Source organism: Crinia signifera, chromosome 2, assembly GCF_055691185.1.
Source record: "Crinia signifera chromosome 2, ASM5569118v1, whole genome shotgun sequence".
Classification (NCBI taxonomy): domain Eukaryota; kingdom Metazoa; phylum Chordata; class Amphibia; order Anura; family Myobatrachidae; genus Crinia; species Crinia signifera.
This window is the reverse complement of record NC_139218.1, coordinates 207,823,540-207,946,971: the sequence shown is the minus strand read 5'-3', so window position 1 is coordinate 207,946,971 and position 123,432 is coordinate 207,823,540. Positions and strand designations below refer to the sequence as shown.

General features: G+C 43.8%; 2 protein-coding genes across 6 annotated transcripts; one reads left to right on the top strand and one right to left on the bottom strand.

Moving 5' to 3' along the window:
* Positions 1-13,113: 13,113 nt before the first annotated feature.
* NIPAL3 (NIPA like domain containing 3) lies at positions 13,114-35,442 on the bottom strand. Of its 2 annotated transcripts, none has more exons than XM_083173611.1 (12): positions 35,153-35,442; positions 31,676-31,914; positions 29,216-29,284; positions 27,518-27,689; positions 25,987-26,046; positions 24,344-24,465; positions 22,516-22,612; positions 21,118-21,253; positions 18,156-18,244; positions 17,360-17,423; positions 16,208-16,302; positions 13,114-13,506 (listed from the first exon to the last, which is right to left on the bottom strand). In XM_083173611.1, exons 2-12 carry the CDS (start codon positions 31,763-31,765, stop codon positions 13,319-13,321), a joined length of 1,182 nt encoding a protein of 393 aa, XP_083029737.1. In that variant the 5' UTR covers positions 31,766-31,914; positions 35,153-35,442; the 3' UTR covers positions 13,114-13,318. The 2 variants fall into 2 exon arrangements, with proteins under 2 accessions (XP_083029737.1, XP_083029736.1); XM_083173610.1 differs by having other exon boundaries at positions 24,344-24,489; positions 35,153-35,439.
* STPG1 (sperm tail PG-rich repeat containing 1) lies at positions 35,360-103,923 on the top strand. Of its 4 annotated transcripts, XM_083173613.1 has the most exons (10): positions 35,362-35,873; positions 35,964-36,143; positions 40,538-40,612; positions 52,743-52,864; positions 76,890-76,988; positions 81,947-82,126; positions 82,316-82,427; positions 89,547-89,715; positions 92,048-92,238; positions 103,173-103,923. In XM_083173613.1, exons 2-10 carry the CDS (start codon positions 36,080-36,082, stop codon positions 103,244-103,246), a joined length of 1,086 nt encoding a protein of 361 aa, XP_083029739.1. In that variant the 5' UTR covers positions 35,362-35,873; positions 35,964-36,079; the 3' UTR covers positions 103,247-103,923. The 4 variants fall into 4 exon arrangements, with proteins under 4 accessions (XP_083029742.1, XP_083029739.1, XP_083029740.1 ...); XM_083173616.1 differs by lacking the exon at positions 76,890-76,988 and having other exon boundaries at positions 35,360-35,873; XM_083173614.1 differs by lacking the exon at positions 35,964-36,143 and having other exon boundaries at positions 35,364-35,873.
* Positions 103,924-123,432: the final 19,509 nt, after the last annotated feature.

The following is a 123,432-nucleotide window of genomic DNA, read 5'->3' as shown; positions in this document are numbered from 1 at the left end:
TAATGGAATAGGTCATGTTGGAGGGTATGCAGCCCGCATCGGGACGTGTATGGCCACCTTATGTCTGACCCTGTGTATCTATGTGATTGAAAAGGGGATTTTGGTCCTACCTGTAAAATCCTTTTTTCTGAATCCATGGTGGACACTGGGACAGTGGGGTGTGGGTGGAGCTTCAGCTACAGGCACCAAGTAGAATAGAGTTCTTCGAGTGCAGCCCAGGCTCCTCCTCCTCCACGCCCCTACAGGCTTCAGTTTGTTCAACAGCTTACCCGCAAGGTACAGGAAAAGGAAGAGAAACAGGAAAGAAACCAGCAACCCGAAGGAAGAGTACGTTTCAGGAAGGTGTAAGCCGACCCCCATTACTGTAGATCAGTGTGCGAGGGCGGGCGCCCAGTGTCCACCATGGATTCAGAAAAAAGGATTTTACAGGTAGGACCAAAATCCCCTTTTTTCATTCATGCCAATGGTGGTCACTGGGACAGTGGGACGTCCCAAAGCTGTCCCTTTTACGGGAGGGAACGCACCTGAGCTGCACTGATGACGCGTTGTTCAAAAGCAGAATCTGCCCCGGCGAACGTGTCAAAATGGTAAAATTTTAGAAAGGTGTGTGGAGAGGACCAAGTGGCCGCGCGACACAACTGTTCTGCTGAGGCTCCCTGATGAGCCGCCCAAGAGGCCGCTACCGAACGCGTGGAGTGGGCTCTAATAGAGGATGGAACTGGCTTATTGAAAGATACATAAGCTTGTTTTATGGTTAGCCGCAACCATCGAGCCAGTGTCTGCTTCGTTGCAGGCCAGCCTCTCTTGTTTGCATCATAGAGCACGAACAGGGCCTCTGTCTTGCGGATTGATTGAGTCCTAGTAACGTAAACCTTTAAAGCTCTTGTAACATCCAAAGAGCGTAACTCTGGGGAGTCCTCCAACTGGGAAAACGCAGGAACAACGATATCCTGGTTTATGTAAAAAACTGGAAATAAGCTTGGGTAGGAACTCCTTCTTAGTTCTTAAGACTGCCCTGTCCGGGTGGAACACCAGATACGGAGAGGCACTGGACAAGGCTGACAGGTCCGAAACTCTTCTGGCTGAGGAAATAGCCAGTAGGAACACTGTTTTCCATGTTAACCACCTGAGCTCTGAGGATTCTAGAGGCTCAAAAGGTGGTCTTTGCAGTGCTGAGAGCACCACTGTGAGGTCCCAAGGTTGGATTGGGGGTACAAAGGGAGGCTGTATGTGAAGGACGCCTTGCAAAAAGGTCTGTATAGCCATCCTCTTTGCTAACTTCCGCTGAAACAAAATAGAGAGTGCGGAAACTTGGACCTTTAAGGAGGACAACCTTAGGCCCAAATCCAGGCCCGCCTGCAAGAAGGCCAGGATCCTGGAAAGTCGAAACTCCCTAGGCGGAAGGTTCTTCTTCGCACACCAGGTGAAAAAGGCATTCCAGATTCGATAGTAGATCCGGGAAGAAGCCGGTTTCCTTGCTGCTATCATGGTTTTTATGACCGGTAATGAAAATCCCTTCTCCCTTAAAACTTCCGCTTCAAGAGCCACGCCGTCAAAGCTAGTCTGCCTAGATTCGGATGAAGGCATGGTCCTTGTACTAGCAAGTCCGGACGAGCTGGCAGCCTCCAAGGTGGCTGCAGAGACATCTCCCGAAGGTCTGAGTACCAGGCTCTGCGGGGCCAGTCTGGGGCCAGGAGGATTGCTGTGGTCCCTTCTTGTTTGAGGCGCCTGAGGACTCTTGGTAGCAGGGCCACTGAGGGGAAAATGTAGACCAGGGAGAAAGGCCATGGAGCCGACAGGGCATCCACCAGATATGCCTGTGGGTCCCTGGAGCGAGCCCCGTAGCAGGGTAACTTTTTGTTGACGCTTGAGGCCATGAGGTCTATTTGCGGGAGTCCCCATCTGTAGACTAGTTCCTGGAACACATCCTCGTGGAGCTCCCATTCGCCTGACTGTACCTCCTGGCGGCTCAGAAAGTCGGCCTCCCAGTTCTGAACCCCTGGAATGTGTACCGCCGACAAAGCTAACAGGTGATGCTCTGCCCACTGCAGAATCGATGTTACCTCCCTCATGGCTGCTAGGCTCCTGGTCCCCCCCTGGTGGTTGACGTATGCCACCGCAGTGGCATTGTCTGATTGTATTTTCACCGGTTTGGAGTGAATCAGAGGGCCTGCCGACTTGAGGGCTAGCAGGATGGCTCTTAGCTCCAGTATGTTTATTGGGAGTAGCGCCTCCTCCCTTGACCAACGGCCTTGGAAGGAATGTTCTGCCAGAACAGCTCCCCACCCTCGGAGGCTGGCGTCCGTTGTTAACACCACCCATTGAGGGATGACAAACTGGCGCCCTTTTTGAAGGTTTAGAGGATTGAGCCACCATGTGAGCGACAGACGTGTCTGCCTGGACAGAACAAAGGTCTGTGATTTCAGGCTTGGCTGGGAACGGTTCCAGTGACGCAGCATTTCCCTCTGCAGGGGCCTGGAATGGAACTGCGCAAATTCCGCCATGTCGTAACAAGAGACCATCTTGCCTAGGACTTTCATGCACAGGTGCACCGAGACCCTGTGTTGCTTCAGGAAGAGCTTCAGGAGGTCTCTGAGGAGAATCCACTTGTCCTCCGGCAGGTAAACCCTGAGGGTTTTTGTGTCTATCAAGGCTCCTAGATGCACCATCCGCTGTGATGGGGTTGTTGAGGATTTCTTCCAATTTATGAGCCAGCCGTGGGTCTGCAGGAGGGCTACCGTTAGCTCCAGATGCCTCTGGAGTGTCTGTGCGGATTGAGCCAGTATCAAGAGGTCGTCCAGATATGGTAGTAGACGAACGCCCTGGGCCCTTAGGGCCGCCGCCATGGTGGCCATAATCTTTGTAAAGATTCGTGGCGCGGTCGACAGCCCGAAGGGGAGGGCTATGAACTGGTAGTGGTTGCTTTTGACTGCAAACCTGAGGTAGCACTGGCTGTCCGATCGAATTGGCACATGGAGGTAGGCATCCTGGATGTCCAGGGATGCCATGAAGTCCCCCGGTTCCAGAGCTTGCAGGATAGACCTGAGGGACTCCATCCTGAACTTGGGAACACAGAGATGCTTGTTCAGACCCTTCAAATTGAGGATGGGTCGGTATGACCCGTCCGGCTTTGTCACCAGGAACAGGCTTGAGTAGAAACCTGCTCCTCGCTGAGAAAGTGGGACAGGTACTATGACCCCTGCTGCCAGCAGGGTGTGAATGGAGCTGGTCAGAGCAGCCGCTCTGTCCCCCTCCTGGGGCATGCTTGTTGTGAAAAACCGAGATGGCGGACGCCCCTGAAAGGGGAGGGAATAACCCTGGGCCACTATGGTGTTTACCCACCTGTCGGTGGTAGTGGCCTGCCAAACCCCGGCAAATGACAACAGGCGACCGCCCACCTGATGCGGTTGGTGGGCCGCCTGATCCTCATGCTGAGGGCTTGTCGGCCTGTTTTGGGGCTTGACGGCGACCCGCCCAGGACTGTTTGGTCTTGGGAGCGGATGGACGCCTTGTGGGGGCCTGCGCCCTTGATGAAGGCTGACCCCTGGGCCTCCCCTGTGGACGGAAGGTCCGAAAGGACTGAGATCTAGGCCTAGCCGGTGCCGAAGGCAGAAAGGCTGTTTTGGACGTTGCAATGGTGGCTACAATCTTGTCCAGCTCAGAACCGAACAGTACCTCTCCTGAGAATGGAAGGGCCTCTAATGCCTTTTTGGAATCAGAATCTGCGTTCCAAGTACGCAGCCACAGTGCACGCCGGGCAGCAATTGAAGAAGCTGAAATTTTTGAGAAGAGGGCCGCGGCATCTATCGCTGCCTCTTCCAGGTATGTGGCCCCTTCCCTAATGAGGTCCACTGTTGATAACAATTCAGAGCGACGTGTACCTGAGGAAATCTGCTCTTGCAGAGAATCTGCCCAAGTTGCAATTGCCTTTGCTACCCAGGCTGAGGCCATAGCTGGTCTTGCTGACACGCCAGCATTGGAGAACACTGATTTTAGGCAGTGTTCAATCTTCCTATCAGTAGGATCTTTAAGAGAGGCCACTGTAGGAATGGGAAGGGTAGTAGCCTTAACTAGGCGGGCTACGTGAGCATCAACCTGTGGAGGCTCCTCCCATTTCTTACGGTCCGCTGGAGCGAACGGGAAGAAGGAAATCAGGCGTTTGGACACCAAAAACTTTTTGTTAGGGTGTTGCCACGCTTCAGATAAGACCTCATTTAAGTCTGAATTTGAGGGAAAAAGAGCCAACTTTTTCTTTTTAAAAAGAAGTGTGTCAGGTGTTGTGACCTGGGCGTCCTCAGTGGCAAACGCAGGATTTTCAGAAGGGGGTTTCCAGAGGGGCGGAGCAAAGCACGGAGATTGACACTTAGGTGACCCAGTATATGTCGGGTCAGTTAAAGTATTATAGATATAGACCAAATATATATAAATAATAATAATAATAAAAAAAAAATATATATATATATATATATACATACATACATGCATACATATACATACAGGGGCATCAACAGCAGTGTAGACCCCTGGGCATAGCAATGTATTGGGGCCCCCTACCGATCCTCCAGCGGTAGGGGTGGGGGAAGCGTTGATTACATCAACCGCTCAGCATGTAGGGCCTTGATCAGTAATTTCCACTAATTACCCCTTTACTGTACAGATGGTGGGAGATGGGGTGGGAGAAGGGGGCATTGGGCTGAATGAAGGGGCCCTGATACATAACTTCCAGGGTGGTAGAGGATGTTTAATATGCAGAGGAGGGATGTACTGTATAGTATAGTGGAGTGGGCTTATTATTCACAACTTTCTGGTGGGAGGACAGCTTGCTTGACTGCAAATATCTCCAGTTCCCGGAAATAGATTTCTTAGATTGTAATGGAATTAAAAACTAGAGAATCCCACCTACCAAATAGTATTGGGCACTAGGGGATGACAGTTCAGGAGGCAGAGCAATCTGCCAATGAGCATATAAAACTACATACCAGGTGTGTGGAGCTGGAGCAGTAACCAGCTGCTGGAAGGCTGATATCTCTGGTTCTGGGAACAGTAGAGACAAGCTACTAATGTCCATCAAAGAAGCAGAGTCCCAGCTTTTGGAATATATCCTCAGAAAAACTCTAAGTCAGACAGAACCTGAAAGATCTGACTGGGAAGAGCAATTAACAGGCTTGGATGGGGACCACTGCTTTGAAGTCAGATATCTCCGGTTCCCAAGGGCCGATTTTTAAAATTCTTATACCCATGGAAAGAGGGGACCCTCAGCTTTCAGCCTAGGGTCCTTAGACTTCTGGGGGGGTTTCTGGGTACTCGGAAACCCCCCCTGCGTGCGCTACTGGTCCTGTATATTATATATATAAAAAAAAAAAATTAATGAAGATTTCAGACAGGGCACGGAGCCCTGTCACATGGTACCTGTGCCTTGAGGCACCAAGAAACAACTGAAGCCTGTAGGGGCGTGGAGGAGGAGGAGCCTGGGCTGCACTCGAAGAACTCTATTCTACTTGGTGCCTGTAGCTGAAGCTCCACCCACACCCCACTGTCCCAGTGACCACCATTGGCATGAATGAAAAATGACTGTAATACCATGAGATATGCTCAGTAAAATTTATTTTATGAAAATATATATAAAACAAGACTATACAGTACATACACCATAATTGCCTACTTTTGAAATTGAGTTTCAGGGAGATTATAGTTGGTAATACAATTTTGCTAAGCGCCTCATTGAGGGGGCGTGTCATGCTCCACTCAAGAGAGATTGTGAAAAGAAATTGTGAAAGTGGCACCTAGAAGCCTGGGTGTGTAATGCTACATCTGAGAGGAACCTTTTAAAATGACTTATATACAAATGTAGAGGAGCCCCAAAGCAGTTAGTAAGAGATACTATGCTTGGCAAAGTGCTGGGAATTGGTGCTGATGATTCAATGTAAATGTATCTGTCTCTTATTCCTTTTTTCCCAAAAAATTTAACAGTGTAATGTGGACTAGGTGAAATGAGGGAGATTGCTAGACTAATGAGAGAGGGAGATTGCTGTTATTTCAGGGAGTCTCCTGCAGAATGCAGGAGGGTAGGCAACTATGACATACACATATGCACAAATCTATGTGGAGGTTTAGAAAAACAAACATATAAATTAGGTTTAGCACCCATCCGGGATTACTCCGGACAGTTCGGTAATTAAGCCCGGTGTCTGGAGTCTGGACGGGTGGCATTCCCGGACTATTAAATGTCAGGGAATGGAGTCCGGCAGACCGCTGATTGGTAGCCAGTGTCCACCAGCCTTGTCCACGTTATGGTGCGGAACGTGGCACTGACAGTCATAGGCCGATTTAGGGAGGGGGGGCACCCAGGCATGTGCTGCGGTGCTGCTACCTCTTTAAGAAAGAGTTGGTGGTCACTGGGACCCGCCGCGGCTGCAGCAGCCGCGTCCTCCTCTGCTTCTTCCCCGGAGCTAGTGAGAAGCTTCGTCTCCTCCCAGCAGCAGGGAAACCGAACTCCAAGGAATCTCCTCGGTGCAGGGCGGGGGGGCATTATGTAATGTGCATTGGTTCCTTCATGCAGACACAAAAGAGGTTGGTGTATATGAGGTGTACTGTATATAAGGGGGGGGGGCAATAGGTATACAGCATGGGTCTTCAACCTGTGGCCTACCAGAAGCTACATGTTCCAATATGCATTGCCACATTGTTTTCTATAAGAGCATGCCAAAACTGTCAGGGCATGCTGGGAGATGCAGTTCCCCAACATCTGGTGGGCCACAGGTTGAAGACCTGTGGTATAAAGCATATAAGGGGTGGATGGGGTGATAAGCATAGGTGTGCGCAGGTGGGGAGCCGGGAGTTCCCAGGCACCCCCTAATGCTCAACACACCCACATGGTACGATGGCGCAAGCGAGAACGACAACCAAAAACTCCAGAGGTTAGTGAAGACTGCGGAAAGGATCATAGGGACCGACCTCCCCCCGATAGGGGATCTGTTCTCATCCAGGGTAAGGAAACACGCTGAGAAGATTGCGAAGGACAAGCTGCATTCCGGTCACAACCTGTTTGACATCCTACCATCCGGAAGACGATTCAGGTCCATCCCCGTCAAAACGTCTAGATCCACAAGAAGCTTCTTTCCGTTAGCCGTCCATCACCTAAACAATCTAATCAAAGCAAAAGCAATCCCAATATCAACAGCCAAACAACGTGTCACAACTTGGCGACCTGATATGTAATAGGCATTAGTAAAATGTGTGATGGGCATTACGTTGTATGGTATATTGTGTAATGGGCATTATGTTGGGTGTCATTATGTGTAATGGGCATTATGGTGTGTGGCATTATGTGTAATGGGCATTAATGGGCATTATAGTGTGTGGCATTACAGTGTAAATGTTTGCAGCGCGTCTACGGCACGCACTGTCCCTTTTTGTGCTGTGCGTGTGGGGAAAATGAATCATTCTGAAGCCCATATATATATAAATAAGTCACCTCATTAATTTGCATTGATGCCCAGCTGGTGTGATGGACATGTCCAGTAGGCAGTGATGGGGGCTTTAGGTATATAATTTATAAACAATGTGATGTGGATTAATAGACATTTATGTATAGGGACGAGGTGATAGGCATGAAGTATCTAAGGGATGTGTAAAGGTATGAACACTGTCTTTCTCAATAGATATTGCACAAAAATATTTAATAAGTATATGGAACATTATTAAATATGTACGTGCGTAATATTGAATATGGGAAGGAGTTGGGGACAGTGACTTTTGCAGAAGCGTGTGTGTGCAGAAGGTGCACGCAAATTTACCTTTCTCCAATAACCACAACCCTTCACCTTTAATGGTGCCCCCCCTGTCATTTTCTTCTGGATCCGCCCCTGCTGACAGCCAGTAGTAGGGATGCTACGGGGGCGATCCAGCTCAGCTGGGTCTTGGGCTCGGGTTGCTGATAGGCTGCTCGGCACTCGATCAGTTCTTGACTAGTCTAGTCGGTACTTATATGTTAGTTGGGCGCCCACTATAGTTAGTACGCTCATACGCCCACTATCCATGTAGGCATGGAGTTGATTTTATATAGTGTGGCGAGCGCAGCGAGCCCCCGAGCCTGAAGCATAGCGAGCGCAGCGAGGGGACACGGAAAACTAAGCAAATAGCTTAGTGGGCGCCCAACTAACATATAAGTACCATCTAGTCTCCTCTGACTGGTCTGTATGAGCCGAGCGCTGAAGACAGTGATATGGACGCAGAATGCGCTGTGTGTGCGGGCAGCCGCCTGGAGCCAACCCGCTGTGCCTATGCTCCAGTCAGCTCTGTGTGTGCCACCCCCTGTGGTCGCCGCTGTGTGGCAGAGTCACTCAGACTGGCAGTGGCTGTAGCTGTCTGAGAAGACCGCCCCAATTTGCCCCCTGTCCCCTGCTACCTCCTCCTACTCGGCCTAGAGCATGCAACCTTTGGAACAGAGCATGAAACCCCTGTCATAGAGTATGAAACCCTGGCATCAAGCATTAGACCCGTAGCAACGAGCATGGCATTATGGCATTATATGTAATTGGCATTACAGTGTATGGCATAACTTGTAATCTGCATTGCGGTGTTTGGTATAATGTGTAATGGGCATTATGGTGTTTGGTATAATGTGTAATGGGCATTACGGCGTATAGCATGTCTAATGGGCATTACGGTGTGGTGTGGCATAACATGTAATGGGCATTTGGGATGGGTGTAACTCTTTAAAAGTTATATAAATGTATCACTTACATTTCACATAAATTTCCTGTTAGTTATATTGATAAGTTATCTGGAAAACTGAGATGTATATTTTCAAGATTTACTCACACACACCTTATCAATGATGTCTTCAGCATGAGGATGTAGTGAAAAGTACAGCACAGGTCCGGGGAATCTCATGTCAGCATTTGGAAGATGACAATTCCAAGGGAATACCAGTCTGTTGCATTTGTAACCAAGCGATTCTTCCATCTGGCAAAGGAAAGATATAATTTACTATGGCAGCGGTTCTCAAACTGTGGGTACTGACCCCAAAGTGGGGTAACTGTTAGCCAGTGAAGCTGGGCTCTTGTGAGTGATTCCCAGACACAGATGATTTTGATATTAGTCCTCCAGTTGGAGTTTAAGCATACAGATGGAGCCTGCTCACAGGCAGTTGAGCAGTTGAAACGGCTGTCGGGTAATACAGCTGTTACTGTCTACATCAGTGGTTCCCAACCTTTTTTCTCTCCCGTACCCCTTGATTAGGATTTTCATTGATGAGTACCCCCTCCTCTCAATTTAAAATATAGACAGTACTTATGATTGAAGTGGAAGTGAGTAGCAGACAGGAATCGTGCCCTTCTGTGTCTGGTTGTGTATTGTCTCCAGGGTTCCCACTTACATCTGTAGGATTAATGCCGCTGCTTCTTCCACCCGTCAGTGCAGGGCAGGTGATCGCTGATGTTTGTGGGTAGCTCCCATTGGATTGCTGGTCAGGCAAAAGCACAATGAGACACTGATGACGCTGAAGACAGAACCATAAGTGACACAACATGGTTCTTCTCCATAGCAACGGGTCTTCTTTTTCTGTCATCAAAATACTTTTTCATCTGCCGCCATTACCAATATTATTTTCAAGTACCCCCAACTGGTCTGCAGAGTACCCCCAGGGGTACTAGTACCCCAGGTTGGGAACCACTGGTCTACATGATGTTGACTTATTAAATCACCTATTCATCAACTCCGTGTGCCGGCTCCATTCCTCACATGGTGGGGGGGTAAGTGCTTTTTATTTATGTGCCTTGCACCGGGACTGTGTTTTACCAAGTGGAGAGCCCACCTGTGACCCCTGCATATATATATATATATATATATATATATATTTGCAGCACATGAATCCAAATAGCAAGCCCCTTCACATAATAAAATTTCAGATTTTTTGACAAAAAAAACCCAAAAACTTTATTTTAAAAGATCACATTCCAGTTCACCTTAAAAAGATGTTGAATGCAAAACGGTGAATCATCACGAAAATCATGCTGAAGGCAGTTCTCCATCCTAGCATTGAATTAAGATCCTATCCACGATCCGATCAGATAGGATCGTGGATAGGATCTTAAGGCACATCCGATTTGCATTCAATCTTGACTATATAGTGCAGATCTGCTCTATATAAACAAGGCAGCCAAGACTTTCTGGCTTCCAATACGTGAACGCGCATCGGATCGCAAGGGTTAAAACCCTTGTGATCTGCATCCGATTCCGATCCGATGTTGACTATATCGTCAACATCGGAAAGGAAATCGGACCGTGTGTACACACTATTAGAGATCAGCGGCTTCCTCAGAGAATGTCACACATGATGCCCTAGTGACCCGCTTTAAAAGGGCTGGATAATTGGCATTTCACGGGATTATACACGGCACTTCCGCATGCCAAGTCTCGCACTCGTTTGCATGCCAGGCCTCCTTTGAACCTTATGTTCGCGTTTCGCGTACGCATTTCTCCGCCTCATAGAGATCAGCGGCTTCCTCAGAGAGTGTCACACATGATGCCTTAGTGACCTGCTTTAAAAGGGCTGGATAATTGGCATTTCACGGGATTATACACGGCACTTCCGCATGCCAAGCCTCGCACTCGTTTGCATACCAGGTCTCCTTTGAACCTATGTTACTCATTGGCCGATCCCCTCTCATGACCGGGGATTCGGCCGCACAGAATACATCCTCACTAATTGTGGCAGTTATTGGGATCGCGAGAACGGGACTTTGAAAACCTAATTTCACATATGGTTAGCACCACTTGCTATTCCGGATCATGAGACTGTTCCTCTTAGTGGTGGGACGTTATACATTTTTATTCATATAAAGCACTATTCGCTGCTGGGAGGAGGTCCGAGTCAGTGGTTGGACATGCAGGCAGGTCCAACCTACGATGTGCATGGGACAGCACATCGGATGAGATGTCAAACACATGCGATTTCGACCAATTTCACCTGACTTCTTGACCTGATCCGTCGGAATTGGGTGAAATCAGCCCACATCGCATAAGTGTATGGTGACCTTAAGGGTGACTTTGAAATGCTAGTTAACATTTGTATGGTATACTAAAGACTATTTTATGTACTGTAAACATGTGGGTATTATTTATGGTCCATTTTTTATATAGTAGTAAGTGGGCTGAATTAAGAAATATGTTTAACTTTAGTTGTTGTAATAGCTAAATTTCTATCCTATTATGCCCATATTCAATCAAAATATTCAACATTACTATGATTATCTAAACAATATAACAATTTCTTTGCTACTCTAATAAAAATTAAATATATTTATATTTCCAGATTTGACACATTGAAAAAATAAGGAAATCTGTCAGTCTCTTAGTGGTATATTCAATGAGGGTCGAAATTGCCGTCTTGCCGAAAAGACGGCAGTTTTTGACATGAATAGATCGGAAGGGGTTTCAATCTATTCAATACGATCTGTTTTTTTTTTGGGCAGGTCAAACTGTTTTGGATTAGCTACTAATCCACATGCTTTTGACAGAAACACCAATCTCAATCAGACATAAAAAGATGCCGGATTGAGGCAGGGAGGACGGCGCCACGTGAGCAACAGCAGTTTACATGGCGCCGTCCTCCTGTCCGCTGCCACCCGCACCCTCCCATAGCCACTTGCCGACTCCCGTACCCACCGCCGTGCCAGTTGAGAGCAACTTACCCGGCCCCATCCCGGCTGCTGCACTCACCTGGTCCCCACTCCAGCCAGGTGAGCATCAATCAGCGGCCAAATCAGTCGTTGGATTTGGCTACTGCATTGAATAATAGATGCCAGATCCATCCCAGCAAAAGAATTTCAGAATGGAAACGGCATCAATTGAATATACTGTATACCTTAAAGAGAAACTTTTAGAATAGTTTCGTATACCAAATGGTAATGACGCCCCTTCAGCCAAGACACAGGCCAGGTTACTGTATAAGTGGCAATGGCGTATATATAATGCGTGCAATGTGTGTAGAACACACGGGCCCCTGAGTTTCACGGGGGCCCACATTGCACCAATTCCTTAAACTTACCCACTAGAGTCTATTGATGAAGGCAGCAGCAGTGGCGGAATCATCTGAAAAATGCCCGCCACGCCATTTGTTCAAGATGTTTGCGGATGCACAATAGAGTCTGAGTGCCCTAGTGCTCAGACTCTAGTGGTGGGCAGCAAGACACTGCTCCTGGCAGAGAAAAGGGGGCCTCGCTGGGGGAGGCTGCACACGGGCCTCCTCCTCCTCTCTTAAAGCACCACTGATTAGTGGGTTGTATAAGGTGTTAAGGAATGCGATACGGGCACATTAAAGCCACTTATGAGCCATGTGTACAGTGTCAGTGTTCTGAATACCAATTAGAGAAATATAATGCTATCAATAACTCTGTGTATAAGAACAGCAGATTTAAATAAATACATACATTTAAATACAAGTACAAACAGAACAGACTAAAAGGGGGGATTCAATTCTAACAGAAGGGTGCAAATTGGATTCTGCCCAAAGATTTCAAGTGCTATACTAAAGAAGGCACTTTTAACTTTGTTTTACGCAACAGAGGAAAGATCTAGCATACTGTATTACAGATTTCACAGGGGGGGGATTAGGTATTTTTGCTAAAGGTCAAGGTGGTCGACATATTAAAGCAACTAAGAAACAAAAACTGCAGATCTCCACTTATTCTTCCATATTTGCCTCCTGTTGGCCAGGACGGAATAAATTCAAGCATGTGTGGCAACAGGATTGGTATTTTTTCACCACTCTTGTCTACGGTATACATCATCTTGGTTCAGCGCTTCTAAATTTTTGACCTTATCAGTAAGGCCATCACATTAAGCAGGAACATATACCCTTTCTTTAATTTCCTGTAGCCTATATTATTTCAGAGTTTACACAAATAAAGCTATTTCTTTTGTTTGATTATATATCATCATATTTTCCTGAACTGGTACATTCACCTACATGGACTTCTGTACTTTCTCTGTTACAATTACTGTCATTTTTAGTTATGAAAGACTTATTTTTGTAATCGGGAAAGAGCAGGCTATTGTTAACAGATATCAGTTAAAATCCCCACCCAGTAAAAGCAGCATAAAAATAAGTTAGTAGGTCTACTAAATCCAAATTGATTTAATCAATAAGTACATTTTAAATAATCGATCACAACAGAGCAAAACAGAACACAAATTGCTATGTTAAAAAAAAAAAAAGCAAAATACAAAACAAACAACAGATGGAAAAAATGAAGACTAAAAGCAACATCTCTACTGTACATTTTTTGAACATTTTAATTCTTAGTAATAAAGGCTATTCATTTTTATCATGTTCCAGTATCTTATAAGGCGGTGCAGATGAAGCTTCTTCTGACACGACTGGCAGGGTGGCCATTGTGTAGATTTCTGATAAACTGTCATTGCTTTGTAGAGCTCCATAGGAAAATGAGCTTCCAAAGTCAGGTTGAATTGCACTTCCATTATCATGCATGTTACTCACACCTATAGAAAAGAACAGTACATCTGATTAGAACTTAGACAACTCTACACTGTGTACTGGCTGCATGCAACACAACATAAGTTACATATAGAGGGGGGGAACGAGGGCTCATTTCAAACTGGACAAAAGCTGTACTTAAGCATTAAGAGCACACTTTGTGTATCCAAACATTAATGCACTCATGGTAATTATTTTTAAGCTGTGCGTCTGTTCCGCCCAGGTCATTTCAAAACTGATAAACCAGAAGTACAATTACCACCGACAGGTCATGGTTTCATATTTTTTTTTTAATAATGAACAAGCTTTTATTTCTTTTTTTTTTACAGAGAACTGGAAATGATTAGTGCTTTCTATAGTGTTACATGCTTCCATTTTTTTCTAATGTCTGTTATGAAGCTCAGTAGAATTAAATCAAGAGATATGTTTTTGTGAGTGATTTATAAAAAAAAAAAATTTCTATAATGAAAAAATGTTTGTTTTAGTTATGGTATAAATCATAGACAGACTCATCATAGAAAGTCATATGGTCGACAGCCCCAAGGTCGACAAGGTCTTAAGGTCGACAAAGTCTTAAGGTCGATATTCAAAAAGGTCAACATGGTCAAAAGGAAGACATTCAAAAGGTTGACATGGAAAAAGGTTGACATGAGTTTTTAATGGTTTTTTTGGGGTGTCTATGTCGACATAGGTCGACATGGACACTAAGTGTACCGCGTCCCCTCGCATGGCTCGCTCCGTACGTCATGCTTCGAGCTCGGTGCCTTGCTGCACACTATTTTATTCTCCCTCCACGCCTAAGTGGTGGTAGGACATGAAATACTGCCTGTCAGTACGTCGGCTGAAAATTTTGTAAAAAAATGCATGTTGATACTTTAAACCCTGTCAACCTATTGTGTCGACCTTTAACTCTGTTGACTTTTGAACATTAATGGTCAACCATATGACTGTCTATGAGGAGTCTCTCTATGACCAGTCTGGATACAGTTTGTTTTTTTGCCTCGATTTTGATGTTTTGTCTGACATGCATGTGAATTTTTTTAAACTGGTAGAAAGGAATAAAAGACTGCATTGAAAAGGAACTTCCTGTATTTATACCCAGTAAATGTATATAAAACAGATTACATTTGGAATCTTCCACTGCCTCTGAGAACTACCCATACTTGCCTACCCGACCCTTTCCATGCGGGAGAAAATGCTCTGTTCCTGAACTTCCCTGGTAATGTATAATTGCCAGCACCTGTGGTGAAAAACACCTTTACCTAGCTCCCCACAGGAGATGGCAATCATACATTACCAGGAAAGTTCAGGAACAGAGCATTTTCTCCTGAATGGAGAGGGTCAGGTAGGCAAGTATGGAACTACCACCCTGCACTGAGGGGTAAATGTAATCATGTGTGAGAAGCTGCAGGTTCTGGAGTTTGTGGAACAATGGCCATATTTGTAAAGCGGCAATTATTTACTACGCTAAACCAGGTTGGTTTTGCCTTGTAAATGGTTGCTGCTTTAAAAATAAGAACATTCCATCACCCTATTCCATTAACCCCTGACCGTGAGTCATTATCACCTATTTTCAATGCCAAACCTCATTAATATTCTTGTAGTTAAATGCAATCCCAGAACAGTACAGACTGTTGTAGTAGTATATGGGGGACCAACTACATGCAGATGAGTCCTCATACACAGGAGATGCATGGTGTGAGCCAGGTCATTAAGTGTGGCCTCTATTTTGCTTAAATGTGGATTTTAGTTGCAAAAGCGCAACGGAATCTGCTGCGCTAAATAAGAAACTGTAAATAAATAAATAAAATAAAATGTAACAAAACCACTTCATGAGACTGCACGGATTATTGCGATGTGCAACACGTGTATATCGGTTTGCAACAGAGTGGTAATGTGAAACACAAATGGAACTTGGCATGGTAAAAGGTACTACATAGCACTTTGCTTGACTGAGACTAATACCTCTTTCACACTTACATTTTATCCCGGGTTTTTGCACATGAACGCGCATCAACCCGGGATTTAGCTTAGTGTGAAAGGGTCTTGAAAGAATATCCCGGGATGAGCATTCCGGGATTTGTACCCAGGTCCTGACCTGGGTAGATTCCGGAATCGAGCCGGGATGCGATCAGTGTGAATGGTCCTGTACCCGGGATCGGGTACACAGGACTTTAAAAAAGCTGCTGATTGGAGCTTTCTTGGGCTCATAAATGCTGATGTCATCTTTCAGAGCACTGGAGTCCACTTCTAATGACATGCATATGTATCTGCAGGGATTTCCCAAGCTCAGTGTGAATGGGGCTGTCCCGGGGTCAATCCCAGGTCTTAGTGCAGTGTGAAAGGGTACATTCCCAGGAAGCGTCCGGGAACACATTCCCGGGTATGACCCGGCTGTGTAAGTGTGAAAGGGGTATAAGCTGCACTATATGGAAGGTAGAACAAAGAGTTGCCCAGGACATGGCACAATAAGGGATGTTTAGTGTGACTGCAGCCATAGTTTATTAGCACACTAAATGCTTGTTGAGTAATTTATTCCAAAACCATGGCACAATAATACAAATACAGTATTGGCGTGATGTTCAGGTACCATATGCTTCTGACCATGTAGTATATATGAATCAAATTACACTGGTACTCTCCACCTTTTTATGAAGGATAATATAGGACTGGTGCTATTGTTATGGCAAGTAACTGATGCTTTACCTGGCATGGAATTAATGGCAACATAGGGTTCAAATGCTTTTGTCTTCTTTCTATTCCTCGTAATAAGGAATACACCCAAGAAGGCAATTAGGCACCTTGGAAGAGAAAAAAAAATCAATAGGATTACACTCAAGCAACTCAATCCATTTTCATTAGTCATTTTTGCAAGGTATGTAAAAAAAATAAAAACAATATTTTTGCTGGAAGTCTAGAATGAAAAAAAAAATGATATGTAAATTTAAGGAAATTGTGTTTCTATGACATCATTAGGGTCAGTTGTGAGGTGACGTGAGGGACATATTCACTTGGTGAATTGGTCTTGCCCAATGTTCCCTCTAATTTTATGAAGGCTGTGTGCGGCAAAAGATTTTGGCTGTGCAGCTTTGGAAGAAAATTTAAATTTGTATTCGTCACTTATATATAACTGGAAAATGACGTTCAGCATTTGTGTTAACTTTACTTAAAAATGATATTAAACATTCACAACACAGCAGACAATGTAGTTAAGGGATGAAACACACATTAATTGAGTCCACAACTGCAAAAAGGGGACTACTGCTGCTTTGTGCGCTCTGTTGTAATGTCTGTGCGCATGCTCGTCGAGTTGTGTGCGCGCACACACGCGCACAGCTTAGAGGGAACACTGGTCTTGCCCACAAATAATTTGACCACCAATCCAAGGCACGTCTGCAAGTGCCCACAGTTTGGAAGCCATTGCTCTACACATTCAGTAAAGCAAAAAAAAAAAAAAATAATAATTGTACTGTCCCCTTTTGAAGGATATAAAAACAGAACAATTATGTCAGGTGTGACTAACTACAATTATTCAATTATATGACTTTGAACTCTATTAAAACCGTATTGTTGTCACATATCAAATATATGTACCATTTAGGTAATTAGTATTCCTACTGTGCATAGTCTTTATATATGCTTATTGTTTATCCTTACTTCTTTTACACATCAGCCTAATAAAAGTTATATTATAACCTATCTAGTCTTTAAGAACGCCTCTTTATCAAGTTACATTTTATTTTTCCACCATCTTTGGATTACATATCAGTTTTTGCTTCAAGACATTCACAGCAATAACCCAAATACAAATTATAGGCAGCACCGTTTAAAAGGTAATTATTACATTTGGATACTTACCCCAAAGCAAACATACATAGATGCAGGACATCTTCGTTGCGAAAGTCAATGTAAAATACTGCACCTAAGATGATGAAATAACATTACGCACCAAAGAGTGTAAAGAGTGTAATATGAAGACATGTATACAATAGGGCAGTTTCAGTTCACTGTGAGCTTGCACTGGTACAATTATCTGTATAGTGACTTCAGCACATAAATGAATCTGCCCAAAGCAATTTCTTATTTTGGTATATTCTGCGTTTGATCACAGGCTTGGAGTCTTCAGAAGGTCTGCAAGGCATATCTGGGGCCCTGTGTTCCACAGTAATATTACATTAAGTACTGTATGACAGTGGCCTGATTCATGTATTAACGGACTTCCATACTCCATTTCTTTACCCAACATAGGGCCTTTTTCAGACAGTTGCACTTATGCAAAACTATCGGCATTAGGCTAGAGGAGGGGGGAGTAACCCGTTCGCTGGATCCGGGGCTGTTCCAACAAAATTTAGTGGGCACATCGCTAAAGTGTGAGCGCTTCGCTATATAATGGAAGTGCTTGCATATTACCGGCTGCCCACGGCTGTGAAGCCAGACACAGGCTGGCCAGGTTACGTATCGCAGCTGCTGTGTGTGACATCATGCAGCAGCTGCAGCTCGAACACTGTTGGTTGAGAGGTTGAGATACGCCTGCACTGTCCGGAATGCTCCTACAAGACGCTTGGTCTAGGGACGTCCTGACAGTCGTGACCCTGGGACTGAATACCCCACTAACTGTAGCATATTACAATATACTCATCCACTGTAAGCTTACCTGCAGAAATAGAAAGTGTGGTAGAAAGTATATAATTAACACTTGCAAGTAGCGCAGAGTCATAAAGCTGAGCTGCCTGGCTCAGAAATCTGCAAGATAAAATTTGCAAACAGACTTAAAACAGCCACTCATAAATGTAGATTATATATATTATATTTAATTTTTCATTCATTCAATTTTGACTTATGGCCACCCAGATACCCGACTTACCCAAGATGGCACAAGCAGTTTGCTGAGGGTTTGGTTTCCTTGGCCTCACAAGCTGCCCTGTGCCTGGCAGTCCGAGTAAGGTCAGACTTCCTGTCGCAGAGGAGCATCATGGTTCCTCCACAACTGCAAGCAGTTTTAAGCAATCGCAAATACAGGCAGGAGGTGGTATTGCTATGGATCAAATATAATTAGCTGCGGCTTATCTTATGTGATCCATGCTGAATCAGGCCCAGAGTACGCAATGAGGACTGAAAAAGCATGCAGCACCACCTAGTGGGGTTTTGCAGTATAATCTGGAACTACTGTTACCTGAACTGGAGCAAGGACAAGTCATCTAACAGAAGAGATCATGAAGCAAGCATAGCAGGGACTGAAGTACCACTTCAAAAACAAACTAATGTATGTAACAATTACATTCTGTTCAAAATTAGACAGCATTATGATTGAAGGCAGACTGACCAATGACAATTTGACACATACGAATAATTAATGAAATTGAATAAGGTATAAATGTGCCAGAGAAAGGGGGGTGGCTAGGCAGTGGAGGAAGTAGAGGTACACGTGTGGAGAGGGGCTGGAGGTGTCCGGTAAAAAAAAAAAAAGGAGGGAAGAAGGAGAATAGAAATAGAACATTTATATATATCATGGAGGTCAGTGGCACTCCAAACCAGAAAAATAATTACTCCATACCACAAATTTAAGAGCAAAATGTAAAGGTTTTAATGAGCATTTTTGTCAAACCATACCATATGGCTTAGCAAAAACTCTCATTAAAGCATTGCATGGAATGATTATATTTCTAGTCCAAAATGCCACTGACACCCTAGGTATATGTAAGCAGTGCACAGTGAAGCGTGGCTCACAGAGGGCACCAGGCATGTACTTTAATTGTTACTATTGATTGCCGACTCTTGGACAATATATTACATAGGTTCTGATTAAAACAAAGTGTACAGTAATACAGGCTTGAATGTAACTACTAACAGAACCTGTATATATCACAGATGTCCAGGATTAAAGGGAAGTTTATGGTTAGTGCCGTTACTATGATGGGTGACCAAAGGCTCTGTAGGCATAGCATACCATTGCCCGCACTTCTGGCTTGCAGGGTGCATGCAACGGCATCACATATAAAGAAAACGGGTCAGCACATGGCACCAGGAGCACTTGTTACTGTGCTGAGTATGGTGACCTTATATATTAATCATTAAATTGCAATTTATGATAAATGTTAAATTGATAATAAAGTTGTAGTCCTTCTATGCTTAATATGCACAAATAGACCTTTTCGTTTTGTTATAGGGGTTCCACTATGATGTACTGGGCTAGAGATTGCTTTGTTTTGGCTGTCACTTGCATTCAGATTTTGACAATTCTTCCCAAGCTAATTCCCAAACTTTATTAGATTATGAATTTCTGTAGAACTTTATTGCCAAGTGCCAATGGTTTACCCCAGGAAACAGTTATCCCAGAATAAGGGGGGTATTCAATGTCTGTCGAGCTCCTTATTTTTGTCGAGCTTTGTTGTTTTCTCGACGAGAGGTTGGTTATTTATGAGGTCGCCTATTCATTGTCTAGTTTTCTCGACTTGTCGAGCAGAGCTCACCTGATTTTGGTTTTCGGTTTGCTCGACTGTCGAGTTGAACATAACTCGACTTGTCGAGTTATTTTGGGTAAAATCTGTCGAGATAATTCCTGCAGCCTATTCAATGTCAAAGAATTCACCTGACCTCGACTGTTTGAAATCACTCTTCCCTCAAATTTAACTCGACAATTATTTCTGTCGTGACAAGGGAGTTTCTCTTGTTGCATGTTCATAAATTGTGTTAAATGTATATGCAGGATTGTACTAATGTTTGTAGTGCTTATCTTGACTTCTGTCTTTGTGATATTTTGCTAAATATTCCTCTTTTGATTAACTTTACATTTGCTGCATGTTTATATGGTATGCTTTAACCCATTATTCCATTGTCAGCATTGGTTTTCAGCTTGTATTATTACGCATTTGTTTAAATTATTCCATTTGGCATATAAGAAGTATTATCTTTTTTTCTGCTCACCTTTCATGATCACTGTGCTGCATTTTGCCCATTGAAAGTCTTCTGTATACATGTCTATTTATGTCTACTTCTGGTTTGACCAAACACCTATGTTTAGGTCCCTTGTATCCATGCTGGGGCAGAATTACTCAGGATACAATGTTTGTTTGTTGCCATTCTTTTGTTTACTACTACAATGCAATGCAATGCATTGCAATTTACCTCAGAGCTCTCATTCCTGTACTGAGACTTCAGGGAGATACCAGCTTTGTGCAGTCTGCTGATTTGGAAATGGTTTTTATAAGAGAATTTTCATTTTTAACAAGATATCTACTTTAATATAATTGACTATAAAAATGAAGCCTATCTCTGACAATTGCCACTTTCCTCTCTAGGGGAGAACTCGACTTGTCGAGCAGGGGAGAACTCGACTTGTCGAGCAAGGGAGAACTCGACTTGTCGAGCTAAATTTTCAGTTAGCAAAATGAGAAAAACACATGCAAATGCTCGACAATTCGGACTGTTACTGGTGGGATTGAAATTACAGTTTGAATAGGCGAGAACTCGACTTGTCGAGCTAAATATTCATGTCGAGCAAAACGAGAAAAACAAATGCTCGACAATTCGGACTGTCACTGGTGGGATTGAATACCCCCCAAAGACGAATTAAAATGAAATCGTAAAAAACTATTTAATAAACATGAGATACTTACGATGCTTGTGCAATGGCAGTAGCCACCAAACATACAAACATGATGTAGAAAATGGGGTATCCCAGCTGCATGGTGCCTTGTATGGAGACAAGGATCATACCAGCTAATGCTTTTACAGTGACAACCGTTATTGAGCCTAGAATAAAAAAAATAAATAAAATATTTCAATGATGCACACTGTGGGAAAAAAAAAATTATACAAAAATTTGGTACATTCCTTGTACTCCTTTCCCACTGCCACAGAATTTTATTTCCAGTTCTACCCGGGTCGCACCTCAGTGGAAAAAAGGAACCTTGGAAAGTAACCCAGGTCAGTGACCCAGGAAGCACCAGCAAAAACCCAAGTTTTTGTGGTAGTCGAGATGTAATCTAAAATAATATGTACACAACAACACAATATGCTGGGTTATTATTTAAAGAACATTTTAATTGATTAGATCGGGTGATTAGACTAATAATTGCAGAGTTGAATGCTGGAAACTGTGTGTTCTGAAATCGTATGATTGTTAGTAAAACTGGAAGGACTATCCCATTGTTTGTAAAAATGTTCCAGGTGTATACACTGCTGTAAGCCAGCCATAGACCAGACCAACTATTATGCAACTAAAATGGTACTCTATAGACCAAACCGACTTTTTCATCAGACCATCCAACCAATTTACTCAGTAAAACACACATGCATATGTCAATGGCCACAATCTACTAAGGGCTATGGGTCAATCCACATTAGGTCGACATGTGAAATAGGTTGACACAAGCCAAGCATTAGGTTGACGTGCATTTTTCCTGATTTGTATCTTGAACGTCGACATGGACATTGTCAAAGTGTACCACATGCGCTCACCATGCTTTGGAAGTGCCCCGTTGCGCTCGGCACACTATTTTGGTAGGGCACAAAATACCGCTTGTTGACACGTCAGCTCAAAACAAAAAAACAGTAAAAACTCATGTGAACATTTGGGGGGTATTCAATCTCCAGCCACTATTCCCGAAGGGGGAAATAGCGACGGGGTTATAGTCAATGGCAGTCGGGCCTGTTCTGCCGAGAATGGCTGTGGATTGTTCAGCTCACGGCTGCAGCTCGATGATCCACAGCCGTATCTCATGGCTACGCCCCCTTTTCGGAGTTCGGCAGGCGGGACATTGAATCCTGCCTACGGAATCACAGTCAAGCCAACCGAGAACAGGACAGGGTCACAGCTGTCGGGCCAGCCCAGGATCGAATATACCCCATTGACCTTCCCATTGTCGACACAACACTGTCAACCTGAACCATGTCGACTTATTTCACGTGTCGACATGCATTGACCGTATCCCTTAATTAGTGCCTTTTGTAGAATATGTATGCCATTAATAAAGTTGATGGAGCAGTAGAGCAAAAACAGTAGCAACAGTTACCTAATAAAGCAACCAGCAGTAATATGACGATCATGTAATTTACATTCTTCTGTTTGTAGTAATAGAGCAGGAAACAAAAGGCAAGGATTTCTATAAGCTAAAAAGAAATAAATTACTATTAATTCATAGCAAGGTGAACATCATCAAAAAAGAAAAATATATATATATATATAGCAGCTAAACTGCAAATAAAATATATACAACTTTAGTATTATTTCAGCATGCATTTGACTATATGAACAGTGGTTGAGATAGAAAGGGTATTATAAATATCGCTCTCTATGTAAAGAACATAGAAGAAGTGCAAATTTATTTTGTTTTGGAGTCTTGCTCATGATCCGAAAGCCATATGGTCCCAACACATACAGTTCTTAAACAGTTAAAATACAGCGTAAAGCAACATATCAAAACGTACCAAGTGCTTTAGGGTTCTTTGTTTTTTTGTAAGTAAACACAGGGATGAATACATAAAAAATGTATTATCCCTATATAAAGTACATTACTAATCCGGAGTTCAAGATAGTCAGTCTCATGTGAAAATATAGAATAGAAATTCTGAAACAGAATGCTAGGCATTCAGTTATGTGATCAGACTGATCCACATTATGGGCCCTAATTAACCCTTTGAGAGCAAAGTTAATTTGCCAAAATAGGTGGATGCGGGACCATTTGTCTACAACAAGAAGATAGACAGCCATTAGGTCGACACCATTAGTTCGACAACTCAATAGGTCGACATGCCATTAGGTCGACAGTCAAAAGGTCGACATGGTTTTTTTTTACTGTTTTTTTGACCCAAATGTCGAGACAGTCGACATGGACACAGTTTGAAGTGAACCGCAGCCCCTCGCATCGCTCGAAATGCTTCGGGCACACTATTATAATCTAACTCCACTCCGTAGTGGATGGTAGAGCATGAAATACCGCCTGTCGGCACATGTCGGCTCAAAAAACAGTGAAAAAAAATCATGTCGACCTTTTGACTGTCGACCTAGACACTGTCAACCTAATGGCATGTCGACCTAATGGCTGTCTTATCTTCTTGTTGTAGACAAATAGTCTGGATACCAAATAGGTGTGAAAATTGGCAAGCAAACATTTTTAGTCATCATAATGGCCGGTAATGTTTACCTTATAGAGGAAATATAATCTTATTTTAATTTATATAACAATTGTACACTACGCTGGCATTTTTAGCACATAAAATTGCACATCTCTCACAGAGATGTTAGCACTCAAAGGGTTAAGAGGTGGTCGCTGCTGCATGCGCTTAAGTCTGGTGCCAGAGTTGCGACTGCGATTATATGCAAATGCGCCTCAATATGCAAGCCATAAAGGACACCCACTATCAGCATCTGTATGCTGTAACACTGCTGATAGTTCTAGACAGTCGACCATCAGCCCACTACTTTGTGCACTGTTGAAACGTTCGTCTGTCCTATGGCAGGTGCAGTTTCGCAGTTTGAACACAGTCTCTGTGGAAGCAGCTCCGCATCTCGGAATGTAGCGGTTTTCCCTAGTATACTGTGCCACTCCAATAACAAGCGCAAGACTTCAGCCACCGCCTATTCACCGCACATCGCTTTGCCTCTCAATTCTGATACCATCGGTCCCGTATGCAATAGCAGCTTTGTGCATACTCTCTAGCTAACATATATGCTGTAGGATTATCTGAATTTTATACACATAACAAATAGTACAACTACATAAACATGCGGCCTGCATGCGCCTCCTGACTCCGGCTCTACAGACTAGACTTTGGTTTCGTTATCCAGTTATGTTCCCTAATGGTTATGGAGAGGACAGGTAATATAGCTATGGAACATACCATGTACAGCAAAAAAGGCCAGCTCACTAAATGTTGGACTATATTCTCTCCGGTCATCTTTTCGTGGCTGTTAGGTCCAAATGTAATCAGCAAATATGTGCCAATGATAGCCAACCCGCAGCCTAAAAAGGACAAGATATAACGTCCTTCGGGAGGATGGAGAGAGAACACACACACATATATAATCAGAGATGGCCAGGTTAGTTGAAAATGTGTTAGTAAAATATTCATGTAATGAGGAAGTCGTGGTAAAAGTGAATGAAAAAGATTTTTGTTCACAATAGAGAACATAAATAAGTTTTGATTAGTTGAAAGAGAAAAAAAACCTGATTATTCATAATCAAATATTATTGCTAAAGCCCATGCCATGCATTATCTCCCAAGATGTTTAAATAAAGTACATACACAGAGCAGGGCATAAAATAGTTACTTCTTCCTATTAGTTTGACACTCACTGCCATTTGTCAACTCGCTGGGAACAGAATGCTAATGTGATTATACGCATGTCCTAAAGCAGGGCTGGGCAATTGCGGCCCTCCAGATGTTGATGAACTACACATCCCAGCATGCCTTTCATCAGTTTCAGCATGTCCACATAGCAAAACTATTGCAAAGCATCCTGGGATGTGTAGTTCATCAACATCTGGAGGGCCGCAATTGCCCAGCCCTGTCCTAAAGTGTATGCATCTATAAGATCAAACTGCTCCAGTTTGGATATGGGAGAGCAGACCCAGACATCATACAGAGTCAGGCCTTGTGTATATGTCTCAAGCGAGTCAAAAACACACTAGTTTAGTTAAGGGGTTTTATGTATAGATGAAACAAATGGTAAATTGGTCTGTGTGCACAACTGCAATAAGAAAATGAGACCAAACATATATAACTGTATGCACTTTAGGTAGTTTTTTTGTACACATCTCTTAGAGCATCAGTTCTCAAACTGTGGCTCCTGACCTTCTCAGAATGGAGTCGTGACTCCATGTTGCTGACCATCAGGCTGATGACTTTTCTAATCTCAGCCAGTGATTCATTCAAGGAGTCTGAAAAATCTGTTGAGTTGTTTATTTCAGACTCCTCCCATCAGTTTGTGCCTCCACAATGCTGCCATGTATGTGCGGTCTGCTGACTACTGTATGGCGACCATTCTGGGGCAACTTTCCTGTAATTATTCTTATTGTCTGATGGGTTCCCAGAGCAAAATAGTTTGAGGACCCCTGTCTTAGAGCACTATATTGGAAACTATAACATACTATTCTCAAAGGCTAACGAATCAAGCTCTTACCATCATTTATAGGTTATAATTGTGCTCATGAATAAATTAGATTTTCCAAAAATGTGACTGGGAATACACGGGGTCTGATTCAGTATATCTGTGCAGACTGTGGTGGTAAATACTGCCTGCTTTTGCATAGACACCACATATACTGGGCAGCTTTAGTTTAATACTGCAATTTAGATTAGATTAGATTTTGGACATTCCCCTCTCACATCTAAATCTCTGCACATCACATGTGTACAATTACTGCCACCTCAGAATCATCCATATTATGCTTTTTATTCTTAATTAGTTTTAATGCATGCAAATTAAAAATACAGGTCAGATGAACAAAGTATAGTATTACTGCTATAAATGTTGTACTCACTCAGGAATTCCTTTGGTTTCCATTTTTCTTTAATAAATATAATGCCTATGATTGAGCTAGCTGAGAAGGAAGAAAAACAGGTCACATTCAATTGGGATAAGGAGCATCTACGTTGACCTTGTCCAAGTTTGAAGGATGCTTGAACAAACAGAACACATGGCAGAACTAGCAACACAGATGAGCCAAAGTGAAATGGTTCCAGGAACAATATGCACAGACAGATCCAATTGATGTCTTGGAGGCTTAGAGATTTTAGTCCATCCAGAATTATTGTTGCACAAGGATAAGTTAAGCCAGTTGGCCCTGACTATTGCTATAGGCAATTTGAGCAGGAAAATGTTAAATAACACAGTATTAAAGCAGAGCTCTTTAATTGCACAGGCAAAAATAACCCCTAACATAATAAAACTTCAAAGACGTCAATACCAGCACTTGAACACGCCATTGTTTAAATCACTATAAAGGAACATGTGTGGATCTCAGTCTGGTTTAAGGGAGGTCAAACAAAATAACTCCAGAAATACGATAAGTAAACGGTTAATATTTGCACACACAGCAGTAAAGACCAATCTGTATGGTAGAACTAAAGGCCGCCATACACTATGCGATTTGGCCCCTATTTTACCCGATCCAGATGGATCGGGCAGTGAAATCGGACCAAATTGCAGGTTTTGACACCCGGTCCGACCCGATGCGCGGTCCCGCATCGGGTCAGAGTCGGGACGTCAGACCGGCTGCACATAAGATAAATCTTATGTGCAGCCGTGGGGACTCTGAGGACGCCGGCGAGGGAGGGGGGCGGCAGGGGGAGCCGGAGCAGGGAGCTGTCATGCTCCGTCCGGGAAGGGGGGGGGGGAGACACACGCCGCTAGTAGTGCGGACGCTGCGGGGGACACAGGCGGCAGTGACATAGAGCCGGGCGGGGGGAGCCGGGAGCTGTCAGCACTGAAAAAAAGCCCATACAATGAATGGGCAGCCTGTGATTGGCTGAGCGCTCTCTCAGCCTGTCAGCAATTGGCTGAGAGAGCGCTCAGCCAATCACAGGCTGCCCATTCATTGTATGGGCTTTTTTTTTTTTTTCAGTACTGACAGCTCCCGGCTCCCTCCACCCGGCTCTATGTTACTGCTGCCTGTGTCCCCCGCAGCGTCCGCACTACTAGCAGCGTGCGTCTGTCCCCCCAGCCGCCTTGCAGCATCCCCCGCCCGCCACCTCGATGTCCCCGGCCCCCCTGCTCGCTCCACATTGCAGCTCCCCGGGAGTTGCAAATTAAACATCGCATGCGATGTATCATTTGCAAAACTTGGCACATCAAGTGCCAAATCGTGTGTCCCCCTCCCGGGGAGCTGCAGGGGGAAATCAGGTCCGACTTGTCCTTAGGACAAGTCGGACTAATGTATGGGGGCCTTAAGTGTTTTTGCTCTATTCAACAGGTGGTGGCACTTCTGTAAGCCTAATCAAAGGTGTTAGTAGAGACAACACAATAAGAGGTGAGCCAGACAACATGACAGCCTTTTAGACTATTGCACTCACCAACAAGAGAGACGGCACTAAGAGGAACAATAAGAGACAGGGGAGCAAAAGCATAAGATGAAAACACAGCTATCTCTCCCAGTATCATCAGAAAGAGACCAAACCACCACGTCTTCGTCTTGAAGTATGAACGAGGGTCTTTGGAGCCAGCCAACCGTACATGGCTGTATTTCTAATAATGAAAAATGTGGTTAGTTATAACTTGTACTCCGTCTTATTACAAGCAACAAACCATGCCTGTTAGAAGGGAATAAAGGATAAGGTGGTCTTAATATTACAATATTGGTTTGCACAGGAGGCAAGCCTCTATATTCTAAACTGAAAGGGTGGACCTTGTTTTATGGCAATAATAGCCTAAAGTCATGGTTCCAATTCTTCTGAATTATGGCCTTTAAAAAACTAAATATGCTAAAAAACAAAATGTGATTATAACAATTGCCTAGAGCTAGGTACACACACTGCGCAATGGGAACCCACGCTTGTATGTCGGCCTTACGGGCTAATATATCAGATCCTGGTTACACATCAGATTGAGCTAATAAAAGGACTGAAACAAATATGTCATGTCTTTCATTAGTATACACCAGGTTGCATGAGATATCGCCCAACTGGCCTTGCAGCATGGCCCACATATTGGGCATACACATTGAAGGTTATGCCCCATATGTCCTTCTGATTTGGCCGGAAACTACGTATCGTGCCGATATTGCCTTATGAATTTGCTAGCTGTTAGATAGGCCATTTATTAATTGTTCACTACTTGGTATAAACAAAAAGATATACCATTTGTGTTGATATAACTACAATGTGGTGTTGTAATATTGTAGTATTTGATGCCTTCGATAAACATAAAATGGACCATGTTTAGATAAAAGAAAAACAATAAATAGCTGCTACAGCCACTTCTCCACGGTTTGAAAGATCTCATCATATAGATTAAAAACTGAATCTTATAGGCAGTGAATTTCAGCCTTCACCTGTTTGTACAGCCCTGTAAAGGAAACATGATCTACTTCTACAGTATTGTGTTGTTCAGAAACTTGGTAAAGTGTGCTAGAGCCTAATAGCATGATTATATTAATAGCCAAGAGGCCATCTCTACCTTGCTGAGTAAACAAAGTAGTTGTATGCTTTGCAGTTCTCTGTAATTTAAATGCCTCCAGGGGTTACGTGAGTTACAGAGTATGAATTATTTGTTGAATAAAAGATTCCCTTTGCTTCAGTTACTACTGTACATTTACACAACTTGCCTTTGTCACATGACCGTAACCTAGGTTAGTCAATGTCAATCGGCCCATTCCTAGATTCACGCTCATGCCGTTTCTGACCGGTTCTCTCAAGGTGCCCAAACACTAGTAAGATTTATCTTCAGATCTGGCTGGTTGGAACAAAAACATGGTTATGGAGGAGTGACAGTTTGTCAGTTTTACAGCATTTCCAAGCAAATGGTCAACTGTCATTTGCTGTCATCCATAACCATGTTTTTGTTCCAACCAGCCAGAATTGAAGATAAATCTGCGTGTGTATGGCCACCTTAATCAGATAATGCCTTGTAAAACCAATATATATACTAAACTAATTGCCTCTATTACCCCAGCTAGTAGCAGAAGAGTGGGGTTCCTGAGCCAGATACTGGCGATGCAGCTCAGTGTGTCTGATGTATGGTCATGATCATCAGTAAAAAAAAAAAATCCTTACCTGTAGGTTTAGTGCAATACTGATAAGTAGATGTCCAAATATGGCCAGTAGAGATCCAATAAGATTCTCCTGAAAAAATAAAACGGACCTCTGTTTGTTATGACTGCATTATGGCTTGCAGTTTCTTCCGATTGTATGTTTGACGCTACCAGAGCAGCATAATCTCTAGGTTCTATGCTTTACAAAATGGTCTGTTCTTTAAACACAAAATGTTTACTATTAAATAATTATTTTTCTGAGGTTACACAAGAGAATTGTGTACAGCTCTATAAAAGTAAAATCCTGGTATGTCGTTGAAAAGGGTGAGCCACGTTAATAAGGTTGACAATCAGAAGGGAGGCAGAGTGATGTTGAACAGTCATGTTACTAATGCAATCACCAGCATATTAACCATGTCAGCTGTACAACTCTAAACAGGATGCTTGTACCATCATACAATGCTGAAGACTGCATTAGTAACACGATGGTATGCCCCATTCAACATCATGCCACCGCCCGCCTGATTGTTGACCTTGTGAAGGTCAACAATACGATAACGTGCCTGTTTAACAGTGAGTTTAAGTGGCTAAGGTGGGAATTCAATAACCGGTGACCATCTCCTGAGGGGGAGATGGCCGCCGGGCCCTATTCAATGCTGTCTTCCCTGACAGCATTTAACAGGGGAGCTTGGCAGAACGAGCCTGACTTCACAAGCAGACGGGCTCGTTCTGCCGACAACGGCTCAACAGCCATGACCCCCAGACTGAATACCCCCCCTATGACAGCTTGCACACTGTAACAGAACAATTATTTTTTAATACAATTAGGATTTTTTTTTAACTTCTGTAATTCATTCAAAAATAATTTACAATAACTTAAATACACAATACAAGACAGGAGAAGATTTGCTGGACTTTATATGTATAAATATTCTAATGCAGCGGTTCTCAAACTGTGGGTCCTGACCTTCTCAGCATGGGGTCGCGACTCCATGTTGCTGACCATCAGGCTGATGACTTTTCTAATCTCAGTCAGTAATTCAAGGAGTCTGAAAGAACTGTTAAATTTTCTGTTATTTTAGACTCCTCCCATCATTTTGTGCCTCCATAATGCTGCCATGTAGGTACTGTCTGCTGACTACACGTCATGTGATGACCTTCTACATTCACTTGCTGGGGTCCCGTAATTATTTTTATTGTCTAATAGGGTCCAAGAGCAAAATAGTTTGAGGACCCCTGTTCTAATGCATACCTCCCAACATGACCCATTCCAGGAGGGACAAGATGCTCTGTTCCTGGACTTCCCTGCCAGTGGCAGTTGCAGAGGTGAGGCTGCAGCAAAGTCTAAAATTCAGATAGTGGAGCCCCAGCAACTGCCACCCCAAACACCACAGTCCAGGACACCGGCAGGTGTGGCTCCCCCTAATTTTAGACAGTGGTGCAGTCCCACGTCTGCAACTGCCACTGACAAGGAAGTCCAGGAACAGAGTATCCTGTCCCTCCTGGAATGGGTCATGCTGGGAGGTATGCTAATGTTATGGTCACAAAGAATGCCGTCCATTAGCAAAGCACTCCAATAATATTCATGGCAAAGTAGCAATGTATTTAAACTTTATTTCACTGCAGTGTGTATTGGAGAGAAACCTTTCCTGTAGCTTTAGGTGCCTCTTTTAAAAAGGCAATGGATCTCCCATGAGACCCCCTGAAATAGTGCAGTGATGAACAACATGATCTATCACACAGAACTTGTACAAGGTTTCCAGTCTTTCAATGAAAAGGTCACAATTGTACTCATACCGCAGAAACTCTTATCAGCGAGTACTTTGTACTGTGTGTCACCGAGCTAGATTTGCATAGATGTTACAACACAGCATGTGAGTGACACACATCCGGCCACCACATGACAATACCTGAACCCTGATGGAGAAGATTACCTATTTCTTATATTGATTAGAAATCTAAATTTCTCACTGCAATCACCTCACAAATCCATGCAAATGATAAAGACAATGGGGGTTCTTCTGGTTGATTCGCTCAGATACTTGCGAGTGAACCAGATCCTGCCTTGCGCATGGTGGTACGCCGGCTCACCATTCGCAAGGCTTGTACATTCGCACTGGCTGTGAATGGATGCTTTACATAAACATCCATTTGCATGCCACTGGGATACTCCCACAACTGGGCGTTCCAGCAACACTCAGTTCACCGTGGCCACTTGCACCCTGTGCAGATAATAAACATCACGCTCCCATGCAAGCGCACAAACCGGAATAACCCGCTCTGTCTCTTTCTATTTGTAAAGTGCTACAATTTATTGTAAACAATGATATGATAAAGATTCAAAATGAAAAGAAAAAATATTCATGACATCACAGAATTTATATAATAAAGAAAATCCTTCAAAAGATGTTGCATTGTGGGATTATAAAAGACATCAATGGATATAGATAAATATGCAAAACGTGCTCTCTGGAAACTTTACCTTGTATGAAAAGTAATGATCGACAGGTGTTTCTACAGTGGTGTATACCAATTTATCGATCACAACTGCAGGGACGACAGTTTTCTCCATGGTCTCTCAATATGTGTCCCTTTTACTGTATCTTCAATTCCAATCGCAAAACATATATTCCGGCCCTCATACAGAAACACTCCTGACTTTTCATCATAAATTCTTCTTCATATGTAGCAATATACAATGACCCATATAGGCATCTTGTCCTAACAGATGAACACATCAATAACAAAAATTTACATTATAGTTATTATTACAAATAAGTACATATGAAGTTATCTATTATATGAATTGAAGGAAAGACAGTTTACTGGTAAAATGTAGGCAAAAATAATTATTAAATGCAGGGCAACTGCTCAAGAAAGAAGTTACCATCACCATTCTATAGACTGTCAAAGCATTATTTGATGTTCAGAAATGGAACACAGAAAGGCCAGACACCAATGCAAATTTCAAAATGGCTCCACCAGATTTTGCCTAGGTCTCTGCTTTCTTCGTGTCCATGAGGCACAAGCATAAACTCAACCCCATCTGGATAGGTTTCTGGTATATATGACTGGTCAGATTCAAGTTGTCCCCACAACTGGATTTACCTAATCTGAACAAAATTATTTCACTCATCTCAATGTATAGTGGAAACTTTGGCATCCCGGTGGACAGATAACAGGTGTTGAGATTTTAGCACCAGTTAAAATACCAATGCTGGAATTCCAAGTTTGCCGGTTAGGGTTAGGCTACATGGTGGGGAGATGGGGGGGGGGGGGAGTTTAGTAGAGCACCCCTGTTGGAACTTTAGGCAGTCAGGATTCTCACTGTCGGTATCCCGTACCCACTCCTGTAGATGCCTCCATTATAAAAGCCAAAATCCAAGTACTTTATCGTAAAAGGCAAAAGCTTTGTATCCACTCCTACTTTAAAATGCGCGTTCTACAACACGGCCCTCGCACTATGCTTACCACTAGTGCTCATGGGCCCTTATTCTGATTGGTGCGGCCAGAGCCGATTATGCGGCCAGGACCGTGCGTGCGAAACCCCGCCTTCCATACGGATCGTCAACTCCGTCCGTATGCGGTAAGAAGCTGGCCGAACGGACCGCACGTGTATTTTTCACGGAATACGCCTCCTCCATCTAAGGGAACCTCCCCCATCATTCGATGGTCGCAGACCATCGAATGCAGGACCGAGTGCTCCACCAGCTCCCGCAACCTCAAACCACACGGGCATTTTTCCGTGCAAAAGCAGGGATCTGGGCGGGCAGCTGACATCCGGCGATGTCATATATCCGCCCCCTACACGTGCATCACGGCCGCATTACCATACGTACGCCCAGCGTTTTCATGGGAACTCCCATGAAACGCGGGGTGTATGCATATGGTAATGAGCCCAAATAGCCCTTCACGACCCTCTCCACCCCCTGTTCGGAGTGTTCACATATCATGCGGGATTTGGCCGTACGCCCCGCTCGCACATGCGCAGAGACGCCTCTGCACATGCGCAGACACAAAACATCGGCGGCCCGAACGCACGCGGATATATCCGCACCGATCAGAATAAGGGCCATTGTCTTTTGTCTCATTCCCTTTAGTGACTCAGGCAATGTAAGTGCATCCATAAGATGGATACAGGATCGCTGAGAGATGTTGTGCCTTGGCCTGCAACTAACCTCTACATGTTTTCTCTAGCAAGTTGTTGTCCTACCCTTTCCCCTGTACTTGTCACGATTTGCATATGGTTTAGGGAAATGTTGGTATTTATGCTTTCTAGTGTTCGATAATGTGCAATGTATTTATGTTGTTATCTATATTGGTTACTGTGTTACATATTGTGTGGAAGAGGCATACATTTTGTGGTGCCTAAGAAATAGAAGATAGTAACTGTAGAAATAAAAGTATTAAAAATGGATACATCGGGGCAAAACCCAAGCTTTCAAGCACCTTACCACTTTATTTGCTAATACCCAGTCATATTCAATTTCAATGGTATTTACAATTGCAAGTGTTGTGGAGTATTAGGTGATACAACCTTGTATCTTGTATTGCTTTCACATCGCAAATGGCGTTTCACACCTGGGATTTGGACATAGGTTTGTCCCGGCATTTGCAAGGTTAAGCTCCCACAGTGACCCGCCAATGAGTCAAGTCGCTGACATCATTGGGAGGGCAAGGCAGAGCATCACAGGGGGTATTTTGTGCTGTGTGAAAGGGGTATTATATCACAACCTTTGTTACCAGAAGTGTTTAGGATTTTTAAATGTTTTGGAGTATTTTCACACCAAAATAAGATTTCTTGGGCGATGGGACACAAGCCTAAACACAAAATGCATTTGAGTTTCATTACACACATATAAAGTTATATTAATATTTGGGTACTTGTTTCCTAGAACGGCCACAATCGTGAGTGATCGTGGCTCTTAATTAAGGGACACGATCCTCACGATGTGGCCGATTTTTTACAATTTTTTCCCTTTGATTGACAGAAATCGGGTCAATCGGTCGGTCGCGACCAATTAAAATCGGCCGCGATGCGACCGACCGATTGACCCGATTTTTCCATAGACTTCAATGTTAAAAAATCTTTTAACATTGAAATCGGGAGGATCTTGTCGGTCTTGTGCCATTATAATGGCACAAGATGAGATGGACTTGATTAAGTCCATCTCACATAGGGAAAAATGATAAAAAAGGTGAAATGGGCCAATATGACCCATTTCACATTTTTTATGTGCCCGCCATGACCCCACGATAGACGTGAACCCGAAGCGTGGCGAGCGCAGCGAGCCCGCGAGGGGCGGCGGTGCGCGTCCTCCGACCTTTTCATTCCCCTACTATCCACTAGGGCGTGGAGTGAGAATAGAATAGTGTGGCGAGCGCAGCGAGCCACCGAGCCCGAAGCGTGGCGAGCGCAGCGAGCCCCGCGAGGGGACGCGTATACCTGTGAAGTTATACGCGTGCGCTCGCCACGCTTCGGGCTCGGTGGCTCGCTGCGCTCGCCACACTATTCTATTCTCACTCCACGCCCTAGTGGATAGTAGGGGAATGAAAAGGTCGGAGGACGCGCACCGCCGGCGCTCGCCACGCTTCGGGTTGACGTCTATCGTGGGGTCTAGCCCACTTAGTAACATTTGGGGGGGCAATTGAAAATAATCAGGTGAAAAAAAACACTGCCGTTTTAGAGCTAGTTTATGTTCTTAATTATATTACTTTGTTGTTCTTGGGACTGCACCCTAAGATACTGCACCTTTCCATGCAATCAGTCATCTTCCTTCACATGTGAACAATTTGTAAACACCATACTGTACAGGGTTTCTACGTATATTACTATACTAACATCACTAAGTAGAAGTGTACACTATTCTTACAATCAGTAGAAAATAACATACAATAACGAGTTTCAGCGGCACCAAATGTTATACAGTCATCCATCACACTACAGCAGTGGTCTCACCTGTAAGCTTCTAGCAGACACTCACTAGCTACTGCTACTGCTATTCCACCAGCGGGCCCGTCAAGCTACTTCCTGATTGGTTGCTGTAGCCGTCCATCGCAATGGTCAACAGAAACCTAGTAGTCAGTGTGAGCGAAAGGTAGGTTCCATTGGTGCAAAGCGAGAGGGAGGCGGACACTAACTGGGGCGGAGATCCAGGAAGTGGGGCAGCGGAGTATCTGGCCGAACCGGTCACGCCTTGACGTCATCGATGATCTCATTACACTATTTACACTTACGATATAAAACCCGGCGTAACAATAAGCGCATTATTATGTTACGCCGGGTTCTATCGTAATTAGATCTGGACAATATTACTACTGTGTTATGTAGCCGGTATCACCGTCTTTCAGAAGCTCATTGGTTGTAGAATGAGTAATATTACTTTGTATATAACCCTCCAGTAAGTGCGTGGCTGTAGGATTGGTCATAAATACTGCGTTATTTAGACGGTCATAAATATTGCGTTATTTAGACGTCAATACTAAATCCCCGCCCTTGTGGCTGTGCCGCGCCGGCGCTGTACCTGCTGCGCTGCCTTCTCTGGGTGTAGTAAGATGGCGGTATCCTGTGCCTACTTCCGCGGCTGCGCTGGTTATGGAGTTGCCAAGTAACTAGTATACACACACTCCTGCTGCTATTGTGCCATGTGTTTTTATAGATCAGTTACGCAGAGAGCAAGGTAACTATCCTTACCAATATATCTAGCAATGCAATTATGTGTGCCTATCTTTAGGCTACAGATCTGTCATTCTGTTGAATTATTCCACAGGCGCTGTGTTGTTCTGGTTTAAACCACACTGCATTTATGATGGTCCAGTTTATAATGAAAATAAAAAAGCCGTCTTCTAAGTATGCAAATGAGAGCAGTGGGGTGATTCAGTGAACATGTCAGCATTTAGAAGAAACACAGCAGGGGGATATCTGAGCACTTACTCTGCCAAGGGATTAGGTAAAAACCACAATGCTCAGAACCCTGGAATGCTGGACTGGATTCCCGCATTTATCTTTGCCACTGTGAAATTTTACAACTTCAGATCTTAAGGAATGGCTGTAATTTCCCCCTACCCATCTCCCCAGTGACTGCTCTGAAATTGGTATTCAATTGTATTGCTATGTGCGGATTCAGTATTGAATCCCGGCGGTCGGGATCCCGGCGTTCAGAATCCCGACGCCGGAATCCCGACAGCCGAAATGCCGACAAGGGGGGGACGTGGATCGCCCCCCCTTGCGGGCTCGCTGCGCTCGCCACGCAGCAGGCCCGGTGCCTCACTACGCTCGGCACACTAATTTATTCTCTCTCCAGGGGTGTCGTGGACACCCACGGGGGGGGGGAGAAAGTGTTGGCATTTCGGCGGTCGGGATTCCAGTGTTGGGATTCTGAACGCCGGGATTGTAACTGCATCCCCTATGTGCACCATATAATTCTTTAATATGCAGGACAGGATGTACTAATGGCAAATCGCTGCTTAAACCCTAAAAGCTTAAATTTTCAGACATTGGCCTCATTTCCCATATGTACTATGGGGCATAAATGTATTTGCTGGAGATACCTTTCAGAAGCGTCTAAACTTCTTTCCGCAATTCTCTCTGAGGGCAGGATGTACTAAAGGGAAAATGCGGTAAAACTGGGGTTTTACCGCATTTTCCTATGTACCATTACCCCCCCCCGTCCTCCATCGATCTCCTCCTCCCCCAGCAGGTGTCACAGCCGGCAGGACATCCGGCTGCAGGGGGGAGGAGGAGACACTGGGGGACACTGCCAGCCGCCAGGATGTGACGGAGACCCCCGCAGACCACATCACAGGTATCGCGGGGGTCTCCGTCACCGCAACCCGATGCTGCCGCATATGTTAGTACATATGCGGCGGCTGTCAGGCGAAGGGCGGCGATGTATATTAATACATCCCGCCCTGAGAGAGATCCAATCGAATCCTCCTGAACATCAACCGCAGTAGCCATGTCACTTTGCGAATGCGCAGAGGGACTCCCGGGGCCGAAACCTGGAAGTCCCAACACTTCGGTTGCCGTGTGACTGTTAAATGCCAGACCGTCAGGATTCCGACTAACAGTGATTTTCAACCTTTTTAGCTTGCGGCACACTAAATACAATGGTACTTGTTTCCTAGTAGGGCGCCCAGATTTCTTACGTACGCAAACGTAGTGAAATCGCATCTCATCGCATCGCATGGTACGTTTTACCCGTGCGATGCAATGCGATATTTCATTGTACATGCACCCATGCCATGAGATGTGATGGGTGCTTACAATGAGATGTGATGGGTGCTTACAATGAGATGTGATGCTATGTGATGTGTGCATAGTATGTAAGCACCTCCACCTACACTATTGTTTAGCATCAACTCCAGTATCTACCCGAAGCGTGGTGAGCGGTGGCGGAACGTGTCCTCCGCCGTTTCATACCCCCACTATCAACGTCAGCGTGGAGTTGATTTTAGATAGTGTGGCGAGCCACCGAGCCCGAAGCGTGGCGAGCGAACGCGGATTACTTTAAATGTATTCCATGTCTCCTTGCGGGACTCGCTGCTCTCGCCACACTATCTAAAATCAACTCCACGCCGGCGTGGATAGTGGGGGTATGAAAAGGTCGGAGGACGCTTTCCGCCACCCCTCACGGGGCTTGCTGCGCTCACCACGCTTCGGGGTGGCGTGGATACTGGGGTTGATGCTAAAAAATGGCGTAGCATCATATTTATTTGTTTATTTATTTACAGTTCCTTATATAGTGCAGCAGATTCTGTTGCGCTTTACAATGGTAGACAGTGATAAAACAAACTGGGTAACAACAGACAGACTTGGAGGTAGGAGGGCCCTGCTGGAAGCTTACAATCTAAAGTTGTAAGCACCCATCACATCTCATTGTAAGCACCCATCACATCTCATGGCATGGGTGCTTGTACAATGAAATATCGCATCTCATCGCATTTGGTGCCATGCGATCCTATGCGATATTTCATTGTATAAACACTCCTATGCAGTTAACATGGACATCGCTTCGCACAGCACTAAGCAATTTAGTCAGATCGCTTAGAAATGGGGCTGAATTCGCCCTGTATGTATTCTCCTTAAGCACAGATTGCTCTGTATTTATGCCCCTGCGTGATGGCGATGCGCAGTCCCGCATGTTGCTATCGCCTGCTATAAGTCAATGTTTCGGGGGCTGAACCCCCGTCGTCAGGACAAATAGCAGACAAAGTGTAAGACCCCCGCGATACCTGTGATGTGGTCTGCGGGGGTCTCCGTCACATCCCGGCGGCTGGCAGTGTCCCCCTGCGTCTCCTCCTCCCCCTGCAGCCGGATGTCCTGCCGGCTGTGACACCTGCTGGAGGAGGAGGAGATCAAAGGAGGACGAGAGGGGGGGAAGGGGGGGGGGCACGCGGACGGCGGCGGCGATAGAAGCCCCTAGGCTTCTATAGGGTATCGCCATCCATGCGGAAACGGGGCGGACGGGTAATGGTACATAGGAAAATGCAGTAATTTTACCACATTTTCCCTTTAGTACATCCCGCCCTTTGTCTGCTATTTTGCCCCCGAAACATTGACCACTTATGGAATAAATTTGGTCTTGTGTTCACCCGCTGATTGGAGTCCCTGGTGCCTGTTCTTTGCCTGGAGATATATATATATATACCAATAATCCCCTCGCGCTTTACAGACTAAAGAACCTTTTAAGGTTGGCTGCCTTACCACAATGTCCCCAGAGGGCTAGGAGACAAATACAACAATAATAACACCCACTTATGGTATGGCGCCTATTAAAAACGGAAAACAGTCCATAAATATGTAGATCCAATGTTGAGTGAAGCCAACAACGTATATTCATCCAGAACTTGTTTATTAATCTTCAAGTTGTCACTGGAAACATGTGTTCTACAACCCAACGCTTTTCGTCAAGCAAGACTTCATCAGGGGAAACAATGTATAAGTCTTTAATGGGTAAATTGTGTGTGCCAGATGCTTCTGGACAAAAGGTTGGTGTCTCCTATTGATTATTAGGAGATGATCCAATATCGTGTGTAGTCAGGTTTAACTAGGACTGCATATCCCAGCAAGCCGCGCAGCGTGTGTCACTGGCAGCGGATGAGGCAGCGAGGACACCGTGGTACCGGGTCCGGAAGCCGCTGAAACCTTACCCACCCGCCTCCCCCTCCACGCTGGTTGAAGCTGCCGTGTGGAAGGTGCTGCCGTGCAGCAGCAGGTAACACACAGCGTCTGCACCCCTCACCCTCCCACCACTCACCCCCACAAGCCTGCAGCCCCATTAGCAGAGCATACAACCCCAACCTAGGCCCCGTACAACGGAGGCTGCTAGGAGGGCATTGTTACATATGAGGGGGCATACATGGCCATGTACTCTTTTGTCTGCAGCTACATTCCCCCTGGCTATAAATATATATACCGCCCCCTGGCACTGAGCATTAAATCCCTCCCCATTGGCAATGGCCATTGCGATGTGGGCACCATAGAACATCCACTTTCAATGGCGCCACAACCGCCCCTCCACCACCCTTACCACACAACAGTGGCCTCCCCCCTATACACATGCACAAACCCTCCAACAACGCTGCCACCCCCGCAGACAACTTCAACACCCCTGCACCCACCCCTTCCCCACACACATGTGCCACCCCCGCACCTACAACTCCACCACCCATAGCTCACCTGAACCCAACCCTCCCACAGCACCAGCAAACACCCTCTCCCACGTGTGGCAACCCTGCACCTGCCACTCCCCCAATCATGGTACTAATGCACCCACCCAACCCACCCACCTCAATCCCCAGTACTCCTGAACTCAGCCACGACAACACTGCACCCATCCCTCCCCCACCCACACCACCCCTGCTCCCACACCCACCACAGAATATCATCTATGTAATAGTAACCATATCTCACACAATAAAGGCGTTCACAGATTAAAAGGGCGAAGCCCCTTACGATGTTGTGAAGAGTGTGTATGTGTGTATGTGTATATATGTATATATATATATATATATATATATATATATATATATATATATATATATATATATATATATATATATATATATACTGTTATTCTCCGTAGCTAGATGGGGGGGTGGGGGCACACACACATATAATACTTACACACACTTCTGCAGAATACCAGATCCTATTAGCTGGAGGAACAAGACAATGCTTTGGAAGGTGAATAATTACTAATTAAGTTATTCTAAAATTACAATTGCTTAATAAGTTCTTAGATTTAGTGTTAATAGTAGATGCAATATAATTTTTTATTATGCATTTTAGAATACATTTATTAATAAAAAAAAGCAACCTTTTTTTCTATTTTTGGCAAAGGGATGATGGAGTCCTTTGTAAGAAATTACAGTAAGAGGAACTTAAAAAAGAATCATCTGCTACAACCGCAGAAAGGTAACTATTTTTACTTCTACTTTCATGTGTGGAATTTAAAGGAACTGAACATATGGCAATCTGCCTTACCTAAAATACAGGGGAGGATTGGGGTGGACAACCAGTCTGGGGCAGAAATGCGAGAAACAGGGGGACTAGGGGTAGACGTAGGAAATAATGGTAAAATAGGGGGAAATGTAAGAGAGAGGAGGAATAGGGGGGGAGATAATAGGTTTAGCATAGGAATAGGGGGAGACGTGAGAGAGAGGAGGACAAGTGGAAGAGGCAAATACAGTAGAGCAAATTAAACATGCTTGGGATAGGCATATTGATATCCTTACAAATAATTAAGGAACAAATATGGTTTGAAGTAACATGTTTTAAAAAGGGCCAAGGACTAAATGGGCCAAGTGGTTCTTATCTACCATCAAATTCTATGTTTCTATGAGGAATAGGGTCAGAAATTAAAAAAAGAGATGTGAGAAAGAGAGGAGGAATAGGGGGTGATGTGAGAGAGGAGAAATAGGGTAAGATGTGAGAAAGAGAAGGAATGGAGGAGATGTGATAGAGACTGGAAGCATAGGGAAAGAAGTGAGAGAGAGAGAGGCGTGAAGTAAGGTGAGACAGGAGACAGTGAGGGGAGGAATATGGAGAGATCTGGGAGAGAGAAGATAAATAGGGAGAGGGAGAAGTGAGTGAGAGGAGGAACAGGGGGAGATGTGAGTTAGACAGAAGAGGAATGGGGGAGATGTGTGAGAGACAGAGGAGTAATAGGGGGAGACATGAGCGAGGAGTAATGGGGGAGATCTGAAAGAGGAGAAATAGGGAAGATGAGAGAGAGGAGAAAAAAAGAGAGACGTGGGAGAGAGGAAGAAAATGAAGATACTTGAGAGAGAAGAAATGGTGGAAACATGAGAGAGACAGGAGGAATAGGTTGAACAGAGAGAGAGAGAGAGAGAGAGAGAGAAGAGGAATAGGTGGAGACGTGAGAGAGAGGAGGAATAGGGGGAGACATGTGGTAGAGAGAGGAGGAAAAGGGTAAGACGTAAGAGAGATGAGGAATAGGGGAAGACTTGAAAAAGAGAGCAGGAATAGAGGAGACATGAGAGAGGAGGAATATGGGGAGACGTGAGAGACTGGAATAGGGGTAGATGGAAGAAAGAGACTGGAATAGGGTGATCTGTGAGGTAGAGGAGGGATAGAGGGAGATGGAAGAGAGGAGGAATGTGGGAGACATGAGGAAGAATAGGGGGAGACTTGAAAAAGAGAGAGGAGGAATAAGGAAGTTGTGAGAAAGACGGGAGGAATAGGGGGAGATGTAGTAGTAGTAGTACGTTTATTTTTAAAGGCGCCACAAAGTGTCCGCAGCGTCGTACAGAGCAAACAAAAAAACAAATTACAAGGTAACATACAGGGTGTGTTGATAAAATACTGCATAAATAGGGTATAGCTGGTAGAACTAAAATCAGCATCAGTTCTGAAGTAGGTGTTGAAATTGTCGAGGAGACTGAAGATGAAGTAGAGGAAGGGAAGAACAGGACTGGAGCACTTTTGAGATAAAGAGGTAGGGTGAGTAGAGATGTGAGAAATAGAGAGGAGGAATAGGGGGAAATGTGAGAAAGAGAGGAGGAATGGGGATATATGAGAGAGGGAGAAGAGGAACAGGGGGAGACTTGAGAGAGGAGGAATGGGGGGACATGAGAGAGAGGAGAAATGGGGGAGACTCTAGAAAGAGAGGAGAAATGGGGTAGACATGAGAAAGAGGAGGAATGGGGGTAAACATGAGAAAGGAGGAATAGGGGGAGAATTTAAAAAGAGAGGAGGAATAGGGGGAAACATGAGAAATAGGGGAAGATGTGAGAAAAAGAGGAGGAATGGGGGGAGATATGAGAGAGGGAGAGGAGGAACAGGGGGAGATATGAGTGAGGGGAGGAACGGAGAAGATGTGAGAAGGAATAGGGGGAGACGTGAGAGCGAGGAGGAACGGGGGAGACGTGAGAAAAAGAGAAGGAACAGGAGGAGATGTTAGACAGAGTAGAATAGGGTGAGACGTGAGAGGAGAAAGAGGAATAGGGAAGATGCGAGAGAGGGAGAAACGGGGAGATTTGAGAGATAGAGGAGGAATAGGGGGGGACGTTTGAGAGAGAATCGAATAGGGGGAGACATGAGAGGGTAGAAATAGGGGGAGGCATGAGAAGGTAGAAATAGGGGGGACATGAGAAAGAGAGAGGAGGAATAAGAGGAAGAGACGTGCAAGAGAGAGGAGAAATAGGGGAAGACATGAGAGAGAAGAGGAATAGGGGTAGACAAAAGAGAGGTAGGTAATAGGGGGAGGTGTGAGAGAAAGAGATTGGAGACTACTAGTGAGAGAGAGGAGGAATGGGGGGCATGAGAGAGAGGAGAAATGGGGAGACTAGAAAGAGCGGAGGAATGGGGAGACATGAGAAAGAGAGGAGGAATGGGGGTAAACATGAGAAAGGAGGAATAGGGGGAGACTTCAAAAAGAGAGAGGAGGAATAGGGGGAGACATGAAAAAAAGAGAGGAGGAATAGGGGGAGATGTGAGAAAAAGAGGAGGAATGGGGGGGGGGGAGATCTGAGAGAGGGGAAGAAAGGAGAGAGACTGGAATAGGTGGAGAAGTGAGAGAGAGAGGAGGAATGGGGAGACGTGTGAAAAAGAGGAGGAACAGGGGGAGATGTCAGACAGTGGAATAGAGTAGAAAGAGGAATAGGGAAGATGTGAGAGAGGGAGTATCAGGGAGAGATAGGGAATAGGGGGAGGTGTGAGAGAAGAGATGTGGAATAGTAGGGCACTTGAGTGAGAGAAGAGGAATAGGGAGACTTGTGAGAAAGAGGAGGAATGGGATAAGAAACGAGAGACACAGGAGGAATAGGGGGAGACATGAGAAAGAGAGAGGAGGAATAGGGGGAGTCCGGAGAAAGAGAGAGCAGGTATAGGGGGAGATAAAATAAAGGAGGAGTAGGGGAGACATGAGAGAAAAAGAGGAGGAATAGGGGGAGATGTGGCAGAGCCCATTTTCATTGTTACTCAGGATGGATCTGGCCGGCACCATGGCCACAGGAAGCCAGCCTGGCAGAGGGGGGATTGGAACGGCCTATCGGCAAATTGTCCCGGTATCCTGGTGGCCCAATTCGCCCCATGAGTGCAGGTTGTGCAGATTTACTTCAAACATGATGCTTTAATGCCGAGTTTCCCAAACTCCACCATTACAGTCCAGTTTTAAGGATATCCATGTTGATTCTAGATGGTTAAATCAAATTGACTGACAAGCATGGATAGCCTTAAAACCTGGATTTTAATGGCAGAGTTTGGGAATCTGCCTAAAGGTGCCCATACACGTTACAATTATTGTATACAATATCGCATCTCATCCGATCTTGGTTTTGCGATGACATCAGATGAGATGAGATCTAGTACCAAAAGTACGTGCTGCACATACTTTTTGTACTAGATCTCATCTCATCTGATGTCATCGCAAAACCGAGATCGGATGAGATGCGATATTGTATACAATATTGTATACAATAATTGTAATGTGTATGGGCACCTTTACCGTGTTGTTTGAAGTTGTAAATCCAACATTGCTTAAAATACTGTAACGTCAGCATACCAAGTACGAACACAGGGCTCGATTTGTAGCCCTGCCGATTATCGGTTGACCGAGCATAATACGCTGTGCACATTCGCAAGCTGTTCCTGCAAAGCCATCTGTGATTGACACCCTGTGGCCATTTGGGGGTGGTGACCCTGCGTTTTTTAGGAGTGCCCCATAAAATGCAGGTGTTCCCGGCTTTTGGGAGGAAGGGCAGCTGATGACGTCATCATACCATTTATTTATACCATTTATTTTTATTTGATTCATGCAAATAAATTAATTTTGTTGATAAAATAAAAAATATTTGAACACACAAAATTGTTTTATCCACTGTATGCAGTCTGTTTACTTGTGACCTGTTTAATGTGACACAGGTTTTAAGCCTACTTCAAAATAACCTAGAGACTGATTCAGATTTGTACGCAACGTTGAAGTTCACACAGCTGAGTATTTATCGGTAGACTTTACTTGAGCCAAGGTACTCGATACCAACTATAGTCAGCAGCAAAATTATTATGCTATGAATTGTTTGCTTGTGGCACCAAAGCGGATTCTTGCCTAAGGCCCCATGAGGTCTAATTTGATAAAGTGGAGAGTGATAAATCACACATCCTGTAACATGGAATTTGATTGACTGGTACTTTATCTCTCTCCACTTTATCACTTTTCAAGGCTTAGTACATTCCCCACCACCACCCCTGTGTCTAACATATATTTATGTGTATAATATTTGTCATTATCACATGTGAGCAGTAAGGTTTTATTTAGATGTTGTTTCAAAGTTAGTCCCTCGCTTAACCTTAGGCCCTACAGCTTAACTGTAACTGCCAGCTGAAGTCATTGCGATTAAATTTTGATGTTACAATTGCCCTGCCTCCTTGTATAAAGAATTTCCAGCTGCTGCCACCACTTTATGTTGGCAGGTCGTTGCACATTAACCCTTTCTGAGTACTTGCTCTTCACTTTGGGCTTGTGGCACCTACTTGCTGTCGAAACCCACTTCTGGCCCGTGGCACCTACCTTCTGCGTAAAACCCACTACCTGCCACCTGAATTTCACCTTGGGCCTGTGGCACATACCTGCTTCCCCCTGAATTCCACCATGGGCCTTTCACACCTAGCTGGTGTGCGAATACTACCTTGGGCCTGTGGCACCTATCTGCTACCAGAATATCACCTTGGGCCTGGGGTATTTACCTGCCACAAGAATCCCAAATTGGGCCTGTGGCTCCTATCTACCGCCCACATTCCACCTTGGGTCTGTAGCAGCTACCTTCCACCCGAATCCCACCTTGGGCCTGTGGCACCTACTTGCTGGGCGAATTTAAACTTGGGCCTGTGGCACCTACCTTCTACCCGAATCCCACCTTGGGCCTATGACACCTACCTGCTGCCTAATTCCCACTTTGGGCCTGTGGCAACTGATGCCCGAATCCATCTTTGGGCCTATGACACCTACTTGCTGCATGAATTCCAACTTGGGCCAGTGGCACCTACCTGCTGCCCAATTCCCATTTTGGGCCTGTGGCAATTGATGCCTGAATCCAACCTTGGATCTGTGACACCTACCTGGGATCTGTGACACCTACCTGCTACTCGAATTCCACCTTAGGTCTGTGGCACCTACCTGCCACCCAAATTCCACCTTGGGCCTGTGTCACCTACATGACACCTGAATTTTACCTTGAGCCTTTCATACCTACTGCTGCCCGAATACCACATTGGGGCTGTGGCACCTACCTGCTGCCCCAAATACCACCTTGGGCCTGGGCTACCTACCTGCCACCCGAATTCCTCCCTAGGCCTATAGTCCATACGGTACCATATATTTAATGCCATGTGCGTCTGTATCTGTTTCTATTAGGGATGTGCACCGGCCACTTTTAGTGTTTTGTGAAATGTGTTTTCTAGCTATATCTCTGGCAGTGTTTTGGATCTGGATCTGTTCCAAAACACCACCCTTCAGTGTTTCATGTTTTCGATCTTTATTTGTTTTTTAAAAACACATAAAAATCGCTAAAATCGCAGAATTTGTTGTTGTTTTTTGCTCTTACACTAATATTAATCACCTTAATATTAATTTCCAGTCTATCCTGAAAACCTCACAATGGCCCTTATTCTGATCGGTGCGGCCGGATCTGAATATGCGGCCAGGACCGTGCGTGCGAAACCCCGCCTTCCATACGGATCGCCAACTCCGTCCGTACGCGGCAAGAAGCTGTCCGAACGGACCGCACGTGTATTTTTCTTGGAATACGCCTCCTCCATCTCCGGCGATGTCATATGTCCGCCCCCTACACGTGCGTCACAGCCGCATTACCATACGTACGCCCAGCGTTTGCATGGGAACGCCCATGAAACGCAGGGCGTACGCATATGGTAATGAGCCCAAATAGCCCTTCACGCCCCTCTCCACCCCCTGGTCGGAGTGTTTACATTTCATGCGGGATTTGGCCGTACGCACCGTTCGCACATGCGCAGAGACGCCTCTGCACATGCGCAGACACAAAACATCGGCGCCACGAACACACGCGGATATTACCGCACCAACCAGAATAAGGGCCAATGTTATTTTTAGGCTAATAGGTTGCACTGAAGTAGCTGGATGACTATGCTAAGCGACACAAGTGGGTGGCACAAACGGGATGCGGTCATTTGGTCTACTGCATTATGGTAGAAAGTCATTAGGTCGAATCCATTAGGTCGACATGCTAAAAGGTCGACATGACTCTAGGTCGACATGGGAAAAGGTCGACATGATTCTAGTTCGAAAGGTCATTAGTTCGACAGGTCATTAGTTCGACAAGGTCATTAGTTCGACATTGTCTATGTCGACATTCACAAGGTCGACATGGAGTTTTTCACTGTTTTTTGAGCCAACATGTGCCGACAGGCGGTATTTCATGCCCTACCATCCACTAGGGCGTGGTGGGAGAATAAAATAGTGTGCCGAGCGTAGCGAGGCACCGTGCCCGACGCATAGCGAGCGCAGCGAGCGATGCGAGGGGATGCAGTGCACTTTAAACTGTGTCCATGTCGACTGTGTTGACATTCAGGTAAAAAAACAGTGAAAAACCCCATGTCGACCTTGTGAATGTCGACATAGACAATGTCGAACTAATGACCTTGTCGAACTAATGACCTGTCGAACTAATGACCTTTCGACCTAGAATCATGTCGACCTTTTCCCATGTCGACCTAGAATCATGTCGACCTTTTAGCATGTCGACCTAATGGATTCGACCTAATGACTTTCTACCATAATGCAATAGACCAAATGATCCCAACCCGGCACAAACACGTGGCCCATCTTGGAGTGGCACTGCAGCGGCAGACAGGATGGCAGTTTGAAATACTAGGCCCCAAAAATCACATAATTCCCCCCCAAAAGAGGTACAAGATGGAATTGTCCTTGATGCCCTCTGACCTACCCTTATGTTGCGTAAATAGGACATGCACACTGTGCATCCATAAACAACTGTCTTTTCTCCTCCTTTTTTTGATCCCTAAATCAGGAACCACCATTCTTTTGAATGGTGATTGCTGTCGTATTCTATCGATGGTGTAGACATTCGTATTTGTAAATACAAATATGAATGTCCCATCATTAAGAATACGAAAATAAGTTTTTTGGCATAGTAAATGCCAAAAATATGTATACACCAAAAATCCCCTTGTCGGGATTTTGGCGGTCGGGATTCCGGCGTCGGGATTTTGAACGCCGGGATCCCGACCGCCGGGATTTCATACTGAATCCCTCTTGCCTTTGTGCCAGCACATCTTTTATGCCTCTAGGCCAGGGGTGGGCAACTATTTTGGCTGCTCGTTTCGGTGAATACAAGATGAAGTGCCGGGTAAAAGAACCACCTGAAAACCAGCAGTATAACGTCAGTCCGGTACTGCTGCGTCTCTCACCCGCAGCAGTGGGTGGTCTCACCTCCGGCTAGTGCGGTGTGGCTGTGAGGCGTACTGTGCTGCATCTCTCACCCGCTGCACAGTTGATGATGACAACAGAGCTGGAATTCAATATCCGTGTAATAGCCGCCCTTGTAATCGATGTCTCTGGCGGAATTTGCCATGAGTAAAAGCGCACAGGACAACAATGGTGGACTTCACAAAGAAAAGTAATTCCTCTCCACGGGTGCCAGGATCCTCTAACGCGTTGAAAAAGCTCACATTGGAGCGAAACGCGTTAGAGGATCCTGGCACCCGTGGAGAGGAATTACTTTTCTTTGTGAAGTCCACCATTGTTGTCCTGTGCGCTTTTACTCATGGCAAATTCCGCCAGAGACATCGATTACAAGGGCGGCTATTACACGGATATTGAATTCCAGCTCTGTTGTCATCATCAACTGTGCAGCGGGTGAGAGATGCAGCACAGTACGCCTCACAGCCACACCGCACTAGCCGGAGGTGAGACCACCCACTGCTGCGGGTGAGAGACGCAGCAGTACCGGACTGACGTTATACTGCTGGTTTTCAGGTGGTTCTCTTACCCGGCACTTCATCTTGTATTCACCGAAACGAGCAGGTAGCAGTACTGGGGGCAGTGAAGACCTCACGGAATCATCCCTCAGTCTCCCTGCATTTCCAAACTTGCTACAAAATAATTACTGGAGTCCGTGAGTATCATATACGTGGAAACATTATCCCTGCTTAATAGCCAAATACGCTTGAAGATTTATTAGTTTATTGGCAACTTGGTGGACAACCATACATCTATATATGGAATTTTAATAACAAAATCCCGGGGACATTCATTTTTATCATATACATTTTTTATATATATTTTTCATATTTTTCATTTTTATATATATTTTTGATTTTATTTATTTCATTAATTATGTTATAGCTATCATATAAACAAACAAAAATAGGTGGCCACCTAAATTATATGAGTATTGCTTATTTATCTTTTTAATATTCATCAATATCATATATCATGTGACAATTGTTTATTGTACTTTTGATATATTTTTTTTACAAATCATTAAATAATTATTGATTAAAAACTGTGTGGAACGGTGATTCAGCCATATTGCACTCTATATAACATTAGCGCAGACCCTGGGATTATTTCCTTCACACCACCCCATCTGCAGCTGAAATTATACCAGGGAGTTTTCATTTCATATATTTTTTATATATATATTCACACAAATTGATACACAGCGCCTAAAATAGGAGGGTAACCTCAAGAAATCTTAAGTCATGTCTACCTAATGCTGTCGACCTAATGCTTGTATACAATCATGTTGGTGACCCAATGACCGTATCCCATTACATTGCAAAATCCTGGAAAAACTCATGTCAACCTTTTCATGTGTTGACCATTTCCATATCGACATTTTGCTTCTGTCGACCATTTGGAGTCGACCTATTGAATGTTTCTCTAGACACTACCAACATTTAAACCATAACCCTACATGATCTTTAAGCCCATTCTACTTTGTTTTCTCTCACATACAGTATAAACGCTGCATCCAGGTGAAAAATCTTCAGCATGGAAAACTGCTCCACTTGTTCACTTGCTAAATTGTCTTGGCTTTTTTTTCATGAAGAAGTGATTTTCACCACTAAAAAAATGTTATCTTAAGCCCCGTACACATGGGGGAGATATATTGCTGAGCAATATATTGCCCAGTGTCTCCTTTGCATCAGCGACCAGAGATGGTCGCTGATGAAAAGGAACCTCTGCTGGGGGAGCTGCAGAGGTAATTAGCTGGTCGCAAGCTCCTGCGACCAGCGATTACAATGGGGCAGAAAACGGGAGCGCGCACCCGGCGATTTATCGCTGGTGCGCACTCCAATCACTGGCAATATGGTCGCCTGCGACCATATTCCCAGCGATTATAGCCCCTATCGCCCACGTGTGTACACAGTATAAAAGATGGTCAATGACAGTACTTCCTACTTGTGGCCTCTAGAGGGCAGGGTTAGCCCAGGTGATACCTGTCTTGTGTTAATAGACAAGTTAAAGTTCCCGTCCAGAGAGAGATTCAATTTTAAAACAATAAGTACTAGCCATCCAGCTTCTGGTTGTGCTTGAAAAATGACGGGAGCTGATATGTTGGCATCTCTCCTAACCCCAATATTTCTTGGGAAATAGAAAAATACTTTACAGAAATGATTAAGAATTTGAATTGAACCATTCCTATACTTTTATATCTCAGTTGCTAAACTTTGCTTTTCATAATTGTATTCTTTTTTGCTAATTTATGTATTAAGCGCTGCAGAACCCTTGCTGTGTCATATAAATAAACAATAATAATGAATGCTCACTGCTAAATAATTCAGTTTCGCACTTATCTTTAGAAAGCCTAGCCATGGCTAACTGCGGCAGTAGGGATGGTGTAATGGCTAGCATTACTGCCTCACAGCACTGAGGTCATGGGTTTGATTCTTCGATTCCCACCATGGCCCTTACTGTGTGGAGTCTGTATATTCTCCCCGTGCTTGCGTTGGTTTTCTCCGGGTACTCCAGTTTCGTCACACAATCCAAAAATATACTGGTAGGTTATTTGGCTCCTAACAAAACAATTACCCCTAGAATGTCTGTGTGTGCATGTACATGTGGTAGGGAATCTAGATTGTAAACTCCACTGGGGCAGGGACTGATGTGAATGTCAAATATTCTCTGTAAAGCACTGCAGAATATGTGTGCTATTTAAATAACTGGTGATAAATAAATATCAGTAGAAGCTTTGACCTCCTACCCCTTTCAATAAGAACAGACTGTTATACTGCTTAGTTTTGCATAATGTGGGATTAACTCTCATTGGAGCAAAATAGATATAAACTGGAGATAAAGCCTTTTGAAACCCCCATTATCCCCATTATCCACGTCAGCCCGAAGCGTGGCGAGCGCACATGTTACGCATCCTCCCTACCTTTTCATACCCCCACTATCCACGTCGGCATAGAGTTGATTTTATATAGTGTGGCGAGTGCAGTGAGCCACCGAGCCCGAAGTGTGGAGTGTGCAGCGGATTACACGGTAATCCGTGTCCGCTCGCCACGCTTCGGTCTGACATGGATAGTGGGGGTTTCAAAAGGCGCTACAGAACCCCTAACCCTGTAGCCAGGGTTGCTGTACCCTGCCGTAATAGCTATTTAGACGCAGGAGCGTTTCATTGATGGAGCGTTTATGACGCTACTGCATGTCAAACAGATGGAGCGCCTCTTCCCCGGCGACAATATGATCCCCTCTTCGCCAAAGAGAGGGGATCATGCTGGCGCCGGCGGTGTGAGAGAGGCGCTGAGTAGGCTTGCCAGGGACAGAGATGCAGTTCCTGGCAACAGTACGGTAGTACTAATAGCGTAGCTTCAAATGTAGCGTAAGCTGCCGCGGTGAAACGAAACAAGTACCGCGTTATCTCCTTCCACTTTATCTCCAGTTTATCTCTTCGCCAGGCTTAATACATCTGCCCCATTATGTGAAAGTGAAAACATCACTAGAGATGCTAGATGCTTTTAATTACAGGGTTTTTTTTACATGTTATTTTTTTGTGAAACTTTTTATTACATTGCTTGGTGTACCAAGTTGACCCATAGGCACTATATAATTTCCATGAAAAATTCACAATAACACTGCAAAATGCAAAATTCACAAATTTCAGAGGTAAACTGCATCTTTGATTGTCTGCATAGCAAGTATTGTTTCAAAAATGATATTTCCACCACTGTACCTCATCTTAACCTTCACACTGTACAGAAACTTATCTAGATCCTGCATTGCTTTCCAAAAAGCAGATGTGCACCACCTCCTACAGTCTATGTACCAACTGCTAATATTACATTTAATAATGTGTAATAAAACCCATTTTAGTCATGTTTGTAATCTGTGGGCCGATTCAGACCCGTTCGTACAGGTCTGAATTCGGCCCCTTCCCCAATGTTCGGGGTCTGCGCATGCATGAATATGCGCATGTGCAAACCCCCCAGAGCAAACGGCTTTGACAATTTTCATACTTGCCAGGCCTTTCACTACAGGAGTGGCGGTAAGGGGGCGGTCAGTGGGTGGCAGCAGGGGAACATCATAAAAACGCTGGGCGTTCCTCTGCAGATGAAGGCGTGGCGATGACTGTTTGGGACAGGGACATCACATGACACCAGTGCCTGCCTCCTTTTCGCCGATATGCTGGCATCTGAAATGCAAGTATGGACCAGACTTACTTTTTAAAGAGAAGGCCTCAGAAATCATTTGATGGTCAGCGACCATCGAATTATTTCGCCTCCGTTCGGCCGCATGCAAAGGGATGTGTTCGCATACACATCCCTTCCACGTTGGCAAGGGGAATCCGGTCGAGGGCTGTTCGGGCAATGTTTACCAGTTCGCTAGCCTGCAAACGTACGCAGCACCAGTGTTTGTGGAATGTTTATTTCATTTTGTCAGGGAACATGGGTAATTTACGTCATTATACAGTAACTTTATTAATATAAATGTTATATTTTTATGCTTATTTTGTGATTAAGTGAAATCCATCCTTTAAAGCTTTGTAACATTCACTTATTTCTTCTTACTTTGGTCATTTAGGTTGCAAGATACCTACCACTCCTTCCTCCATTCCTACCAAATACCAGACTGTGTTTATTGCTGATTCAGAGAAGAAAGGTTTCAACTCTAGGTCACTAAGATTTTCCTACAGTCTGAACCAGGTAATTTTGAGATGCTTTTAATACTAACACATTTATATTTCATATTTGAGAATATATAAAAATTTAACAGCAGCATACATTTGGATTTTGCAGTTTTTCCGCAATGTAAAGAAATACATTAGCTTACCCAACAGTACAATGGTCTACAAAAGTTACTTATCAAAACCAGGATTTTTACCAGGATTGATTTGAAAAAAATCATTCCTAATGATAATGATCATGTGTAATAAAACCCATTTTAGTCATGTTTGGAATCTGTGAAGCAGGTCACCACATCAGACCTAGTAAAATATACTGCTTATGTTGCATTTGTACTGTAATATTTCAGGAGAGGATACTTTTGTTGGTGTGATTCTTCCACTAGCTTGGGGGCACTGAGCTCACCTACAACCTGATTAGACATAATGGAGATGAACTCTAGTTTTTCCAGCAGTTAAATGTTTTGTCCGTAAGCAGGGCCTGATTAAAGGTTCCAGGTGCCCTAGGCTAATACACATGTAGCTCCCCTTGCAATGCTGGTAAGCACACGTGTATGGGTGCTCAGGGACTCACCAGTCATACTGCCCATGTGCATATAATGAAGGTTATACAACTGGCATGTAGGATCTAATGCTTGTGGTGTGTGAAGGAGACTTTGGCTTTTAGCAGTCCAGCTGGTGCTCGAGCACAATGTACATAAAGTAATGGTTCCATCAGTAAGTTATATTGGCGCAGCCATCTGACAGTCACCTCAAGAAATTCACCCTCCACAGTACATCGGGACGGGCGATAGCTAGCAAGCATGAAATAAATTAGCACTTCATTTTATTACTCAGCTGTCCCCTGCAAGGAGCGCCCCCCCCATCTCCCCAGTACTAGCGCCTTAGGCAGCACCCTAATTAGCCCATTGGTTAATCAGGCACTGGGTGTAAATGTATTAGTTATATATACATCATTATGCCATATGAAACTACAATAATCCCTTTCTATTTTAAACAATGAAACTGAAGCGATGATTTTGGTGCTGAAATTACCAAAATGATACAATACATTATCATAATTATCATAAAACAGCATAGTTAGAGTATCCCATTATTGAGCTTATTCATTATGTGAAAACCCCATTTGTTCTCTAAAAACAGGCTCTCACTATGGAGTACATTCATCATCTCTTAATTTCTACACTTACATTTGTAATAAGTAATGCAGCCATTTTTTATAAAGGTAATGCAGGAGATATCAAGGATATCTCCTGCTTACTTATCTGTTCCAATCTGGACCCATGTCCCTATACAGTAGAACACAGGTTCATAAACTTAGTCCTCAGGACCCCACACAGTTCTCATTTTCCAGGTCATCTGTAAATGTTTAAAATGTTAAAGTTCGTGATATACTGTGCCTCTGCCAGGTGACATGGAAAACGTGACCTGTATGGGGTCTCCAGAACTGGGTTTAGAACCAATGTACTAGTATGAGCACAAGCATGCCCACAAAAACAGTGGCCGTGCCCATAGTCACACTGGGTGGGCCCCAGGGAAAGCAGGCATTAACCTTGCCTGCTCAGAGCGGGCAGCTGACATCACATGACTTCAGCACCCGCCTCCAATTCGGAAAAGACCATGCAGAAGAAAAGTAAGTCCTGGGCTACTCTTTGGCAACGTACGGAGGAAAAATCCTTCTAAGGTAAGTAACAATTGAAGGATTTTTCCTCTGTGCAGGCACTTGCATAAGTGTATACATTTGCTCGCAGCACAGTGAGGGGATGTGTGTGTGTGTGTCGGTGGGTGAAAAGGGGGGGTGTTAACCTGCTGTCTAGGCTACGAATGATGGGGCAATACGGATGGTGTAATAATGGTTAGTATTACTGCCTCGCAGCACTGAGGTCATGGGTTCAATTCCCACCATGGCTCAAACTGTGCTTAGTTTGTATATTCTCCCCGTACTTGCGTGGGTTTACTCCGAGTACTCCGGTTTCCTCCCACAATTTCAAAAATATACTGGTTGATCAATTGGCTTCTAACAAAATTAACCCTAGAATGTCTGTGTGTGCGTGTACATGTGGTGGGGAATATAGATTGTAAGCTCCACTGGGGCACGGACTGATGTGAATGGGCAACTATACTCCGTGAAGCGCTGCGGTATATGTGTGCGCTATATAAGAAACTGATAATAATACATAATAACAATAAATAAGCACAGCCTAGTGAGCAGGTCTGAATTACCCTCTTTGTCTCCACCGCTGATACTCACAGGAGCTAATACTTTGTTAACGTAATGGCCCCTGATAATTCAGATAATGACTGGGCACCTACGTACATTCTTCTATAAGATTGGGAGGTTGGCATTGGAAAATAAAAACACTGCACTTTAGATACGACCTTCTAATACGACAATTGTAGGATCATTTTAAGCCATTTATCGGCTAATGCTCTTGCATTACTCCTGCATGTGACTGTCAGACCATTTCGCCCTTGGGCTTAGCATTGTATAGGTTTGTAACCAGCATACTCTTCATTCAGAGGTTGTTTTGTTGCCGATTCTCCTAGTATGTTACTGATAAAACATCACCTTATAGGCGGCCATAAGTAAGTGTCTGCTCTAGAACAAAATAAAATGATTTAATTAGTAATAATAATTAATAATGCTAGTAAAAAAATATATGTAAAAGTTAATTTGAGGCCACTTTAAAAAAAATATGATAAAAAAAGCAATATTTGAAAAAATGTAGGGTGCATAAAAAAAATGAAACAGTTGATTTTAGGGTAATTAGTGTAACTGTTGGTCCAGTTAAGCTAATTGAAAACTTCCAAATGCCTAATTAATCTTTAGAGGCAAAGTCAAAGGGTTATGAAGCAAGTCCTGACATTTTTACCTTGAAATAAAGATTTTCCCTCTTTTGTCCTTGTGTGCTCCCATAAATAAAATTTCCTGTAATAAAAGAAATGTGAATTTGACATTGGAATGCAAATATATTTTGGCGTGAAAATGACTAGCACAAACACACTGGCACGTAATATGATTTTACTCCAGCTGTAGTTTAGCTCTGAATTGTAGATCATTAGATGTTTATGGCAGATACATTCTGATACTTTTTACCACAAATAGTATTTGATACTATTTATTATTATTATTATTATTATTACTATGCTATATGTGTTCTGTCAGACTTAATAATTTCACAACTCTGCAGTTGACATCAGTTTAGCCAGGGTTTCCATATTTAAAAATGCTTTTTCATCAATCAATCTTTCATTATAATTAACTGAAGCCATACTTGAGGCAACACCCTGTGACTTATGTTCCTTCCTTGGGGTTTTTTTTTCCTCTAGGTCTTAAGCAATAATCCCTGAAGGGTTGCTACTACATTTACACTTTGCTGAAGGTACATTCCTTGTGTTAGTAGTAGTTATATATCATTCGGCTGCTCATAGTACATCTAATAATAGCATACCTGTAAAATAAACAGAGTCATGACTGGATTTCTTCCTAGAACTGCATCCTATCTTCATACACAATAGGAGGATACTGGAAAACTATTATCACTGTCCATGATTTGCATGTAGGGTCCTACCACATCTGCATCTTTTGTACCAATTCAATTTTTTCCTGCATAGCTAGTGTGGAGCCAGTGGAGCACGAGCTCCGGGCACCGAGATGTCACCAGACGCCGGAGCCGTGCACTTTGCCACCGGCTCCCCCACCCTGCTCACCCGTCAGTCAGCCGCAGTAAAGGAGAAGCCTGTGCGAGTGTGTGCCACCCTCCAATCAGCCACTTCCCGCATTGCCCCCCCCCCGACAGTGACACTGCATCTGGAAAGACCAGAGCCCCGCCGTCCACACCCTCGCGGGTCGGCGGCGAGGGGTGGATGGAGCTTAAATTCTGCACTTGCATGTGTCCATATCCAATCGTGCCCCCTCACCACCGACCTGCGAATTGCGTGATTTTTAAACCATGGGTCAGAGACTTAAAGATGAAAAGGGCTGCTGCACAGATCTGGCATCAATGACAGCTGATGTGGCATCCTCCCTCAAGATGTCAGTGTACAGTAAGTGTGTGCAGTGCACTACATGTATGTGTGTAAAAGGGGACAACTGCGCCAGGCCCTGATGATTTGAGGAGGCCCTGCACTGCGGGTATTAGCAGAGACCCAGCATTGCTGCCCCCCACCCCCGGCAGGGGAAAGTCATGTAAGGAGCCCCGCCAGCCTCTCTCCCCCTGGTGATTACACTGCAGGAGAAGGAATAGGAGCAAGGATCTACTCTGCTCCGCGTGGCTGTTTGTCCCAGGTTCCTCATGTGGATCTGACCTGTGGCTGCTGGGGAGATCTGGCCTTTAACCAAGGTACATGGCTGTGTGAGCTGACAGGGGTGTGGGTCACTGCTTGAGGTGTAACTTGAATATGGGTCACTATGTGAGGTGTAATGTGAATATGGGTCACTACATGAGGTGTAATGTGAATATGCGTCACTATGTTTTGTGTAGCATGAATAAGGGTCACCATGTGAGGCTAACGTAAATAAGGGTCACTATATGTGTTATGTAATGTGAATAGGATTGTTCTACACTATGGCATAATTTGAATTGGGGGTACTATTGTGCGGCCATGCTCATTTTTTTATACCACACCCGATTTTTTCGACGCACTCTACTTCTTTATGGTGTTTAGACTGTATTTGGAAGGTGCACATAACATACTAGTACCAACCCTGGCTATGCTTGCTGGGTGGGGGGTGGAGGGGGGGGCAGGGAAGGGAAGGAGAGTTCCCTTGGCAATGAGCAATTTCAGTCCCCCTTCGCAACAAGCAATTTCAGTCCCCCTTGGCAACGAGCAATTTCAGACCCCATTGACAACGAGCAATTTCAGTCCCCCTTCGCAACGAGCAATTTCAGACCCCCTTCGCAACGAGCATGAAGCCCCTTTGCATCCGGCATGAAGCCCCTGACATAGAGCATGAAGTTCCCAGCAATGAGCATATAGGTAAGTGGCACTTATGTGTCAAATGTGTAATGGGCATTATGTTTTGTTATATAGCAAGTAATGGGCATCATGTGTGGCATTATATGTAATTGGCATTACGGCATGTGGCTTTATGTGCAATAGGTATTACAAAGTTTGCTAAAATGTGCAGTGGGCATTACGGTGTGTGTATAATGTTAGACCACGCCCCCTTTTTGCAGCACAAGAGCCCTCCTACTTCAAATCGGGGGGGTGGGGGGAGCGAAACATGCCCTTGCTCCGGGTGCCGTGGCACCTAGCTACACCACCGGCGTGAGCAGCACTTTACAGGTTGTGCACCACCATGAAAACATTTCCAGAGTTTTCAGAGGTAAACTGCAAATATTAAGTTTCTCCTGGTTGTATAAGGGATGGACCATATCCTATATCTCCTGTACCTGTTGAAAACCTTCCATTGCTAGGTCTATGGGGCGTTTGGTGCTGCCTAAATTACCAATATTCAGAATGCTCAGCTTTCTGAGGGTTCACCTTGGGCCCCTACCCAGAAGTGGTGGCTGTGCAAGTGCGGTGACGCTGATTGGTGCATGTACAGACTCTCCGGCAGCTCATTGATTACATCACAGGGATAGGGTCCCTTTGGAGTCCTTGCCTGTGCTTATTAATACATACACGTAATACAGTTTTTCTAATATTGCGCTCAAAATATGGGATCATTGATAGATGGGCTCCTTAATAATCCCTACTGGCATTCTAATAGTTTAATAAAAAGGGGCGTTCTATTTTAGTAACCCCTAACAACCACCATATATGGATGGTAGATGTAAATATGTGAACCTGGATAATACATATGAAAGACTACAGTATATGAAGCTATGCAAAAACCTTAAAGTATTAATGTAAATCTTTTATCAATCATAGTGCGACAAAAGCAAAAATCTATATCATGGCCTCTGACAGCCACTACCATATATCTAATCTCTTTAATATACGATAACAGTTTCTACGTTTTATCCTCAAAATGTATTGAATTATCATTACATTATATTCCCCCTATCCCCCTCTCTATCCCCTGCAGTGTACTTAAGTCAGTCACTCACAGTGTAACAGTACACCTGTACAAGTGTTGCCCGAGTCATTGCTACCTCCTGCCAAGTGTCTGTCGGTATTGAATTTGTCCCCCACCTCCTCATCAATTGCATGGCAAAAAAAAAGAGAGAGTTAGTGGGAAAATTCGCATTGTTGCATTATGGCAGAAGAGGGGGGGTTAAAAGGAAGTGGTACCCATGATTTACTTGGTGTGCGATCACTGCAGGCATGTGGGAGGGAGGGGGGACACTGCAGGCATACCCCCACCCCCATATGCACACACCTATAGTCAGGGCAGCCATCACAAATTGTGGGGCCCAAGATTGACCAAATGGGCTGGGTGCTACAGCGTAAGTGGCATACCTGCTTCAGCATGCTGCAGGTCCCATCGTGATCGTGGGCTCTCCTCCTTGCTAGGCTCCGGTAGCTCATGCTGCCAGCTACCTAGCACTATCGGGCTCATGCCTGAGGCTCATGATTGGCTGCCAATCGGGAAGCTTTTATTGGCTGATGGCAAGTGCCACTGCTGCATTCATAATTCGCTAGTGTTGCTGTCCACAGTCCGCATCTCTCGCAGCACGGTACTAATTATATGCAATGTTGCCATGCGGGCCCCAATTCTAGCTGGGCCCAGGGGCGGATCCAGGAGAAAATGACAGGGGGGGGGGCACCATGAGAGGGGTGCCAGTGTGCCTGCTCAGAGAGAGAGAGAGAGAGAGGGGGGAATGGTATTATACATAGACCCTGGCCTTTAAAGTACACAGGCCCACCTTGGCGTCAAAAATTTAAGGATTTAGTCGTGCGCGTGCTGAAGGCTCTGGAAAAGGAGGTGTGGCCACGCAAAAGGGGCATGTCCTTGAGTGCAGTATACCACACCATATACCACTTCTAGACATTATGCAACAAAATAGTAGACCCCATTATACTTGCCCCTTACACATGATGTCAAATTCATATCATGCCACATGGATTGAGCCAAAATTCACATAATGACACACAGATTGAGCCTAAATTCACATAATGTCACACGGATTAAGCCAAAATTCACATAATGCCACATGGATTGAGACAAAATTCACATAATGCCACACAGATTGAGCCAAAATTCACATAATGCCACACGGATTGAGACAAAATGCAAAATAAATTCCACAAACAGGGACATTGCGCTCCAAAGGTACGCAAACATTTACACCGTAATGCCCATTACACTTTAAACCACCCACCATAATGTCCATTACGTATTATGCCAAACCCGTAATGCCTATTACAAATTATGCAACATAAATGCTGCTTACCTACATGCTCGTTGCCAGGGGTTCCATGTTTGTTGCCATGTGGGATTACATTTTCTTTGCCATCTGGGATTACATGCTCGTTGCCAGGTGGGATTACATGTACGTTACCATCTGGGATTACATGCTTGTTTTCAGGGGTTCTATGCTTGTTTGAATGTGGGATTACATTCTTGTTGCCAAGGGGGAGTACATGCTCGTTGCCATGTGGGAGTACATGACCGTTGCCATGGGGGTTGCATGGTCATTGCCATGGGGATTACATGGTTGTTGCCATATGGGAATAAATATATGGTCATTGCCAAGGGGGAATATATGCTCCCAGTGAAGTGATGGGCTCCTTGCCAAGGGGGAATATATGCTCCTCCACCTCAGACCCCCCCTCCCCCCACCCCAGCACGGTCATCCGCCGCCGCCAAGGACTGTAACTATGCAGCTGGGCAGACAAAGAGCCCGGGCTGCACGGCTGTATTCACAGTGCTGCATGTCCCAGACTCCTGGCTATTTCAAATCTTGCGCTGTGGCAGCGCAAGATTTAAAATAGCAGGGACTCGGGAGTCTGAGGCATGCAGCACTGTGAATACTGGCCGGCTAACAGTGCATAGTTACAGTCCTTCCCAGCGGCGGCGGTCCCTGTTAGGGGGGGGGGTGTTTCAGGAATGACAGGGGGTGCACGTGCCCGGATGCCCCCCCCCCCTAAATCCGCCCATGGCTGGGCCCGGGAATCCAGTACCCCTAGATCCCTCTTATGGCGGCCCTGGCTATAGGTCTGTCATTGCTTAAACCAGGGGTGTCCAAACTTTTTGCGACGAGGGCCAGTTTTGGTGAGGTGAAAATGTGGGGGGCCGACCATTCAGCCTGACATTTTTTGAATCATTAATAAGATCAGAATGGTCCCCCACTCTGCCCCCATTCACTTTATGTCCCCAAGCCTACCCCTTCACTGTATATTCCCTAGACGTCCCCCCTTCTCTGTATTTCCTCCAACCTGCCCCCATTCACTGTATGTCCCCCACTCTGCCCCCTTCACGGTATATTCCCCTGCCTGACCATCTTTCTCTGTATGTCCCCCAGCTTGCTCCCCCTTCACTGTATGTCCACCATTCACTGTATGTTCCCCACTCTGCACCCATTCACTCTGTCCCCCAGCCTGTCACCCCTTCTCTGAATGTCCATCACTGCCTCCATTCACTGTATATCCCAAAGCCTGACCCTCCATTCACTGTATGTCCCAAAGCCTGAACCTCCTTCACTGTATGTCCCCCAATCTGCCCCCATTCACTGTATGACTCCCATTCACTGTATGACCCCCATTCACTATGCCCCCTACTCTGCCCCCATTCACTCTGTCCCACAACCTGCCCCCCCTTCTCTGAATGTCCATCACTGCCTCCATTGACTGTATGTCTCCCAGCCTGGTCCTCCTTCACTGTATGTCCCCCACTCTGCCCCCATTGACTGTATGCCTTCTGCCTGCACCCTCCCTTCTCTGTATGTTTTCCAGTCCCTTGTGTGAGCCAGAGGACAGAGGGGCAAAGCAGGAACTGTAAGGACAGGAGATGCTTGGGCTCCCACTGCTGCCCTCCTCCACTCTGCATGTTATGGGAGCAAGCTTCCCCCTTGCTGCACCCCCTCCCCACACACTGCTGTCACTGTGATTGCGGAGGACGGTGATATACAGTTGCAGCTGCAGGAGTTGGATGCATACTCACCCGAAAGACGCCAAACACATCTCACTGTGGCGGCCGGCACCTCCTCACTGCTCCAGACAGGCACGCTCGCCGGGGCCCCACCTTTAGTGCTGTGTGTCCCGCATCTGATGCTCCACCCGCTTCTGGCTGGAGGCTGCGGCCGCTTGAAATGACAGCACGGGCCGCAATTGGCCCCCAGGCCGGACTTTGGACATGCCTGGCTTAAACTATTAGCTGTGTCTGAACAAAGGACCATTGCAGCTGCTACTAGCGCTAGGCATGTGTAGCCTGACTAAACATTTGACCTGAAACGGTTAATGAAGGCTATTTATTGAGATTAAGGTTAAGAGATTTTTATTTTCTCTGAATAAACTTTTAAAATATCATTATATGCAAAAAATTCAGGCTGGGGAGGGTCTTGAACCTGGAACCTTCTGCATACTTTAACATTTTCAGCTAAGAGGCATGGGACCTTTGTGCGGCAAAACTGCACACACACCCGAAAAGGGGATGGGGCCTCGGACAAAAAGGGGTGTAGTCTTGGGTGGGTGAGCAGAATCTTTCAGCATTCCCTTGGGTTTCATAATTTTGGGGCACACTGCAAAACACTGTTTAGATGTTTTGCGCTTGGCATCCATCCCCTGCTGATCTGCTGGGCAGAGCATCGCTGATCATCGACTCCCCAACCTACCCCCCATGCCCAAGGGACAGCGGAACAGTGTCCAAATAGTGGGACTGTCCAGTTGAAATAGGGGCAGGTCGGAGGTTTGCCTTTTTGTACACTGTGTGGCTGAAGTAGACTACTTAGCAATTTTAATAAACAATAGATTGTGTGGTTTTTAGTTATACATGGTCAAAATAAGCCTTTACTCAACTTCTTTGACAATGCCTTAGATACTTTTGTTCCTATGTTATCTAATATGAAATTTGGATTTGACAATACAATAAAGATTTTTACCTGTAAGATTTCATATAGTTTTAAAGTCTTTTGATAACTATTTTAAATATACTCTGTGGTGCCCTATTTCTTTTTAGAATATCTAAATATACACATTGAGGGGAGTATGCAATCTGGGATCACTGCTATCGTTCCTCGCCGGCAGCCGTGATCCTGGCCCGTTTGTGGTCAGATCGACCGCATGACGACAGACGGTGTTCAATGTCCCACCTGCCGATGGGCGCAAAGGGGGCATGGCCACGAAAACGGCCGTGAATTGTCGATCTGCGCCCTGGATCACGACAATCCACGGCCGTTATCGGCAGAACGGGAAGCTGTCGGGCCCGTTCTGCCGTTATACCGCATCAATGCTGTTGTTAATGACATCATTGAATAGGGAGCCGCCGCTATTTCCCATGTCGGAAATAGCGGCGGCACATTGCATACCTCCCCTGAAAGTGCCATTCCAGTGGACTTCTAAATAAATACTTTCAGGTTGTTTGTTTATTTATTACTCTGCTCGAGTGTCACTTTCTATACGTTTCAGTTTTATTTCTAAAACTTTTGCCAGGACTATTTACATATACTGTATGTGAAATTTAAGATGGGTTCTTTTGATGATGGGATGTTGATATGGGCAACCAATCAGAAGCTATTTATTATCAGATGCCCAACATCTCTAGGGATGTGCTTACCCCAGACTGCCTTAAGTGGGGGTTTCTTTTCATGAGGCCGTGCCCTTTGTGATGCAATGTGAGGCAATGCCCAATCTGTGAAACCACACCCTGTTTCCAGCTCTTGCCCACACTGGGTGTCACCGACACTGTTGCTGGCACATCTAATGGTTTTATAGACATCATTGTTGTTCACCATGATTCATATAATAAAAAAAATGTCTTTAACTACAAGGGATGAAATGGGATAATCTGATATCTGCAGAATCACTTTTTGTACATAAGCATATAGAAATTAATTGTTTAAGAATTACTGAGAGGTTTTCATTTTACATTTTCATACTTTCTTAAAGAGTATTCCTATGGTTCCAGCCGTCTTTGTCAGTTTTATTGATTTGTTTATCAAAAGAGGAAGACTGCGGTTTCCTGTACAACTGCTGACGAACGTAGTAGCTGCAATGGTTTTATGTTGTGGTTTCCCAATTGTTCTCATTGTTTCATATTTACTGAGGATATCTCAGTAAATGTATATGCATGGAAATAATGAAGTTTGACTAATTCACCATCAGTAAAATATTATTTAGAACCATATGACGCTTGATACCCATCGCTATATGCCCATATGCATTGTACTATAACCTTTACCACTAGTGCTGGACTGTTGGCAACCAGGAAAAATTGTTTCAGAGGAACATTGTACACCTTAGGGGAAATTTTCTAAGATGGGAGATGTGTTTCAGATGGGATGTTGCTATAGGCAACCAATCAGATCCTGTCTATTATCTTCTAGACGGTGCTAAAAAAAATAGATTCTGATTGGTTGTCCATAGCAACATTCCATGAGAAATAGAAATTTATTGCCATCTATATGATTTTTTTGGTACTTGTTTCCTAGCACGGCCACAACGATCTTAATCGCGGTCATCGGGGGTAAAATCGGGGCCATCGCGGGCATCGCGGCCGCTAAAAAATCGGGTGCGATGGGCCAGACGCGATGCCCGCGATTTCCCCATAGAGAACAATGTTAAATGCCTCAATTTACCCGCGATGACCACGATTTCCCATAGGAAACAATGTGAAATGGCTCATTTTAGCCAAATTATCATAGGAACAATAGTAAATGGTCCAAAAACACCCCTGAACATTGAAATGTCCCCCCAAAAGTAGTTGACGCCACCCCGCCATCAACGTGAACCCGAAGCGTGGCGAGCGCAGCGAGCCCGCGAGGGGCGGCGGTACGCGTCCTCCGACCTTTTCATGCCCTACTATCCACTAGGGCGTGGAGTGAGAATAGAATAGTGTGGCGAGCGCAGCGAGCCACCGAGCCCGAAGCGTGGCGAGCGGACGCGGATACCTTCACAGTTATACGCGTCCCCTCGCGGGCTTCCCAGGTGTCCATGGCGACGCGGACACCTGGGAACCCCGCGAAGGGACGCGTTTACCTGTGAAGGTATCCGCGTCCCCTCGCGGGGCTCGCTGCACTCGCCACGCTTCGGGCTCGGTGGCTCGCTGCGCTCGCCACACTATTCTATTCTCACTCCACGCCCTAGTGGATAGTAGGGCATGAAAAGGTCGGAGGACGCGTACCGCCGCCCCTCACGGGCTCGCTGCACTCGCCACGCTTCGGGTTCACGTTGATGGCGGGGTGGCGTCAACTACTTTTGGGGGGACATTTCAATGTTCAGGGGTGTTTTTGGCCCATTTACTATTGTTCCTATGCTGATTTGGGTAAATTGATCCATTTAACATTGTTTCCTATGGGAAATCGTGGTCATCGCGGGTAAATTGAAGCATTTAACATTGTTCCCTATGGGGAAATCGGGGGCATCGCGTCTGGACCATTTAAGCATTTTTAGGTGCACACGGCGCGACCGACCCGATTTTTCACTGTTTTCAATGCATTTCAATGGAAAAATCGGGGGCATCGCGTCGGTCGCGTCGCAGGCCACTCAAATTACCCCCGATGGCCAAGATTTGTGGCTGTGCTAGGAAACAAGTACCGATTTTTTTCTACTGTGTGGTAAATTGAGGGAGCCCATTCATGTAGTCAAATCTGCAATGTGACAGGACAATTTGTATTGCTGTAGTGCAGACCTTTCAAACTGGTCCCATTCAAAAAGCTGGAGCAATTTTAGGACCTTATTCTAGTTCACTCTTTATGACAAAATCCTTCTTATATGGACAAAACCATGTGCACTGCAGAGGGGCAGATGTAAAATGTGCAGAGAGAATTAGATTTGGGTGAGTTTTTTTGTTTCTGTGCAGGGTAAATACTGGCTGCTTTATTTCTACACTGCAATATAGATCTCACTTTGAAGTAAAACCCCACCCAAATCTAATTCTCTCTGCACAAGTAACATCTGCCCCACCCGCAGTGCACATGGTTTTGTCCATCTAAGAAGGATTTTGTAAGAAAGAGTGAACTAGAATAAGGCCCTTAGTCTGTTCTTTTTTACTTTTCTGACATTTTAAATAGAGCTCTTACCCTTATACTGTAAATGTTATGCTTCGTCAGAATTTTTTTATCATCACAGTATACTTTATAAGGCACCTCAAAATTCAGAAACGCTGCACCGTCCAAATAATTTTACAGAAAAGCAAACAATTAAAGTTAGGGGGAATACATTTAAAAACAAATTCATACAATTAACTCAATAGCAATTATTCTAAATGAGTTGTAAAACGACGCATTTCTGTCTGTAGTGTGAATCATCATGTAACATGTTTTGGAATTTGTGTTAAAGCATAAATAAATGGTATTACGCATGATCCCATGGTCACACCTGACTTGACCTGTTACTTCACATAAAATGAAAATATTATGATTGGAACAATTAAAAAATAGGAACAAATTCAAATGGGAACTTTGGAAGTCACTGAAGAATGAAGAAATTTTACTTTTTCAGGTTAAAAGTTACATTATCTTCTTTCATTGTTTCTATGGACTTGGATCTATGGATCTTTGAAAATGACAGTTCCCTAAATGCGTGTTAGAAAACTTGGATAACAAGGGATGAAGCTATCTGATGATCTGGCAGGTTATATACTCAACAATGGCACTTGTCAAGTTAAGGATTCATTCTGAGCATCTTGTTTTTGCTTCAGTATTAGTGCAACCTGCCTTAAGAAACACACAGGTGTTTTCTGTCTCAGCTCACACATACCATTGAAACTTCCTTCTTGGTGACGTGAATCCAGGTTTCATTAAAAGCTTAAGCTGTCAATGTTTAGAATTCATGGTGAGTTTGAAATTTGTTTTGTTTGATATCCCTCCCTGTTTTCTTAGCATTGTAGCCCTGGAGCAGATCTGAGTCACCCAGGGTGAGGGAAAAATGGAATTATTCACTGCCCACACATCTGCTTTTTAGTCAACGTGTATTAGCATTAATGTAATTGTTGCTAATTCACTGTGAGATTAATATTGTGAAAAGAGACTATTAATACGTAGGACCTCCTTTATCATTACATAGCGAAATATAATCATTGCTTGATAACTCTCTTCCACTATTTCATTCCAAGTTAATATTGTAATTTGTCAAAGAAAATGGATGTAGATATATGATCAAAGGTGCTATTAACCCCTTCCCGACATTTGACGTACATTTACGTCATGGCCGGGATGTACTTCCCGACACATGGCATAAATGTACGTCATGACTTTAAACTGTCACTGCGTCTCGAGACGCAGTGACAGAGGGACGATGTCTGCTGTCCCTGACAGCAGACATGTCCCTGCATGCCCAGGGGGGGCTGCGATGCCGCCCCCCCGTCGGCGATCGCTGTGATTGGCTGTTCAGTGTGAACAGCCATTCACAGCGTTTTCCTGTGTTACCAGCGAATCAGACGCTCGGTAACACAGGTGTCAATCACCGCCGGGCGTCAGGGGGCATGAGGGGGTCATCGGTGACGATGACACCTCACCCCACCCTCACCCCACCCTCACCCCACCTGCCCCCAAGGCTGTGATTGGTCCGTGGGACCCACGGACCAATCACAGCCAAGGCGCGACATTTAAACTAACGGTGACTGCGCTGCAGACGCCATTCCGGTCTGGAATAGCGTGCAGAACGGTCACCGTGCCTGTCTGCCGTGATACCGACCTGATCCTTGCCTAATACTTACCTGATCCTTGCAAATACCTTACCTGATCACCTGATCACTGCTTGTAGCGTGCTGGACGCTTCCTGGATCTGACTTCTTGGGACTTCCTGCTGCTGCTGCAGTGTGATAGAGAGATAGAGAGAGAGATAGAGAGAGATAGAGAGATAGTGACAGAGAGAGCTATATTTTGTGTCTGCTACCCCCCCTTTTTGGGGGTGCAGGGGTTTAAATAACTGTCAGTGCTGCTGCTGCAGTGTCATACAGTGATAGATAGTGATAGATAGTGATAGATAGTGAGAGGTAGAGAGATAGAGAGATTTGTGTCTGCTACCCCCCCTTTTTGGGGGTGCAGGGGTTTAATTTTATATATATAACTGTCAGTGCTGCTGCTGCAGTGTCATAGAGTGATAGATAGTGATAGATAGTGAGAGATAGAGAGATAGAGAGAGATAGTGACAGAGAGTGATAGAGAGTGTATATTTTGTGTCTGCTACCCCCCCTTTTTGGGGGTGCAGGTTTTTTTTTTATACATATAACTGTCAACTGTCAATAACTGCTGCTGCTGCAGTGTCCTAGAGTGATAGATAGTGAGAGATAGTGAGAGATAGAGAGAGATAGTGACAGAGAGTGATAGAGAGTGTATATTTTGTGGCTGCTACCCCCCCTTTTGTGCTGATCAGTATAACTGTGCTGATCAGCAACTTTTTGGGGGCGCAGGGTTTTTTTTTTATATATATATACCTGTCAGTTGCTGCCAGTTGCACCAAAGGTTGTGCACCTGCTGCCCCTCACTGGTAATCAGTGTCGCATCACTGATCACCTTTTTTGTTTTTGTGTGGTCTTTTTTTAATTTTTTTTTACACACACTGTGATTTTGTGGGTGTCCTGTGGCCACTGTGCGCTGATCAGTGACGTACATCACTGATCAGCTTTTTCGGCACAGGGTTGATCTATTTTTTTTTTTTTGATCAAATTCCTGTTGCCTTTGAGCGCTGTTCAGTTTACTGACCAACATCTGTGCTAAATTTTTGGCGCAGGACCTTTTTTTTTTTTTTTTTAACCCCTTCAATTTTTTTTTTTTTAACCCCTTCAAATTTTTTTTTTAACCCCTTCAATTTTTTTTTTATATTGGGATCAAATTCCTGTATAAAGTATTTTTTTTTTTCTGCACTACATACACACTACACACTACATACCCCCCGGGTTGAAATAAAGTTTGTACCCCCCCCTACACTATACACGTGTTGAAACATTTCACTACCAGTAACACAAAAATAAAAATGTCATCCCAAATGTCATCCCAAATGTCATCCCAAATGTCATCCCAAATGTCATCCCAGTCATCCAGAAGAATGTATTCAGCGGAGGAGGCATATGCCATGCTTGCCTCTGACTCTGACACAGCCAGTGAGGGAAGCGGGGAATTTGAAGGATTCGTCTTAAGCTCCTCTTCCTCCTCTGGTGATGAGGGACCCCCTCAAAGACGCCCCCGTAGAGCAGCTGAGACCCCCCCCCCAATAATTGATCTCGTATGGACCCCACCACCAGACAATTTTGAGCCCCAGGTTCCTGAGTTTTTGGCCATGCCAGGAATCCAATTTGATTCCACAGGTCTCAGAGAAATTGACTTTTTCAAATTATTTTTCTCTGATGATTTTATAAATTTAATGGTGGACCAAACTAATTTATATGCCCAGCAGTTTATTGCTCAAAACCCCACGTCATCATTTGCTAGGTGGACCCCTGTAGATGCAGTAGAGATGATGACGTTTTGGGGTCTGGTGTTTCATATGGGCATAGTAAAAAAGCCAGAAATTAGGCAATATTGGAGTACAGATGTTCTGTACAGCACCCCATTTTACCGTATGGCCATGACCCGGACTCGTTTTGAGACAATTCTTAAATTTATACATTACACCGATAATGCACAGTGCCCACCCAGAGATGATCCCACCTTTGACCGGCTATTCAAAGTCAGGCCGGTCATTGATCATTTCAGTGCCAAATTTGCAGAGATGTACATCCCTGAAAAATTTATTTGCATTGACGAGTCCCTTATACATTTTAAAGGAAGGGTTAAGTTCCGCCAGTACCTTCCCAGTAAGAGGGCAAGGTATGGCATAAAAATGTATAAGCTGTGTGAAAGCACCTCAGGGTACACTCACAGGTTTAGGGTATATGAAGGGAAGGATTCAAGAATTGAACCGCCAGAATGCCCCCCCTCCCTCGTAGGTGTTAGTGGAAAAATTGTCTGGGATTTAGTGCACCCCTTCCTGGATAAAGGTTATCACCTCTATGTGGATAACTTTTACACTAGCATCCCCCTGTTTAAGGCCCTTGGTTCAAGAGGTACAGCAGCTTGCGGTACTGTGCGCAAGAACCAAAGAGGCCTCCCAAAAACGCACATTGCCCAAGTAATGAGAAGGGGTGAAAGCAGGGGAATATGCACCGAAAATATGTTGTTGGTCAAATATAAGGACAAGAGGGATGTCCTTATACTGACAACAATTCATGGAGACAGTACCACCTCCATCCCTGTACGAGGTACCAGTACCCACACCTCAAAACCTAATTGTATCCTGGATTACAATAGGTACATGGGCGGAGTGGATCTTTCAGATCAGTTACTGAAGCCGTATAGTGCCCTGCGGAAAACAAAAATCTGGTACAAGAAGGTGGCCGTGTATATCATCCAGATGGCACTGTATAACGCTTACGTGCTATTCCGTTCTACCGGCCAGAGGGGGACATTTATGCACTTTCAAGAGGAAGTCATAAAGGGCCTAATATTTGGGAACCAGCAGGCAGAGGGCCCCAGTACTTCTAGTACTGGCCCCCGTATTGTACCAGGGCAGCATTTTCCTGATGAAATCCCCTCCACTGGAAAAAAGGGCAGGACACAAAAAAGGTGCAAAGTTTGCTATAAAAAGGGAATAAGAAAGCAAACTATTTTCCAGTGTGACACTTGCCCCGACAAACCCGGCCTATATATAAAGGAGTGTTTTAAAATATACCACACATCTATGGATTATTAGGTTCATAATTTCACCGTGCTTCGGGGGTCTTGCTAATGCCACATAGCACCCACCATTCATTCCACCAGAATCTGAGCCGCAAAATCCAAAAATCACTCCTTCCCTTCTGAGTCCTGCCATGCACCCAACTGATATTTTTTGGTCACATGTGAGGCATTGCCGTACTCGGGAGAAATTGGGGCACAGATTTTGGGGTGCTTCGTCTCCTTCATTCCTTCTGAAAATGAAAAATTTTGAGCCAGAACTGCATTTTTGTGTAAAAAATGTAATTTTTCATTTTCACTGCCCACTTGTATCAAAATTGGTGAAACCCCTGGGGGTTTGAAATGTACACTATACCAATAGATGAATTCCCTGAGGGGTGTAGTTTGCAAAATGGGGTCACTTGTGGGGGGGGTTCCACTGTATTGGTGCTTTGGGGGTCTTGCTAATGCGACATAGCACCCACCATCATTCCACCAGAATTTGTGCTGCAAAATCCAAATATCACTCCTTCCCTTCTGAGTCCTGCCACTTTTTGGTCACACATGAGGCATTGCCGTACTCGGGAGAAATTGGGGCACAGATTTTGGGGTGCTTTGTCTCCTTCATTCCTTCTGAAAATGAAAAATTTTGAGCCAGAACTGCATTTTTGTGTAAAAAAATGTAATTTTTCATTTTCACTGCCCACTTGTATCAAAATTGGTGAAACCCCTGGGGGTTTGAAATGTACACTATACCCCTAGATGAATTCCCTGAGGGGTGTACTTTGCAAAATGGGGTGACTTGTGGGGGGGTTCCACTGTATTGGTGCAACATAGCACCCACCATTCATTCCACCAAAATCTGAGCTGCAAAATCCAAAAATCACTCCTTCCCTTCTGAGTCCTGCCATGCACCCAACTGGTATTTTTTGGTCACATGTGAGGCATTGCCGTACTCGGGAGAAATTGGGGCACAGATTTTGGGGTGCTTTTTCTCCTTCATACCTTCTGAAAATGAAAAATTTTGAGCCAGAACTGCATTTTTGTGTAAAAAAATGTAATTTTTCATTTTCACTGCCCACTTGTATCAAAATTGGTGAAACCCCTGGGGGTTTGAAATGTACACTATACCCCTAGATGAATTCCCTGAGGGGTGTACTTTGCAAAATGGGGTGACTTGTGGGGGGGTTCCACTGTATTGGTGCTTGGGGGGTCTTGCTAATGCGACATAGCACCCACCAAAATTCCACCAGAATCTGAGCTGCAAAATCCAAAAATCACTCCTTCCCTTCTGAGTCCTGCCATGCACCCAAATGGTATTTTTTGGTCACATGTGAGGCATTGCCGTACTCGGGAGAAATTGGGGCACAGATTTTGGGGTGCTTTTTCTCCTTCATACCTTCTGAAAATGAAAAATTTTGAGCCAGAACTGCATTTTTGTGTAAAAAAATGTAATTTTTCATTTGCACAGCCCAGTTGTATCAAAATTGGTGAAACCCCTGGGGGTTTGAAATGTACACTATACCCCTAGATGAATTCCCTAAGGGGTGTAGTTTGCAAAATGGGGTCACTTGTGGGGGGGTTCCACTGTATTGGTGCTTGGGGGGTCTTGCTAATGCGACATAGCACCCACCAAAATTCCACCAGAATCTGAGCTGCAAAATCCAAAAATCACTCCTTCCCTTCTGAGTCCTGCCATGCACCCAAATGGTATTTTTTGGTCACATGTGAGGCATTGCCGTACTCGGGAGAAATTGGGGCACAGATTTTGGGGTGCTTTTTCTCCTTCATACCTTCTGAAAATGAAAAATTTTGAGCCAGAACTGCATTTTTGTGTAAAAAAATGTAATTTTTCATTTGCACAGCCCAGTTGTATCAAAATTGGTGAAACCCCTGGGGGTTTGAAATGTACACTATACCCCTAGATGAATTCCCTAAGGGGTGTAGTTTGCAAAATGGGGTCACTTGTGGGGGGGTTCCACTGTATTGGTGCTTGGGGGGTCTTGCTAATGCGACATAGCACCCACCAAAATTCCACCAGAATCTGAGCTGCAAAATCCAAAAATCACTCCTTCCCTTCTGAGTCCTGCCATGCACCCAAATGGTATTTTTTGGTCACATGTGAGGCATTGCCGTACTCGGGAGAAATTGGGGCACAGATTTTGGGGTGCTTTGTCTCCTTCATACCTTCTGAAAATGAAAAATTTTGAGCCAGAACTGCATTTTTGTGTAAAAAAATGTATTTTTTCATTTTCACTGCCCAGTTGTATCAAAATTGGTGAAACCCCTGGGGGTTTGAAATGTACACTATACCCCTAGATGAATTCCCTGAGGGGTGTACTTTGCAAAATGGGGTGACTTGTGGGGGGGTTCCACTGTATTGGTGCTTGGGGGGTCTTGCTAATGCGACATAGCACCCACCAAAATTCCACCAGAATCTGAGCTGCAAAATCCAAAAATCACTCCTTCCCTTCTGAGTCCTGCCATGCACCCAAATGGTATTTTTTGGTCACATGTGAGGCATTGCCTTACTCGGGAGAAATTGGGGCACAGATTTTGGGGTGCTTTGTCTCCTTCATACCTTCTGAAAATGAAAAATTTTGAGCCAGAACTGCATTTTTGTGTAAAAAAATGTATTTTTTCATTTTCACAGCCCACTTGTATCAAAATTGGTGAAACCCCTGGGGGTTTGAAATGTACACTATACCCCTAGATGAATTCCCTGAGGGGTGTACTTTGCAAAATGGGGTGACTTGTGGGGGGGTTCCACTGTATTGGTGCAACATAGCACCCACCATTCATTCCACCAAAATCTGTGCTGCAAAATCCAAAAATCACTCCTTCCCTTCTGAGTCCTGCCATGCACCCAACTGGTATTTTTTGGTCACATGTGAGGCATTGCCGTACTCGGGAGAAATTGGGGCACAGATTTTGGGGTGCTTTTTCTCCTTCATACCTTCTGAAAATGAAAAATTTTGAGCCAGAACTGCATTTTTGTGTAAAAAAATGTATTTTTTCATTTTCACTGCCCACTTGTATCAAAATTGGTGAAACCCCTGGGGGTTTGAAATGTACACTATACCCCTAGATGAATTCCCTGAGGGGTGTACTTTGCAAAATGGGGTGACTTGTGGGGGGGTTCCACTGTATTGGTGCTTGGGGGGTCTTGCTAATGCGACATAGCACCCACCAAAATTCCACCAGAATCTGAGCTACAAAATCCAAAAATCACTCCTTCCCTTCTGAGTCCTGCCATGCACCCAACTGGTATTTTTTGGTCACATGTGAGGCATTGACGTACTCGGGAGAAATTGGGGCACAGATTTTGGGGTGCTTTTTCTCCTTCATTCCTTGTGAAAATGAAAAATTTTGAGCCAGAACTGCATTTTTGTGTAAAAAATTTAATTTTTCATTTTCACTGCCCAGTTGTATCAAAATTGGTGAAACCCCTGGGGGTTTGAAATGTACACTATACCCCTAGATGAATTCCCTGAGGGGTGTAGTTTGCAAAATGGGGTCACTTGTGGGGGGGTTCCTAACTTTTAGCATCTTATGGTGCCTAGAAACCTACATGGTGCCTAAAAAATAATCTCATAAAAAGGAGGCTCCAAAATCAAGTAGGTGCTCCTTCTATTATGAAGCCTGTGGTTTGGTCAACGTGCACACTAGGGCCACATATAGGATATTTATGAAAACAAAAGAATTGGGGGAATCAATTTTTAGTCACATTTCTCTAGTAAAATGTACTGTGTTTCTTAGAAAAATGTATTAAAATTGCAAATCTGCAAAAAAAATGAAATTTTGAAATTTCACCTACACTTTGTTTTAATTCCTGTGAAACACCTAAAGGGTTAACAAACTTCCAAAATGCTGTTTTGAATACTGTGAGGGGTGCAGTTTTTGAAATGGTATCATTTATGGGGGTGTCTCACATACAAGTCCCTCAAAGTCACATCAGAACTGAACTGGTCCCTAAAAAAATCAGTGTTTGAAATTTTCATGAAAATTTGAGAATTTGCTATTCATATTGTAAGCCTCCTAGTGTCCAAAAAAATGAAAAGGAAGTTGAAATAATGATGGAAACATAAAGTAGACATATGGTCTATGTTAGTTATTAACTATTTTGAGTGGTATGATTATTTGTCTCACAAGCAGAAAATTTAACATTTTGCAAATTGCAAAATTTTCCATTTTTTCACGATATTTTGGTATGTTTCACAAAAAAACACAGACTGTATCGACCCAAATTTACCACTAATTTGAAGTACAATGTGTCACGAAAAAACAATCTCAAAATCACTGGGATAAGTAAAAGCAAAAAAAAGTTATCCCCACTTAAGTGAGACATGTCAGATTTGAAAAAAAGGGCTCTGTCAGGAACGCAAAAACTGGCTCTGTCAGGAAGGGGTTAAAGATACGTCTAATACCAAGATACTAGGTGGCCCATGCGAATATTTCACATGCGAATTAAATACAATTAATTTTATAGCGAGGTTGGTGGTTTGTAGTAGGAAGAAAGAAGAACCGGTTCATTTGTAGCCATTTCGAGTAGCCAAGAAAAACTGAACTTAGCCATGTCCTGTCAACACATCCATGGAAAGAACTCTAGCGCCAAAAGTAAATTTTTGATTTTTAAACAAACCATACAACGTGCAATTCAAAATAAACAATTAGTTAGAAGCGGAGAACTTAATCTTTAAAGTGGTACCTCATTTATAGATTTTGACGGGAGAAAAAGGGATCGTTACCAAAAAATCACCTTCAAAAGATAATATACAGGGCTGGATTAAAAAGTAATGCATCCGTGGCTATAAGTTTGAACATATTTGAACGCTTTTTTTTTGTACATGATAACTCAATTTATCCTCTATGTAATGCAGTATTCACTTTTCAACATAGTCCCCATACCTTTCCACACATGTGCGCCAATGCTTGACTAGACGGGCAAACCCAAGAAAGCTGGTGGTTGTTGTCACCACCTGGACCGAACGCAGGGCGTAACTACTGTAAGGCAGCCCCATCTGCCGCTTGGGGGAGCAAGCCACAGTGGGGTCGATGTGGGCGCCAGCACCCACTGGACGCACTGACATGCTGCTGCCTGCCACTGCCCACTGGCTGAGCACCGGAGGCGAGTCAGGCGCAGCGCGGGTGGGGCCATGGCAGAGACGACAAATCCCCCCCCACTGATTCAATTGACTGTACACAGAGCCGGCTATTGGCTATTTTTTATCGAAAATCGGCCAATCGGCCCAAAAATCGTTCTAGTGTGTGGGCACCTTAAGTTACTGTATAGGCCGGTAATATATTGCCGCTAATGAATTCAGCTGGTGCCCTCATATGCGGCACCTAATAGGATAGCAGCAGTGATATATCTATTCTCTATCTACAGTATACTGTATATGCTAAAACCAGACATGGTTTTATTTTTTCAATGGTTTGACAAATCTATACAAAATGTGAAATTTTGCTGCAGCTTTTCACTTTTTTATCATTAAACATTCAAGAAAGCAAATAGGCTTGTCCATGTTCGAGCTGGCCCAAACACATTCAGCAAAGTTAATCCAATCCTGAAACAAATTATTATTATCACTGTTCTTGTTTATTTATATGGTGCCAAAAGGGTTCCGCAGCACGTAACAATACATAAATGAGCAAAAAAAAAAACATTAAATGAATTACTGTACAAGGCAATTTAGGACAAGTACATGGTAAATAATGAGTAGAGAGGGCCCTGCTTGTGAGAGCTTACATTCTAAAGGGGAGTGGCGGTATTAAAGGTAATTTTCATTATACACATTCATATTTGCAGTTAAAAACTACATTTTAAATACTATTTGTCATGGAAGAATATTTTTTAAATAATGTTTTATAGTAAAAAATAAAATAAAAAAAAAACATTTAGAATTTAGATAACCAGTTCAAGATGCAAAGCTAAAACTGGCCACAAATTTCAATCTGCGGGTTTAAATCAAGGTCTACAAACAACTGTACCACAGACTTGGTCATTGCCATGAAACTGGTGACAATCAATCAAACTTCCAACTAATTAGAGTGTTTTGAGCATCGGTAATCACTACAACCTTCTTTTTTCACATGGACTTTTCAGATTTGTATCCTCTCAAAGACACTGTAGCTGACAGTTCTTGGAGATGCTTATTACTTTCAGAGTATTAGTCAATCTTCTATAGGAGTGCCTTATAAATATAGAGTAGGGAGGCGCCTTTTATCCTTATCTCCGGTGAGATTTATTGTTTATTGCACGCAAATAAACACATTATGTAATGGAGATCATTTTTTCTTTGATAGAATGAAAATCCAGGCCCAGGATCTTATAATGTTGGACAAGGACCAGACATTAACAGTGTCTCATTATCAGCAAAAGGGACAGGAGGCTTTCCATCAAAGGTAAAAATGATGAATATATTGAGACATCTCAATAACCTTTTTTTAATTTTATATATCATAGATATTTGCAATATGACTGCCTTGGTTAAAGGAGTTTTGCAGCAGTTCCCAGTAGTGCCAGAATAACAGTGTATTGGGTGTCACTATGGGCCTTATTCTAGTTCACTCTTTCTTACAAAATCCTTCTTAGATGGACAAAACCATGTGCACTGCAGGTGGGGCAGATGTAAAATGTGCAGAGAGAATTTGATTTGGGTGAGTTATTTTGTTTCTGTGCAGGGTAAATTCTGGCTGTTTTATTTTTACACTGCAATATAAATCTCACTTTGAAGTAAAACCCCACCCAAATATAATTCTCTCTTCACAAGTTACATCTGCCCCACCTGCAGTGCACATGGTTTTGTCCATCTAAGAAGGATTTTGTCATAAAGAGTGAACTAGAATAATGCCCTATATCTCAGGTTACCACATATAAATATTCCCATCATGATAGTATGATTATGACCAACTATCCAGATGGCCACATGGTCAGCCATAAATCATAAGTATTAATATTTGATTTATATTTTCCCTTTCCAATTTGCTCTTTACATACTGGTGTTGCTAGAGCAGAGGTTGTACTCCCCCGCATAGCACTGGCCACACACACACACACACAAACACATCACCTCTGTTTTTCACAATGGGCCTGATTCAGGTGGGGTTGGAGGCGATAGCTCTGTATGGTAATGCAGCAGGAAGCGTCTTTTACAGGCAGTCGCATCCTGCTGTAGTAGTTATCCGAGATGTATCCTAGGATGTATGATCAGCTCACTCAGTCACCATCAAATGACTTGTGGCGCCCATGGGGTGCACAAGATGCCCATGATGCAAAGAAATTCATGTGCAATGACAGGACATCTACTCGCAAGAGGTGAACAGTTTAAAGACTAACACTTAGCTTAGCACAGTGAATATTCCACAAATATCCATCTATTGTATATCAAATATGTGCATGCCCATTGGTCAGTCTTGCACATTTCATTATATCGTGTGTTTGCACATGTCCAGCAATCAGAAGCAGGAGTGATGCAACAGCCCAGAACTACAGTATGAATGGTGCTCATGGATTCCTGCTGAGCTAAGACAACCTGGCAGTGTGATATCCAATGGTACAATCCACTACTTTGCACCAACATATTTTAAAACTGCGTGTACAGAAGAATGCTTGGCTGATTGCTGTAATACAAAAAACTTTTCCTGGTGAACAATACAAATAAGAGTAATTACAAAAATATGTAGGTGAACTATACTCATAGGGTCATATTCAAATGTTTGCGCCACTGGCAGCTACTAGAGCAGGCATTCCCAACCGCGGTCCTCAAGGCATACCAACAGTGCAGGTTTTAGTGATATCCAGGCTTCAGCACAGATGGTTTAATTAGGATCACTCAGGTACTAATTAAGTCACCTGTGCTCAAGCCTGGATATCACTAAAACCTGCACTGTTGGTGTGCCTTGAGGACCGTGGTTGGGAATGCCTGTACTAGAGAAGGGCCAATGGAGCTATTGAGATGTATAGTAGATCTGTTTCGGTGCTGCCAGTGCCAGCATTTCAACTTGGATGGAGAGCTGACTTCTGCAAAAATTCACCTGTTTGAGAGCTTAAATGGGACTTGGTACTTATGTATTATCTGGGCTCCCATGTTAAATGCACCCCATTTTTTAATACCCCTACTATCCAACTACGCATGGAGCTGATTTTATATAGTGTGGCGAGCGCAGCGAGCCACCGTGCCCGAAGCGTGGCGAGGGGAAGCAGTCTCATAAGAAAAACGGGAGCCCAGATATTACATAAGTACCTGGGACTTTTTGCGATGTGCATATTAGTTTGGTCGGGTTTAGCTGCTATGGGCCACTAAACCTGACCATAATGAGCACATTCAGAGCAAAAAAAAACATCAATTGCATATCTCCCCATGATCACACAATGCTCTAGACGGGAGATCCAGCGCTATATGGCAATTCAAAACAGTCCATTGAATACTAAACTACCCCAAATGTAACCTTTTTTTTTTTTATATTCATCACAATCAAAAGATCATTATCACTAGCAGATCTGCATATTGGCCCTCATCCAGATTGACCTGCAAAGCTGCAGCTTTTCTAACCCCCCCCCCCGCACAGACCATTGAATATTTGCAAGCACACGCAGATGTAAAACACATCTCTGGTGTCTTAAATCTGCAAGCGCCCTGTGCTGTGCCTTGGTAAAATTGGGGCTAATTCAGTAGCCCATGCAGTAGTAAGAAAATTGCAAATATTATCACACTTCTGCGCATTTTGGAAGCTCAAAGTGAAATTGGATCCTGGAAGACGTGTTTGCAGTTTGATGGGCAGCTACTTGGTAAAAAAAATGGAGCAATAAATATCTTGCTGAGTTGGTCAAAATGGGGTTATGAATGTAATATTATCTTTTTTTGTTTCTGGTGCAGTTCTGGTCACATCTAGCCTTGGAGGCAAGTCCATCTAATAATTAAAATAAGAACTTCGGTAATTCCCCTACTGTAGTTCCCCACTTTACTGATCGCCTAAATCAAGTGTATGAGGGCTCTTGGATTCTGCTGGCAATCCACATGGAAACATTTCACCAAATATGCGGAGGTTCATGAGGGGTGCAAGCATAATGTTAACATTGAACTCTCATTGCAGTATTCAATAGTCCCATTTGCTTGTTTTTCCATCGAGGTTCACTTTTCTTTGGCGAGAATGCAAGTCCTCTCTCCAAAAATGTTCCTCACCCTATTCAACACTCCTGGTTCGCCGAAAAAAAAACAGAGAGCTTTGCCCTGTTCGCCATTTTGGTCATCGCTGTTGTTAGCCGTTGCTAGCCGTTGCTTTCTTATAGGAAATTTGGTGTACCTTGCAGTTTGTTTATTCAATGCAAAAAATGGAGAACGCTGCTCATTGTTTTTTTTGGCTCTCGGCATCTCTTTTTAGGTGAACTAAACTTTTGCACTTTTTGGTGTTATCTTTAATTTTCTTGCCCCCCCATGATGCATTTTTTGGTACTCTTTACCTAGAAGGGCGCCCGCGATTGGAATCGCGGGCGTCGGGGGTAAAAAATCGCGGGTTAATCGCGGGTACATTAAAAACGGGTGCCCGCGATGACCGCGATTTTCCCATAGGGATCAATGTTAAAAACGGTGATTGACCGCGATTTTAATGTTAAATGCCTCAATGCCCGCGATTTGGCCATAGGAATCAATGTTAAATGGGCCACAGAGCTCTAATAGTGACCGTGAACTCTGAAATGGCCCCCACAATTGTTAACGCCACCCCACGATCAACGTGAACCCGAAGCGTGGCGAGCGCAGCGAGCCCGCGAGGGACGGCGGTACGCGTCCTCCGACCTTTTCATGCCCTACTATCCACGTCGGCGTGGAGTTGAGAATAGAATAGTGTGGCGAGCGCAGCGAGCCACCGAGGCCCGAAGCGTGGCGAGCGCACGCGGATACCTTCACAGGTAAACGCGTCCCCTCGCGGGCTTCACAGGTGTCCGCTTTTCGCCACGGACACCTGTGAAGACCGCGAGGGGACGCGTATAACTGTGAAGGTATCCGCGTCCTCTCGCGGGGCTCGCTGCGCTCGCCACGCTTCGGGCCTCGGTGGCTCGCTGCGCTCGCCACACTATTCTATTCTCAACTCCACGCCGACGTGGATAGTAGGGCATGAAAAGGTCGGAGGACTCGTACCGCCGCCCCGCGCGGGCTCGCTGCGTTCGCCACGCTTCGGGTTCACGTTGATCGTGGGGTGGCGTTAACAATTGTGGGGGCCATTTCAGAGTTCACGGTGACTATTAGGGCTCTGTGGCCCATTTAACATTGTTTCCTATGTAAAAATCGCGGGCATTGAGGCATTGAACACTAAAATCGGGTCCAATCTCATTTTTAACATTGGTCCCTATGGGAAATCGCGGGCATCGCGTCGCACCCGATTTTTAGTGCATTCGATGGTCGCGATGGTCGCGATGGGCGCCCTTCTAGGTAAAGAGTACCCATTTTTTTTCTAACTGTATATTCTACCCATGATTTACCTCAGTTACAACACATGGTTCACCTCTTATTCCTCACTCCTTCTTTTAGACTATGAGGAGATACACCGCTTTTCACACATAAGCTGTTTGGAATTGTTTTTTAAGGCTAATTTGTGTTTTTCTGCATATATCTGTGAAATTTGAACAAATGAAGCGAATAAATCTTGCCACCCACAACAGAGTACAAGAAGGAGGGGGCAGCAATTTAGGGAAGTATGCCTCAAGGGGAAGTATGGGGGTGAGGTCTTAGAAGTTCCACAGTCGCCACCTGCATTAGGTGCAAAAAGGATCAACACAGACATCCTTGATTTTTTCGATTTACAGACTTGGTGGCGCCCCCCCAGATCCTGGCACCCTAGGCAGATGTCTAAAGCTGCCTAATGGTAGAGCCGGCCCTGCATCCACAGAACTGCATAATACTTCACAGTACATTCACAACAATAAGAAATTGCTGTGTTTTACATTCTTAATTTTAACATAGACAAAACCGTTAAAAAAAGACAGTGGGTGGTGGTGATGGTATGGAGAGAGACACTGGTGGCATGATACAAAGTGCAACAAACAGTCGGAAATTAGAGACGCAGGAGGAAACAGGGAGAGGTATTTTATATTAGTGTGCATTCTAGCACCCGCCATCTTTTAAAACTCATGCAGTTCCTGTTCGCTGTCTGCTGTGGTGTTTCTAGCAGAGGTCTGGTTTGCATATCAGCACTGATATACAGAACACACTGTGCTAGAAGCACTACAGCAGACAGCAACACCCCAGGCAGGGAAGAGGAATTGCATGGGCTTTAAAAGATGGTGGGTGCTACAATGAAAACTATATATTACGTTAAACAACTTCGTATGATACATATTTATATTATCATCTTGGTTTTTTTAGGCATCGAAAGGTTTGTTCTTTAAGGTTATCCGCACTCCAGCTCCTAACACATACCACATACAGGATACATTGTTTTTAAAGAAGGATTTCAGCAAAAGCTACTCCAGCATGTTTCACCAGCCTATTGCTACAAAGGTAGAAGATACAAAGAACAAGACACCATCTCCAAATCAGTATGATGTACGTATAAATCACTGGTACATGGATTATTACATGAGAAAGTTTGGTTGGTTCATATCATTTTGGTCATTGACTGGCCTATCCCGAATTCTGATCATAAAATGTATTATGTCTTTTACTTTTAGAAAATATCTGCATTCTTTAAAAGAACATTATATTTTTTCTTTTTTTTTTCTTTTTTTTTTACAGGCATCTATAAATTATTGTCATCCAAATAACAATGTGTCTGCTCATGCTTCTTTTGTATCAAAGACAAAGAGAGATGCTATACATTTGACTCCTCTAAAAGGACCGTCACCTTGTAAGTACCGGTGTAAGGTGCTGCATGCTTCTTTTTTTTTTTATCCAATATATATTTTCTTGAACCTCTAAAATCATATACAAAGAAACAATACTATATGAAATAGCTGGAATGATACGTAAGAGAAACAAACAACAATTTCCAACATTTTCCATCGCTTCACATCATAAGTATCATCAAAAGTATCATTCTAAAACGAATAAGCAGCTTCTCGAACTAAGAGAACAATTGGCTCTAGCACAACGGTTCTCAAACTGTGAGTCATGACCCCAAAGTGGCTCCCGACCTTCTCAGCATGGGGTCGCGACTCCATGTTGCTGACCATCAGGCTGATGACTTTTCTAATCTCAGTCAGTGATTCAAGGAGTCTGAAAAATCTGTTGAATTATCTGTTATTTTAGACTCCTCCCATCATTTTGTGCCTCCACAATGCTGCCATGTATGTGCTGTCTGCTGACTACACACATCATGTGATGACCTTCTGCAGTAACTTGCTGGGGTCCTGTCATTAATTTTATTGTCTGATGGGGTCCCAGAGCAAAATAGTTTGAGGACCCCTGCTCTAGCAGATAGACTTAATATAGTGGTTTCCAGCAGTGGCGTAATGTAATAATAGCCCTGCAGACCCCGCAGTGGCTGGGAGGCGCTGAGAAAGTGACGATGCCGGGGGTCTGTGGGGCCATTGTTGCGCCACTGCTGGAAACCACTATATTCAGTCTATCTGCTGAGTTCAGCAGCCATGCGCGATTCTGGCCAAACTCTTTTCTTTTTAAAGGGTCAATCATTTACAAGGAATGGTTTTGCCTTGTAAATGATTGCCCCTTTAAAAACAGCAGGAATTCGGCAGCCGTGCAGGATGCAGGGCTATTACATCTGGCCCCAGATGTATGTAGACACATCTGGGGGAAATTTACTAAGATGGGAGTTCTATTTCACATGGATGTTGCTATATGACACCAATCAGTTACTATCTATTATTTTCTATAAGGTGCTAAATAAATAAATAGTAAATTCTGATTAGCCCAGGGGTGGGGAACCTTTTTTCTACTGAGGGCCATTTGGAAAATTTGAAAACCCTTCGGGGGCCATATAAAAATTATCAATTATCGGCATATACGTGTGGGCATTATACACAGGGCAGCGGCATATACATGTGGGCATTATACACAGGACAGCAGCATATACATGTGGGCATTATACATGTGGACATTATACACAGGGCACCGGCATATACATGTGGGCATAATACACAAGGGCAGCGGCATATATATGTGGGCATTATACACCCTGGCAGCGGCATATACATGTGGGCATTATACACAGGGCACCGGCATATACATGTGGGCATTATACACAAGGGCAGCGGCATATACATGTGGGCATTATACACAGGGCAGCGGCATATACATGTGGGCATTATACACACTGACAGCGACATATACATGTGGGCATTATACACACTGGCAGCGGCATATACATGTGGGCATTATACACAGGGCAGCGGCATATACATGTGGGCATTATACACAGGGCAGCGGCATATACATGTGGGCATTATACACAGGGCAGCGGCATATATATGTGGGCATTATACACACAGGCAGCAGCATATTCATGTGGGCATTATACACAGGGCAGTGGCATATACATGTGGGCATTATACACACTGACATTGGCATATACATGTGGGCATTATACACACTGACATTGACATATACATGTGGGCATTATACACACGGGCAGCGACATATACATGTGGGCATTATACACACTGACAGCGGCATATACATGTGGGCATTATACACACTGACAGCGGCATATACATGTGGGCATTATACACACTGACAGCGGCATATACATGTGGACTTATACACACTGGCAGCGGCATATACATGTGGGCATTATACACAGGGCAGCGGCATATACATGTGGGCATTATACACACGGGCAGCTGCATATACATGTGGGCATTATACACACGGGCAGCGACATATACATGTGGGCAGAGACACCATAAAAAGTGACAGTGTGGAGGAGGGGGGTGTCACCACCAAACAGGTTAATGTGATTATGTATGATTATGAGAATCAGACATAATCACATTAACCTGTTTGGGTGTGAATCTAGGGGTAAATGACAACCCCTGGATCTGTCAGTCACTGGGGAAGGGAGGGTGAGAAAAGCAGCATTAGCGGGCACGTCTTCTGCACATTTCCCCCGCCACCCGCCCGGCTATATTACTGATTAATCGGGCGCCCGCCTGCCTATATTACTGATGTATCAGCCCAGTCGTCCGCCCACCTATATTACTTTTTAAACAGCCACCCGCCCGGCTATATTACCGATTAATCAGCCGCCCGCCTATATTACTGATGTATCAGCCGCCCGCCCGCCTATATTACTGAAGTATCAGCCGCCCGCCCACCTATATTACATACCAGGCGCCGGGGATGGCTGCTGCTGCTGCCGCCGGGGAGATGTGCAGAAGACGCGCCCGCCAATCACAGTGGCTGGGGAGGTGATGCGCCGGCAGTGATTGGCGGGCGCGTCTTATGCACATCTGCCCAGCGGCAGCAGCAGCCATCCCCGGCGGCTGGTATGTAATATAGGCGGGCGGGCGGCTGATACTTCAGTAATATAGGCGGGCGGCTGTTTAAAAAGTAATATAGGCGGGCGGGCCGGACATACTGGGTGCAGGGGCCGTATCCGGCCCGCGGGCCGGAGGTTCCACACCCCTGGATTAGCCCATAGCAACATCCCAGGTGAAATAGAACTCCCATCTTAGAAAATGTTCCCCCATCTATAGATGTGTTGGTTATCTGATGAGGAATACCAGCGGTGCAGGTCCTTAAATGTATGTTTTTATTGTGGAGCCCAGGACCATTTCATTGGGGATTGCTCCCTCTGTGAGGCCAGGAATAAGATTATTGCTTCTGTGCCCACTCAGGAAGAGATTCGTGGCTATCACTGGGGACCCAGAACGAAGATCTTTTTGCCTAAAAACAGTAAAATTTCGGTCAAGCCGCAAGAAGGGAAACCGAATGTCAAGTTCCACGAGGGGAGTCCGGTTGTCCAACCCCAATAGGGGGTCCTGTTGGTCTAAACCCAAGAGGAGGTTTATCACTCCAGGTGAGGGTTCCGAGTCCGACACTCCCTAACTGAAACTTGGCTGGTTTCCAGACTCCTACACTGTACTAGGCTAGCTCGCTTACTCTGTGCTTAATCTGTGTAACTGTACAAAGGTACGTTATCTGTGAAATAGCGCGGGGGGGGTTTGCGCTGAAGTAGCGTCAGTCACAAACAGCGGATGTACTCGCAAACTGCCGCTGTAGTCAGAATTTGAGTCCCAGAATTTGAGTCAGAATTTGAGTCCCAGTCACAAACACACTTTCCACTCCATCCCAAAGCGTGGCGAGCAGATGCGGTAAGCGTCCGACCGTCCTTTTCATACCCCCACTATCCACGTCGGCGTGGAGTTGATTTTATATAGTGTGGCGAGCCACAGAGCCCGAAGTGTGGCTAGTGCAGCGAGCCCCGCTAGGAGACGTGGATTACTTCACATGTATTACGTGTCTCCTCGCAGGGCTCGCTGCACTCGTCATGCTACGGGCTCGCTGCGCTCGCCACTCTATATGAAATCAACTCCGCGCAGACGTGGATAGTGGGGGTATGAAAAGGTCGGTCGGACACGTACCGCGTCCCCTCACGGGACTCGCTGTGCTCTCCACACTTCGGGATAACGTGGACAGTGGAGTAAACAAGGACAACAGCTGTTAAGTCGACAGGTGTCATTATTAACAGGTTGACACAACTCTGTTTGTGACGGAGGTGAAATACACGCTATTTCTAACGCTAAGAGTACTACTGTTACTGGGACGCAACCTCTTGTTGCGGCCAACGAGACACTGTTAGTGGCTACAGACGCAATTTGTGACTGAGACGCTACTACAGCGCAAAAAATAATGCTATTTCAAAGACAAACTGGTAACGTAGCTTATTACAGTAAACGTGCGCTACCTTAGTACAGTATAGAACTCTGAAAAGCTGCCAAGTTTCATACTTTAACTACACACTGGGCGGTATTCAATGTGAATACCGGCGACGTGCAGCGAATCCTGTTTAGGATTCGCTGCACATTCGCCACTGGTCGCCGCGTTCCGGAGCCTCGCCGGCTCCGGTATTCAACGAGTCAGGGGCTCGCTGCCCCTGACTGGCGAATTTGAGCTCCTGTGGCGGACGCCGCAGGGAGCCTGAGGACGGTGGCAGGCAGGGAGATGGAAGTCTCTCTGCCTGCCCCAGAACGTTTGTGGGGGGGAGGTGGGCTCCCCGGGTGCCAGGCAGCACAGGCTGCCCCCCGGGGGTGCCAGCAGGGGGCCGGGTATATTCACTACACCCGATCATGCATATGTAATGATCGGGTGAAGTGAATATATGAATATCTAATGAGCAGCTCGGCTCCGGCCCCCTGCTGGCTGGTCTGTGTAAAAAAAAAATATATATTTTTTTTAAATTAAATATATATTCATGTGCTTACAGCACATGAATAAAAATAGCATGCCCCTCCTCAGAATAAAATTCCAGATTTTTTTACACCAATTGTAAAAACCAAAAACACTTTATTTTAAAAGTTCACCTTCTGACTAAAATGGTCATTCACCGTTTTAGTCAGAAATTCGCCTTACAGCACAAAATCGCCATAAAAACCTGCCAAATCAGCCTCATTGAATACCGCCCACTGACTGAGCCTGCACGCAAGCTGGAAAGCTGCCAAGTTTTTCAAAGTAAATGTAAACAGACTGCTGGGCAAGCTGCCAATTTCACAGAAACAGTAAACAGACAGTGGCGCCGTGAAACTACACAAGTACCTTTTTTTTTTTTTTACGAAAATAATGTGGAAGGGGGTGTTTTCACAATCTGTCATTCTAGTATCCTCTAAATGCAATAAAGGGCTTTTGGAGCAGTTTTCGTGCTCCAAACCCTTTAATTTGCAACTATAAGTAACAAGATCACATGTCCCATAACTTATAATGGTAAATGGGATGTGTTCAAACTTAAAAAATATTGTGAAAAAAAAACCCTGCAGTGAGCCGTGTGATAGTCCTGCCCTGCACAGCTTTCTCTACCCCTGTGCAGAGAAAAAGCTGTTGGGACGTGGCCAGTGTGATCAGCTATGTGTGTCCAAAGGACACATAAGCTGATCTCTATTTAAGCTCAGGTGAGGTGCTGGTTACCTGTGCTCCCTTTTGCTCCAGTGACGGTTGATGCTAGAATCACTTCCGTTTTTTTACTTTTCCCATCATGCATCCATGGGTCCATGTATACCTGGGGGAATATATATCTGTGGCAAGCAAAACAAGATACCGCCCCAAAAAGCGAGCCCGCTGAAATAAAAGAAAATAACCTACAACTACGTTAATGACAGATAAAGTAAAAAAACCTCTGTGAGGGCATCTAAAAACCTCTGCCCTCACCTAACGTCACATCCTGGTCGAAAAACAGAAGTGGATCTAGACACATTCCTCCTGTGACCTCCTGGGGGAGTAAAGTGATGCTGCAAAGCGGCAGTTTATTTTACAGCACCGAAGTTCACAGCAGCAGGGAGCCCTGATGACTGGCAGCCCTCCAGGAACTCTGATTGCTGATACCAGAGTGGTAAGTATGATCAGTGATGAAGGGAGGGGTCGCCGAGATGGCAAGGGGGTGCTCACTTGGGGTATTTTTCACAAAATGCAACCTAATCAATTACCCTCTAGGTAATTTATACTGTGTTGTTTCCATAATTGCCACAATTAGTTATACAGATATAAATAGAAAGAATTAAATCCAACAGCATTTATTTTATTATAGTTTAAAACCTGCCATTTATTCCTGATCTCCACATTATTTTGTTCATTTTATATACTTTAGTTTGACCTATTCTAGCTTCTTCTGCATATTCCAATTCTGCTGCTCTTGAGAAGAAGTACTGGTCTTGAAATCAGCCAACTGTGGGGGAGCAACCAGTTGGCTTAGGTCAGTTATCTAGCACAGTCTTTGAAATGACAAATATGGATTTGTTGCTATTGGTAATTACTCCACTTTATCCCTCCCCAAGGCTTGATATAGCTCAATTATGTATAGTATTTGCGGAAATCAGCATATAATATAAACTTAGCCTGGCAGGGGTATCTTTCTTCCTTTTGCCAGTTGCCTTTATGGGCTGGTGCAGTTTTTCCGCTAACTTAAAGTGATGTTTAACTGACCACTGACATAACTTTGCTGCTCAATTTAAGTTACTATGCCTATTTAAACCCTTTGATAAGCAGCATTTGGTGCTAGAGTATTAAGTTGTATTTCATAGCTTTAATAGCAACTACTATTATTATACCAGACCTCCGGTCCATTTTTGACTGAATTTAGTACCACACCACCATATATCAACCCAGCTCACATTCAATGAGCATTAAGAGGGCTGCCAAGCCCTAAAACCTTGAGTAGGTTCTTGGTGAAGACCTGAGGACCATTAGACCATGTAGCTCTTCCAATGCTAGCCCTGTCTGATCAGAGTTCAGGTTTCTAATCTATATTCACAACAGTTATGCAGTGCATTGTGTGAAAGTGGCAGTAACCTAACATGACATCTCTGGTCTAAGACATACTATTGTTACATTATTACATTTATAAATCATTATTGATTGTATTTCGTTTTCTTGGAATGCATTAGGTTAAACAAGGTTAGTAGTTAAACTTTGTCATTGCCTGCTGACATAGCTGGTTAGATGACATGCTTTTAGCAGGAAGTCCACTATGAAAATTACACTTCACAAAGCGGCTGGATTTATTACAGGAATTACTGTAAATACTTTTGCAACAATTGTGCATCTAGAGCCTTTCCAGTGAAAAGATTACGTTAATGTATTTAAGTATAAATTCTTTCACTTAGATTGTAGAGATACAGAAATAAAACATTGATGACACTTATTTATCTTTCATACCGATAATGACATGAAGTCTACATTGTGGTGGAGACTAGTACACAGGCCACACCAAAATTCACAAAATATAACAAAAATGAACAATAATGAAATAATCCCTAAGCAAATAGACAATACCGTACATTGTATTTTTTTTTTTTTGTAGGTCACTATAGAGTAAATGACTCATTAGTTAAGGAATCTCCCAAGGTCCTAGTTTCGTGCTTCAGGTCAAAGACTTCTCGGGATGTTTTGAACGTGACCTCAAATAACCCAGGACCAGCAAGCTATGAGCCATATGGATCTCCTGATGTAACAAAGAAGACAGTCTTTCCGTGAGTTTTAATATTGTCAGAAAGACAGCCGTATTTGATTGTGGTAGTCATCAGTATAGTGAAAGCTGCTTTACCACCTAGGCTGGGAACTGAGTATTCTACTGTAGCTTGAGGCCCATGGGCTTCTTCAATAAACACAACAGTGCAGTGGTTGCCAACCTCAGTCCTCAAGTACCCCCAACAGTTCACGATTTCCAGGTCACCAAGCAGATGCACGTGTATGCATTACTCATTGACACATTTTAAAAGATCCATAGGTGGAACTAATTATTTTACTTCTGTTTCTGTATGGAGACCTAGAAAACATGAACTGCTGGAGATAGTTGAGGACCAAGGTTAAGAACCATTGTAATAAGTGCAGTATGTAAGTTGACGCTTGAGTAATTTATATACTGTATATAATGGTGTGCTGTATGTCATCACTTTGTGCTTGTTGGCCACCCGATTTTCCCATGCAGGTTCTTGCACTTTCAAACTGTGAATTATACTCCTTTTCCTCCTACTGTTAGCATAATAGGTCTTTAAATAGTACAGTGTAACAGAACACAAGGGAATCTGACAGCATTTTTTTAGGTACACGTTTTTGATAGCACTAAGCATTAGATTTGAAATGATTTAACTGCTTACCCTAGAAGTCTCACTAGCCCTTGTATAAGGCCAAATGAAAAGGAGACTATGGTTGTATGTAACAAATATTTTAATTAAAGAATATTTCATTACAGTTCATGTGTAACATTACAACTGCACATAATTGCCATTGACATTCATGTACTGATCTCACCATAGAAAGGGAGTGGATGGCATCAGTGTAGAAAATCTCGGGTTGCTGATGGATCCCATTTTCCACGGTGTCCTGCACTCAATTGTCACAGCTTAGCCGTTGATCTTTCAGTGATTTTGTTTTAAGGGGCCAAAGATATGGGAGTCACATGGGGAGATATTGGAGCTGTATGAAGAATGTTTAGGACCTCCCATTAAAATTTTGTCAGCTGGTCGAGGTTCTCCACGTACTGAAACAGATAGGTCAAGCAAACACCCATTCTCGTCAACTTGTTATATTCTGACAGATGCTTGGGCACCCACTGTGCACAAACTTTGCCATAACCAAGTTTGTTGAGAATTATGTGATGCACAGTTCCCTTGCTTATCGACAGTGCAGCAGCAATTTCATCTGATGAGCAAGATCCTCCACAGCCAAATCATGGCAGGGTTGTTGACCATGCTCACCTGCCCGGGCCGTGGTAGGTCCTTGATGGTTTCACGTGTCGCCTTATTACGCTGACACCACTGGAATATGTTGCATCATGTGAGATCCTGCTCTCTGTACACTGCCTTTACCCTGCGATAAATTTATGAAGCATGCTCGCCTTCTACGCAAAGAAATTAGATAACCGCTCTTTGCACTGATCTGAAGGAATCCATCATACATCCGACCGTGTAAAACTACTTTACAGGAAGGAATAAACTGAGGCAAAGCCATTCACTACATAACTGGTAAAAACGTCACTCCATCTATCGGCAAATACATACAATGCCGCTACAGCAATAGTCTCCTTTTCATTTGGACACACCTTATACTTTGTAATTATTATTTCATTGCAGGATTTATGATCTTTGGGTAGACATGGATTCAGGGTAGTGCTAGAGTCATTTAAACAAATTAATGTGACCTACAGTGTCATATTGTGAGCAATTTATTTAGAGTTCTTTCCCAAAAATTGCTGAGAAAATAGCATGTATGCATATCTCCTGAGCATGCCCCAGGTACCATATTGGTGCCCCTTGTGTAACTTTGTCTAAATCCCCCACTGCTTGGTGATATATGATCCAACGTATTATAATATAATTTTATGCTTATTTAATCTGTCACTTACTTATTTGTGTTTGAATGTATTGTTTTGTTCTGGGGTTTTACCATCCTTCCAGACCCAGGTATAAACATCTCCCTGTTGTTAATCTAATTCTGTTTAGACTACCGTATATAAGCATTAATTCGGCATAGCATACAGCATAGCAATACAATTGATGTCAGCCGCTGGTCACCATCTCCCGGCCCTGCACTGCTGGGACGAATCGAAGATTCCTATGTGCACAAGACAAAAACTAAGATACTATGGCAAAGCTCCGTGTTTTAATGAACACGTTTAAACAATTACTGTTCTTTTCCATTGGAGAAAAGCATTACACATAGATAAAATAAACATAGGAAAAATATAATGAAATAAAGAATACACACGTAAACGAGAAGACACTATGTACAATAATAAGCTGAAAATAGACAAATATAGAATTAATGATCCTCATTGTAACATAAAATATTATTGTATTTTAGGAGGAAACATTACCTGTGTTTCTCAGCTCCTGCAGAACCAGTTCCCAAGACCCCAGATGTGCCAGGCCCAGGACAGTATGAACTTGTTGACTATGAAGGGCCCCCCAAACATTACCTTTCTAGTGCTGCATTTGTTTCGAACACAAGTCGTTGGGCAGGCGATGTCTCAGGAGTAGATGTTCCTGGGCCAGGTTAGTATAGCAGCTGAGTAGAAACCAGAAACACATTCACCCTTATTTATTAGTCTTTTCTGAGGAACGGAGATCACATAACTCAAATATTAAGGAGACTAGGGGGTATATTCAATTAATGTCAGATCCAATCCGACATTCATTTGTTGAAATAGATCCTACATGCTCTGTTCAATGCTGCCAAATGTGACTTTTGGATTCGGCTGCTGCTCACACGCCGGGACCGAGTTATCAGCAGCGGAAGGTGGGACGGCATCGGGTAAGCTGCTCTTGCGCTGCGGGACAGGTGAGTGATGCGAGAGGTGGATGGGAGGACAGCGGGCGGGAGGATGGCACTAAGTGAGCTGCTGTGCTTTCCCGGCGCCATCTTCCCTAACTCAATCCGACTTCTTTTAATGTCTGATTGAGATTGCCATTTAAGATAGTGGTATCATTTATTATTTTATGGTGTGAGATCCATTTACATGATGTATTTATACATAAAATAATAAATATTGCCCGTTATAAAAACATCCGGGTCTGTCATTTCCTCCCTGTTTGTGATCTGCTGTAGTTGCTACTCTTTGTTTTCAGGAATCCACAACCACAATTGTCACCAGCTTGTCCTCGACTTCACCTTTGCTTCAATTTTTTTTATATTGATCCTTTTACCATTCTTGATTCTAGGTGACCTTCCCTCTGCCTATTGAATGTTTTTTTTTAAATCTGATTCTGTCTCCATATAATTGCACATTAGTTCTTACATTTCATGCATACTGCCAGACATATGTGAAGCCATTTATCTATATTTCTGTGAAGGAACAGCATTGAATTAATCATGCAACAAGTAACAGGGTACATTAATAAAAACTGTTGGTGATGTCATAGCACATAGGTCTACATGTGTTCTAAATTGTTTATGCCTGGTTCCTTTTGACCACAACAAATTATCTGTGCAACTGATTTAATAAATTTCCACCTTTGTGTGTCTAGGTCATATATGCCATGACACACAAAAGCATTATATTCAAAACAGGAGATCTGTTTCAAATGTGACACATTACATGGGGCACATGTGATGTAACGCACAACCTAATGCGTTTTTCTCACCCACTCACAATAAAGTGGTTATTATAAAAATCAAAGAGAGATTCTTAAATGTTCACATTCCACAGTGGTATATCTTCCAGTAGCCCTAGGGGTGTGAATGTGCGAAGATGACATTATAAGATAGCTCTCTCCAGAATACATGGCTTATTCTGTGAAGGAATGCGGCTTAGGCACGTAATGTTCTTACTGCCACAATTTTAACTATTTCAATACTGAAGGCTTGGAATCATGTTTTATCATTAGTATGTGTATTTTCCTTGATTTAAAGAACAAATGTCAGCATAGATTAGCAAACATGCTACATACAGTCAAAGAGAAGTGAACTTTGCCAATTGTGGTACTACAAATATTGTGTAGTTTTGTCACACTTCCATGTTGATACTCCTGTATGTACAATGACATTCTAACAGCAACCACAGTGACCCCTGCAGGCTATATTAATGATGAAATAGTACAGTAGTAAGGACATATGTTCAGAAAATGTCTCAAGAAAGTACTAGCTTGGACAGTTTTGTATATTCATAAATGCTGTGTCACAAGTAAATTCTAAAATGTCTCAAAACCGCAAATCAAGGAAGTGACAGTTCTTTAAATGGTAATTGTGCCATTGAAGACAGGGGGCAATTATATTTGGGCAGTATTTAGGCTGCTTAAGTGCAATTTTTTTTTAACTTGGATTTCTGTTCCATTTGCTAAATATACTGCTTAGTGGTTTAGAAGCACATTTAAAATTTGCGGCTAAATGCCCAAAATCTGGTTAGCCGCAAATATTAAGTATCACCTGCCCGATGTATCAACATGCAGTATCGCTTCGGGGTCCTGGGCTACCGCCATTCTGAGATGGCTGTACTGCCCCGATGGTGGGGTTGGCGGGGGGTCAGCGCTGATCGCGCATGTGCAGACCCGCCCGGCACTAGGCTGAACGGATCGCAGGGACGGGCTCCTTTCGGAGATCTGTCCTTGAGTGTACGGGATGATACATACCTGCGATAGGATGGCATATTACAGTAATTAATCCTATTCCGCCCAAATCGCATTTTAAATGCTATCCTTAATAAATGGAAAGGTACCGGATATACTACAATAGGGTAAGGTACCACAATATCCGCGGCAGCAGGGATCACCCAGTGTTTATGGGACTTAAATTTGTTTTGCAAAACAGATATTTTCTGAGAGTTAAAAATACACAGGCCAGAAATCTGGGACATACAGATCATCTTGTGGTTGTCACTTTACCAGTGCTTCTATCACAAAACTTTATATATAAAATACACACAAGGGTTGTGATTTATGCTTCTTATGCATTCCAGTAAGTCCTATATGAGATCCTCTACATGTTGTAACTGATAGGCACCGTGGCAGGCGGTATCGCTCATAGGGTTGACCGTAAATAGGTCGACCACTATTGGTATGAAAAACCACCTTTTTATGATTCTTTTTTTTAAAAAACTCATGTTGACCTTTTCCATGATGACCTATTGCGTGCATTGACATTTTGATCATGTCAACCTTTTTCATGTGTCAACCATTTTGCCTGTGGACCAATAGTGGTCAGACTATTGACTGTGTTCTTATTCACTGTATGCCGTGGCAGGTTCCCTCAGAAAAGTACTGCTTTCTTTAGGGGTTCCTCTATTTTCTACATTTACCACATCCCTAAACCCTGCTATAAAGCTTGCGTAGTTGGCTCATTTTGATCAAGCAGCGCTAGGTGACAGCTTGTCGCTCAGGTGTTATCGGATTCCCTGTGGTGAGATGCTGGTGCTCATGCACATTAGTAGTGTCTGATGCCCTCAATTGTTTTTAGCGCTGCTACCTTCCCCTTTTTTGCCCTATATTAAATGGTTTAACTAAAGTTATATGAGAATATGATTATTATATGTGGTACGTTAAACTCATCCTGATTTGGACACAAACATAATTCACATCCAAATGATGGGAAATAATGTTGAGATATAATAACTTTTCTGACCAAAGTTAAGACAGTATACTTTTTTTGTGATTTTTTTTTTTGCAATTATTACACAATTTTCAACCAAAACAAACCTGAATAATTACAAATTTTGTGTTGTCCATAAATGTCCAACAGATTGTGGTAAATGGATACATGATTCTCATCTGCCATACATCCTATACATCTAAAGGGTTATTCATAATTCACAATGCAGGAGGTGTTACACCGTGACCTACTTAAAAGGTAGTGGCAGAGAGCAAGCTTTGCATAAATGAATTAGGATGCCTTTCTGTACAATCATGTTAGGAGGCAAGACAACTCCTTGCCCAAATAACATGCACACCCAGTGCTTACTGCATGTGCTTCCTGTTATTTCACCCAGCCCAATTAAAACATTTACAGAAACAGAGCAAGATTTATATCTATACCTCATACAATTTAATGTTATTAAGACTGGATTATTAAAAAAAAACTGGTGGTGTACAGTTTAGTATAGATGGTTGGATGCTGAGAAACCATGCCTGGCATTGAACCAACCTGTCTGTGTTTATTTATGAAGATGTTACCATGCCCTTTTTTCTTTAATGCCACAGATTACATTTGGGATTAATAGTAGAATTCCGGTTTCGTAGTGAGATGCTTTGTATTTGGCGGTAAGCCTTCCAAGCATTATTAACATTTCACTAATTCTGTTTTATATTTACTTCCTCCAAGTGGAATGTAATGCAGAATATACATCTGTAGAAGGCTTACTATATTTATCTGCCCTCATGTCAGGCTTATACTTATTCCGTATCACTTTTGAGCGCTGACTCATCATGCAGAGAAACCTAGGTTGGATTCTGTGGGAAGGCTGCCACATGCCATAACAGGAAGTGATGTTTTGTATCATTTACAATAACATTTTGATATATCATGTGGTTGGTACATATAAATGTATGCCAAACAGACAAATGTTTGCTGTAAATCTATAATATCGTTAATCCTTACTTGCAGTGTAGTGTAAATAGTACACATTACAAGACTTCAGCACTTACATAGTGAGCATAGGTTATCTGGATGGTAGGTTGACAATAGCTATGTCAACAGTCAATAGGTCGACGGCATATAGTCGACATGTGAAAGGGTTGACACAAGCAAAAGGGTGTCATGGCTTCGGTCAACACAAGGTCAACATGAGTCTTTTGTGATTTTTTTGTTATATAACTTTTTCATACTTTTACTATCCATGTGGATGTGTGATGGGAGCAGTAAAGTGTGCCGGGTTCAGTGGTAGTAGAGGGAGGCACCTGGCCCGAAGCATGGCGACTGCATCGGTACACTAACTGGAGGTCCACGTGCGCAGGTGATGACAAGTTAAAAACCTGCGTTGACCATTTGCTCATGTTGAACTTTTACTGTCAACTTTGTGGTGCCAACCTAGACATTGTTGATATAATATATCACACTCAGCATAGATAGATGTAGCAAGATGCAACAATGCGTTTGTCACCCCCCACCCGCTTCAAACGATCCATAGCACTATTCTGGCATCATGGCCCCTTGGCTGTGCCTGCTGTCTTTGTGCCTGCTTGGTGAATCTATACCTTTTGGGAGAACTGGCAATGGACATATACCCACTGTGAGAGATTTTTATTGCAGTTTCAGAGAGAGAATTAAGCAAAAGGGAGTCCACACCAAAGGGGATAGAGAGAGGGACCATGTACATGTGAAAGAAGTGAGATGGGAGCTGGTGGTAAAGATTTATGAAAAAGAGTGCAAGATGGGTAGAGAGAGAGAAGGGGTCAGAAAGATGAGGGAAACAGAGGCAGAGAGAGGAGTGGGGCAGACAGAGTGAGGGGAAAGTGAGAGGCACCGACAAAGAGAGAGATGAGATGGACACAGGGCCCCATGTACAGTATTACTGATTGCATATTTAATTTGATCTGGGTGCAATATTAACGCCCAGGATCGCCTTTTAAAAATGCATTTACTTTGTTTGGATCTATTAATTAGTACATCACAGGGACAGGGGATACAAAAGGAGCTCAGTGAGGGGGTACTCTGCATGCACAATCCCACTGATCGCATATGCACAGCAGCCACATCCGGGAAGGGGTCTGGGAGAACCCTCTGCCAGCTATAAATGCAGTGAGTAGCCTATTATGTTGCAGTGCAGGGCTCGTGGGAATGAAGGCGTATTAGCAGATGTCCGAGGTACTATTTAATACATACGGGTGATACTTTAGCGGGTAATCATAAAAACGCTCAAACAGCCACAAATATTGTTTGATATATGCACCCCACACAGAGAGGACAGAGATAAAGGAGAAAGTAAAGTTAGAAGATGGGGATGATGTAAATGGCAGTAACTGGAGAGTGAAGATGGAGCTGCAGACTCAGTTTGGCCAACCTACTAGATAAAATACATTGTTATTGCGGTAAATTATTATACTAGCTGAAAAGGTCTGGTTTTAATGGAATGTTAGGTGTATAGGGGCCCATTTCCAGCAACCATCACTCCAGTGTTCTAATGGTACATTGTGTTTGCTAATCACATTAGAAGACTAATAGATGATTAGAAAACCCTGCAATTATGCAATTATGTTAGCACAACTGAAAATGGGATTGCTCACTAGAGAAGCTATAAAACGGGCCTTCCTTTGCGCTAGTTAAAAATCTGGAGCATCACATTTGTGGGTTTGATTATACTCTCAAAATGTCCAGAACCAGTGCACTTTCATGTGAAACTCCACAGTCTATTCTTGTTCTTCGAAATGAAGGCGAGTCCATGTGAGAAATTGCCAAGAAACTGAACATTTCCTACAACAGTGTGTTGAACAGCACAAACAGGCTCTAACTCAAGTAGAAAGAGAAGTGGGAGGCCCCAGTGCACAACTGAGCTAGATGACAAGTATATTAGAGTCTCTAGTTTAAGAAATTGATGCATCACAGGTCCTATAATGGCAGCTTCAGTAAATGGTACTGGCAAAACCCTAGTATCAACGTCTACAGTGAAGAGGCAACTCTGGTATGCTTGACTTCTAGGCAGAGTGGCAAAAAAAAGCCATACCTGTATCTGAGACTGGCCAATAAAAGGAAAATTTTAATAATGGCAAAAGAACACAGACATGTGACAGGGGAAGATTGGAAAAAAGTGTTATGGACAGGTGAATCGAAGTTTGAGGTGTTTCGATCACATAGAAGTACATTTGTGAGACTCCGAACAAGTGAAAAGATGATGAAAGAGTGCATGATGCCATCTGTCAAGCATAGTGGAGGTAATGTGATGGTCTGGGGCTGCTTTGGTGCTGGTCAAGTGTAAAAGGAATTTTTGAATAAGGAAGGCCATCTCTCCATTTGCAACACAATGCCATACCCTGAATGGATTCAATTTGATCGTGCAACAGGACAATGACCCAAAGCACACCTCCAAATTATGCAAGAACTATTTAGGGAAGAAGCAGACAGTAGGTAATCTGTCTGTGATATAATAATAGAGTGGCCAGCACAGTCACCAGGTCTCAAACTCATTGAGCTGTTGTTGAATGTATGGCACACTGGAAGTGCCCATCAAGCCAATCCAACTTGTGGGAAGTGCTTTAGTAAGCGTGAGGTGAAATTTCTTCAGAATACCTTAACATATTAACAGCTAGAATGCCAGAGATCTACAAAGCAGTAATTGCTGCAAAAGGAGCATTCTTTGACGAAAGCAAAGTTTGAAGGACAAAATTATCATTTGAAATAAAAAAATATTATTTCTAATCTTGCCAATGCCTTGACTATATGCTCTATTCATTTTGCTACTTATTGGATAAATAAAAGTGAGTTTTTCATGGAAAACGCAAAATTGTCTGGGTGACCCCAAACTTTTGAACGGGAGTGTTCATGTATAATAATACTTACTCAAACAATATAGGTATTCAAGCTATCTAAGGTATCTTTACAGTATCTGTAAATACAGCAGGTCTAGTATATGTTGTGATAAATGGCTATAGCTCACCAAGCCTGTATATTTTTAGTTAACCTGTTAGGCATTCAGCCCTTGGCCAATCCTTCTAAATTGAAGATAATTTGGGAACAGTCAAAGTGTCAGAGATAGAATCGACACACCGGGTGGCTTTTTGAAAAACCCGCGCTGTGTGTGGTAAAACGCATAACGATACTGAGGTTTGCTCCCTAAGGACCCTAAAGCTGGGTGCACACCTAAAGATTTATCTGTCTGGTGGGAACACAAATCTTTAAATGTAATTAAGCCACCATTTGCTCCCAAATGCTGGTAAACGGACAAGAAATTTGTCCTTATAACTTTATTAAATCAGACAGATTTAAGTAATTTGTCTGAGCAACCATTGTCCTTTTTTCAGCATTTTGGAGCAAATGTTGATTGTTATTTGCTCAATTATATTGCCAGAGTTTTGATTCCACCTGATAGATTGGACAGCTAAATATTTAGGTGTGTACCCAGCATTAGAAGTGAAGCTCTTATACCCGTAACCTATATATTGGTGGTTGAGCCTACTCCTGCATACTACAAAGCACTGATGAGTTACCTTCCTGGCCAGAGATTATTATTATAGAGCTCTCCAGAGCATGGGTTGGTAATCACCTGCCTCCATTTGCTGCAGACTGGCTAAGCCAAGATGACTCCAACCAGCGGCAGCTGTTACAATCCGGGGTACTTGTGTAGTTTCACTGCGGCAGGCTACGCTATGCTGTCAGCGTAGAACAATGGCAGCCTAGCGTAGTTGGCGTAGTGTCCAAGTGACAACCCTGCATAGTCAGCGTAGTGTCCCCATCAGGCAGCATAGTCACCGTACTGTCCCTGCGAGCTGCAGCTCTGTCCCCAGTGTCCCTGACAAGCCTAGTGAGCACCTCTCACACAGTGCTGGTAACCACCAGATCCCCTGCGCTGGCAGACGTCGGTGGAGAGGCAATCATGTGGGTGCCGGCGGAGAGGACATCCATCTGCCTGAGATGCTCAAGCGTCTCATACGTTTGTGCGTCTCAGTAATTTGTGCGGCCGGGTACGGCAACCCTGCCCAAGTCCGCTTCAGGGAGATGGCAAGTGCGTCTCATGCACAATAAAGGACACATTTGCCAGTGCTTCATATTACATACTGGCAAGTGACTCCCACTATCCACATCAGCCCGAAGCACGGCGAGTACACGTCCTCCCGACCTGTTCATACCCCCACTATCCACATCGGCGTGGAGTTGATTTTATAAAGTGTGGCGAGGGGACACGTAAAACAAGCCCAAAGCGTGGCGAGTGCATGCAGAATACATGTCAAGTTATCCGCAACCGCTCGCCACACTTTAGAAAATCATCCTAACACCGATGTGGATAGTGGGGCTGTGAACAGGTCGGGAGGACGCGTACCGCGTCCCCTCGCCAAGTTTTGGGCTGACGTGGATAGTGGGGGTGTTTCAGGAACACATTCACACCTGTCATGTCAGGCAGGGGAAAAATTGTCAATGGTTCCCACACAATGTAATAAGCGGTGACACAACGCTGACTGACTACAATAACTGCGTAACGCTGACTGACTATGCTAACTGTGTAAGCTCCGTTTAGGCGTGAACGTACACACAGTCGCAGACACAAGCTGACTACCCTGGACCTGGGAACACTACGCTGATTCTGACAGGGACACTACGCTGACTATGTAACTGCCGCCGTGAAACTACACAAGTACCCAATCCAGAATTCCAGTTGTGCAGCATCTTTGTGCTATTAACAATCGAAGCAGCTGAGACTCCACTGGTATTGGCTGCTTCCAATTATATATCCAGCAGTGGCACTGGCCGCTACTTTCCATCAAGCCCATGTGCATATGGAGGAGGATAATATCAGTGGATACTGCACCATTGATTGTGCCGATTGCCTACAAGGTGAGACTTATGCACAGCTGTTTCAATATTAAGTAATCCACAGCATTTCCTGATCTATAAACAACATCACACCAAAATCTACGCTACCTCTGTGACTTTGACTGTTCCCAATTTATCTCCAATATAGAAGCTATAACCATTTATCACAGCATATAGTAGACCTGCTGTATGTACAGATAAATGTACCATAGACAGCTTGAATACTTATATTGTTTTTAGTAAGTATTATAAATATATGCATTGAATTTAAGTGCCCATGAGACAAACCATTTTAATTGTATTATTTCATGTAATAAATTATTTACATTTTTTATTTGTATCTTATGTTTTATTTAGTGCCACGTGGTGTTTCTGGGAGGTTTTTGGTTGGTACCAGATTAGAATGTACAGAAAGACAAACATTGGCCCTTATTCAGATCTGATTGCAGTACAAATTTGTTCTCAAAATGGGCAAAAACCATGTGCACTGCAGGTGGGGCAGATGTAACGTGCAGAGACTTAAATTTGAATGGGGTGTGTTGAAACTGAAATCTAAATTGCAGTGTAAAAATAATGCAGCCAGTACCCTGCACAGAAACAAAATAACTTACACAAATCTAGCTCTCTCTGCACATGTTACATCTGCCCCACCTGCAGTGCACATGGTTTTGACCATTTTGAGAACAAATGTGTACTGCGATCAGATATGATTAAGGGCCAATGTTCATAAACAGTCCCTAAAAGTATATTTCTTAAAACAAATATTTTAAGTACAGACACAACCCTAATGCTGGGTACACACCAGGTCGACAAGGGTCCAATCCCATCAATCTAGATCCAATTCCGACTGATTGGATGTAGATTGTGTGGTGATTGGGCCCTTTTCTGTCCTGGAAGGGCCCAATCACCCGGGAGTATGGTCGTTTCCAGATCCTACCTGCAGCAGGTAGGATCTGGAAACGACCATACTCCCGGGTGCGGGTCGCCATCGGACCGGACCCGCTCACGGTGCACATCGTGAGCGGGTCATGCCCCCCGCGTCATCGTGAGCGGGTCGGAAGAAACACTGACGGGTCGTCCTGGTGTGTACCCCACATTAGGCTGGCCATACACTACTGCGATTTCTCACAGCAATGTATGGCCTGCCGATCACCCGTGAGCCACCCGCATGGTCACATGGGATCCATCAGGACCCCTGTTCCCTGCATGCTGGTCCGGCCTCTGACTCAGGTCCAATGAGCACGGACCTGAGGGGACATCACACTTCACATGTTGGGAACGGATGAAATCAGCCCAAATCGAGTATGGGGGCCTTTTACAGTTGTGTTATATGTAATATGTAAAGTTATACTGCATTAGGTTTAATTGGCTATTATGTGCTTCATTTTGTAATAAAAAATATTAATATTTTTGAGGACTTTTTTTTTAAACAAAAGTAGAGAGTTAAGTACTTAAAAAATAGTTTTTAACACAGCAGGTGGCTATGTGAGGTTCTTGAAGAGACCTTCATCGCCCCTTTCCTTCCAAACATCCTTTACTATAAATAAATGTCTGGTTAAAATGTAAAGCACTATCTGCTCTTGGGAAGTGGAGTTGTGTAGATAGAGGTGGGGGATGGGAATTTTATTACATACATACATACATACATACATACATACATACATATAGGACAAAGGCTTATGTGGAATACCAAGAAGACTATTGGTGGTCTGTGTGTACAAAATGTTATATTCATGCTGTTTCATTATAACTTTAGGCATAGCTGATACCATTTATAGTGGGGTATGTGTGCTTTTAAAGTGTAGATGTCTTTATTTGACAATCAGACATTTAGAATGTGTTGTTAATTTTATAAGTACCAAATCTGTAGTCTGTGTGAAACAAAGTTATTTAGGTCGGAAATGGAATTAAAAATAAAATAAATATAGATGGAACCGTTTCTACTATTTATTTAATTTTCTTTCCAATCTGTCACTGATCCATCTAGAAGAGTTATCTACACCATACAGTATATTAACGATCATTTTTTTCTCAAAAGGTGCTTATCATCCTGACCGTCCAGCAAAACAGTCTTTTCTCTACAACAATGACAAGAAATGGATTCCAGCTTAACAAAGTCGCTAACAAAGCAAGGCTCTGATAGAGAACAACTCAAGTACAGTCCTATTAAAGTTTTACTGAGCAATCTATTAATACTAAACCTCCATGGCTGTATATTGTTTTGTGCCTATGGCAGTGGTCCTCATACTTTTTTGAATCACGGTGCCCTATAGTATCAGTATGGTGTCAGTTCTGTGATAAGAGAAAGGATTCACTTACGTTTGCCTATATATGTTATGATTGGAACTTAGCCTTTTCATTGGCCATAAATAATTTGAATAGGTCCGGGATCATCAAGCCAAGCTCCGAACAGCTAAGAAGCTTTTCCCCTTACCAAGGTACATCCTTGCTTAAGGGATCCAATACTGAAAAATAAAAAATGGAAAAGCAGCTATTTTCTGAGGATTGTCCACAGTTTGTTACAATAGACATTGTTATATTTGTATAGTTTTTTTATATATCATGATTGAGTGTTGCTTGGCCACACGCAATTCTCTTTATCTTATCTGTAAGGATTTGTTAACTTAATATTATATTCAAAATAATGTGTAAATTGTAATTCATGTAATAGTAGGTAGATCTAATGCTTGAGCCATTTTTAAAATACAGTAATACAGTATAAGGATTAACCAATTGCCAAATTGATTGTGGAATTCCTGCTAATAAACTACAGATTGTATCATAGAATATACTACAAACTGGTTGATATGCGCTTTAATGAACTCAGTAAGTGAATAAAATTAACCCCTTCCCGACATTTGACGTATATATACGTCATGGCCGGGAAGTACTTCCCGACACATGACGTATATATACGTCATGACTTCTAACTGTCACTGCGTCTAGAGACGCAGTGACAGAGGGACGATGTCTGCTGTCCCTGACAGCAGACATGTCCCTGCATGCCCAGGGGGGGCTGCGATGCCGCCCCCCCGTCGGCGATCGCTGTGATTGGCTGTTCAGTGTGAACAGCCATTCACAGCGTTTTCTGTGTCACCGGCGAATAACGTTCGCCGGTGACACGGGATCGGAGGTGATTGGTGCTGTAAAGTACAGCACCAATCACCGCGGGGTGTAAGGGTGACACTGGTGTCACCCCACCTCACCCCGCCCGCCCCCAAAGGCCGTGATTGGTCCGTCGGACCGACGGACCAATCACAGCCATGGAGGGGGGTTTAAACTAACGGTGACTGCACTGCAGACGCCATTCCGGTCTGGAATAGCGTGCAGTGCGGTCACCGTGCCCAGCTGTCGCCATTTACTGACCAGAACTTGCTAAATACTTACCTGATCACTGCCTGGATCTTGCTTCTTCTTGTGACATCCTGTGCTGTGTTGTGCTGTGTTGTGCTGCTGCGAGTTATTAGATAGAGAGATAGAGAGAGATAGAGAGGCCTAGTGACAGAGAGTGCTATATTTTGTGCTGCTGCAGTGTAATAGAGTTATAGATAGAGAGAGATAGAGAGAGATAGAGAGAGATAGAGAGAGAGAGATAGAGAGAGATAGAGAGATAGTGACAGATTGTGCTATATATTTTTTATATAACTGACTGCTGCCCCCCCTTTTGTGCTGATCAGTATAAATTAACTGATCAGCAACTTTTTGGGGGCGCAGGGTATTTTTTATATATATATATATACCTGTCAGTGCTGCTGCTGCAGTGTCATAGAGTGATAGATAGTGAGAGATAGAGAGATAGAGAGAGATAGTGACAGAGAGTGATAGAGACTGCTATATTTTGTGTCTGCTGCCCCCCTTTTGTGCACCCCCAGCAACTTTTTGGGGGTGCAGGGGTTATTTTTCATATATATAACTGTCAGTGCTGCTGCTGCAGTGTCATAAAGTGATAGATAGTGAGAGATAGAGAGATAGAGAGAGATAGTGATAGAGAGTGCTAAATTTTGTGTCTGCTGCCCCCGCCTTTTGTGCTGATCACTATATCTGAGGTGATCAGCAACTTTTTGGGGGTGCAGAGGTTTTTTTTTTTTTATATATACCTGCCAGTTGCACTGTCAGTTGCACCAAAGGTTGTGCACCTGCTGCCCCTCACTGGTAATCAGTGTCGCATCACTGATCACCTTTTTTTTTTTTGTGTGTGCTGTGGGGTCTTTTTTTAATTTTTTTTTTACACACACTGTGATTTTGTGGGTGTCCTGTGGCCACTGTGCGCTGATCAGTGACGTACATCACTGATCATCTTTTTCGGCACAGGGTTGATCTATTTTTTTTTTTTTTTGATCAAATTCCTGTTGCCTTTGAGCGCTGTTCAGTGACGGACGTTACTGACCAACATCTGTGCTCAATTTTTGGCGCAGGACATTTTTTTTTTTTTTTTTAACCCCTTCAATTTTTTTTTTTAACCCCTTCAATTTTTTATTTTTTTTAACCCCTTCAATTTTTTTTTTTTTGTATACAGTATTTTTTTTTTTTCTGCACTACATACACACTACACACTACATACCCCCCGGGTTGAAATAAAGTTTGTACCCCCCCCCTACACTATACACGTGTTGAAACATTTCACTACCAGTAACACAAAAATAAAAATGTCATCCCAAATGTCATCCCAAATGTCATCCCAGTCATCCAGAAGAATGTATTCAGCGGAGGAGGCATATGCCATGCTTGCCTCTGACTCTGACACAGCCAGTGATGCAAGCGGGGAATTTGAAGGATTTGTCTTAAGCTCCTCTTCCTCCTCTGGTGATGAGGGACCCCCTCAAAGACGCCCCCGTAGAGCAGCTGAGACCCACCCCCCAATAATTGATCTCGTATGGACCCCACCACCAGACAATTTTGAGCCCCAGGTTCCTGAGTTTTTGGCCATGCCAGGAATCCAATTTGATTCCACAGGTCTCAGAGAAATTGACTTTTTCAAATTATTTTTCTCTGATGATTTTATAAATTTAATGGTGGACCAAACTAATTTATATGCCCAGCAGTTTATTGCTCAAAACCCCACGTCATCATTTGCTAGGTGGACCCCTGTAGATGCAGTAGAGATGATGACGTTTTGGGGTCTGGTGTTTCATATGGGCATAGTAAAAAAGCCAGAAATTAGGCAATATTGGAGTACAGATGTTCTGTACAGCACCCCATTTTACCGTATGGCCATGCCCCGGGCTCGATTTGAGACGATCCTTAAATTTTTGCATTACAACGATAATGCACAGTGCCCACCCAGAGATGATCCCACCTTTGACCGGCTATTCAAAGTCAGGCCGGTCATTGATCATTTCAGTGCCAAATTTGAAGAGATGTACATCCCAGATAAATTCATTTGCATAGACGAGTCCCTTATACATTTTAAAGGAAGGGTTAAATTCCGCCAGTACCTTCCCAGTAAGAGGGCAAGGTATGGCATAAAAATGTATAAGCTGTGTGAAAGCACCTCAGGGTACACTCACAGGTTTAGGGTATATGAAGGGAAGGATTCAAGAATTGAACCGCCAGAATGCCCCCCCTCCCTCGTAGGTGTTAGTGGAAAAATTGTCTGGGATTTAGTGCACCCCTTCCTGGATAAAGGTTATCACCTCTATGTGGATAACTTTTACACTAGCATCCCCCTGTTTAAGGCCCTTGGTTCAAGAGGTACAGCAGCTTGCGGTACTGTGCGCAAGAACCAAAGAGGACTCCCAAAAACGCACATTGCCCAAGTAATGAGAAGGGGTGAAAGCAGGGGAATATGCACCGAAAATATGTTGTTGGTCAAATATAAGGACAAGAGGGATGTCCTTATACTGACAACAATTCACGGAGACAGTACCACCTCCGTCCCTGTACGAGGTACCAGTACCCACACCTCAAAACCTAATTGTATCCTGGATTACAATAGGTACATGGGCGGAGTGGATCTTTCAGATCAGGTACTGAAGCCGTACAGTGCCCTGCGGAAAACAAAAATCTGGTACAAGAAGCTGGCCGTGTATATCATCCAGATGGCACTGTATAACGCTTACGTGCTATTCCGTTCTACCGGCCAGAGGGGGACATTTATGCACTTTCAAGAGGAAGTCATAAAGGGCCTAGTATTTGGGAACCAGCAGGCAGAGGGCCCCAGTACTTCTAGTACTGGCCCCCGTATTGTACCAGGGCAGCATTTTCCGAACGAAATCCCCTCCACTGCAAGAAAGGGCAGGACACAAAAAAGGTGCAAAGTTTGCTATAAAAAGGGAATAAGAAAGGAAACTATTTTCCACTGTGAAACTTGCCCCGACAAACCCGGCCTATGTATAAAGGAGTGTTTTAAAATATACCACACATCTATGGATTATTAGGTTCATCATTTCACTGTGCTTCGGGGGTCTTGCTAATGCCACATAGCACCCACCAACATTCCACCAGAATCTGAGCTGCAAAATCCAAAAATCACTCCTTCCCTTCTGAGTCCTGCCATGCACCCAACTGGTATTTTTTGGTCACATATGAGGCATTGTCATACTCGGGAGAAATTGGGGCACAGATTTTGGGGTGCTTTTTCTCCTTCATACCTTATGAAAATGAAAAATTTTGAGCCAGAACTGCATTTTTGTGTAAAAAAATGTAATTTTTCATTTTCACTGCCCAGTTGTACCACAATTGGTGAAACCCCTGGGGGTTTGAAATGTACACTATACCCCTAGATGAATTCCCTGAGGGGTGTAGTTTGCAAAATGGGGTCACTTGTGGGGGGGTTCCACTGTATTGGTAATGCAACATAGCACCCACCATTCATTCCACCAAAATCTGTGCTCCAAAATCCAAAAATCACTCCTTCCATTCTGAGTCCTGCCATGCGCCCAACTGGTATTTTTTGGTCACATGTGAGGCATTGCCGTACTCGGGAGAAATTGGGGCACAGATTTTGGGGTGCTTTGTCTCCTTCATTCCTTGTGAAAATGAAAAATTTTGAGCCAGAACTGCATTTTTGTGTAAAAAAATGTAATTTTTCATTTTCACTGCCCAGTTGTATCAAAATTGGTGAAACCCCTGGGGGTTTGAAATGTACACTATACCCCTAGATGAATTCCCTGAGGGGTGTAGTTTGCAAAATGGGGTCACTTGTGGGGGGGTTCCACTGTATTGGTGCTTGGGGGGTCTTGCTAATGCAACATAGCACCCACCAACATTCCACCAGAATCTGAGCTGCAAAATCCAAAAATCACTCCTTCCTTTCTGAGTCCTGCCATGCACCCAAATGGTATTTTTTGGTCACATGTGAGGCATTACCGTACTCGGGAGAAATTGGGGCACAGATTTTGGGGTGCTTTGTCTCCTTCATTCCTTGTGAAAATGAAAAATTTTGAGCCAGAACTGCATTTTTGTGTAAAAAATGTAATTTTGCATTTGCACAGCCCAGTTGTATCAAAATTGGTGAAACCCCTGGGGGTTTGAAATGTACACTATACCCCTAGATGAATTCCCTGAGGGGTGTAGTTTGCAAAATGGGGTCACTTGTGGGGGGGTTCCACTGTATTGGTGCTTGGGGGGTCTTGCTAATGCGACATAGCACCCACCAAAATTCCACCAGAATCTGAGCTGCAAAATCCAAAAATCACTCCTTCCCTTCTGAGTCCTGCCATGCACCCAAATGGTATTTTTTGGTCACATGTGAGGCATTGCCGTACTCGGGAGAAATTGGGGCACAGATTTTGGGGTGCTTTTTCTCCTTCATACCTTCTGAAAATGAAAAATTTTGAGCCAGAACTGCATTTTTGTGTAAAAAAATGTAATTTTTCATTTTCACTGCCCAGTTGTATCAAAATTGGTGAAACCCCTGGGGGTTTGAAATGTACACTATACCCCTAGATGAATTCCCTGAGGGGTGTAGTTTGCAAAATGGGGTCACTTGTGGGGGGTTCCACTGTATTGGTGCTTTGGGGGTCTTGCTAATGCGACATAGCACCCACCAACATTCCACCACCAAAAATCACTCCTTCCCTTCTGAGTCCTGCCATGCACCCAACTGGTATTTTTTGGTCACATATGAGGCATTGCCATACTCGGGAGAAATTGGGGCACAGATTTTGGGGTGCTTTTTCTCCTTCATACCTAATGAAAATGAAAAATGTTGAGCCAGAACTGCATTTTTGTGTAAAAAAATGTAATTTTTCATTTTCACTGCCCAGTTGTATCAAAATTGGTGAAACCCCTGGGGGTTTGAAATATACACTATACCCCTAGATGAATTCCCTGAGGGGTGTAGTTTGCAAAATGGGGTCACTTGTGGGGGGGTTCCACTGTATTGGTGCTTGGGGGGTCTTGCTAATGCAACATAGCACCCACCAACATTCCACCAGAATCTGAGCTGCAAAATCCAAAAATCACTCCTTCCTTTCTGAGTCCTGCCATGCACCCAAATGGTATTTTTTGGTCACATGTGAGGCATTGCCGTACTCGGGAGAAATTGGGGCACAGATTTTGGGGTGCTTTGTCTCCTTCATTCCTTGTGAAAATGAAAAATTTTGAGCCAGAACTGCATTTTTGTGTAAAAAATGTAATTTTGCATTTGCACAGCCCAGTTGTATCAAAATTGGTGAAACCCCTGGGGGTTTGAAATGTACACTATACCCCTAGATGAATTCCCTGAGGGGTGTAGTTTGCAAAATGGGGTCACTTGTGGGGGGGTTCCACTGTATTGGTGCTTGGGGGGTCTTGCTAATGCGACATAGCACCCACCAAAATTCCACCAGAATCTGAGCTGCAAAATCCAAAAATCACTCCTTCCCTTCTGAGTCCTGCCATGCACCCAAATGGTATTTTTTGGTCACATGTGAGGCATTGCCGTACTCGGGAGAAATTGGGGCACAGATTTTGGGGTGCTTTTTCTCCTTCATACCTTCTGAAAATGAAAAATTTTGAGCCAGAACTGCATTTTTGTGTAAAAAAATGTAATTTTTCATTTTCACTGCCCAGTTGTATCAAAATTGGTGAAACCCCTGGGGGTTTGAAATGTACACTATACCCCTAGATGAATTCCCTGAGGGGTGTAGTTTGCAAAATGGGGTCACTTGTGGGGGGGTTCCACTGTATTGGTGCTTTGGGGGTCTTGCTAATGCGACATAGCACCCACCAACATTCCACCACCAAAAATCACTCCTTCCCTTCTGAGTCCTGCCATGCACCCAACTGGTATTTTTTGGTCACATATGAGGCATTGCCATACTCGGGAGAAATTGGGGCACAGATTTTGGGGTGCTTTTTCTCCTTCATACCTAATGAAAATGAAAAATGTTGAGCCAGAACTGCATTTTTGTGTAAAAAAATGTAATTTTTCATTTTCACTGCCCAGTTGTATCAAAATTGGTGAAACCCCTGGGGGTTTGAAATGTACACTATACCCCTAGATGAATTCCCTGAGGGGTGTAGTTTGCAAAATGGGGTCACTTGTGGGGGGGTTCCACTGTATTGGTGCTTGGGGGGTCTTGCTAATGCAACATAGCACCCACCAACATTCCACCAGAATCTGAGCTGCAAAATCCAAAAATCACTCCTTCCTTTCTGAGTCCTGCCATGCACCCAAATGGTATTTTTTGGTCACATGTGAGGCATTGCCGTACTCGGGAGAAATTGGGGCACAGATTTTGGGGTGCTTTGTCTCCTTCATTCCTTGTGAAAATGAAAAATTTTGAGCCAGAACTGCATTTTTGTGTAAAAAATGTAATTTTGCATTTGCACAGCCCAGTTGTATCAAAATTGGTGAAACCCCTGGGGGTTTGAAATGTACACTATACCCCTAGATGAATTCCCTGAGGGGTGTAGTTTGCAAAATGGGGTCACTTGTGGAGGGGTTCCACTGTATTGGTGCTTGGGGGGTCTTGCTAATGCGACATAGCACCCACCAAAATTCCACCAGAATCTGAGCTGCAAAATCCAAAAATCACTCCTTCCCTTCTGAGTCCTGCCATGCACCCAAATGGTATTTTTTGGTCACATGTGAGGCATTGCCGTACTCGGGAGAAATTGGGGCACAGATTTTGGGGTGCTTTTTCTCCTTCATACCTTCTGAAAATGAAAAATTTTGAGCCAGAACTGCATTTTTGTGTAAAAAAATGTAATTTTTCATTTTCACTGCCCAGTTGTATCAAAATTGGTGAAACCCCTGGGGGTTTGAAATGTACACTATACCCCTAGATGAATTCCCTGAGGGGTGTAGTTTGCAAAATGGGGTCACTTGTGGGGGGGTTCCACTGTATTGGTGCTTTGGGGGTCTTGCTAATGCGACATAGCACCCACCAACATTCCACCACCAAAAATCACTCCTTCCCTTCTGAGTCCTGCCATGCACCCAACTGGTATTTTTTGGTCACATATGAGGCATTGCCATACTTGGGAGAAATTGGGGCACAGATTTTGGGGTGCTTTTTCTCCTTCATACCTTCTGAAAATGAAAAATTTTGAGCCAGAACTGCATTTTTGTGTAAAAAAATGTAATTTTTCATTTTCACTGCCCAGTTGTATCAAAATTGGTGAAACCCCTGGGGGTTTGAAATGTACACTATACCCCTAGATGAATTCCCTGAGGGGTGTAGTTTGCAAAATGGGGTCACTTGTGGGGGGGTTCCACTGTATTGGTGCTTGGGGGGTCTTGCTAATGCAACATAGCACCCACCAACATTCCACCAGAATCTGAGCTGCAAAATCCAAAAATCACTCCTTCCTTTCTGAGTCCTGCCATGCACCCAAATGGTATTTTTTGGTCACATGTGAGGCATTGCCGTACTGGGGAGAAATTGGGGCACAGATTTTGGGTGCTTTTTCTCCTTCATACCTTCTGAAAATGAAAAATTTTGAGCCAGAACTGCATTTTTGTGTAAAAAATGTAATTTTTCATTTTCACTGCCCAGTTGTACCACAATTGGTGAAACCCCTGGGGGTTTGAAATGTACACTATACCCCTAGATGAATTCCCTGAGGGGTGTAGTTTGCAAAATGGGGTCACTTGTGGGGGGGTTCCTAAATTTTAGCATCTTATGGTGCCTAGAAACCTACATGGTGCCTAAAAAATAATCTCATAAAAAGGAGGCTCCAAAATCAAGTAGGTGCTCCTTCTATTATGAAGCCTGTGGTTTGGTCAACGTGCACACTAGGGCCACATATCGGATATTTATGAAAACAAAAGAATTGGGGGAATCAATTTTTAGTCACATTTCTCTAGTAAAATGTACTGTGTTCCTTAGAAAAATGTATTAAAATTGCAAATCTGCAAAAAAAATGAAATTTTGAAATTTCACCTACACTTTGTTTTAATTCCTGTGAAACACCTAAAGGGTTAACAAACTTCCAAAATGCTGTTTTGAATACTGTGAGGGGTGCAGTTTTTGAAATGGCATCATTTATGGGGGTGTCTCACATACAAGTCCCTCAAAGTCACATCAGAACTGAACTGGTCCCTAAAAAAATCAGTGTTTGAAATTTTCTTGAAAATTTGAGAATTTGCTATTCATATTGTAAGCCTCCTAGTGTCCAAAAAAATTAAAAGGAAGTTGAAATAATGATGGAAACATAAAGTAGACATATGGTCTATGTTAGTTATTAACTATTTTGAGTGGTATGTTTATTTGTCTCTCAAGCAGAAAATGTGACATTTTGCAAATTGCTAAATTTTCCATTTTTTCACGACATTTTGGTATTTTTCACAAAAAAACACAGACTGTATCGACCCAAATTTACCACTAATTTGAAGTACAATGTGTCACGAAAAAACAATCTCAAAATCACTGGGATAAGTAAAAGCAAAAAAAAGTTATCCCCACTTAAGTGATACATGTCAGATTTGAAAAAAAGGGCTCTGTCAGGAACGCAAAAACTGGCTCTGTCAGGAAGGGGTTAAATATTTCTATAGAAGTATAAAGGAAATAAAACAAGGAAGAAATGCTAAAGGACAAATAAAGAACTAAAAAAATGTTAAATATTCTAGCACATATCAAGCAACGGTGCATAAATAGCAATGCAGAGCACCAAGGCTGAGGGAAAGCATGCTTTTTAAAGATTAATATGGGCGTCTATGGGCGGTTCTCACTAAAGAAGCCCATGTTAAAAATTTAACATGGACTTCTAGGTGAGAACCATTCATAAACGTCCGTGTTAATCTTTAAAATGGGCTTCTAGGAAGCTATAAACAGCCATGGAGTGTAAAAACTCCATGGTTCGTTATAAAGTCAGGACTGACACTTTTTAAAAAATCTGTGGATGCCTACATGGAAAGAAGAGAATGCGATGTATGCATGAGGAGCCTTTCACATGTACCCTAATGGATATATCCTGGAGAAGAGGACTAGCCTACGGTGGACCATATAGGTAAGTATGTATACATGAATGTAGTGTCTACTAAACTTTTATTTTCTATGGTGTCTGTGTGATTTATTTAGCTATTGCTTAAGTTGAACTACAAGACCCAGCGGGACCTTTAGTGCCCTGCATTCTGGGGCTCTTTGGGTTTCCAAGTGCCTGCATGCTGGGGAGGCTTGCTGGGACTTGAAGTTTCCCAATTTAACCCAATATTTATACAAAAAATGTTTTACCCTTTATGACTATCAGTCCAGGCAAGGTGTGCCCTAGAGGGGGGGACCCCTTCATTGGGGGGGTCCCTACTCCCCCACGGTCCCGGACCGGGCTGACCAGCCAGGGGTTAATGCTTTGGCCAGGGTAGCTTACATAAAAAGTATTTCCTGGCTGTGGCATTAGCCTGCTGGCTGTTTGGGCCCAGTGTTGGTTTTCAATATACTGGGGGCCCCTACTCAGTTTGTCCCCCGTATTTTGAGAACCAGGATCGGGCCATGAGCCTGGTGCTGGTTATAGAAATAAAGGGAGAACTCATTTTTTTGCCCCCCCCCCCCCCCCCCATTTTCCTGCAACCAGGACCGGCTTAATGAGTCTGGGGCTGGGTGGGGGGACCCCACAACATTTGTTTATTTATTCTATTTTTTTTTTGCACTGGAACACTCGTGGCTCATACGTATTTGGCTGCCGTATTTCCAACATCAGAAAATACAAATATGGGGAATACGGCAGCTTTGTACTTTTGCCATATTCTCCATTTGAATTGTCGGGCCGATCCCGTTCCTACGGGGATCAGCCTTATATGGCTGACATTAGTAAATTTACCCCATGCATAGGTGATTATAAAAGTAACCTAGAAGTGGTCATTGTAGACTCCTCCATCATCAAGAATGCCAACAGATCATCCTAGTGCTGGACATTTTCACACATTTTGTGATTCAGAGCAGTTTAATAGTCAGACAGATTCAAATGCGTTCGGATCAGTGATGTCAATTATTACCAGCCATTTAATTCACCCATAGTGCAGCATACCTCAGCATAGCATGTGACTTGTAATCATGTCATGGAGTGCATCAAGAAGCCAGAGAGATGAGGCAGCAACAGTGATGGTAGCCACTCTAAAGGTCCCCATACACTATGCGATTTGGGCACGACTTCACCCTATTCGGATGAATCTGGCCGTGAAATCGGCCCAAATCGCACTTGCAGACACCCCCTCCGATCCGATGCGCGGTCCCGTGCGCATCGGATCGGGGTCGGACGGGCTGCACATAAGATTTGCTAAATCTTATGTGCAGCCCAGTCCCAGAGCTGTGCGGGGGATGACAGCGGGCGGGGGATGCCGGCTATAGAGAGCCGAGCAGGGGGAGGCTGCATAGGGAGCCGGGCAGGAGGAGGCTGTTGTGGTGGGGTGACAGCGGGAGCAGGGCGCTGGGCAGGGAGGATGACGCTGGCTGCCGGGCAGCGGCGGGAGCCGGCCCGGGAGGAACAGATAACTTGAAAAAAAAAAAAAAAAGCCCATACAGATGACTAGCAAGCCATTGATTGGCTGAGACCTCTCTCAGCCAATCGCTGATTGTATGGGGGCCTTTAGAAAGACACCTCCACACACTATATCTGTCAAATATAAAACACTTTATTGTGTTCAATAGAAACAAAGTGAAATATTCAAATGCAAAACAATTAAATGATCAAATAGAAAGCATAGCTTTTGAGTGTTTAGGCAACACATGTTAGTGAAGAGCATTCAGGTGATCCATTCTATTTAAACCATTGTTACGTAATCTTTATATTTCCATTTCTTCAGCTTCTTTGACCTTTCTCCTACTTACCTTTACCTGATTTTTCCGATTCACAAATTAGTAGAAACCACTTCTTTATTTATATGTCGCCCTCATAGACGTAACTATGGCATATCAGTGGAGCATGCATTTGTCCTATCCACGTGTAACCAAACACTGCATAGTAATAAGGACCTAATGTGATTATATATGACAAGACTACTTCCTCATTCCCCTACACTTATTGTGTTTGTGATGTTATCGTTCCTTGATGGTATGGTATATTTTTCTGAACGATTTTTATATTCCATGTCATTCAAATGCATTTCAAGTGCAATTAACACTGTGGAATCTGTCTAGATGGACAGTACTAATTTAGTACTTTAATGGGGTTTTTTTTTTTACTAGCAACCAGCCCCGGTTTTGTTTTGAGGAAAAATAATGTTTTTTGACATAAATGAAATAGGAAAGGTAAAAAGATAAAACGCCATTTTAGATCAGTAAACAGGGCTTACAGTATCAATCTCTACACAATATAAGATAAAGTCCATTGTTGTTATATATCTTTAACAGTTTGGTCAGCGTAAGCCAAGAAAACTCTCGGGAAATCACTTTGTCTTTGTCTTGCATCCCTAAATTCAGTGCTCAGATCCCTTTTGTCATAGATTAATGCTTCATACACCTAATTCCCTAACAAATTATCTATAAAACTGTAACTGCTGCATCAAAATCGATATATAGATTAGTCCAAACAAACAGACAAACGCCTACCAGGGACTTTATTTTCTACTGAGAAGAGACATTGGGCAGACCATTGAATGATTTCTCCTGCCTTCGCTTACTGAATAAACTGGACTTTGACATTGATAAACACTATCTCAAGCCTGGTGACTGCTGTCTTCCATATAGGTATTGTCTTTATCTATATAGTAATGTGGTTTTCCTTGCATTGCTATTTATACGGCACCCCAGCAGTTACCTTATTTGAGGGTGAGAGCTCAGGTTTTCTTAGGTATGTATGTATGTGTGTGTGTGTGTACATACATATATATATATATATATATATATATATATATATATATATATATATATATATATATATATATTATACTAGCTGACCCGCCCGTTGCCCGGGAAAACCTTGGGGTTTCTTTATTTCCAAAATTGCTGAAAAATGTCATTTTACAGTATGCTGTGACAAAGACCTAAGATTGTAATTTGTTATGGATTCCACCATAATGTTAGAATGTGTTTGCATTGATACTCAATGACGGCAATGAAATCAGGTGTGGTGTTGTTGTTTGAAACACAACGCTCCTGAGTTGAAAACTTGTATGTGTTGATGAATTCCACATCCACTCCTGAGATTTAGCACCCACATCCACATCCACTCCTGAGATTTAGCACCTACCTTCTGAGGGTCAGAAATCGGTACAAAATCAGAAAGGGACATGTCCACACCTCAATTTCTATACTTTCAATGGTACAGTTTCTAGGGTGTGTAATTACAGGCGCTGAGTGCGTGGGGTCCGGGGTGGGCGTTACTTACCGCGCCATAATAAATTAAAAATTCACTGCTCCCTGCCACTGCCACTCCCCTCACCGAACCTGCCTGCAGCAGTCTCTGAGGTCTGGGTATGTGTAAAGCACATGCACCGAGCATCTCTACCAAAGAGTGGGCAGCCCCTGAGTGTGGGAGCAGGTCCGCGGGCCTGGCCACATGATGTCATGACGCGACGCACACTATCCGCACCACTGTAATGCACCACTGGGAATGGGTGCAATGGGCCAAATTCTTCCCTACACCCGCCGGGCCAATCCACTGACCCAGCCATCACAATCATCAATGGATGCATTGATAAGGTTTGGAGTTTAAGAAGTTGAAGAATAAGACTGAGAAAAAGAATTGCCATGTTACAAAGTGTACAATTTACTCAATAAATTGTGAAAAAAATGTAATTGTACATAGAAGTACAATCAAGAAATGAAAGTAGGATACAGTAAGTTCTGATTCAAACTGATAATTGTTTGGATGGGGTGGGTTGTGAAACAAATCTATAGGTGTACCAAACACCAATTATGCCCACAATATCCATACCCCCTCCACCTATAGATTTGTTTCGCAACCCACCGCCATCCAAATAATTATCAGTTTGAATCAGAATTAATTTTTTAATCCTACTTTCATTTCTTGATTGTACTGTACTTCTATGTACACATATTTTTTTCACGATTTATTGAGTAAATTGTACACTATAACGTGACAAATCTTCATCTCAGTCATATTCTTCAACTTCTTACACTCATAACATTCAAACAAATGCATGCAGCGCTCATGCCCATCGACCAAACATTATCTATGAACCAAAAGAGTCTGGGAAACCCTTAAGGCAGAGCTGTGCCTGATATCCAACTGACTAACAGGGTGAGTGCAGTGTACCCACTTTGTATTGATCAACGGGTGCATTGGCCAGGACAAAGATTTCTCAGTGCAACTGGCCGGGGAGCGCAGTGACAGGCTGGAGGACTGGAGAGATGGATATGGGGAACAAAGTAGAAACAGTACATTAGGTACAGTTTTTTTTTGCCGGTACAGACGGTTAAATAAACGGCAAATTATTTTTATGTGTTCTGTGTGTTTGTGTGTGTTGTACTGTTTTTGTGTGTATGTGGTTGTGTGTGTTGTATTGTATGTATCTGTCCAATGCGTAAGTGTGTGAGGTGTGCTACGTATATATACAGTATGTGTTTGTTGTGTCTTTGTGTATCTGTGCAATGTTTAAGTGTGTGTTTTGTGTGTGTCGTACTGTTTTTTGGGTGTGTGTGGTGAATGTGGGTGTGTGTTGTGCTGTTAGAGGTATGTTATGTGTGTGTTGTGTGTATCTGCCCTATGTGTAAGTGCGTAAGGTGTGCTATGTATAAATCTGTGTGTGTGTAGTGTGCTGTGTGTATCTGTGCAATGTTTAAGTGTGTGTTTTGTGTATTGTACTGTTTTTGGGTGTGTGTTGTAGTGAATGTGGGTGTGTGTTGTACTGTGAGTGTTGTGTGTATCTGCCGAATGTGTAAGTTTGTGATGTGTGCTACGTATATATGTGTGTGTAGTGTGCTTTGCGTATCCTGGCAATGTTTAAGTGTGTGTGTTCTGTGTGTTTGTTGTACTGTTTTTGGGTGTGTGTTGTAGTGTGTATGGATTTGTATTGTACTGCATGTGGTGTGTTGTGTGTGTTTGTGTATCTGTCCAATGTGTAAGTGTGTGAGGTGCTCTACGTATAAATGTGTGTGTTGTGTGCTATGTGTGCGTATGTGGTGTACTGTGTGTGTGTGCGTGTACAATGTGTATGTGTGTGTGTTGTGTGGTCTATGTATATCCTCAATGATTTCCTAATTGTTTAAAGCCTTCACCATAATGTTAGAATGTGTCATTCATACTCAATGACAACAATGAAATCAGGTGTGGAGTTGTTCCTTTGCAAACGGTTTCCCAGATCATCGATCTTTTCCCCAGAACATCAATGAATGTAAATTACAACTTGGTGTTTTTTTTAAATTTCTAAGTGAAATTTTCCAAAAACGGCTTCGAGGTGCACACCACCAGGTCCAGAGGTATCTTGTTGCTGAATTTGGTGTCTCTGAGTGCAACGGTGTGTCCGCAATGCGACGGACACGCACACACACACACGCACACAGATTCTTCAACTTATTACAGTATATAGATAGATATATATATATATATATATATATATATATATATATATATATAGTCCACAATGACCGGCACTCCCTATACGTCCATCCAATGGTTTCTTACCCGGTGCCTTCCTGTTAGGAGCTGGTCCTTAAATACAAGTTGTAGGCAAGAAGGTGGCTCTCCCGGATTTTTAGTAAGTGAAAAAAGCAATTTTATTGCAGTACAGGTCCTCCGACATGTTTCGGGCACAATCCGCCCTGAGGACGGGCGGATTGTGCCCGAAACATGTCGGAAGACCTGTACTGCAATAAAATTGCTTTTTTCACTTACTAAAAATCCAGGAGTGCCACCTTCTTGCCTACAACTTGTGTGTGTGTGTATATATATATATATATATATATATATATATATATATATATATATACATACTGCAGCTTGGTGAGTATGTGAGTGTGTACGTACATCCATGAGTTTGTGTGTGACCAGTGGTGTAACTACAGAGGGTGCAGGAGGGTACAGTTGCTATGGGACCCGCTACTTATGCCTGCCTCCAATGCCCTTGGTGTACCGCATCTAGAGCTATACCAGGTAATTTGCGAACGAGGCAATGGCGCCTGGTGATCTCTGTGCCCCTTGGTCCACCAAGGAGATTCCTGCATTAGGGGTCACTCAGAACAAGTGGCCACTCTGCCGACATGGCATTAAACAGGGTGTTTGCTATGCGCTGTGTCTCAGGTAGGAGAGGTAAGAACCTGTCTGCCCTATGGCTGTGGTATGTGTGTGCATCGGTGTGCTCAATGATCCAGTACTGTACTGTGTGTGTGTGTCAGTATATGGAGGGCTCAGTGATACAGTGCTTTGTGTGTGTCAGTGTAAGGTGGGCTCAGTGATAAAGTGCTGTGTGTGTCAATGCATGGGGGGGGGGGCGTAGTTATATAGTGTGTGTATGTCAGTGTACGGTGGACTCTGTAATGACATACTGTATGTGTGTGCTCAGTGATGCATTACTTTGTTTATGTCAGTGTAGGGTGGGGGGCAGTGATGCAGTGTTGTGTGTATCAGTGTACAGGGGCTCAGTGAAACAGTTGTTTATGTATGTCAGTGGTGTACAGTGCTATGTGTGTATCAACATTTCCTGGGTAGGTATTCTATTCCAATCCGCCACTGTATCCATCTATACTCTCATATGATTCTTTGTTCATCTATGCTCCATAGTCCCCCACCCGCCATCTAGGTACCCATATGGTGCTCTGTACGTTTTTCTGTCCATCTGCCCATCAATGCCTTCCATATGGTGCTCTGTTGTCTGTCCAACCATCTGTCTGTGCATCTGCCTGTCTATGCCCACAAATGATTCTCTGTCCATCTGTTTATCTGTCTATGCCTCCTCTACCCCCAACCCCTCCATCTGTGACCCCGCCCCCCACCCTTCTATCTATACTCCCATAAGCTTCTCTGTGCGTATGTCTGTCTGCCCATCTATACCCCCATATGGTGCTCTATCCATCCTTCTGTCTGTCTGTCTATCTATGCACCTCCCTGTCCTGTACTGTAATCAGCAAGTGTCCTGCTCACCCCCCCCCCATCCCTATCTCCCTAACTCTCTCTCGCTCTTTGTTCATCTTCCTCTCTCTCCTTGACACTGTTTCTATCTCCCTTATTCTCTTCCTAGCACTCTCTCACTCTCTCTCTCCCTGAACTGTCTCCCCCTCTCTCTCACCCTCTCTTATTCTTTCCCTGAAACTCTCCTCCTGCTCCCCTCTTTCTCTCTTTCTCTCTCCCTCCCTGTCTGACACTCGTTTTCTCTCATTCCCTCTTTTTCCGTGAAACTCATTCTCCCTGACACCCTCTCTCTCACTTTCTCTCACTCCCTCTTTTGCCATGAAACACCCTCTCTCCCACTGGTACCCTTTTTCTCTCTCACTCCCCTCTGTCTCCTGCCCTCCCCTCCCCTCTGTCTCCTGCCCTCCCCTCTGTCTCCTTGCCCTTTTAGTGACTAAGACTGAGGGTCCCTTTCAAGATTTTGCTATGAGGCCATCAAAGTTCTAGCTACACCCCTGTGTGTGACTACAATGTATGTGTGAACCACCCAGAGTCAGCCACTGCAAGAACAACATCTATCAGCAACCCTTGTTCCTCCCTACAGCCCCAGAGCCTCCCAACAGCACCCGTGACTCTCAGCAGCCAACTCAGATGGGGAGACCATCGGGAACCGCAGAGACCACCAGGTGAGTATAATTTTTTCTTTTTTTTTTAGGGCTACAGAGTTTATAGCTCTGGAAACCCAGCAACCATTTTTTTCTTACTTGATACTTCTGGTTAGTAGTTCACATGCCCACGTTAATCTAAAACTTGGTGAGAGTTAAGCATGGTTTTAACCTCGTTACCAAATTAATTCCCCTCATATAGGCCCCTATTCTGGTTGGTGCAGGCGGACCGTTCGAGCAAATCCCACATTCTTTCTGGAGAGAGTGATTGCGCTCACAGCACATCCACGCACGGACGGAGTCAGCAACTAAGAATGGGGAGTGGCATTCATATGAGCGTACGCTCCTGTGCACGGACGGTCCACAGCCTCGTCGATCGGAGACAGAACGCAGCTCCGATCAGAGGCCGTGGCGTACGCCCGAGCATGGGAGCGTATGCGTCACTTGTCTGGACCAGCAGTTGGTCTGCTAGGGCCAGATGTATCAAGCTTCAAAAAGTGATAAAATGGAAAGTGATAAACCGACAGCCAATCAGCTCCTGCCTGACATGTTACAGGCTGGATTTGAAAAATAACAGGTAGGATCTGATTGGCTGGTTGTTTATCACTCGTCTGTTTATAACTTTTCGAAGCTTGATACATCTGGCCCCTAAGAGAAAATTGCCCTCCAGCTTGGAGTTTTCCCCCCGTGAGAACTCTGCCTTGGATGTTATCGATGAGGTAGAGATCAGGGGGGTATCCAATATGGATAGTGAACTCCTGGCGGAGGTTTTTGCTGCTGAGATATCAGGTAAATGTAGAAACTGGAAAAAACAGTTTGTCAGAGCGCAGAACTGCAATATAACAATCTTGGATCTGCTGCTGTCACTATCAAGGGGATACTCCACCCCTTGAGTTACAAGAAAGACCACAAGAAAAAAATTAGAGACAGGTACCGATGGGTGGCTCCTTTACTCGTTTCTCCGCCTCGGGGTTCTGAGGAAGCCGCTGAACCCCGAGGCGGAGAAACGCGTAAAGGAGCCACCCATCGGTACCGGTACCACATATTGCTGGAAGCTAAATCTTGTTATTGCCACTACCCCGGGAACGTGGACGAGTCCGCCTGGCTGCACTGCAATTGCAGAGAATCTGCAGCTGAAGCCCGAGAGCTACACCTGAAGCTTGGCAAGTTACCCCCAAAAATAACCTTACAAACACGGTTAATGCTATTGCTAACTAGCAAGTATTCTTTGGACATTGCATACTAACATCCACTAACCCATAGGAGCTGTGAGAGAGCTACCTATTGCTAACTGGACTAAGTTGCCTTACATAGGCTATGATAAGAACTGCTAGCATACTAATCCAAGTTGGGCTGATTAACATAGTAGGCACCCCCTAAAGGGATAGTCCCTTAATTAACCTCCCCCTTTTTTTATACAACCTTTGATTTCAATATTTTAGGATTAATTATTTTCTATATATTGCCGGGCGGTGATTAACGTGTAATTGTAAGATGCAAAGAATTTTTATATAAATTATGTTATATTGTTTTAATACTTGAATCAGCGCTGTCTCTAATTTTTTCTTGTGGTCTTAAATGTAGAAACTGCATTGTTGATGGTAACATACATTGTTTATTGATGTGATGGTGACAATGTTTTTTTTTTTTTACCATAGCTCAGGTGGACAGTCCTGAATCACCGGACCCTTCCTCTTCTTGCCCACCACTACAGCAGCCTCTACCATCGGCTCGCCCACAGGCTCCCCCAAAGCCTGTGGATCCCATTGGAAGCCAGCTGCTTAATACCATCTTGCAGCAAGGGGTGGAGACTGGGGTACATCATGAGCGGCATGGGGCATTGCTGGCAGAGTGGGTGGCTGCCATGACTAATATGTGGGAGCAGTCCAGCCGCCAGAATGACTTTCTGGCGACTGGCATGAACAACTTTGCCCAGCAAAACAGCTGCCAGAATGACATTCTGGTGGACCTTGCCACCACCGCCAGGTTGCTTATGGCGGGCCAAGCAGCAATTCCATCTGCTGCCCCAGGCTGCACCACCACCTTCCTCATCAGCCGGGCCTCCTCTGTTAACCGTACGAAGAGGGTGAAAACCCGCTGTCCCCAAGTTCCCACCAACCAAGGGGAAAAGTGGGTGGAGGAAATTATCTGGTGTCACCTTATTGACGTTGTCTGTGATTTGGTCCCGAATCTTGTCCTTTGCTGTGTAGGGCCACTTCCTGTGTACTAACTCTATTCATTCCCGTGCAAAGGGTACTAAAA

Coding starts and splice junctions, on each gene's coding strand:
- NIPAL3 (XM_083173610.1), bottom strand. CDS start 31,765: ATGGAGAAAACTGTCGTCCCTGCAGTTGTGATCGATAAATTGGTATAC. Junction 24,490..25,986: donor GAAACCAAAGGAATTCCTGA/GTGAGTACAACA, acceptor ATCCTCCCGAAG/GACGTTATATCTTGTCCTTT. Junction 13,507..16,207: donor TGCCATTAATTCCATGCCAG/GTAAAGCATCAG, acceptor TCTTTTCTATAG/GTGTGAGTAACATGCATGAT.
- STPG1 (XM_083173613.1), top strand. CDS start 36,080: ATGTCAGCATTTAGAAGAAACACAGCAGGGGGATATCTGAGCACTTAC. Junction 76,989..81,946: donor CAGGAGGCTTTCCATCAAAG/GTAAAAATGATG, acceptor TGGTTTTTTTAG/GCATCGAAAGGTTTGTTCTT. Junction 82,127..82,315: donor CATCTCCAAATCAGTATGAT/GTACGTATAAAT, acceptor TTTTTTTTACAG/GCATCTATAAATTATTGTCA.